The sequence below is a fragment of the Somniosus microcephalus genome, chromosome 2 (genome assembly GCF_052327205.1).
Source record: "Somniosus microcephalus isolate GS21.2 chromosome 2, FLI_Smic_1.0, whole genome shotgun sequence".
NCBI classification, from domain to species: Eukaryota; Metazoa; Chordata; class Chondrichthyes; order Squaliformes; family Somniosidae; genus Somniosus; species Somniosus microcephalus.
Genome location: NC_140988.1, coordinates 350,418,703 through 350,533,746, shown reverse-complemented (window position 1 = coordinate 350,533,746; position 115,044 = coordinate 350,418,703). Strand labels below are relative to the sequence as shown.

The 115,044-nt window shown below is 45.9% G+C and overlaps 2 protein-coding genes and 1 long non-coding RNA gene across 4 annotated transcripts; 2 read left to right on the top strand and 1 right to left on the bottom strand.

Moving 5' to 3' along the window:
* Window positions 1–2,630: 2,630 nt before the first annotated feature.
* On the bottom strand, window positions 2,631–35,896 carry LOC147123686 (pantothenate kinase 3-like). Of its 2 annotated transcripts, none has more exons than XM_085975523.1 (7): window positions 35,424–35,892; window positions 25,412–25,764; window positions 18,817–19,070; window positions 13,774–13,950; window positions 11,878–12,001; window positions 9,784–9,909; window positions 2,631–4,043 (listed from the first exon to the last, which is right to left on the bottom strand). In XM_085975523.1, exons 1-7 carry the CDS (start codon window positions 35,698–35,700, stop codon window positions 3,993–3,995), a joined length of 1,362 nt encoding a protein of 453 aa, XP_085831649.1. In that variant the 5' UTR covers window positions 35,701–35,892; the 3' UTR covers window positions 2,631–3,992. The 2 variants fall into 2 exon arrangements, 1 of the variants encoding a protein (XP_085831649.1); XR_015074985.1 differs by lacking the exon at window positions 2,631–4,043 and adding an exon at window positions 12,717–12,885 and having other exon boundaries at window positions 35,424–35,896.
* Window positions 35,897–36,293: 397 nt separating this feature from the next.
* On the top strand, window positions 36,294–55,585 carry LOC147123685 (uncharacterized). Its single transcript, XR_015080565.1, has 2 exons — window positions 36,294–36,502; window positions 55,391–55,585. It is a non-coding gene; the product is annotated as an uncharacterized LOC147123685 (long non-coding RNA).
* A 3,748-nt stretch (window positions 55,586–59,333) lies between these two features.
* On the top strand, window positions 59,334–60,843 carry LOC147123684 (uncharacterized). The gene has a single exon (XM_085966904.1). It carries the CDS (start codon window positions 59,334–59,336, stop codon window positions 60,654–60,656), a length of 1,323 nt encoding a protein of 440 aa, XP_085823030.1. The 3' UTR covers window positions 60,657–60,843.
* Window positions 60,844–115,044: the final 54,201 nt, after the last annotated feature.

The window sequence follows — 115,044 nt, the reverse complement described above, 5'->3', positions numbered from 1 at the left end:
CGATCGGGGATCGCGCTGCTGCAGGCACCTCCCCCTTAGCAGTGGGAGGAAGGCCTGCAGTACCGCAGCGTGCCGTGCTGCAGCATGTGGCGCTGCGGCATGTTGCGCTGCGATAATCAGTTTCAGCGCCCTAAGAGGGACGCGGAGCGCCTCGAGCCTTGCCCCGTCTCCCTCGAGGGGCACTGAAACCGAATTTCTGGCGATCGGTATCACACCGATCGCTGCGCTAAATCCTGCGCTCAGCCGACTTTTGCGCCCCAACCCAATTTCTAGGCCATAGAGTCATAGCGGCACAGGAGGCCGCCATTCGGCCCATCGAGTTTGTGCCGGCTCTCTGCAGAGAAATCCAGTCAATCCCATTCCCCCACTCTATCCCTGTAGCCCTGCAAGTTTATTTCCCTCAAGTGCCTATCCAGTCTCCCCTTGAGTGTCTCCGCTTCCACCGCTTCAGTCGGCAGCGAGTTCCAGGTCCTCACCAATCGCGACGTAAAAGTTTTTCCTCACATCCCCCCCCCCGTATCTCTTGCCCAAAACCTTAAATCTGGGTCCCCTAGTCCTTGTACCATTAACTAGTGGGAACAGCCTTTCCCCGTCTAGCCTGTCCAAACCAGTCATAATCTTGTACACCTCTATCAAATCTCCCCTCAACCTCCTTTGCTCTAATGAAAACAAATCCAGCTTCTCCAACTTGTCCTTGTAGCTAAGATCGCCCATCCTCAGAACCATTCTGGTAAATCTCCTCTGCACCCTCTCAAGTGCCTTCACATCCTTCCTAAAGTGTGGTGACCAGAACTGGACGCAATACTCCAGTTGTGGCCTAACCAGCACTTTATAAAGGTTCAGCATAACTTCTCTACTTTTGTACTCAATACCTCTATTTATGAAGCCCAAGATCACAGTTTGGGAGATTTGGCCAATATCTCCAGATGTTGTGTGAAAGGAACCCAGAGTAAAAAGTTCAAGGCAGCTGCAAAATTGAGTTACTGACAGAACCTTCCCTATCCAGCTATTGTCTTCTGGGAGTGTGCAGAGTTTTGTGGCAGTCACCTTTAGGAATCAATCTCCACCTGGTGGTGCACGGACTCGATGGGCCGAATGGCCGTTATGACTCTATGACATGTCCAGGTATGACTGTCTGGATCTGTACAGATGGAGGGTAGAATATGGGCCGGTCCTTACTGGGTGTTTAAAGTGCAAAGATACCTCCCTGGCAGGTTTACCCTGATCCACCTCCTTCTTGACCAACACCTACAAATGCAGAGGGATACACATTTAGGCAGCACAGTATGAAATAATCCTTGGGAAACAGGCAGAAGTAGCAGATTGAGTGTAGTTCTAGTTTGTTCAAACCAAAAGGAAGAAAACAGCTGTATGGAGATCAAAAATAAATATGACTACTAGCAATTGAAGATCAATAAGGTCCCTTTAAGAGCAAAGACCCAACGTAAGGGCAACACCTATACAAATGGACACCATGCATCTGGAGCATTATTCTAGCACTTGGGACTTTATAGGGCACAATCTCAGAGTGCTGCAAGTGCTTCCAGTGAACATCATGATGTGCAGTGCACAGTATTTTGCAGACCTCAGCACCCCATAATGGAGGGAGCTGGCTTCTGAAATGTGACAACACTGCAGACAACAAAGGACACACCAGCCCTTATGTGAAAAAGGTTAGATTGTTCTATGTTCTAGTGTATGTAGTTTGCAACCAGTAAAGAAGGGCCAAAATGGCTTCCTCCTGTGCTAAAATTTCATTTTTTGCATTATGGGACAGATCAGAAAACAATTCTTCAATGTGGAACATTGGTATTGCTAGATGAAAAAAAACTACGGTCCACCTAGTTTGCCTTCCATCATCATGGTAGTCGCATGACTGTGCAAAGTGTATGGCTTCCAAGAACTTTGTAAAGTTTCACTGAATTATTATTGTGCTCAAAGAGGAGACATGTCAATGCTGGAAATGAAACTTCTACTTTTGGCACCATCAAGCATAAATAATTGTCAAGTCTAACATGGCTGATGTCATTAAATTCCCATTGCTGTATCTCAACAATTAGGGATGATCTCGTGCACTAGTGCAACCAAGTTATACACCCCAAATGATGTCACAATGAGCAGGTTTACAATCTAGTTACATATAAATGCAAAAGAAATCAGCCACTATTTTTTTTTAAACCCGTCTCAGAAGACCACGACACCTCTTCTCACCGCAATGAGCAACATAGGCAATTTGAAGGAAAATTATGCATCATTTATACTTTAGCAAATGAATAGAGACTGTTCCAAATTCAGTTCATTAAGACATATGCAGCCACAGACTTTGGCTCAAAGTGGTGCAAGTCGAAGGTCTGGTCACCCTCCCAGCCACAGTTGGTATATAGAATTTACAGCACTGACGGTGGCCATTTCCTTACCAGTTCCCTGGATCGATTCATACCTTTCCCTTTGCCTCAATAAGCTCATTACGTTCCATATTGCAACAACCTCGGGGAAGAAAATTCGAATGTCCATCTTCATTTTTGACAGGTAATCCCAAGTCTATTCCACATGTTGGCAAGTCACCAACTAAAAATGTGAAAGCTGCCATCACTCAATTTAAAAAAAAAATGCTCATTGCATTCAATAGCTCCTATGTGTAAAATATATTTATTTATTCTTACATGTGCAGTACAAATAGAGAGAAGTTGTGGAATACACCCATTTCAATACATGCTTTAAACATCTGACTCATTAAATTACTTTTTTCCAGAATAACCAAATGAGAGAGAATAAAGTGGACACCTGAGAGCAATTAGAATACAGCAATTGAATCAAGGGGTTCAGAGTCAATAAACCTTGAGCACGGAGCTCAAGCAGATTGCAGTGGTTTTCAGAAACCTGAAACTATGTTGTAGCCTTGATGCTGGTCAATTATTTTCTGGTCAGTCTGAGGCTGCCTCAACCACTTGTACAGAGGGGAACAGGCAGTATACGCCACACCCTTGATATACAAACAAGGACATTCACGCAAGAGAGTTAACAACTCGTGACCTTATTGCGTGGTTAAACAGCAGTGACTCTTGAAAGGAATCACCAGTCCATTCTATTTCACAGAAAGAGAGAAAAGAAGCAGGGTAATATGGGAGCACACTAGCTCAAACGTGCTGAATCCTTGATTCTCCAGATGGCTGATGTTTAGAGCTCATCACCCAGTGAACCCAAGTGGCTCTCATGCCCCTAGCAGTAATTCTTGGGTTTTGGAGCTCACTGTATTTGGCGGGGAAAGGAGTGTGATAGGGGTTGGGGGACTTTAGGCCAGAAAGCTAAGGGGAAAAAAAACTAAAATTAACAAATGGGTTGCATCTTAAAATCACGAGTAGACAGGCTGTATTTTTATATTTCCTACATCTATAAAAAATATTTTAAGTTACCATTCATCATAAACCACACAGGCTCAAACAGTGAAATGTCAAACTCAAAAGCAACACCATAAAATTCTAAGTCACCAGTTAACTGGATTAAGGACTGAAACGAGATTTCTCCCCCTCCACTACAATTTTAAATTATTCCAATCCTGCTAGGATTTCTTTTCATGTAGAAATCTGCATTTCCAATATTTAATAAAATAGCTATTTAAGTTTAGAAAAATAATTCTCCAAGACACGCCACAAAAGTACAGAAGGAAAACAAACGTTAGACACACACATACGATATGGTTCCCAATTGCCCCCTTCTGAGTTTAGTCGGAAAAGCTTTTTGGGGAATAAATATAAAAAGGCAGAAGTGCAGATGTTTACAGACTATTTCATAAAAAGGTGCTTCATTTAAATATGGATTAAAAACAGCCCCTTCCACCCCCCCCAAAAAAAAACCAACAGAGTTCAGAGGAATCGCACTACGCTACAACTTGTATTAAAATATTTGTCTTGTGGTTTCTCATCCACAGCAGCCCTGTTGTAGGAACCACACAACGGAGTAAACCAGAAGGAGCGAAGAGATTTTTTGAAGATTCACACCGAGTTGACCAGTTCTAGCAAGGCACCCACTGCTCCAAAATAACCCTACAACAACAAAAAAAGGTGGATGTTAAAAAACATAATTTTAAACTTTAAAACTGTAAATAAGGACAAAAATTTTCTCCGACACAAAAATAGGGATATTGTGGAAATCATTGAACAAGCTGTTAAAATCATACATGTACAAGATGAGCCGCTGTGAAGAAAAGGGGCCAATTTATAAAAGAACTGGGCTTGTGTACTGTAGACCAGGAAGCTTTCTGTTATTCAGGACTTACAGTATTTTCCAAATAAACAAACATGGAATTTGACAATGCTGAAGAAGTTAATTAGTAATTATGGGAATCACATGAACTTTTTAAAAAGTATGGTCAATACATTGACTGATAAAGAAATGACTATCATAAACTTTTCAGGTTAGTCATGGCTGTGGATCCATAAAATGTACACAGCACACCCACCATCCAAACAAACCAAGCTCCATGAAAGCAAAGCATGTCCTTCAAATCATAGAAAAATGACCTCCCTCAGGGAGGTCAAGAGCTTTTAAATACAGCATCTTTACAGTTAAATGGCCCCACATATTGCAAATTCACACAGACATGAAAATGAGACAGGTGCCCAGTCCAGAGAGCATAAGTTTTCAAAAGAAATTGTGCATCCTGATAAAGTTTGATTTTAAAATTACTACCGTTTTTAGGTTTTGGGCAACTAGTTACTTACAAACAGCACACACAGTAATCTAAATAAATTTGAGATGTCGTAAGTTTGGACGGAGTGTCAAGAGCTGTATCCATAATGACTTCAGTTTCAGGCTGGAAGTCCGAGGCAAAAACCAGCCTTGGGCTGCTCCAGTACATCAGCGATCAATTACAAAGCAGCATGACGCGGTCTCTCAACCACAAGAGGTTTTGTCTAGTTCTAACAAGACCAGGAATTCATAAGCAAAACTTGTGCCAAATTTTTTTTTTTTTTTTTTTTTTTAAAAAGGGAGTTACAACTAGAACCAAAATTAAAAAGGAAATTACTAAACACATCTCAGCAATGTATGATTATTAATGTCCTCAAGGGTCAATCAAGCAGTTATCTCATGGAAACTTATAAAATTCTAACAGGACTAGACAGACTAGATGCAGGAAGGATGTTCCCGATGGTCGGGGAGTCCAGAACCAGGGGTCACAGTCTAAGGATAAGGGGTAGGCCATTTAGGACAAAGATGAGGAGGAATTTCTTCACCCAGAGAGTGGTGAACCTGTGGAATTCTCTGCCAAAGAAGGCAGTAGTGGCCAATTCATTAAATATATTCAAGAAGGAGTTGGATATATTTCTTGAGGCTAAAGGGATCAAGGGATATGGGGAGAAGGCAGGGACAGGGTACTGAATTTGGATGATCAGCCATGATCTCATTAAATGGCCGACTCCTGCTCCCATCTTCTAAGCAGTTCAAGTGATGAAACTGCAAAGATAGTAGATATAAAACAGACTTTCTGCATGCTCCATTTTTTATTTGCATTTTAATATAAATTTCTCATTTGGATTTTAAGATATAAATTTTGCAAATAGGATGTCAACAACCCTTCTCCGTGATGTTACTTGTATGGAATATGATTTTTGCTTCCACATTTAGGAATCACACATGTGGCTATCTAGAGAAAGAAGGTTGCATTTATTTAATACCATGCATCTTCAGATGTCAGAGTGTTTCAGAGCCAAATAGTCACAGCAAGGTACAACAAACAGTAAAAGGAGAGGAATGACCAGCTAACCTGTTTCTTTAGGGTGATGTTGGTTGAGGACAGGACACTAGGAGAACTCCTTTCTCTTCAAAAAGAGCCCCGGAATATTTTATCTGAAAAATAACACCTCCAACAAGGTAGCACTCCCTCAGTATTGCGCCAAAGTGCTACCCTAAAGCAGGTACATAGATACATAGATACATAGAAGATAGGAGCAGGAGTAGGCCATTCGGCCCTTCGTGCCTGCTCCGCCATTCGATGAGATCATGGCTGATCCTTTAATTCAGTATCCCGTCCCCGCCTTCTCTCCGTAACCCTTAACCCCTTTTGCCCGTAGAAATATATCTAATTCCCTCTTAAATATATTTAATGAGCTGGCGTACACTGCCCTCTGTGGCAATGAGTTCCACAGGTTCACCACTCTCTGAGTGAAGAAATTCCCCCTCATCTCTGTCCTAAATGGTTTAGCCCTTATCCTTAAATTATGTCCTCTAGTTCTGTTCTCACCCGCCAAGGGAAACATTCCTTCTGCATCCAGTCTGTCTAGACCTGTCAGAATTTTATACACTTCTATGAGGTCCCCTCTCAATCTTCTAAACTCCAGTGTGTACATCCCTAAACTACATAGTCTCTCCTCATAGGTCATTCCCGCCATTCCTGGTATCAGCCTGGTGAATCGCCGCTGCACCCCCTCCATGGCAAGAACATCCTTCCTCAGATGAGGCGACCAAAACTGTACACAGTACTCGAGGTGTGGTCTCACCAGTGCCCTGTACAGCTGCAGCAAGGTATCCCTGTTCCTGTATTCTAACCCTTTTGCTATGAAGGCCAGCATACCGTTTGCCTTCTTGACCGCCTGTTGCACCTGCATGCTCGCCTTCAGTGACTGGTGTACAAGAACACCCAGGTCTCTCTGTACTTCCCCCTCTCCCAATCTATTGCCATTTAAATAATAATTTGCCCTCCCGTTCCTGCACCCAAGGTGGATAACTTCGCACTTGTCCACATTATAGTGCATCTGCCATTTATCCGCCCAATCGCCCAGTCTGTCCAAATCGCTCTGGAGCTTCCTGGTCTCTTCCTCGGAGCCCACCCCCCCTCCTAGTTTAGTGTCGTCTGCAAATTTGGAAATGCTGCATCCGACTCCCTGATCCAGGTCATTAATGTAAATTGTGAACAGCTGGGGGCCCAGGACAGATCCCTGTGGTACCCCACTTGTTACTGCCTGCCATTCAGAAAATGAGCCGTTTATTCCAACTCTCTGTTTTCTATCTGACAGCCAGTTCCCTATCCACGCCAAAACTTTCCCCTTTATCCCATGAGCCTCAATTTTCCATGCTAATCTTTTATGTGGGACCTTATCGAAGGCCTTTTGGAAGTCCAGGTACACCACATCTACTGGCTCTCCCCCATCTATTCTACCAGTTACTCCCTCAAAAAATTCCAATAGATTAGTCAAGCACGATTTACCCTTTGTAAATCCATGTTGACTCTGTCCTATCCTGTCCCCATTTGCTAAGTGCTCCGCTATTTCATCCTTAATGATGGACTCCAGCATTTTGCCCACAACTGATGTAAGGCTTACAGGTCTGTAATTACCTGCTTTTTCCCTACCCCCCTTTTTGAATAGTGGGGTAACGTTAGCTACCCTCCAATCCATCGGTACTGTTCCCGAGTCTAATGAATTCTGAAAAATCATCCTTAGTGCATCCGCTATCTCTAGGGCCACCTCCTTCAGTACCCTAGGATGCATGTTATCAGGCCCTGGGGATTTGTCCACCTTCAATCCCTTTAGCTTCCTTAACACCATATCCTTAGAGATATTGATTTGCGTCAGTTCCTCCTTTGCCAATGTCCCTATTTTTCCCGATATCCCAGGGAGGTTTTTTGTGTCTTCCTTCGTAAAGACTGACCCAAAGTATGCATTTAGTTGATCTGCCATTTCCTTATTTCCCATTATATATTCCCCCGTATCTGACTGCAATGGACCAACTTTGGTTTTCACCAGTCTTTTCCTTTTGATATACTTATAAAAGCTTTTGGAGTTAGTTTTTATATTTTCCGCCAGCTTGTTTTCGTAAGCTATTTTGCCCCTCTTGATTATGCCCTTTGCCCTCCTTTGCTCTATCTTAAACTGTTCCCAATCTTCCGCTCTGGCGCTTTTTTTGGCTATTTTATACGCCCTATCTTTGGATTTTATGCTGTCTCTAATTTCCCCTGTTATCCACGGTTGAGTCACCTTTTTAGATTTCCTTTTATGCCAGATTGGTATAAACAATTTTTGCAATTTTGTCATTCTATCTTTAAATGTTTGCCATTGTTTATCTACCTCCAGTCCTCCCAGGAACGTTGTCCACTCAGACCTACTCAGTTCCCGTCTCATGGCATCATAATTCCCCTTGTTTAAATTCAGGACCTTAGTCTCTGAGTCAATTTCTTCGCTCTCCATTTCGAGTGAGAAATCGATCATGTTATGATCGCTCTGACCCAAGGGTCCCCGTACAACAAGATTACTGATTAGTCCCTTCTCATTGCACAGTACCCAGTCCAATATAGCCTGTTCCCGAGTTGGTTCCTCGACATATTGATCCAGATAACCATCCCTCAAACACTCAAGGAATTCCTCCTCCTCATTATTTTTACTGATTAGGCTAGTCCAATCTATATGTAAGTTAAAGTCACCTATGATGACAGCTGTGCTCTTATTGCACGCTTCTCTAATTTCCCTCGTGATGCCCTCCCTAACCTCTATTTTACTATTTGGAGGCCTATATACCACTCCTATTAATGTTTTTCGCCCCTCGCTATTTCTTAGCTCCACCCATATAGATTCTGTATTAACTGAGTTAATATCCTTCCTTTCAATTGCATTTATCCCCTCTTTTACTAGCAATGCTACCCCTCCTCCCTTTCTTTTTTGTCGATCCTTCCTAAATACTGAATACCCCTGTATGTTAAGCTCCCAGCCCTGCTCACCCTGCAACCATGTTTCCGTAATCCCAATTAGATCATAATTATTAACCTCTATTTCCACAGCTAATTCATCTACCTTGTTCCTGATGCTTCTCGCATTAAGGTATAAAACCCTCAGGCTTTTTTTATGCTCACATTTTTTATGAATTAGTTTGGCCCTTTGTTTTTTGTTCCTCACCCTTTTATCATTTATTTCTGTCTGCCTTTCACTTTCCTCTATTTCACTACATAGGTTTCTAGCCCCCTGCCATACTAGTTTAAATGCTCCCGAACTGCTTTATCAAAAATTACCCCGAGAACATCAGTTCCATCTCTGCACAGGTGTAGACCGTCCCTTTTGTATAGGTCACACCTACCACAAAACTGGTTCCAATGCCTCAAAAATTTAAAACCCTCCCTCTTACACCACTGCTCAAGCCACGTATTTAGCCTAACTATCCTGTTCTCTGTACTCTTACTAGCACGTGGCACTGGTAGTAATCCAGAGATTACTACCTTCGAGGTCCTACTTTTTAGTTTGGCTCCTAACTCCCTAAATTCTACTTGTAGGACCTCTTCCCTTTTTTTAGCTACGTCGGTGTTCAAATCCTGGACTGGGGCTTCAAACCACTATCTCCTGACTCAGTCAAGTGCTACCAACTGAACCAAGCCACAGAAAGACAAGTATCCTTCCCAGTAGGTTTTTTGGAGGAGGCAGGTAAATGGAAAGAGAACTTCAGGAACAAAATTTATATTTTGCCGTGAGTGTTTTGACATTTAGTTTAGTTATTCTTTGATTTTAACATTTATCTTGGTTTAGAACTAGTCTCTTCACACAGAACCAGACGATAGCCTTTCATGCAAGAAATTCAATAGGCCAGTTGCTCGCAGACATCGGTCTATGGTGCTCTGTCAAAAAAAAAGGCACCTACCTCAATAGCCTGCCCAACATTAAGGAAGTTGCTACATAGGGAATCGTGTTCATCTTGCTGTTTAGCACGTTAGCATAACAACGCACTGGATTACGACCCATCATTAACAAACAAAAATAGTCTTTGAAAATATTCCAAGTAACTAGGGCTTTTTTAAAAGCTCACCTCATGTTCCATAAAGAGCCCCTTCAGTTGTCCCTTTGACCAGTAGTCCAAAGCATAGGCCAGTAGTTTCATGGACAAAGTGTTGATCCTTAGAAAGTTGCCAACAAACACCACTCTGCTAATGCACTAAAGAAGAATTAATGAATTACAACCCTTAATGATAGCAAAATAAACTCAATAAGATTGCAAAACATTTAAAATGTACATAACATTTACCATCTAGATCTTCAAAATAAAGTGCATAATCTAACTCCCTACTTCTCCAAAAAAGGTGAGGTCAAAGTACACAAGAGTAGAACTACAAAAAATGAACCATCTTGAACAGCTCACAAAAAAAAGTACAAATTTACACAATTTTAAAAGACAAGTTTTTCAACCATTTTCAGAAGAAACTTTCATGTTTTACAATTGCTGTGTGCCAACATTGAAAGACATAGGACAGAGCTGCCATCCAAGGGTATTACAGGAAACTTTGGTTTATCCGGAGGTTGTATGTCCGGAAACCTCGATCTACCGGCAAAAATCAGGAGCCGTTTTGTTAGGTTTTTTTCTCTTCTCGTTGCTTTGTTTTTCTTCTTCTCGTGGCTTTGTTTTCAACAGTCGGGCTCTGGAAAGTCTCTCTGAAGCTGTTACTAAGCAAGTGTTTGTTGTCAGATACGGAGATGAAAACCTCCATATGCTTCAACATTAACTTTGTATGTCCAGCAGTTTTGATAGATCGGCAACAGCTCGGTCCCGTCGGTGCCGGATATAACAAAGTTTCCTGTAGAATGGTTAAGAAAGGTGCCCAAAAGCAGGTCGAGGTGGATTTAGAGAGGAATCTCCAAAATGGAGCAGAGGTCACTGAAGGCTTTACCACTGACTGAGGAACTCCTGTGGAATGCTCCGCCCATACCCCAAGGCCAGAGCCTGAGGCTGAAGGGCCAAGATTGAGCCATAAGGTTGGATGAAGTTGCAAAAGGTAGGGTGGGGTGAGGCCGTGGAGGGATTTGTACATCAGAGAAAAATCAAAGTCTACAATCACAAACACCCAACAAAACTCTGCAAAATAGAAGTTCCTCAGATAATAGGTGAATAGATAATAAAGGATATGTGCAGTCACTCTAATGGAAAACTTAACCAACCTAATATATAATGGTAATGTCTAAGCAGTTTAGAATGAGTTAATAAGTGTAAATATAATGCATGACTGCTTTCTGGCTGTGTTAGGGAGGCCACGAGAGCTAATTCTCATCACCATCTGCCAATGGTAAGTGATCAACAGTATAATGGGAATGGAAGTAGTAACACACCTGGGCATCAGCAATTAGGTTATCAAATTTGACATGATTTACAACGATCCAATAATACTTAGGTATACAACTTTAAAACGGTGAACTTCCAAGCAATGAACAAACGGCTTAAATAATTTAACTTGGGGTTGGGTGGGGTGCACTCAAGTAAACCTCAGATAAAAAGGCCAAATGGAATACCTTTAAGAGGACATATACTACTGAGCATTCAGGACAACTGCATAGTACGCACATATTACAGAAAGGTAATCCTAAATGGATTAAGATAATAAGTAAACTAAGGAAAGCAAGCTGTAGGGAGAAAGGAGAGAGGCAACCGCTGATAGAAAAGAGAAAAAACTTGCACACAAAAAATACTAAAGGCAGAGAAACATTTGCACCTGCAGTACAAGTCTCGGTGCTTTCATAGCCCTGTACAATGCTGCTTGATCTGGATGCTACAAGGCAGCACTGTAAAGAAGCTGAAAACACAAAGCATCATTCCTCCCATGTGGCAGGCTCCTATTAGATGCAAGCACTCTTCATAAGAAAGCTGCAGAATGATTTGAACCACCAGCCTTCTGCATGCTGATTTAAGTTTTCCCTATATCAATACCATAGCAACAGCTACATTTAAAAAAAATATTTCCTTTAGTTATAAGCATTTCCCCATAAAAGTATGGTTTCAACTATGGCAAACAAACATCTTTTATTAATTTTAGCCAGGTACATACAACAAATTAAAATCTCTCAGAACAGAAGACACCCTGCACCTATTCTCCTTCAGATTACATAAAAATGGACTTCAAAACTAAGTTCCAACCTCATTCAATGCACACATCCTGGCTATAGAGCCTATGTTGTTTGTGATGGTGACCAAAGTTGCTCTAGCCAAATCTTCTTTGTTCACTGCTTCCCGTTTTTCTTTGCTCATCATATTCCCAAAACTGAAGGAGGAAATAAAAAGGTTGTACATCCAGTCCAATCCACATTTTATCTTTTTGAAAAACAAAGTTTGTATTTATTCTCTCATGCACTGCCATTCCTCACAGTCCGTCTCTCAGGTAAGTAACCAATTCAATCTCACTCCATTGCTACAAGATACTAAGAATTGCCATGTACAGTAGGCTGGTAACACCTCCTGGATAAGTGTTTTTAAAATGTAAATAAAAACAGAATGGGTGGAGGTAGTGTTAGCATACCATCTCTTTACAAGGAACTAATCAGAAATCTTATTCAAAGACCACGATGATGGCTACTATGTCAAGGATTTTTTTTTTTTTCCAGTAGGCTGCCATTACTTTTTTCTTGGACCAACCAGAAAAGCCCAAAGGGTGCCGAGCATGAAATGATGAAGTACGTTGCACGGTGTTGAGTCCATTGATCGCAGGCTGTTGGGAGCACTAGAATTGTTCTCAGTATCAAGAGACGAGCAAGGGAAAAGAAAACACATTTCCCCCACGCCTGATCAGTACCTAGTGACCCCTGCTGGGCAGTCTTGGTCAAATAGCTTTCCACCACATACTGCCCTAGCTCACACAAAGAATGGCTACTTGTGCAAGGTACTGCAGCAATGCATATGGTCTTAGAACAGTACCTAGCCCAGGATAGGTCAGCACTGAATGGCCCAGAAATTCAGGTCCCCACGCGCTGGATACTCACGCATAGGCCCAACGAAAGTGCCGGTTTTGTGCATGCGCGGGAATCCGGAACTTCCATTCCCTTGAAAGGGGTTGACAGGTGGAACGCGTGCGCCGGAGGCAGCGCGTGCGCATCGAACTTACATTTCTTTTGCAGGTTTCTCCGGGAGGGCAAGTCTCCAGCAGTTACACTTTTAAAAAACAAGGTAAGTGGTGAATTAATTAAAATTAAAACTTTTTTCCACAGGTTTATTATTTTTAAATACTTTAAAGAAAGGGAAGTTTATTTTTAGCCCCGTTAGAAAATGTAACTAATTTTTTCAAAAGTTTAAATTATTGTTTAAAATGGTTATTTTATGTAATTAAAAAATTGAATTTTTAGTTGTTTTGGGGCTTATAGTATTTATAGGTTTGACAGCCCTTCCTGTCAAATTTATGAATGAAGCATTCCCTGCTACCATTGGCTCTCCATGGTCCACGTGATCCCAGGGGACGCTTCGAACTAACTGCGCCCCTGGGATACGCAAGCACTGCGCACCGGCAGTTGGAGGAGGCCCAGGATCGGAATCCCACGCGGGCCCACAGCTCAACGGCCAGATAAGTGCAGGTCGGGGGCTTGCACCCACGGGAAGCCCCCGACCCGAATTTCTGGGCCCTTAAAGGAAAGGACTGAAACTCGATTAAGCAGCATCGGGCTAAAGTTCACATTTAAGACCTAAAGTTGCATGTACACATATTACAAACTTAATTTTTTCTTTGCCATTCCAGAAGCAAGAAAAATATTTCAGGGAGGGGAAACCCAATGTACAAAAGTATCACGCATGACTTTAAAAAAAAAACATTAATCTATCGGTACAATTACTGTGTGCACAGACTTGTTTTTATTGTTCATCTATTGTAAAGCCCAACCATTCTGCTGAAAAGCTCTATATAATTCTATAATGATCCAAGGACTATAAGCAGGCAATTTACATAAACTTAGAAATTCCAATAAACAGAAGCCAGGTTTTCCTCTTTTAAAAACAAATGTACCACACAAGAGGCAACAATTAAAATGTGGGGAATAAAAATGATCTTACCTAGATGCCACAGCCCAGCCTGGAAGCTCAAACCGATCATAGTCTCCTCCATAGATATCGCTTACTAATTTATCCACCTTCGTACTCTCCCCACGTGACGCCATCTCGAGGGCTTCTTCAAAGGTTGAGCAACCAGTCAGCAGACAGCACAGACCAAGAAAAGTCCCACCTCCAAGACTGAAAGGACATTTTCAGAAGTCAGATTAGGGGACAGGACAATTACATCCCATTCCCCCATATTTTCCAAACTACAGTGGAGGACAAACAAGTCTCAATAAAAATGTTTTCTTTAAAACAATGTGCATCCACTATAGCACTTGCACCACCTAGTGGCATGGTTTCAGTTGAAAGGAGGGTGCAAGCCTCTCGTCTCATGTTCTTCACAGATTGCACTACATTAGCTAGGTACATATCAGAAATCGGGTTACTAAGTTTAACCATCTTTCGCACACATTAGGGAAAGTTTCAACACAGGAGAGAGAGAGAGAGTATTAAAGAGAATATGCTCATATGTTACACTTGTTTCACCCTACAGTGTCTCAGAAGCAGCTCGAACTTCTGATTTACTGCATTCTGCTGCTGCTGCGATAGCCTTCAGTGGTGCCACCGTCACAATGGTTACACTGTTTCTGGAAATGTAGCAGGGACCTTTTCTGGCTGCTTGTGAACATGCAAGTTTTTGACAGCTGACAGTAGAAAATAGAAACTTTAAAACTACAGGTGCAAAATTGCACATGTAGTTTCTTTGTTCCAATGCCATCAAATTTGCCTGGCAAAATAATTGAGTCAATGTCCAAAGTACACAGACCCTCAGTGCAGAACTCCTATATGAAGCAACATATAGAAGCCTTTAAGTATACTCTTATGACAAGCTACTATCCCAGTACTATAGACGATACTTTCTGGAACAGTTTACTATGAAAATTACAAAAACTTGCATTTATATCACATTTTGAATGCAGAGATTGATTGCCCCAAGACACTTCCTAAAAAGGAGAAAAGGAAGCCCAATAGTGGAAGAGTTAGGAGAAATGAAAAAGCATGGTTAAAATGAGGCTATTAAAAAGACATAGGATAGAGGCAGAAAGGCAGAGGAACCTAGGGAAGAAGGCCCAGAGTAGGGCTGAGGTGGCTGAAAATTGTCACTATTGTTGGAGTGGAAGGTGCACAGAAGGTTAGAGGTGGAGGATATGGGCTGGGACACATGATAGAGAAGGTTGCAGAGGTGCACAGGGGCAAGGCCAAGCAAGTGGAGAGATTCGTAAAGAGGGTGAAGGTTTTTAAAATGATACATTGAGGGATGGCGAGGCAGTGGAGATTGGCAACTGGGCCAGATGAAGGTGGAAGAGTTGAAATTTATGAAGGACAGAGCTAGGGAGGGAGACGAAGAGGGCACTGGACAAACAATCCAGAAGGTGGTGACTGGAATCAGTGGCAAGTGTGCAGAGCTTGTGGCAGTGGCCAAAAACAATGGCTTGAATATTTACCAATATTTAACTGGACCAAATTGTGGCTCATCAAAGACTGGATGTCAGATAAGCAATCGGACAACACGGTGGCAGCGGAGGCATTAAGATCTTCAGAATACATATGAAAGCTGACCGCATGTCAGCAGATGGTGTCTCCAAGGGACAGCATATAGATGAGGAAACGGAGGGGGCCAAGAATCGATCGTTGGGGAACTCCAGAAGCAACAATATGGGGGCAGAATGAAGCAATTGTTGGAGATGCTGTGGCTACAATTGGATAGGTAAACAGTGGAGCCAAGCAAAGACAGTCCCACCAAGCTGAACAATGGAGAAGAGGCATTGGAGGAGATGGTCATTAAAGGCACGAGAGAAAAGTGAAGTTAGAGATGGGGGACTAGTTGGAGAAGACAGAGGGGTCCAGGATGGGCTTCTTGCGGAGAAGAGGGGAGGGATGAAGGGCACAGGAACACTGCTCAAGCACAGATGGGGAAATGTAGCTGATTGGGCAGGAACTGGGTGGGGAGCATATCAAGGGAGCAGGAGGTGGGTCTTAGGAGATGAGTCTCGAGGGCAGGGAGGGCAATGGGAGAGAATCTACAGAATAAGTGATGAGGGCTAGTGCAAAGGAAGAGGAGACCGAGGCAGCTGCATCTACAGTCTCAATACATCTCAATCCTCCTGCTTGCTGTCAGAGGGAAATTTGGAGGGAGCAGGTAACCAAAAGGTGGTGGTTTGTTGTTGAGGAATCTGGAAATGTCCTTATTGTCCAGGAAGATCCTGCAGCAGTTGGAAAAATTGGTCATGGAGTAGGATGGCCAAGCCAAATCTGGCACTGCACAACCTAGCCAATCACACACCAGGTGCACAGAGTGCAGAGGTAGAACCTTAAGCAGGGAACGGCATGGACAAGACTGACTTACTTGGAGATGGATAATGAGCAGGTTGAAAGCAAAACCAAGAGACTATTGAGCAGGTTGACAGCAGTCATGATGGTCAGAGGGTCAAAAAGGAGAAAAAGAGCTAGACATTGTGGCAGTTAGGATTTTACTTCAAGAAGTAGTGTGAGGAGATGAGTGATGAGGGAGACTAGGAACCGATATAAAAGGAGGTGACAAGGTCCTGTGCGACAGCAAGGTCGTGTGTGTGTGGGGGGAGCTGATATGCAGAGTGATGTGCAGCGAGGGCAGGAAGGAGACGGCAAGCTGTTGATTGGTCTGAAGGATAAGGGAGATGATGATTTCAGTGAGGAAAATCATATGGCAGAGGTGAGAGAGATGAAGGAATCATAGAATGGTTACAGCACAGAAGGAGGCCATTTGGCCTGTCGAGCCTGTGCCAGCTCTCTGCAAGTCCCGCTCCCCTGCCCTTCCCCCATAGCCCTGCAAATTTTTCTCCTTCAGGTACTTATCCAATTCCCTTTTAAAAGCCACGATTGAGTCTGCCTCCTCCACCACCCTTTTAGACAGTGCATTCCAGATCCTAACCACTCACTGCATAAAGAAGTTTTTCCTCAAGTCACCTTTGGTTCTTTTGCCAATCACCATAACTCTGTCCCCTCTGGCTCTCGACCCTTCCGCCAATGGGAACAGTTTCTCTCTATCTACTCTGTCTAGATCCCTCATGATTTTGAGCACCTCTATCAAATCTCCTCTCAACCTTCTCTGCTCCGAGAACAAGCAGCCCAGCTTCTCCAGTCTATCCACGTAACTGAAGCCCCTCATCCCTGGGATCATTCTCGTAAATCTTTTCTGCACCTTCTCTAAGGCCTTCACATCCTTCCTAAGTGCGGTGCCCAGAATTGGACAATATTCCAGCGGAGGCCAAACCAGTGTTTTATAAAGGTTCAGCATAACTTCCTTGCTTTTGTACTCTATGCCTCTATTTATGAAGCCCAGGATCCTGTATACTTTTTTTAGCTGCTTTCTCAACCTACCCTGCCACCTTCAAAGATTTGTGCACATATACCCCCAGGTCTCTGTTCATGCACCCACTTTAGAATTGTACCCTTTAGTTTATATTGCCTCTCCTTGTTCTTCCTACCAAATTCCTTCCAAGGTGCACTAATGAGGAAAAGTTGCCAGGGAAACAAGTGAAGAGGCAGAGATGAGAGGTAGCAATGAGCCATGCTACCATGGTGGTTCAGGGCAGAAGACCTAATGGAATGCATGATCATCATGACTCACTTTTAAAAGAAATTTGAGGTCACAAGATAGAAGCATTCACGTGGGGCCAGGATAAATGAGGAGCTGGAATACATCTTTTCTGGGACATTACATGCTGATCTGCAAATTTTACACATGTACTGACATCTGCAATTGCCATTAAAAACAGTTCCAACATTAAAGAATGAGTAGTGCACAAGCCATGAATTATATTGTAACCTTCCAAGGTTTCAAATGTTTGTACTGGTTTTCAGCCAAAACTAAAAGTTCTGCAAGGATAAACGGAGTTCAGACTTTTCTTCAATGTCTAATTGAGCAGAAAAATTCAATGATATGTTGAAATAAATGCATGTGTTAAATCCAGTATATCAACTTAAATTAAGCCAGGAACAGATACAAATTTCAATTCATAAAAAAAGTGTTTAAAGATAGGTATTAGGAAGAACTTCTTGGAAGGTGAGGTGTTAGAAATAATCTAGTGGGCAGGGTAGTAGAGGTAAAAAAAAAATATGAAGGCTGGGTGTGTGTTCAGATACTGGAGGAATCAGCTGGTGAGCCACATAGCATTTTATCTTCCACTTTTCTTGTATTTTTAAGTAATCTTGTATCCATCAAATTTATAACTTTACGTTGGATTCCATCAACTTACTACCATTGAGTAAGCATTAACTGTAACCTCAAGTATCAAGTCAGGACTTTGGGGAGACGGTGCAGCTAACAACTCTAGCTAGTGATCTCACTGGCTTTTGCTGAGATGCGCCATTACACGAACACAAAATGTTGCCAGATCAGCTCAACTGACTTGCCAAACAGTACTAATATTTCGCTTTTTGGCTTTAGCACTTGATAGCAAATTGACCTTTTGATATCACTGGGTGGTCAGTTATTTTAGCAAAGGCATGTGTAATTAATTATGAACCCCTATTAAGAAAAGTAGCTTCAGGAAGCCCCGTTAGAGAACTGATCAAGCAGAGGACAATCAACTGGACCCTCTCAAATGAGTCTTACTTGTGATGCTTTTTAAACACAAACAACTACTCAAAGAAAAACTACAGTACAGTATATTACTGAATGCTTTTTTGTATAATATGCACTGACTAAAATGATCAGTAGAGAGTATAAAATGGAAAGAGGCAAATAGTAAAGCAGCTCAAAGTGGAATAAAACAGCTATAGGCTTACAATAGAATGCTGAAGATTACACACCGATTTTGTGAAAATAATCAAGGCAGAGTAACTAGATTTACTGCCTGGAAGACAATATATTAAATAGGACAGCAAAATTAAGAAACGCATTTTCTCTATCCAAGCTGCCCAAGAAAAGAGTCAAGTAAGTGCACAGGGTAGAGAGTCAGTCTTGCTCTATAATTCTTCATAGCATTTCAAAAAGGCCCTGCCGTGTTTGTTGCTCACCTGGTACCAGTTACTCGCTTGTAATTATCCTTTGAATAAACGGCAAGAATACTGACTCCTGATCCAATATTCACCAGTAGCAGTGGATACGGATTATTCAAAGCGCATGTCATCTTCTGACACCTTTCTGGATCAGTTGGGTGCTCAAAGTAGTAGCACTCGGCACATCCATTGAAGCCTATCGAATCAATATACATCATTCCATGGATAAGGCAGTCAAGCTCATCCAGCTTTCGAAGCTGCAGGTTAACAATCTACAAAAGTTACACAAAACCAGGTTTAGGATCAAGACAAGTAATATTGTTTTCCTGCAAGCATTAAAAAAACTTCACCCCCTGCTCCAATGTTTCCCCAAGTTTAGATTCTGTTAAAGACTAACAGTTTAATATTCGCTTTTTTCCCTCCATAATGGAAGTTCTAACCCAGACATCCAAAAGAACTCTCACTCTGGCAATCCCACCATGCAAAACGATCAATAATGATCAAACATGCTGGCATTAACGCAAGTGGAACAAATAGTCTATAGAAAAGGATATTCTTACAGCAATATTTCCCATGAAAAATTGCAGGAATAGAAGGACAGTTAAACATTAGATTGCGGCAAGCATCTCAAAACAGATATGTAAATATGGTCACATGATTTGGCCACATAATCTCACCTGCCTGTCCCAGTACAAACATCAACTGCTCGGAGCGACCTCGAGGACAAGCATCAGCTCGTTAAACCTGCACTGTACACTGCACACTTCATTCTAGTGCCACCATTACTGCAGGACAGAGCAACTGGCTGCAGAAGGCAATTTGACTAGTTGAGAAATTACTTTGCTTTTACACAGACACGATTTCACCAGACCCCAGAATTGTGTCACGAGTCGTCTACAACTACTCCAGGGCAGTCAAACCGGTTTGCCTCCCTACTAAATTGCTAGTTGAACGTTTAAACCGTCATTTACAAGCCAAGTGAACAAATGTATTTTTGGTGACTTTGCTTTTTGCACGAATTCTACCGAAGAGGATCGATCATCAGATCAGAAATCGATAGCGATCCCACTGGGACGCACCGTGCCGTGCCACTGGTGCATCACTTTTTAGAATGAAAACAACCAGTAAAGTATATTTAATATGCAGGTAACATGCAAATTTAAACATTCAAATATATGGTAAAACAGCATAAGAAATAGGAGTAGGCCACACGGCCCCTCGAGCCTGCTCTGCCATTCAATAAGATCATGGCTGATTTTCAACCTCAACTCCACTTTCCATCCGATTCCCCTAGAGTCCAAAAATCTATAGCTCAGCCTTGAATATACTCAACTCAGCATCCACAGCCCTCTGGGGTAGAGAATTCCAAAGATTCACAACCCTCAGTGAAGAAATCGCTCATCTCAGTCCTGGGGACTGGGGGCAGTCCTCAGATTGGGGGCAGTACAAGATACAGCAAAAGAGGACAAAGGGATTAATCAGGAAGGGGAAAATAGAATACGAAAGTAAACTTGCAGCAAACATAAAGACAGACTGCAAAAGCTTTTATCGGTATATCAGGAGGAAAAGACTGGTAAAATCCCAAGTCGGTCCCTTGCAGTCCGATTCGGGAGAATATATAATGGAGAATAAGGAAATGGCAGACCAATTAAACTCATACTTTGGTTCTGTATTCACAAAGGAGGACACAAATAACCTCCCAGGAATATCGGCAAACATAGGGACTAATGAGAGGGAGGAGCTGACAGAAATTAGTATCTCTAGGGATATGGTGTTGGGTAAGTTGAGGGGACTGAAGGCCGACAAATCCCCGGGGCCTGATAAACTACATCCTAGGGTACTTAAGGAGGTGGCCCTGGAGATAGCAGATGCTCTAAGGATCATCTTCCGGAACTCCATTGACTCGGGAACAGTACCCGTGGATTGGAGGGTAGCTAATGTTACCCCAATATTTAAAAAGGGGGGTAGAGAGAAAGCAGGGAATTATAGACCAGTAAGCCTTACGTCGGTTGTGGGCAAAATGCTAGAGTCCATTATTAAGGATAAAATAGCGGAGCACTTGACAAATGGGGAAAGGATCGGACAGAGTCAACATGGATTTACAAAGGGTAAATCGTGTTTGACTAATCTGCTGGAATTTTTTGAGGAAGTAACTGGTAAAATAGATGGGGGAGAGCCAGTGGATGTGGTGTACCTTGACTTCCAGAAAGCCTTCGATAAGGTTCCACACAAAAGATTATCATGCAAAATTAAGGCTCATGGGATTGGGGGCAAAGTATTAACGTGGATAGAGAACTGGCTGGCGGATAGAAAACAGAGAGTTGGAATAAACGGCTCGTTTTCGGAGTGGCAGGCAGTGACCAGCGGGGTGCCGCAAGGATCTGTCCTGGGACCCCAGCTGTTCACAATATATATAAATGATCTGGATCAGGGAATTGGATGCAATATTTCCAAATTCGCTGACGACACTAAACTAGGAGGAGGGGTGGGCTCTGATGAGGATGTCAGGAGGCTACAGTGCGATTTGGACAGGTTGGGGGAATGGGCGGATACGTGGCAGATGCACTATAATGTGGATAAATGCGAGGTTATCCACTTTGGGGGTAAAAACAGGAGGGTAGATTATTATCTAAATGGCAATAGATTGGGAGATGGGGAAGTGCAGAGGGACCTGGGTGTTCTTGTGCACCAGTCACTGAAGGAGAGCATGCAGGTGCAACAGGCGATTAAGAAGGCAAATGGTATGTTGGCCTTCATATCAAGGGGGTTCGAGTATAGGAATAGGGATACCTTACTACAGCTGTACAAGGTGCTGGTGAGACCGCATCTGGAGTATTGTGTACAGTTTTGGTCGCCCCATCTGCGGAAGGATGTTCTTGCCATGGAAAGAGTGCAACGGCGATTCACCAGGCTGATACCTGGAATGGCGGGAATGACCTACGAAGAGAGATTAAATAGTTTGGGCTTGTACTCACTGGAGTTTAGAAGATTGAGAGGGGATCTCATCGAAACATATAAAATTATGGCAGGCCTGGACAGGCTGAATTCAGAGAGAATGTTTCCAATGGCCGGGGAGCACAGAACCAGGGGCCACAGTCTAAAAATAGCGGGCAAATCATTTAAAACAGAGATGAGGAAGAATTTCTTCACTCAAAGAGTGGTGAGCCTGTGGAATTCCCTGCCACAGAGGGCTGTGAAGGCTAATTCAATAAATATTTTCAAGAGAGAATTGGATATATTTCTGAAGGCTAAGGGGATTAAGGGTTACGGAGAAAAGGCGGGGACGGGGTACTGAACTGGTAAGATCAGCTATGATCTCAGACGAAGATCAGCCATGATCTCATTGAATGGCGGAGCAGGCTCGAAGGGCCGAATGGCCTACTCCTGTTCCTATCTCTATGTTTCTATGTTTCTATGTAAATGGCCGACCCCTTATCCTGAGACTATGCCCCTTAGTTCTAGACACTCCAGCTGGAAAACAGCCTCTCAGCATCTACCCGGTCAAGCCCCCCTCAGAATCTTATGTTTCAATGAGACCACCTCTCATTCTTCTAATAGAGTACAACAACTTGTATTTATATAGCACCTTTAATGTAGTAAAACATCTCAAGGCGCTTCACAGGCGTATTATAAGACAGAAAATGACACCGAGCCACAAGGAAAAATTAGGACAGGTGACCAAAAGCTTGGTCAAAGAGGTAGGTTTTAAGGAGCGTCTTAAAAGGAGGAAAGAGGTAGAGGTGGAGAGGTTTAGGCAGGGAATTCCAGAGCTTAGGGCCTAGGCAACAGAAGGCACGGCCACCAATGGTTGGGCGATTAAAATCAGGGATGTCCAAAAGGGCAGAATTAGAGGAGCGCAGATATCTCGGAGGGTTGTGGGGCTGGAGGAGATTAGAGAGATAGGATGGGGCGAGGCCATGGAGGGATATGAAAACAAGGATGAGAATTTTGAAATCAAGGCGTTGCTTAGCCAGGAGCCAGTGTAGGTCAGCGAGCACAGGGGGTGGTGGGTGAAAGGGACTTGGTGCGAGTTAGGACACGGGCAGCCGAGTTTTGGATGACCTCAAGTTTACGTAGGGTAGAATGTGGGAGGCCGGCCAGGAGTGCGTTGGAATAGTCAAGTCTAGAAGTAACAACGGCGCAATGAGTATAGGCCCAATCTACTCAATCTTTCCAACCCTCATCATCCCAGGAATCAATCTAGTATGTCCAAACTGCCATTACTGGAGATAGATTGCTTGCAATATTTTAATCAGGTAAATAGTTATCAAAATCAATTTTATCCAGAGACAGATCAGCAGAGGCATGAGGACATTTAAGGTGAAGTTAGATAGGTGGCTGAAGGAAAGGGGGATAAAGGGAATGGGAACAGGGCAAACACATGGGATTAGGACTACTGCTTGTGTAAAGGGTAAATACCAAGATGGACTGGTTGGACCGAAAAGCCGGTTTCCATATTATAATTTCTATGTAACTGTCACTCACTTCATTAGACTACATTAATGGATTTGCATCGGCTTTTGTCAAAATGTCAAGATTTTTTCCTGTAATTTTTCAAAACTAAAAATATGGAGTTGAATTCTAATATTAATATTTAGGTCACACTGGGATATTGAAAAACACTGCTGGGATTGGAAGACACAAAAAAATTGTCCAGAAAGATCCCCCGGGAGACTTATGGACGAACTTGCCCGATTCTTTGAAAGAAAATACAGATTAAATTGTCAAACGTTCATTTCAGGCAAGTCCGGCATTTATTTAGATTTATTAAATTAACAATGGGCAACACATGGAGACAGCAGAACCTGTGATTTCTTTGCTGATGGTTAGAAAATACAAAACATGAGAATGGATTGCAGTTTATTGCTATAAAAAATTCTTCTGAACCATTGTATATTAAAGACAAACAATGAGCTTGAGAAGTCATTTTTCTTGAAGGAAATGGACTTTTATTAAAGACTGCATAAATCAGCAAATTAACTAATAGTGCACTAATTGTTTCCAATTCTATGCTTCTGGTGCACACTAGGAGTTACAGGAAATTGTGCAACCCCAGCTTGTGATTTTCAGTCCATTCATTTTAAGATGAAAATTTATGCTTAAATGCTTTAAGGCTGGAACATAAAAACAGGATCGTGATTAACTAACTTGATTGAGTTCTTTGATGAGGTAACAGAGAGGGTTGTTGAGGGTAATGTGGTTGATGCAGTGTACATGGATTTCAAAAAGGCGTTCGACAAAGTGCCACATAATAGGCTTGCCGGCAAAGTTGAAGCCCATGGAATGAAAAGGACAGTGGCAGCATGGATACGAAATTGACCAAGTACAGGAAACTGTGTGCTATCCGGCACCGACGGGACCGAGCTGTTGCCGTTCCCTCAAAACTGTCGGACACACCAGTGCTAATGTTGAAGCATACGGAGCTTTTCAGCTCCGTGTGAATCAACAAACCTTGTTGCTTAGCAACAGCTTCTAAACAGTCGGCAAGCGTCTCTGTAGCGTCTCTAGCTGAAGCTGTTGCTTAGCTACAGACCTTGCACAGCTTGACTGAGAAAAAAGCAACGAGAAGAAAAAAAAACGGCTCCCGATTTTTGCCGGTGGCTCGAGCTTGCCTCTGGATAACAAAGTTTCCTGTAATAGGAAACAGTGTAGTGGTGAACGGTTGTTTTTTGGACTGGAGGAAGGTTCTAGAACCACTGCTTTGCTTGATATATATTAATGACTTGGATGTGGGTGTACAGGGCACAATTTCAAAATTTGCAGATGACAAAACTTAGAAGTATAGTGAACAGTGAGGAGGAGAGTGATAGACTTCAGGAGGACAGACAGGCTGGCGAAATAGGCGGACACGTGGCAGACGAAATTTAACTCAGAAAAGTGTGAAGTGATACATTTTGGTAGAACTGGTCAGCAGTTCTAACGAAAGGTCATCGACCTGAAACGTTAACTCTGTTTCTCTCTCCACAGATGCTGCCTGACCTGCTGAGTATTTCCAGCATTTTCTGTTTTTGTTTCAGATTTCCAGCATCCGCAGTATTTTGCTTTTGTATCGATGATTCAAGGAACTGCTGGTGTTGGGGAAAGTGGCAGTATCCAAGGGATATGTATAGGTCAGGACAATAGGCCGACAGTGGGGGTTTTAGACACTGATGGTTTCGGTCACATCCTCCCGAGCGACAATCCCCCACAACATTGTTAGACCTTAATCCCCCCTCCAATACTACCAGATCCCAGCAACCCTACATCATTTTCAGACTATTCCCACCCCCGCTCCAAAACCCCCTCAGTCCTGCTGGATTTAAGAAACCCACTTCCCAAATCCCACTCTTCCACCCGCCCACCCCTCACTAGTCCGCCTGAATTCTCCAGTGCTTACAAACCTAGAATGTTAAAACATTATCCTTCAACCCACAAGGAGAAACCACTCATCTACCAGAACGGAGCACTGAAGCAGAAACAGATGCATTTGTGAATGAACATCTCATTTCCAAACAGACTGATCACTCCACTCCTGAGCTGAGCTCAAGACATGTAAAAAATTTAACAGATTACTGCCCATGGCTCTGCAGTCCCAAATATTGCCAAGTAAAAAGCAGAATTAAAATATACATACTGTGCGCAGGTCTGGCTCAAATTTGTATGCACCACCTCCAGTGGCACACAGCGTTGTGTGCAGACTTGAAAAGTGTTTGGCTTTGCCCATCTGAATAAATGCTGGCATGTTCTGGGTAGGAAACCTTATGAAGTGCAAACTGCCTTTGCGCCCACAAATTGTCAAATCGTGGAGTTCAAGATGCACATCACGGATGCCTGTGGATCCATAAGCCACGTTAGAGGTCAAATATTTCCGTATACTTCTCAGGTTTTCCACTTCCTCTTGTTCTTCCTCAGCAGTAATGTCCTTTGGTTCAAAATAAACCAGTTTCACTAAAGTCCCACCAATGTCCATGCCAAACCAGGGAAAGGCTACGAGAAGGAAAAAGTTAAAATAAATGCAAGATTCCTTACGAGAAGAAAATCAAATACACAATCCAGCTCAAACCTACTGTTTGGCTCAGGAATCAATTAAAAGGGGGTTAAAGGGATATGGGAACAGAGTGGGTAAATGTGATTAGAACTTGCTCGCGTGAAAAGGTCAACACAGGCATGGACTGGTTGGGCGAGTGCCCCGTTTCTGTGTTGTAACTGCCATGTATAACAACAACATGCTGTTAGAATAAAATTTTGCTGGACAAGATTTTGCTGGAAAAGACACAAACAACAAATTCGCTGACTGGGACTAATTGAATCACTGCACAGTGAGACATGCCACGCTTATGCATGGCTGGAACAAAGTTCATCTCGTGTCCTGACTGGGACTAATTGAATCACTGAGGACTAACAAGGTTCACTGGTATCCTATCATCGAACTAATCACTTGTATCCTATTATCGAACTAATCACATTCCGCCGGGGAACAAGACGGAACGAAGACCTGAAGAGGCAGAATTGGCAACACAAGTGTGTAAACTCCTGACTGGGGGAAAATAACGATATGCGCTAATAAACAAATTGATTGGATGAATGTAAATGATCTAAAACCAACTTCTTGGAATTGTATATAAGCTCGGCACGTACTACAATCGGGGAGAAGGTGCTCTCGCAGACCGCGTGGTTGCAGACTCTTCTCCCAGAGCTCTGTCATTTAATAAAGTTGTCTCTCTTACGCAAAGTCTAGTTTCCGAGGAATCATTTTTCCTACAACAATGCATTTATATAGCGCCTTTATCGTAGTAAATTGTCCCGAGACTCTTCACAGGAGCATTATCAAACAAGATTTGACACCGAGCCACATAAGGACGTATTAGGGGCTGATGGGTTAAAGAGGTACATAAGTAGGTTTTAAGGAGCGTCTTAAAGGAGGAGAGGTGAAGAGGTTTAGGGAGGGAATTCCAGTGCTAAGGGTCAAGGCAGCTGTAGGCACAGCTGCCAATGGTGGAGCAATTAAAATAGGGGCTGTGCAAGAGGCCAGAATTGGAGGAGCGCAGAGATCTTGGAGGGTTGTAGGGCTGGAGGAGGTTACAGAGATAGGGAGCGGCGAGGCCATGGAGGGATTTGAAAACAAGGATGAGAATTTTAAAATTGAGGTGTTGTCAGACCGGGAGCCAATGTAGGTCAGCGAGCACTGGGGTGATTGGTGAACGGGACTTGGCGCGAATTAGGATATGGGGGTTATGGCCAGCAGAGTGTTGGATGAGCTCCAGTTTATGGAGGGTGGAAGGTGGGAGGTCAGCCAGAAGTTCTCTAAACAATTCTCAATAGTCAGCGATCAGTACTTAAAAACACAAAAGGGGTTATCAACTATTTGTAATCAAGTTACAGTATCTTGTTTGGGGAGGGGGGGGGGGGGAAGAGAGAAAAAGTTGCACCTGGGGCTTATCAGCAAACTTATTCCGTGTATTTCCCTTAGCTGATTGTCACATAGATTAAGCTGTCCTATTCATTACTCGGCTCAAACTACGATAAGCTGGTTTGTGAACAGCTGAAAGTAAAACAGGCACCTTTAAGCCAATTTCATAGGTCAGGTTGACAAAAGCACCAGGTTTGTATTTGCAAGAGGCACGAGCTTGTCGATTTTTAAAAAATTTTTTATAAAGTGTTCAGTGAGGGCAAGTCTTTGGGGGCTTGTAAACTCTAAGACCTTCTTGAAGTTTTCTTAAGTATTGTATCTGTGGGTATCAAGTACAGTCTTAATTCAAAGTCACTTCATTTAAATCATCAAAGCACTAAATTCCAATGTTGTGTTACTTAAGGTGTTCAGTTCAAATTATTGGAGCATTCCACTACTTTTTTTTTATAGTATCAGAAGTAGATTGTAGCTATTTCCTTGAAAAAAATTCAAATTTACTTTACTGGCATGCTGAAAAAATGGCTACACATGCCCAATCAAACCTGCAAAACAGAAAATTTGGGCTGGGGTTCCAGCCAATGTCAAGGCCTTCTGTGGTGGGCTATTGCGGTAGTTTGATGAACACTATCCTTACAGCTTGAATGCTGTTATTTGGACCATCAAAGCATTCTCAACATGGAGTACAAGTCCAAGGTTAATAGTTAATGTAACTATGGCAAAGAGGAGAAAATGAGGCAAACCCTGCTGCCCCCCCTCCCCCACTCCTCTCTTTCTCCCCCCCCCCCCCCAACCTCCTACTCAGTGTCTATTCTTTCTCCATTGTCTTGTCAAAGTCACGTAGGCAGATTGTCCTGTTTCCATGTTGCAGATTCTATGTCATTCTGTGTCTGTTCAATCCCCTTGGGCCATTGTGTTCAATTAACAGTAAGCACAAGTCATTGTTGACTAAAAGAAACTGAAAACTATAACGTTTAAAAAAAAAAGCTATTTTCCAAAATTGCAGAAAACTGCCACATATTTTGGAATAGAATATTCCACTATTAAAAGGTAATATTTGCGATTTACAGACACAACTGATACCAAGGGCGAAAAAAAGTTAAATGCAATTCACTACAGGGGAAAGTTAATTTCCTATTTTTATGTAATATTGCAGGCCTTTCTGACAGACAAATTATTGGGGATTAATCCCAAGGTTTAATGCAAGAATGCAGATTAGCAAAATCAAAACAACTAGCCCAGGTAAAGAAAATCGTATGAAAATAGTGACAATTTATGAATTAAAAAATATCCAACTTACAGCATTAATTTTCTTATTAAAATAAGAAAGTGAAATATGCCATCAGAAGTCCATTCAATACCCAAGAACAGATTTAGGGTAATATAGAGATGAACAAATTGGACTCGAGCACATTTTTAACATGACAAAGAACTAAAGAATGGCAAGAAATTAATGCAAATTGTTATTTATGAAATGCAAACTTATTCCAATCCCAAATATCCTCAGGCATGTCACATTAAAATGCTATACATGAATAAAGTCATACTGAAAAGTAAAAGGTTGATATTCAAAAACAGATCAATATTAAATGCTCATTTGGAACAATATGCTTCTATCTAACATGATTTGCATTGGATAGCAAGCTATTAGCAGTCAGTTAAATCTCTGCTTGCTAAGAATCTGCTAAAAAGCTGTTACAACAGATGTTACAATTTCAAATTAGAAATTAGGAAAATAGGGAAGTCTGACTGAATTCTGTCCAGCACAAGTTGGTGGATAGCTACAGAAACGACAGTCTGTACTCAGGAATTTACCGAGCATCTTAAAATTGTTTATGTATATGGGCACTTAAATCTATAGCAACGCTCCCTTAAATCTGAGAAACATGCAAGAATGTACTTTATTAATTCTTTGATATTACTATGCATTATTATTAAATTGTATGTGTCCAAAAGGGAATATTGTGCAGAACCAATTTTTATTTCAACCATTACTGCTTTCAACAAGAATTTGAAAATCCCAATGGGTAGTCACAGTATAGATACAGTGTAAGAAATCAGAAATTTCAATACATCTCCAAGGCAGCTCAAACCATCAATATTACAAAAGCGTGATTTAATGCACTAAGACTAAATAGCAACTATACAAAATAAAACAGTGCACTTTTAAATCCCCGTCAAACCAACACCTTTCTACAGCAAAAAGGGCAAAAATTACCCATCTGCGACAAGATGACAAAGAACAACTGGCATTTATATAGTGCCGTTAACATAGGAAAACATCCCAAGGCGCATCGCAGGAGCATAATCAGACAAACACCAACACCCAGCCAGAGGAGGAGATATCAGAACATGTGAAAGAGATAGATTTTAAGGAGCTTCTCAAAAAGGAGGAGAGGCTTAGGGAGGGAATTCCAGAGCTTAAAACCTATCCACAGCAGTCAATGGTGGGGCGAAGGGAGTGGGGATGCACAAGGCCAGCATAGAAACATAGAAGATAGGAGCAGGAGTAGGCCATTCAGCCCTTCGAGCCTGCTCTGCCATTCAATGAGATCATGGCTGATCAGTCAAACTCAGTACCCTGTCCCTGCCTTCTCCCCATACCCCTTGATCCCTTTAGCCTTAAGAAATATATCCAACTCCTTCTTGAATATATTTAATGAATTGGCCTCCACCGCCCTCTGTGGCAGAGAATTCCACAGGTTCACCACTCTCTGGGTGAAGAAATTCCTCCTCATTTCAGTCCTAAATGGCTTACCCCTTAGCCTTAGACTATGACCCCTGGTTCTGGACTCCCCAGCCATCAGAAACATCCTTCCTGCATCCAGTCTGTCCAGGCCTGACAGAATTTAATAGGTTTCGATGAGATCCCCTTTCAATCTTCTAAACTCCAGTGAGTATAAGCCCAATCGACACAATCTCTCCTCATACGTCATTCCTGCCATCCCAGGTATCAGCCTGGTGAATCTTCACTGCACTCCTTCCATGGCAAGATCGTCCTTCCTCAGATAAGGCGACCAAAACTGCACACAATACTCAAGATGTGGTCTCACCAAGGCCCTGTACAACTGCAGCAAGACATCCTTGTTCCTGTACTCGAACCCTCTTGCTACGAAGGCCAACATACCATTTACCTTCTTAACCGCCTGCTGCACCTGCATGCTTACCTTCAGCGACTGGTGCACAAGGACACCCAGGTCTCGTTGCACTTCCCCTTCTCCCAATCTATTGCCATTCAAAAAATAATCTGCCTTCCTGTTTTTGCCACCAAAGTGGATAACCTCACATTTATCCACATTATAGTGCATTTGCCATGTTTCTGCCCAATCACCCAATCTGTCCAAATCGTACTGGAGTTTCACGACATCCTCCTCACAGCATACCCTCCCATCCAGCTTTGTGTCGTCTGCAAATTTGGAGATATTACATCCAATTCCCTCGTCCAGATCATTAATATATATTGTGAACAGCTGGGGTCCTAGGACCGATCCTTGCGGTACCCCACTAGTCACTGCCTGCCACTCAGAAAATGACCCGTTTATTCCAACTCTTTGCTTTCTGTCCGCCAACCAGTTCTCTATCCAAGTCAATACCTTGCCCCCAATCCCATGTGCCTTAACTTTGCACACTAATCTCTTATGCGGGACCTTATCAAAAGCCTTCTGAAAGTCCAAATACACATCCACTGGTTCTCCCGTATCTATTTTACCAGTTACATCCTCAAAAAATTCCAGTACATTAGTCAAGCATGATTTACCTTTTGTAAATCCATGTTGACTTTGTCCGATCCCGTCACTGCTTTCCAAGTGCTCTGCTATTACATCTTTTATAATGGACTCTAGCATTTTCCCCATTACCGATGTCAGGCTTACCGGTCTATAATTCCCTGCTTTTTCTCTACCACCTTTCTTGAATAGTGGGGTAACATTAGCTACCCTCCAATCCATGGGAACTGTTCCAGAGTCTATCGAGTTCTGGAAGATGACCAGCAATGCATCTACTATTTCTAGGGCCACTTCCTTAAGTACCCTAGGATGTAGATTATCAGGCCCTGGGGATTTATCGGCCTTCAGTCCCATCAATTTTTCTAACACCATTTCCCTACAAATACTGATTTCTTTCAGTTCCACCCTTTCATCAGACCCTATGTTCCCTGGCATCTCTGGGAGGTTATTTGTGTCCTCCTTTGTGAAGACAGAACCAAAATATGTATTTAGTTGGTCTGCCATTCCATATTAGAAATTCCCCTGATTCTGACTGCAAGGGACCTACGCTTGACTTCACCAATCTTTTTCTCTTCACATATCTATAAAAACTTTTACAGTCAGTTTTTATGTTCCCTGCAGGCTTACTCTCATATTCTATTTCCCTTTCTCAATTAATCCCTTTGTCCTCCTTTGTTGAATCCTAAACTGCTCCCAATCCTTAGGATTATTGCTATTTCTAGCCAATTTATATGTCCTCTCCTTGGATCTTATGCTATCCCTAATTTCCCTTGTTAGCCATTGGAGGAATGCAGAATTCTTGGGAGGGTTATCGGGCTGGAGGAGGTTACAGAGATGGTGAGAAACAGGGCCATGGAAGGATTTGAACACAAGGAGGAGAATTTTAAAATCGAGGCGCTGGATCAAGAGCCGATGTAGGTCAGCTAGTAGAGGGGCTCTGGATGAGCGGGACTTGGTGCAAGTTAGGATACAGGCCACAGAGTTTTGAATGAACTCAAGTTTATGGAGGCCAACTAGGAGAACATTGGAATAGTCAAATGTGAAGATAACAAACATATGGATGAGGACTTCAGCAGCAGATGGTCTGAAGCAGAGGTTATTACAGAGGTGGAAGAAGGCAGTCTTTGTGATGGAAAGGATATGAGGTTGGAAGTTCAGCTCCGGGCACTGATGCTGCAGTCTGGTTCAGTAGCCAGGAAGAGGTTTCGAAATCGGTGGTGAGGAAATGGAGTTTGTGGCAGGGGCTAAAGATAATGGCTCTGGTCTTCCCTCCTGCACCAGCCCTGCAGCCACATACTAACTTTCGTAATCTTCCTCTGCTGATCCTGTTCAGTATGTGACACAGGAAGCCACCTGGATATTTCCATCTTGGCTTTCAATGCAGTGCCTTGAACTCATTTGAAATTGTGGATCAGAAGTGAATGGATTTTTCTCTCTCCATAAATTACATTCCAATCAGACCACAATATTCTCCCGAAATCTACTACTGCTTCAGCAATGTCAAGATGGCCATAAGAATAGCTAGTAATAGAATAGTACCAATGTAGCACAATATGCTTATGGGGAAATGTGATTAGATAGAATTAGAGATAGAAATATATATATTTTTTTAAACTTGGGTGCAATGCAATGCAGGTTTCCACTTAAAACACACACACAAACAAAAATAAGATATCTCAAGCCAAAAATAGCTATATATCAAGTAGTGGTATTTACGTCAGAGCTCTGCCTCTGCATGGATCATTCTAGATAAATGTATTTGATGCAAGTAAAAAACACTGATCATGCAGAACTCCTGTTTAGAGACAAAAGGCAATGTGTACTTAGCACCTGGAATGTTACCCCATAAATATGCTCTCACACAAATGCAGCAACCATTATGGACTGCAAATTTTCATTCTTTGAACAGAAATAGAACAGATCAGGTTTTCAGACACTACAAAAAATCTCAAATTGCAGGAACTTCCTCTTGTATTTGATTTCCCCCCCCCCCTTCAGCATTAAAATAAATGGAAGCTTGCATCCCAATTATGGAAGCATGACTCTCGATCAATTATAGAAATATTTGGTTTTTATATTAATTTTTTTACTTTGTTTCACACATTAACTCATCTTCATAAGAGATTGAAAAATGTACCCACCAAATTTTATTTAAAAAGACAAAAAACAGGAAACCATGCACATACTACAGAATTATTAGAACTACCTGCTGGAACAATATTGCTGAGCAGAAGCAGAGACAGTTAAAATAAAGCACCTAATGCTGCTCCTTTCTCCCCCACCCACATACAATTTTGAAAATATTTTGTGACTAATTTTCCTCAAGTTCCATCAAGTATTAAAAATACTAATAGGTGATAGCAGGGACCAAGATATTATCTCTCCTCCCAATCAAGCAACTCAATCTCGCCCCTTGCCTTCAAATTCCAAGCTAGTCAACAAGTTCTTCCTTTCCCTCCAGTCCTAACCAGTCACTTTCCCTCTCAGACAGAAAGGTCAATCATTCTAAAGAGCTACACTCTCAAACTGGCAGTTTTCAGCACATCAAAAGCTCAACTCTATTCTGAGTTGGCACTATCAGCAGAACAATGGCTTAGCCACAACCAACTTCAACAGCCAGTCAATTCCAACTGACCAGATAACATTTGAAATTAAAAACTGTAGTCTCAAAAGCAGGCAAATAGGTGACAATTACCTGAAGCTTTCCGTAGTTTGAGGCACAACTGCCAACGTATTCACTATCAGTAAAACTCTCATACAACAGCATGAACTCATGCTCAAGGTTTCAGATAGGTTTGGGCTGGAAGGAGCAAGGGTGGCATCATTCAGGCTACACAGCTATGCCCAGGAAAGATTTTCCACCGCTCATCGTAGAAAGTATGTACATTAAACAAATACAAGCTACAGCAACAAGTTTCCTTAAACAATTGTTGCTCTATTACATTAATATGCATGCATCAGTGCATATTAGATATTGTTTAAAAGGTGTTTACAATGTTGCAATCGGTTAGTTCAAATTACATCATGACGAGCAGCCCTCACCTCATGTGTATCATTTGTACTGTAAATGTCCAATTCTAAAAATGAGAATATTCAGTCCATTGCATCTGTGACAGCTCTGCTAGAGCAACTCAAACCTAATTTCAGTGCCGCCCCCCCCCCCCCACCAACACCTCATAGGCCTGTATCTTCCTCTACTCCAAATACTGATCGAAAACAAGGCAGTGGTCACTGCCTCAACCATTACGTGCGCCAATCTCCCAACTGAGAAATTTCTCCTAACTCCCTTTTAGGATAAATATGTGTTAAATAATAATTTTATAGAGGCAGAGGAGATTTACGAGGATGTTGCCTGGGCTGGGGAATTTTAGCTATGAGGAAAGATTGGATAGGCTGGGTTTGTTTTCTTTGGAACAGAGGCGGCGGAAGGGAGATTTAATTGAGGTGTATAAAATTATGAGGGGCCTAGATAGAGTGGACAGGAAGAACCCATTTCCTTTAGCAGAGGGGTCAACAACCAGGGGGCATAGATTTAAAGTAATCAGTAGGAGGTTTAGAGGGGATTTGAGGGGTCTGGAACTCACTGCCTGAAAAGGTGGTAGAGGCAGAAATCCTCACCACATTTAAAAAGTGCTTGGATGTGCACTTGAAGTGCCATAACCTACAAGGCTACGGACCAAGTGCTGGAAAGTGGGGTTAGGCTGGACAGCTCTTTGTCGGCCGGCGCGGACACAATGGGCCGACATGGCCTCCTTCCGTGCTGTAAATTTCTATGATTCTATGCTGATAGATTGAGAGTTGCACTTTCATTCAAACTACCATAAGATTTCCACCATATTTTACAATTATAGGGAATACAAGGGAATTCGTCACGAACGTATACGGCAGAAGGACACGTCAAGAGCAGTCCTGCATTTCCCAGCGGGGCAGTTCTCCTAGTTTACACACTAATCAATGTATGAAAGATAATTGGCAGTCCTCAGTGAATTACAAGGCAACTAATCCAATCGAGCGGTTCAAATGATGTCAAGCAGCAAAAAGCAAAGCCTGAGCAGCTCCTATGCATCATCATCGCCTCAAATTCGCTTACTACGTTCTTAGCTACTCCAATTGTAATTACTGGCGAGATTTTGGTCCGATTGCTGCGCGGCTTAAAAATGTCACAGAAGGATCGATAATTGTGATTGACAATTTAATGAATTTTCGCGAGCAGTTTGATGTGGGGCGTGTTGGATTACTGCAGCAGGATCACCTTAAAATGATGAATTGCAATATAGCTATTTACAAAATGGGAATCCCTCAAGTATGTAATTGTAAAATTATGATAGTTATTTAAAGCGCTGTCGCTCAAGTATGCATGTATAAAATTATTGATTTTAAAACTTAGATTTAAAAAATTATATATATGCAGTGGTGCATTCAAGTGCTGCCCAGATTATTAAATCAGATTTGCTCCTTGGCCAGCCCTCTGACGGCGGACAGGCCGAGCTAATGCAATGCTATGTCCGACTTACGGGGCCGGTTCTTTTTGGCCGTTTCTCGGCGCGGCTGCGACCGGCTGGTGGTCGGGACGGGATCCTCGTTTGCAGCCGCTCGGCTCCGCTCCGAGCAGCTGGCCCGGCGCTTTTCCTTTTCCGCCGCCGCCTCCTGTTGCTGCTGGCGGTGGAATTGCGGCCGCTGCTGGCCCGCGGCCTTCGTCTTGCCTCCCTCCTGCTCCTCCTCCTGCAGCCCACCGCCGCCGCCATGGTAACCGTTCACCGCCCCGTTCAGCAGCACCCGCTCGCTCTCCATCACCGATCCGGGTGTGGTGTGGGGGTTTTTTCTCTGTTGTTTATATTTTCATATTTATAAAATCCCACGAATCAATTCTGTGACTGCAACGGTTACAAAAAAAAAGGGAGCTGCTGTTTTAATAAACAGCCGCCGCCATTGCGCTGCCGGGCCTCCGCCTCCCTCCGCTCCTCATCGTCAGACCGACCCCGGAGCCCCGCCTCCCGCCCACAGACTGGCAACGGCGGCTGATTGACGGCTCCTTTGTCAAATCAACGCGCTCCAACCATTGGCCTTCTCACCAATCAAGAGAAAAAGGGGCGGGGTCATTTTTATGGCTATTTAAAAAAAGTATATATATATTAATGATTTATGTGTGGGTCAGTTTGTATATTAAAATAATTAAAAATTAATTATAGACAGGTGTACTCCAGCGTCGTTTCCGTTGGTTACCATCTAAGCCTTGTTTTTAAATCTATCGCTACCCCCTCCCCCATTCCACAAACCGGATGTTAGCCTGTCGTTTAATTGACGTATCAATAAACCAATGGACGTTCAGCTCTGGAGCGTTCCAGCCAATCAGCGCGCGGAGAGGCGGTGCTTATCCAGGTTGTTGGTGATTGGGGAAGGTTATTATTCGTGTTGATAACATTTAATTTATCGTTATTGAAGCGGTCTCTGGCTGGAACCCTTTTTTATTCTGTAATATGTTTGATAAGAAACTGGTGACGGGGGCGGTTCAGTTCGTTCTCGATGACGTGCTTTTAATAACGGATGAAGCGAATGGCGTCATGTGAAGGAGCAGCTGGGACTGATCCAGCAGGTGAGTGACAGGGAGGGGCGTGGCTTGATTCAGGGCTGGCCCAGGAGGACCACATTCCCCTCCCTGAATTGTCCATTTTATAAGTGGTTTAGAGGAACAGCAAGCCTGTCTGGAATTCTCTACCACAGAAGGCAGTGGAGGCCAATTCATTAAATATATTCAAGAAAACATAGAAACATAGAAGATAGGAGCAGGAGCAGGCCATTCGGCCCTTCGAGCCTGCTCCGCCATTCAACGAGATCATGGCCGATCATCCAAACCCTAGCACCCAGTCCCTACACCGACAGCCATCCCACCCAAGCCCTATCCCCGTAACCCCATAACCCCACGTATTTAATCCCCCCTAACACTAAGGGCCAATTTTTTTTTTATCATGGCCAATCTAAAGGGATATGGAGAGAAGGCAGGGACAGGGTATTGAATTTGAATGATCAGCCATGATCTCATTAAATGGCGCAACAGGCTCGAGGGGCCGAATGGCCTACTCCTGCTCCGATCTTCTATGTTTCTATGTTTGGAGTGGTCGGTCTGGAATTTTCTACATTGCACCAGCATTAATTTTGTGTTGAACAATTTTTCGCCACTTAATAGAAAAGAAAGACTTGCATTTATATAGCACCTTTAAAATTCTTACAGGGCTTGATAGGGTAGCTGCTGGGAGGATGTTTCCCCTGGAACCGGGGAGGGGGTCACAGTTCTCAGAATAAGGGGTCGGCCATTTAGGACTGAGATAAGGAGACATTTCTTCACTCAGAGGGTGGTGAATCTTTGGAATTCTCTACCCCAGAGGGCTGTGAAGGCTCAGTCGTTGAGTATATTCAAGACAGAGAGCGATAGATTTTTGGATGTTAAGGGAATCAAGCGATATGGGGATAGTGCAGGAAAGTGGAGGTGTAGAAGATCAGCCATGATCTTATTGAATGGCGGAGCAGGCTCGAAGGGCCAAATGGCCTACTCCAGCTCCTATTTCTTATGTTCATTCACGACCTCAGGATGTCCCAAAGCGCTTGACAGCCAATGAAGTACTGTTGTAATGTAGGAAACATAGCAGCCAATTTGCACACAGCAAGCTCCCACAAACAGCTATGTGATAATGACCAGCTACTCTGTTTTTTAGTGATTGGCCAGGGCACTGAGGATAACTCTCCTCTTCTTTGTAATAGTACTGTGGGATATCTTATGTCCACCTGAAAGAGCAGACAGGGCCTCGGTTTAACGTCTCATCTGAAAGACGGCATCTCTAACAGTGCAGCGCTCCCTCAGTACTGTACTAGAGTGTCAGGCTAGATTTATGTGCTCAAGACCCTGTGAAGTGGGACTTGAACCTACAACCTTCTGACTCGGAGGCGAGAGTGCCACCAACTGAGCCACAGATGACTTAGAAACATAGAAGATTCGGCCCCTTGAGCCTGCTCCGCCATTCAATGAGATCATGGCTGATCATCCAAACTCAGTACCCTGTCCCTGCCTTCTCCCCATATCCCTTGATCCCTTTAGCCTTAAGAAATCTATCTAACTCCTTCTTGAATATATTTAATGAATTGGCCTCTACTGCCTTCTGTGGCAGAGAATTCCACAGGTTCACCGCTCTCTGGGTGAAGAAATTCCTCCTCATCTCTGTCCTAAATGGCTTACCCCTTATCCTTAGACTGTGACCCCTTGTTCTGGACTCCCTGGCCATCGGGAACATCCTTCCTGCATCTAGTCTGTCTAGTCCTGTTAGAATTTTATAAGTTTCAATGAGATCCCCTCTCATTCTTCTAAACTCCAGCGAGTATAAGCCCAATCGACCCAATCTCTCCTCATACGTCATTCCTGCCATCCCAGGTATCGGTCTGGTGAACCTTCGCTGCACTCCCTCCATGGCAAGAACATCCTTCCTCAGATAAGGTGACCAAAACTGCACACAATACTCAAGATGTGGTCTCACCAAGGCCCTGTACAACTGCAGCAAGACTTATTACATAGTATTTACAGCACAGAAACAGGCCTTTTCAGCCCAACCGGTCTATGACGGTATTTATGCTTGACACGAGCTTCCTCCCATATTTCTTCATCTAACCCCCATCAACATATCCTTCTATTCCTTTCTCCCTCATGTGTTTATTTACCTTCTTCTTAAATACTTCTGTGCTATTCGCCTCAACTACTCCTTGTGGGAGCAAGTTCCACATTCTAACCACTCTCTGGGTAAAGAAGTTTCTCCTGAATTCCCTCTTGGATTTATTTGTGACTAGCTTATATTTATGGCCCTTGGTATGATGCAGATGCATTAAGTATTAACGTTGTCAACTAATTTTCATCATTGTCAAAGAAAACCTCACAACTTACACTGTGATCTCTACCCCTCCACTGCCCAGTTTTGCACTGTGCTAAATATTGCAAAAACTGCCGCTGCTAAGCACACATGCCAATCTGGAAAATTAGCAAAGGCTGACAAAGAGCTTCAAAAATAATGACCGCTTCAGAAAAGCTGACAATTGAGAAATGGCCCTATATAATTCTATGACGTGATTACACTGATAGTGCAGCGAAGCATGGATTGTCATAACTTAAGCTGCAGGTTACTTCACATTCAATCATGTATATAATAATAACAGCTTGCATTTGTATAGCATCTTTAATGGAATAAAACACCCTGAGGCGCTTCAGATTGGTGAGCAATGGACCGGATTGTAGCGGATTCAGGAGAATTGACGGATGGTTGTGTTAATAGGGTAGGTTTTGAGGAAGGTAGGTCGGGCGGGAGATGGAAATCTGGTGTGGATGATAATTCCTGATCTTGCAAAACTATCACGAGAATTCCCGCCTTCAGCAGATTTCCTGCACAGCAACATTAGGTAGGAGCCAGGATTTTTAACTGCGAATACAAACAGGCAACAACTCAACGATGATGTCCAAGTGTAGCACGGTTGCCATGCATGGGTTAAGTTGTACATATTTTGGCTCACGAATGTATCTTATTGCTCTCTGTGGGACCTTGCAAATTGGCTGCTCCATGTCCTTACATACTAACAGTGACTACATTTTAAAAGTAATTCATTGTGAAGCGCTTTGGGATGTCCTAAGGTTGTGAAAGGCGCTATATAAATGCAAGTCCTTTCTTGTAATCCTTTCAGTGGTCATATGCAACACTTTTGCTACAGTGTAATGTCCAAGATACAGTGAGTAATGCCACAGGGGGTTTGGTAGTTGAAGCATATTTTTTGTTACACTTTATACATTTGTTTTTGTCTTTATTGGCATTTGTGTTTCACCTTTACAGGTATTTACATTGTATCCTATGTCAAACCTTCACCTCCTCCCTTACCTCTGTACTGTTACGGGAGATGCCCTCTTGAACCCCTTGTGTGGGTTCCCTTGCCAACAAAGTTTTATATGGTATCTCTCCATGGTTAAAACCCAGAGTAAACTGCTTACATAACTTGCCTCTCTTCCAACAGACACAAATTTCCTTTTGAACAAATGACTCATGAATGCAATCACTGCGGGCTAGATTTTCGTGGCGCCGTCAGGCGGGGTTTCAGGCGTGTGGGGGGGGGAAATCCTGAATTTCTGGGTCCCAACACCATCCCGCCCAAAACCCCGCCCCACGTGAGTTTCAGGGGCGGCGGGTACCCACCCTGCACTGGGACCCGCCGAAACCAGGCGGGAAGGGATTAGTGCCAATTAACTGCCTGTTAACAGGCAGATTTTAGCCTAATCCCTATTTTGAGGGCTCTCGTGTGGGTTTCCCGACGGCTCCAAACCACGCCAGGTTAGAGCAGGCGGGCCGTCGGGTTGAAGGAGTTGGAGGGGTCACGATGTCGGTGCTCAGGTGAGTGATGGGTGCATGAGTGTAAAGGTAAGTGTGTTTGGTGTGTGTAAAGTGTGTAAAGAACTTTTACTTACCTTCACAGCCTTTCTTCCTGTAGCCGTCGGGAGCCCATCACTCAGCCGGAACTGAAAGCTGAACGGCTGCGATCTGTCAAAAGTGACAGCCTTCAGCTTTGAGTGCCGGTGAGAGTTCTAACTGAGTCTGTGCAGAATGACTCATGGTAGAACTCAGACTGTCACTGTTTCACAGCTTCAAACAGCTGTGAAACGCTGATATTTCATCTGTCAAAAACTCTTGACAGATGAAATTGTAGTCTGTGACGTCACCTGTTGCCAGGTGGCCCTTAATTGGCCTGCTGAGCCCGCCCAGTGGGCTCAACAAGGTCAATCAAGGGAAAATCACGTGGATTGGCCGGACGTCGAAGTAGGCGGGTCAAAAACCCGAAAGGGGACGTCCCGCCTTCTTCCCGACAGGTTCGGGGAAATCTACCCCTGTAATTCAGGTTTGAATAATAAAGTGCATGCTTAAGAACATGTACTCACTCCAATCAAAATTATTTGCTGGACAGATTTTATCCAATTCTCAGGCTTAACTTTTGATTCGCATTGTGTTGTATCTGAATGCTGAATTGCAGCAACAGTTGTGCCCTCCAATAGGGTCCTAGGGGGCGATTTTGGCAGCCCTGGGGAGGGGGTTTGGATGTGGGACTGCCGGGAAAATGGCATAATCCCTATTTTGCCACCTAAAGTGTGGGTTTTCCGACGGCGCCGAACCTCGCCAGGGTCAGCGAGGTGAGCCATGGGTCTGCAGGGGTCAGAGGGGCCGAGATGTCCGGTGTGCAGGTGTGTGTACAGAGATAAGTGTGTGAGTTGAGTTTTGAGTGTTTTAAAAGCTTTACTTACCTTTGCTTCCTCCTCCAGGCTTCATCCCTTCAGGTCTCAGGAGTCCCTCATGTCACCGGCAGAGAAAGCAGAATGCCCGCTGCATTCTCAAATGCATCAGCCTTCTGCTTTCTGCTCAGGAAGGCTTTCTAATTGAGTCTTGAGTAAAGACTCAATTAGCAGACAGATTGTCAGTGTTTGACAGCTTCACAGAGCTGTCAAATGGTGACAATTCATCTGTCAAAAGCTCTTGACAGATGAAACGTCACTCGCTGACGTCACCAGTAACCAGCTTTCCCTTAATTGGCCTGCTAAGCCCACTGGGTGGACTTAACAAGGTCAATCAAGGGAAAATAGTGTGGGTTGGCCAGAAGTCGATGGAGACGGGACTAAAATCTGACTAGTGGGAGTCCCGCCTCCAAAAGCTCCCCATTGGCAAAATCACCCCAAACAGTCACACAGCACAAAAGGAGGCCATTCAGCCATCGAGTCTGTGCCGGCTCTCTGTAGAGCAATCCAGTCAGTTCCATTCCCCCACTCTATCCCCGTAGCCCTGCAGGTTTATTTCCCCCAAGTGCCTATCCAATTTCCTTTTGAAATCATTGATCGTCTCCGCTTCCACCACCCTCATCGCCAGCGAGTTCCAGGTTATTACCACTCACTGCGTAAAAAAGAACTTCCTCACATCCCCCCTGTATCTCTTGCCTAAAACCATAAATCTTTGTCCCCTAGTCCTTGTACCATCAGCTAATGGGAACAGCCTTTCCCTGTCTACCTTATCCAAACCTGTCATAATCTTGTACACCTCTATCAAATCTCCCCTCAACCTCCTTTGCTCCGAGGAGAACAACCCCAGCTACTCCAACCTGTCCTTGTAGCTAAGATCCCCCATCTCCGGAACCATTCTGGTAAATCTCCTCTGCACCCTCTCAAGGACCTTCACATCCTTCCTAAAGTGTGGTGACCAGAACTGGATGCAGTACTCTAGTTGTGGCCTGATCAAAGCTTTATAAAGGTTCAGCATAACTTTCTCTACTTTTGTACTCAATACCTCTATTTATGAAGCCAAATATCCCATATACTTTGCTAACCACTCTCTCAATGGGCCAGAAATTCGGGTCGGAGGCTTCCCGCGGACACAAGCCCCCGACCTGCACTTACATAGCGCGCCTGTCCCTGCCGTTGTGCTGTGGGGCCGTGTGGGATTCCGATCCTGGGCCTCCTCCAGCTGCCGGTGTGCAGTGCTTGCGTATCCCAGCGGCGAAGTTAGTTCGCAGCGTCCCCTGGGATCACGTGGGCCATGGGGAGCCAATCGGAGCAGGGAATCTCCATTCATAGATTTGACAGGAAGACCTGTCAAATCTATGAATAGAGATTGGTCCCAAAACTTAAGTAAAACTTCAAATAATTTTTTTTTTTAAATCACATTTTTAAAATCACTATAAATTACATAAATTAACTATTTTAAACAAAAATTTAAATTTTTGAAAAAATTAATGTAAGTTTTTAACGGGGCTAAAAATAAACTTACGTTTCTTTAAGGTATTTTAAAATGATAAACCTGTGGGAAAAATGTTTTAATTTTACTTAATTAACCTCTTACCTTGTTAAAAGCAGGCCTTGCGACTGCTTTTTTCATGCGCAGCTGCTAGGGACTTACCCGCACGGAGAAACCTGTAAAAAAAAAAAAAAAAAAATTTTTTAAATCGGAAGTTCCAGGCGTACACGCTGCCTCTCTGGCGCACGCGTTTGACCTGTGAACCCCTTCCTTCAAGGGAATGGAAGTTCCAGTTTCTAGCGCATGTGCAGTGCATGCACGAAACCGGCACTTTCGTTGGCCCTATGCGTGAGTACACAGCGCGTACTCACCCGTGGAGACCCGAATTTCTGGCCCAATATGTCCTACCACCTTCAGGGACCTATGCACATTAACTCACAGGTACCTCTGTCCCTGCACACTCTTTAGAACTGTGCCATTAAGTGTATATTGCCTTTCCCTCTCCCTTCTGCCGAAATGCATCACCTCACACATAAGAACATAAGAAGTAGGAGCAGGAGTAGGCCATACGGCCCCTCAGGCCTGCTCCGCCATTCAATAGGATCATGGCTGATCTGAACCTAGACTCGCGTCCACTTCCCTGCCAGCTCCCCGTAACCCCTAATTCCCTTATCAGCTAGGAAACTGTCTATCTCCTTTTTAAATTTATTTAATGTCGCAGCTTCCACAGCTCTCTGAGGTAGCAAATTCCATAGATTTACTACCCTCTGAGTGAAGAAGTTTCATCTCAGTTTTGAAATGGCAGCCCCTTATTCTAAGATTATGCCCCCTAGTTCTAGTCTCACCCATCAGTGGAAACATCCTCCCCCCATCCACCCGATCAAGCCCCCTCACAATCTTATATGTTTCGATAAGATCGCCTCATTCTTCTGAATTCCAATGAGTAGAGGCCCAACCTACTCAACCTTTCCTCATAAGTCAACACCCTCATCTCCGGAATCAACCGAGAGAACACTTCTCTGTATTAAATTCCATCTGCCACTTGTCTGCCCATTCTGCTAGCTTTTCTCTGTCCTGTTGCAGTTGATTGGTATCCTCCTCACTGTTTGCTACTCCTCAAGTTTGGTATCATCGGCAAATTTTGAAATTTTACTCTGTATTCCAATATCCAAGTCATTTATATATATCAAAAAAATAGTCTAATGAAGTATTTTCTCTGCAGTAGGTAATTAAGCCACCAATTTGAAATTTACCTGAAAACAGAAGAAAAAGTCAGTGATAGGAAAGGACCATTTGGCCCATTGCAACTCATCCCTTTAGTCATGGTGTGGAGATGCCGGTGTTGGACTGGGGTGGACAAATGTAAGAAATCACACAACACCAGGTTATAGTCCAACAGCTTTATTTGAAATCACAAGCTTTCGGAGCGCTGCTCCTTCATCAGGTGAAGTCAGGTGTTGTGTGATTTCTTACATTCATCCCTTTAGTGTTCTTTCCCATTATAGCATTCACATGCATTTTGAACATTCTAATATTTTTGCCTGAACGACCCTGTCTGGCAAATAAATGCAAGCATTTGAGCATAGAATAAAGATCCAAATCTCTCACAGAGGATGCAGTGATTAAATTCCAAAATGCAAGATTTTAAAATACATGCAACTCTGCTTAGAATTATAGAATAGTACAGCACAGAAGGAGGCCATTCGGCCCATCGAGTCTGCGCCAGCTCTTTCGAAGAGCAATCCAGTTAGTCCCACTCCCCCACTCTTTCCCCATATCCCTGCACTTTTTTCTCCTTCAAGTATTCAGTTCCATTTTGAAGGCTACTATTGACTCAGTATCCACCATCCTATCAGGCAGTGTATTCCAAATCTTCACCACTCATTGCGTAAAAAAGTTTTTCCTCATGCCGCCTCTGGTTCTTTTGCCAATCACCTTAAATCTGTGCCCTTTCGTTATCGACCCTTCAGTCATTGGAAACAGTTTATCTCTATCTACTCTGCCTAGACCCATCCTGATTTTGAACACCTCCATTAAATCTCCTCTTGCCATCTCTGCTCTAAGGCGAACAAACCCAGCTTCTCCAGTCTATCAACGTAACTGTAATCCCTCATCCCTGGAACCATTCGAGATAATCTCTTCTGTATTCTTTCCAAAGCCTTCATGTCCTTCCTAACGTGTGGTGCCTAGAATTGGACACAATACTCCAGCTGGGGCCGAACTAGTGTTTTATATCGGTTTAGCATAACCTCCTGGTTTTTGTACTCTATGCCTCTATTTATAAAGCCCAGGATCCCATATGCTTTATTAACTGCTTTGTTAACCTGTCCTGCTGCCTTCAAAGATTTGTGCACAAACACCCCCAGGTCACTCTCCTCTTGCACCCCCTTTAAAATTGTACCATTTATTGTGTATTGTCTCTCCTCATCCTTCCTACCAAAATGTATCACCTCACACTTTTCTGCATTGGATTTCGTCTACCATGTGTCCACGAGTCTGTCTATGTCCTCTTGAAGTCTATTACTATCTTCCTCACTGTTTACTACACTTCCAAGTTTTGTATCATCTGCAAACTGGTGATGAATTACTGGACTAGTAATCCAGAGGCCTGGACTAATGATCTGGAGACATGAGTTCAATTTAAATTCAGTTAATTAAATAAATCTGGAATAAAAAGCTAGTATCAGTTGAATAAAAAGCTAGACCATGAAACTACCGGTTTATCATAAAAGCCCACTAATGTCCTTTGGGGAAGGAAATCTGCTGTCCTTAGCTGGTCTGGCCTATATGTGAGTCCAGACCCACAACAATGTGGTTGACTCTTAACTGCCCTCTGAAATGGCCTAGCAAGCACTCAGTTGTACCAAACCACTACAAAGAACAGCGGTTCAAGAACATGGCTCACCACCACCTTCTCAAGGGCAATTAAGGATGGGCTATAAATGCTGGCCTTGCCAGCAACGTCCACATCCCATGAATGAATACATTTTTAAAAATTCAAAATTGTGCCCCAACCAAGTCCAAGTCATTAATGTATATCAAGAACAGCAGTGGTCCTAACCCTGAACCTTGGGGAACTCCACTGTATACCTCCCTCTAGTCCAAAAAAACAGCCATTCACCACAACTCTCTGTTTTCTATCCCTTAGACAATTTTGTATCCATGCTGCTACTGCCCTTTTTAATCCCATGGACTTCAGTTTTGCTAACAAGCCTAATATGTTGTACGTTATCAAATGCCTTTTCAAAGTCCATATTCTTATGTTCATTAATAAATAGACATTCTTATTATGAACACAGCTAGCTTTTGCTAGACACTTTATTCAGCACATGTGGACTAGGTACAGTATCTGTAGAGGCATCCATCTTGACTGCTGCCTTGTGGGTAGCCTAGTGCCTCATGGGTAATGTAGTCTTCATATACATACAGCTGGGTAGTGTAGTCTTATATACATACAGCTATATACAGCTCTACACAGCTCTACGGCTCCACCTAGTGTCCACTATAGAATGACATGTTATTGATCATTACATCCCCCTTTGAGGTTTAACAAAATCAATATCAATCAACTTTCAAGAAAACAATAAAGATAATATCAGTAACACTTTTGTTCGTGCTCTATAAACATAAACATTTTCAAAACAGTCAACACATTTTCAAAGCTTTACATTTTACTCAAAGATTAAGTCTATCAGGCTTTTTTACTTCACGTGTGGATCTTCTCAACACGGGTAAGTCTGATGTGTCTTCATGAGATTGTTCTGGCAGTGAATGACAAGATGCAGTTGCGGCATTGTCATCAATCTGGTCTTGAATAGTCTCTTGTGTTTTTAGGAGGGAATGGCGGTTCCTCCTGAGAATCTGTCCTTCCTCAGTTCTAACAGTGTATGACCTTGGTCCTACTTCCTCAAGAACTGCAGCTTTCTTGTTCCATGCATCTGGATCCTCAACCCTGACAACATCATCCCTTGTCAATGGTTTTAGAGTTTTGGATGACTTGTCATCGTATGATTTCTGTTTCAGCTTTAACAGTTGAAGTCTCTGTCTCAGTTCCTCACTTTGCTGTTCTTTTGCACAGCAGGGTAGCGTGGTGTGCAACTTGCGACCCATTAGTAGTTCAGCAGGTGAAGAACCACAGTCTAAAGGTGAGGCTCGGTAGCTCAGCAGGGCGAGATAAGGATCAGACTTGCTTTCTGTCGCTTTCTTCAGTAGCTGCTTGAGAACTTGAACACCTTTCTCTGCCTTACCATTTGACTGAGCATACAAAGGACTGGATGTGATGTGCTGCAAGTCATAATGTGCTGCAAACTGTTGCCACTCCTTACAGTTGAAGCACAGACCATTGTCGCTAACGGCAATCCTGGGAATTCCATGTCTGGCGAAGATGGATTTCACATGCATTATGACACTGCTTGCTGTGGTGCTTGAGAGCAGTGCCATCTCAGGATAGTTAGAATAGTAGTCAATCACTATTAGATAGTCTTTACCATTTAAATGAAAAAGGTCCATACCAACCTTTTGCCATGGTGCTGTTGGTATGTCAGCTACTATCATTGGTTCCTTTGCTTGTTTGTTTTGGTGTTTCTGACATGTCTCACATTTGCCTATCATGTTCTCAATGTCCTTATTTATGCCAGGCCAATAAACAGTGTCTCTTGCCCTCCTTTTGCATTTTTCAATTCCGAGGTGTCCCTCATGAATCCTTTTGAGCATGTCTTGACGTAGAGCCTGTGGAATGACTATTCTGTTCTGTTTTAGTAATAGTCCACTTGCGACACTCAATTCTGACCTTATGTGAAAATATTTTGGACAGGAACCTTTTGGCCAACCATGATGAATGTTCTCTATTACTGTTTGTAATACTGTATCTTTTACTGTTTCTTCTGCTATTTGCTTTGATTTTGTGTCTGACACGGGCAGCGCAGCAGTGACCATACTCACATGAGCATCCACGTCTTCTTCAGTAGAGCTCACATGACTCATTGTGGGTGCTCGGGATAGTGCATCTGCTAACACTATGTATTTGCCTGGTGTGTAGATCAGTTCAAAGTCATATCTTTGCAGCTTCATCATGAGTCATTGAATCCTTGGAGACATCTCATTCAGGTTTTTTTTTATGATGGCAACCAGAGGGCTGTGGTCTGTCTCAACTGTGAAGGTGGGAAGTCCATATATGTAGCCATGAAACTTTTCTAGTCCAACTACCAAACTTAGACATTCCTTTTCAATCTGGGCGTATCGACACTCAGTATCAGTCATAGACCTGGAGGCATAGGCAACAGGCTTCCAATCTTCACCCTCTGCTTGTAGCAAGACCGCACCTAGGCCATCTTTTGATGCATCCGTTGACACTTTGATTCTTTTTGTTGGGTCAAAGAAGGTGAGTGCAGGTGTGGTTGTCAGCACTGTTTTGAGGTTTATCCACTCTTGTTCATGTCTTTCTGTCCATGCGAACTCATTTGTTTTATGTAGCAGGTCTCGCAGACAGGCTGTCTTGGCTGACAAGTTAGGAATGAACTTTCCAATGAAGTTTATCATCCCCATGATGCGTAGCACTCCTTTTTTGTCAGTGGGTCGGGGCATTTTGAGTATGGCGTTTACTTTTTCCATATCTGGCTCTATTCCTTTACCAGATAGATTATCTCCTAGGAAAGTGACTTCCTGGACGCCAAACTGACACTTGGCTTTGTTGAGCTTCAGTCCATTCCGGCGTCTGCTCTGTAGCACTTTAGTCAGTCTTTCATTGTGTTCTTTCAGTGTGGAGCCCCAGATGATGATGTCCTCAACATAGACCCGAACTCCTTCCAGACCTTCAATTATGTGTTCCATCGCTCTATGAAAGATTTCAGATGCAGATATTATCCCGAAAGGCATTCTGAGGAAACAATACCTGCCAAATGGTGTGTTGAAGGTACAGTATTTGGTGCTCTCTTCATCCAGTTTTAGTTGCCAAAATCCTTGTGAGGCATCGAGCTTTGTAAAGTATCTGGCACCTGACATTTCACTGGTGATTTCTTCTCGCTTGGGAATCTGGTAGTGTTCACGTTTTATGTTTGCATATAAGTCCTTTGGATCCATGCATATTCTTAGATCATTGTTCTTTTTCTTTACACATACCATGGAGTTAACCCAGTCTGTTGGCTCTTCGACTTTCCTGATGACTCCTAGTGTGGTCATTCTGTCCAGTTCATTCTTGAGCCGGTCACGCAGGGGTGCTGGAACTCTTCGTGGAGCATGTACCACTGGCTGAGCATCCTCCTTTAGCTGGATCTTGTAAGTGAATGGTAGAACTCCAAATCCTTTGAACACATCCTGGAAATTATTCACTACAGAATCCACTGAGTCATCTGGTCTGCTTATGGTACAGTTTATACGGTAGACTTGACCAGTTCTAAGTCCTCACAAGCTTTGTCACCCAGTAGTGAATCAAGTCTTTCAGCCACAACAGAAAACATGAGATGATGCATTTTGTCTTTGACTGTCACTTTAAGTCTGCATACACCTAAGCTATCTATTTTCTGTCCATTATAGTCCTTCAGTAGTACTGACTTTTTCTGTATTTTGGGCTTTTCTTTCATATTGTTAATGTCACTCATACTGATTAAGTTTGCTTTTGCCCCAGTGTCTAGTTTCAAGGTAACTAATGCTCCATTTACCTGCAGTGGGATCATCCATTTGTCCTCTTTTACTGCATTAACTTTATGTTCAGCATTGTCCATTTCTGAGGGCTGCACATTTTCTGTATCCTTTTTGATATTGTCACATGACACTATTCCTACAAAAAATGTCTCACTTAAATCAGTGTCCTCAATTACATTAACTCGTTGCCCTTTCTTAGTTTGTACTTTTGAAAAGCATTGTTTGGCAAAGTGATTCTTTCCATTACACTTTGTGCACATTTTTCCAAACGCTGGGCATTGTCTTAACTGGTGTTTGTAACCACAGCGTTTACAATTAAAAATTTCATCCTCTGATTGCTTTTCATTTCTGTTCTGCCCACGTTTCTTCCCCTTGTAGGACACAGCACCGACAGCAGCATTATCACTCATTACAATCGCATCATTATTGATTTCACTGTAAGTCTTCGCGTGCTTTCGAGCTAGCTCGCTGGCTTGGCATATTTTCACAGCATTTTCCAAATTTAGTTCGGTTTCTCTCAACAGACATTCCCTGACTTTTTTATCATGAATACCAAACACAATCTGGTCACGAACCATGGATGCTTTGAGCTCAGAGAAATTACATGTCTGTGCTTTCAGTTTCAGATCAGTTATAAAGCTATCAAAAGTCTCATTTTGCTGCTGTGTCCGAGAACGGAAGATGTATCTTTCATAGGTCTCATTCTTTTTGGGAGAGCAATGTGCATCAAATTTTTTTAGCACATCTTCTAATTTTTCTCTGTTCTCCTCTGGATTAAATACAAATGTATTAAATACCTCTATCGCCTGTGGGCCTGCAACCGTAAGCAGCAACGCTATCTTCCTTGCGTCTGGCTTCGTACTGAATCCGATGGCTGCAATGTAGAGTTCGAATTGTTGTTTAAGAGTCTGCCAATTGTAGTCGATATTTCCTGTGAGTTTCAAACGCTCTGGTGGCTTCAAATTCTCCATGTCGCTTTTCACAATTTTCAGCAGATCTTCACCATTCTGGTACCATCTTATGTTCATTAATAAATAGACATTCTTACTATGAACACAGCTAGCTTTTGCTAGACACTTTATTGAGCACATGTGGACTAGGTACAGTATCTGTAGAGGCATCCATCTTGACTGCTGCCTTGTGGGTAGCCTAGTGCCTCATGGGTAATGTAGTCTTAATATACATACAGCTGGGTAGTGTCTTATACATACAGCTATATACAGCTCTACACAGCTCTACGGCTCCACCTAGTGTCCACTATAGAATGACATGTTATTGATCATTACACATATACACAACATCAACTGCACTGCCCTCATCCACTCTCTCTGTTACCGCATCAAAAAACTCAATCAAGTTAGTCAAACACGATTATCCCTTAACAAATCTGTGCTGGCTCTCCTTTATTAGTCGATGTTTGTCCAAGTGGCTGTTAATTTTCTCCCGGATTATTGTTTCTAAAAGCTTCCCCACTACCGATGTTAAACTGTCTGGCCTGTATTTGCCAGGTTTCTCTTTATTTGAACAAGGGTGTAACATTTGCAATCCTCCAGTCCTTTGGCACCACCCCCCGTATCTAAGAAGGACTGGAAGATTGTGGTCAGCACCTCTGCAATTTCTACCCTTACTCCCCTCAGCAAGCTAGGATGCATCCCATCCAGACCGGGTAACTTAAATACTTTAAGTACAGCCAGCCTTTCTAGTACCTCCTCTTCATCTATTTTTATCTCATCCAGTATCCCAGCAACCTCCTTGTTTACCACAGCTTTGGCAAAGTCCTCTTCCCTAGTAAACACTGATGCATAGTAGCGCTAGCCTACATTGTATTAATCAAATAAGGATAGATTAAAAGCCTTAGAAATTAAATGACTTGCTCTCTGACAGAAAGTACACATCAGGAAGCAGGGAATGTCAGAAAATAAAGCACCAAGTAGATCAGGCGATGGTGTGAGTGAGCAATATGGAGCAATTCATGTTTAGTAGCATTGAAATAAAAACTACCTAATTCCCCATCTTTAGGCAAATAAACTCAAATGCCAGCAATTCAATGTTTTTTGCAGTTTGTCTTATTTAAATGCTAACTAGGAAGGATGGATCTCATAATGTGTAACACAAATTTCTCAATATACTTTGACCTCAATCGCTAGCCTATGTACCTGTTCCAGTCAATGCTATAAACCAGGGAATGAATCATGTCAAGCACCCTGTTGTTTGATTGTGGTCATGCTCTCTTAAAGCTGATAACCCTGCAATTTTACTTTTCATAACAAGATTACTTATTCAGATAATGAGCTCTAAAAAAAGCACTTTAATATTTCATTTAGTTTTATTTAAAGTTTTTTTTAAGTTACTTACTTTTTATATAGGTAAATAATACATGATCAACCAAGTGATCAGCCCCATCTAAATGCATACCACTGTGCAAGTGGACTGATTGCAAAATGTAGGTCTCTGCACTACCCGGCACTTCAACTTACTTGCTTTTGTTGGGCAATTTTGATAGTTCACATGTTGCCCGTTTTCTATCTCCAGCGAGGAAGTAAAACAAGTGGAGATCAGTTTGCTCCAGTTAAATCATGCCTCCTGCTGCTGTCTGGCACTAATTGCAGGTATAAAGATGCTCCAGGCTCCCTGCATAAAGGACGATGGGAGAGGAGGCAGGGAATGAACAGAATTTGATCGATGACGAGATAGCTTAATGATTCCCCTGACTTGTTGCTTGTTCAAATTTTTGGGCTGACCATCAATAGAATCTGGCTGTGATGAGTTTTGTCAGGCGTTCGGCATGTCATCTGACAAAATCCATTGTGATAGCCAAGTGTTACAACATTTTTGAAGCGCAAACGAGATGGGTGTACCTAAATGACAGCGTCTCCTATTGGCCAGTCAATAATAGTAGCTGGGAAGAGATCCCAGCTTAGTATCACCTGTCGCTGAAAAGTATCATGTTGGAAGTAAAGTAAGAGACTTGGAAGGGGGGGGGGGGTGGGGGGAAGTATCTAAATAATAAAAATCTTGTGTTTTTGGGCAGTTCTGTCAATTGTATCTGTTAGAAATTTCAATGCCCACATTTATGATGGGACTAGCTTCTGTAAACTTGTCACACTGCAATTATATCCTCCTGCCAGTAGAGGCATTGCTGCACCAGCACTGGCAGAATTGTGTCATTAAAGTGTGACAAGTTTACATAGGCGGTCCAATAATCCCCAGTCTTTAACCCTGCTTTACCTGAAGATTGTACTTGGTCTTGACTCCCTGTCTGTAAAGCCACGGGAGATCCACTAGCGATATATTAAAAATCTTACATTTATGATACTCCTGACAGTCTTTTTCATTATAAATCCCTATGTCCAGATTTACAGTGGAAACTGTTTATGTAAAGTTGTCACGCTGTATAAACCTCCTCCCGCCACTGGTGGCACTGTAGCATCTCAGTTTTGCATCTCTCAGCTCTTCAAGCTGTACTGAAAAAAAAATTCCTATGCTCCAACCAGCTCAACTTCTCCCTGTGTACAACACCATAGGCGGTGAATAGTAAATATAATATATTGGATGTATATCTTAAGTTTGGCACACATCCATTATACTTCAAAAATGTAAAAAGTATTAAACCAAAGAGAAAGAAAGCCAGTCATTTCCGACAGGCTTTGCTGAACTTGATAATCTAGCCTCTACCCAATGACAGGGACCAATGACTTACAAGCAGTTTACAATCTACAGAAATTTCGCTGAGGAATTAACCTTTAATTAATCTTAGGGCCAGTGCCTATTTAGACCACCTCCCCACAGGAAGCATCTAAGCAGTGGCTTCAAAGGGATAGGCCAGGCTAGTCCTGGTCTGGTCTGGGTTGGTTTGGTCAGGTCAAACAGAAACGTAATTAGACCAGCCACATAAATACTATGGCAACAAGAGCAGGTCAGAGGCTGGGTATTCTGTGACGAGTGTCTCACCTCCTGACTCCCCAAAGCCTTTCCACCATCTACAAGGCACAAGTAAGGAGTGTGATGGAATACTCTCCACTTGCCTGGATGAGTGCAGCTCCAACAACACTCAAGAAGCTCGACATCATCCAGGACAAAGCAGCCCACTTGATTGGCACCCCATCCACCACCTTAAACATTCACTCCCTCCACCACCAGCGTACCGTGGCTGCAGTGTGTACCATCTACAAGATGCACTGCAGCAACTCACCAAGGCTTCTTCTGCAGCACCTCCCAAACCCGCGACCTCTTCCACCTAGAAGGACAAGGGCAGCAAGCTTATGGGAACACCACCACCTCCAAGTTCCCCTCCAAGTCACACACCATCCTGAATTGGAAGTATATCGCCGTTCCTGCATCGTCGCTGGGTCAAAATCTTGGCACTCCCTCCCTAACAGCACTGTGGGAGTACCTTCAACACACGACTGCAGTGGTTCAAGAAGGCGGCTCACCACCACCTTCTCAAGGGCAATTAGGGATGGGCAATAAATGCTGGCCTTGCCAGTGACGCCCAGATCCCATGAACGAATAAAAAAAAAACAGAGCTTCACCTCAGCAGCTAAATATCTCAACCATGCTCCAGATCTCAGACTGTGTATTTACATCGGACAGATGAATGAACAGTTAATAGTAGAACACAGTGAAAGATATATTTCTCAACCCTGATGCATAAAAATAAGAAAGACATCACTTGCTTTCTCATAATAGATGCTAAAGAAAGGTTTTCTTGCCATAGCCAGAATCTAACCTAGTGAGCAATGACAAAGGACTTCAGGTAGTTCAAACCAAGAAAAGCACAGAGGACTCTTGATGGCTCTATATGCAAGTACACTCAGTGTGGTACTGGGCAATCTAGATCAGGAAGGTTGAAGGTCAATCCCTGCTGTCCCAAGTCAACCAATCTCTGCTGAGGAGTTGCAAGGGCATTCCAATTGGTTTGTCTCTCCAGGTTATGGAGGAGAAAAAAAATCCTGGATTCCTGCACATGACCACTGTTCAGTGTTTGTCATGTTGTTGGATTATTACACTGGATAAATTCTTGGGTTCAGTGCACCGCCCACTCCCATAAGTGGACTTCGCTTCCCTATGACCTGGAATTCGCCTTTCTGCCCAATATCTAGTTAAACATCAGCAAGACCCAGGGATCATAGCAAAGAACCCTTACTCTGTACACTAACTATTGCAATGTGTCACCTGCTGCCATACAATTTTAGCGGTCTATGAAAGCAGACTGGATATTCACTTACTAAAGCAAACGCTAATGTTTTTGAACCAATAATGATTTAATTTACATCAGACAGATGAATGAACAGTTAATAGTAGAACACAGTGAAATATATATTTCTCTACCCTCTGATACATAAAAGTAATAAAGGCATCACTTGCTTTCTCGTTCTAAACATACACGTTAAAAAAAGGTTTACTTACCATAGCCAGAATCTAACTTAGTTCCCTTGCTACACTGGCCCAAATCTTTAAGGAACATCCAGTCCCCTGGCTGTGGCTACAGACCTAAAAACACTGACTGAAGTTGTCTGTGGAGTGGCCAATATAATGCTGTACAGAAGGTCTCTGACCACCAAAATGCCTGTCCGAGGTTTCAGACAGAGCTGTCAATTAAAGCCACTAGTCCAGGTCGGGAACCGTTGCTACTCTGAAGAAAAGCATCACTCATAATTACATTAGATCGAATGGTCAGCGAGCTATATTAAATGTATAACCAAGCTTTGACAATGGCAAAGGTGCTTGTGATTGCAAATAACAGCCTTGGGTTGATTAACAAATGAATCCTTCAGACAACCATTGTGTTAGACATTCGAAACGCATAGCTTGGGTAGTCCTTTCCACACAACTCATCTGATTTAAGCTGATGGCTTTCTGTTGAAAAGATGCTTTTTGTGTCTTTGGATGTTTACCCCTTACATACTGTTTTTAGCAATACAAATTACGTATCAATTAAAAATTCACCGTGAGCAAAAATCCATGTTTATCACAGTAATGCTTGGTGCAAAATGTCTGTTTTGTGTGTGTCTTTGCTTATAATTTTTTCTGTTATTTCATCCTCCCTTTAGGAGTCAATACCTTACCAACAATTCCTGTTCAGGCTCATAAATAAAAAAAATTGCCCTATGGACAAGACCGCAGAAAGGTGTTGGCATTCCTACATTCCACAACTTCAGGAAAACCAAGAGGGGAGGTAGAAAAATGACCCTAAAAAATTTGTTCAAACGTATTTGTTTTCTGAAATAAACACTGTATTAATGGGAGTCCCGTGATCATAGTGCCCTTCCCAACAGGAACTGGAGTCATCAGCATAGTGTTGAGAACAGCTTGTCTTCCTTTCACATCTTCTTTTCCACTGAATGTGTCAAGGACATTCCAGCTCTACACAAAATAACATGGGACATAAGGTTTTTCTCCATATTTATACAAGCTCAAAAGGAAGTCAGATTCAGGTCCAACTCTAGACTTCAAAAGAATAGAAAGACTGACCTAAAAATCAATGCGTTGTTAATACAAGAATCTTCGTAATTGTTATGTATAGAGCGTTATATCAGCAACTTTTAAATTTACTCTGTAATTATTTTCTTGGAGTTTTTTTCCTCGAGGTTTTTGAGAAATACAAATGATAGAATTCATGCATTATCCCTTAGAGGATGTTTGGTTTTTGAAAGCAATTATTTTTCCCCCTTCAGTTTGATAGGCACAAGAATTTTGTCATGTTAGATTGATATATGTGTGTGCTGAAGGCTCCAACAACCCAGGTATAAGGTGAATTCTATCTGCATTATTACATTTATAAAATGGTTGCTCAGAGTTGTTCTGCCTCACAGCCATGTAAGCTATTGATAAAGGTGTGAATTGGATTGTTTGTTTTTGTTTATTATGGACTGGACAGGGGTTTTGTCAGCAGGGATCGCAATCCTGTGTCTGCAGACACTTAAATAATAAACAAGCTCAATTCCAAACAATGAATGGTTCCTTTCTTGTCAGTATTCAGTGTGGTCTTCTTGGATTTACAAGATAATCTGAGGGTTATATTAAGAGAATCTGCACTATTGCATTGTTATTTGTGCCAATAGTCAGCACATCTCTAGCAATGGTTTGTCTTCCTGGTGTGGCCCAAATTGAATGTGTTCATCTGTCAGTCATTCTTTTGCTGTTTTACCACAGATGCCAACCTGTTTATTTTAACAATAACAACTTGATATAAGCGTATTTAACGTAGTAAAACGTCCCAAGGTGCTTCACAGGAGTGTTTATCAAACATACAGGAAACTTTTTTATATCCGACATGGACGGGACCGACGTGGTGCCGGTTCATCAAAAATTCCGGATAACCGAACGCTATAGTAAAAGATACAGAGCTGAGAGCTCCGTATAAAGCAACAAACCCTGTTGCTTAGCAACAGCTTCAGAACAATGGCCACAAGTTGCAAGCGTCTCTGTAGCTTAGCAACAGCTGCAGCCACACCCTTGCACAGCAACAAATGGAGGAAGGCAAGTAATAAAACTTACCTGAACCTACTCCTGAATTTTGCCGGTTAACCGAGATTTCCGGTTATTTAGGTGCCGGTAAATCGAAAGTTTCCTGTAATTTGATGCCGAGCCACATAAGGAGATATTAGGACAGGTGACCAAAAGCTTGTTCAAAGAGGTCGGTTTTAAGGAGCGTCTTAAAGGAGGAGAGAGAGAGGTAGAGAGGCGGAGAGGTTTAGGGAGGGAATTCCAGAGCGTAGGACCTTGGCAGCTGAAGGCACGGCTGCCAATGGTGGAGCGCAGAGATCGCGGAGGGTTCTAGGGCTGGAGGAGTTTACAAAGATGGGGAGGGGCTAGGCCATGGAGGGACTTAAAAACAAGGATGAGAATTTTAAAATTAGAATTTTAAATGAGTTAATGCCTCCACAAAAATAAGTAACACAGGGGTATCATCGCACATCTTAAGCTTTCATCCACGAACAAAGCCAACAGTATTTTTCAGGCTCATATCTATCTTGTGGCCATAACTGAATACAAAAATTGTGCTTTAACCAGTCCATTGCAAAATCTGAGCACAACTTCTATAGGCTTACTGTTCTGTTACTGTGCTGGCTAAGAATCCAAATATTCTATTTGCATTTTTAATAGCTTCACCACATTGTCTGGACTTTGAAAGTGACCTGTTTATTACTCCCAGGTTTCTTTCTAAATCTTCTCATGCTAATTCAAATGCTCATGAGAAACTGTGCTAATGAGGTGTCATTGATATCCCATACTGTACCACGGACATCTACAACATAGAAAGAGGCTATCTGGTCCACTGTGTCTGTGCTAGAGCAATCTAAAACAAACCCCATTGTCTCACTCACTGTTCCCATAGCCCTGTCTCTCTATCTCTCACTACCTCCAAGCCTCTTCCTCTTCTGGTAACATTTCCAAGCTCATTGTACCTGTTAAAATATCATCGCAGTAATGGAAGATAGTGCGGTCTTCTGATTTGACCTTCAGTTTTCATCCCCATTTTTGAGCTGTAAAGGGGGTCTTAGCAGGCCGGAAATCATCGAGCCCGCCATGCTTTTGAAGTGGACTGGGAAACAGGCAAACAACGCGCCTGCCCAAAACAGGCAGGAGCCTACTTCAATATGCAGATTGGTTTTGGCTAAGATCAAGTGTAGTATCACACCCCAGTAATGGGGTGGTGATGGTTCCCCCCAGCTATGGGGCGGCGTAAAAGAAAAAAAAACCTTAATTAAGGGGCGAAAAAAAAAAAAAAATATGAAGGACACTGGTCAGCTCGTCCAGAGTTAGCGGGTGATCCAGACTCTCCCGCTTGCTGTCGTCTAGCACCTCCAAGATAGATGACAGGAAAGACTGGGAGGCCGCGCTGTCTGTGGGCTTCGCGTCGTACAGCCCGGCATAAAAGGATTTGCTGATCCTTCGTATGTCAGGCTGCGAGGACGTCACAGAGTCGTCTTCCTCCTTCAGGCTGTGGATTACAGAGCTCCCCCTGTGTACCTTTTGGAAGAAGAAACCGAAGCACCTCTCATCCTGCTCCACGGAGCGGACTCTGGAGCGGAAGATGATCTTGGAGGACTCTGAGGCAAGGAGCGAGGCTTGCTGGCCCTTCACCTCTTGGAGTTCCTCCCCGACATTGACCCCCATTGACTACAGCAGGAGCAGATTCTGCTTGCTTTTCTGGAGTCGGGACATTTCCCTCTGGCCTTCTGAACACCTTTGAGGATGAAGAACCTCTTGATGTTCGTCTTCATCGTTTCCCACCAGTGCGCCGGGGAATCAAAGAGGGGTTTCACGGTTCTCCAACCTTTGTAATCCTTTGAGATGAGTAAAACTCCCGGAAGCGACGGCTTACCGGTCGAGTTGTATTCGGCTCTGTGGGACTGGATTGGCTCAGACCTGCTGGAAGTGTACGGGGTTAAGCTTCTGGCCGGCAGCATGTCAGAATCGATGAGGAAAGGCATCATCACCCTCATCTACAAGCAGAAGGGGGAGAGGGAAGAAATCAGAAATTGGCGGCCCATTTCGCTGCTTAATGTGGACTACAAGACTCTGTCCAAGGTCATCGTCAACAGGGTCAAGTGTGCTCTGGAGCTGGTAATCCACCCGGATCAGACCTGTGCCGTACCCGGCAGGAAGATCTCTGATAGCCTCGCGCTACTCAGGGATACGATCGCCTATGTGCGGGACAAGAGGGTGGACAGCTTGGACCAGGAGAAGGCTTTTGACAGAATATCACACACGTACATGATGGACATGCTCTCCAAAATGGGGTTTGGGGAGGGAATCCGCAATTGGATCCATTTGCTCTACACATACATCAGCACTGCAGTTCTAATCAACGGGTGGGAATCGGAAAGCTTTCTGATCAAATCTGGAGTCAGGCAAGGCTGTCCTCTCTTCTCTGTCTTGTTCGTGTGTTGTATCTAACCTTTTGGCGAGTCCATCAGGAAGGATACGGGCATACGAGGGGTGACGATCCCAGGCAGCGGAGGCACTCTGGTTAAGGCCTCCCTGTACATGGACGACGTCGCCGTCTTTTGCTCAGATCCGCTGTCGGTCCACAGATTGCTGAGCATCTGCGACCAGTTTGAACTGGCCTCGGGAGCGAAAGTTAATCGCAGCAAAAGCGAGGCCATGTTCTTTGGGAACTGGGCCGACCAATCCTTTGTCCCCTTCACTGTCAGGTCAGATTACCTGAAGGTGCTGGGAATATGGTTCGGAGCGGCCGGGGCGTGCACCAAAAACTGGGAGGAGCGTATCGCCAAGGTAACACAGAAACTGGGAATGTGGGAGCAGCGCTCCCTGTCGATTACAGGCAAGAACCTGGCCATCAGGTGCGAGGTGCTGTCGGTGTTGCTGTACGTGGTGCAGGTCTGGCCCATACCCCGACCCTGTACTGCCGCAGTCAACCGAGCCGTCTTCCACTTCATCTGGAGATCAAAAATGGACCGTGTCCGGAGGGACACGATGTATAAATCTCCAGAGAAAGGGGGAAAGAACGTACCCAACGTCGCCCTCATCCTGATGGCCACCTTTGTGTGCGGCTGCATCAAACTGTGCATAGACCCTCAGTACGCAAACACCAAGTGTCACTACGTGCTGAGGTTCTATCTGTCCCCGGTGTTGCGAAGGATGGGTCTGGCCACGCTGCCGCGGAACGCTCCATTCAGTTGGACCGTGCTGGACCACCTGTCCTCCGTAGAAAAGTTTGTTACGGGAAACACCTTTGACCACAAGGCCATAAAGCAGTGGTCAGCACGTAACGTCCTCGAGACCCTACAGAAAAAGCGGATGGTGGATCCTGTCGGATGGTTCCCCAAGCAGACTGTCGAAGTCATTTGGCAGAATGCCTCATCGCCAGAACTTTCAAACAAGCACCAAGGCATAGCTTGGCTGGTGGTGAGAAGGGCCCTCCCCGTCAGATCCTTCATGCACTCCCAGCGTCTCTGCTCCACCGCACGCTGTCCTCGAGGCGGCGGGGGCGAGACCGCCATCCATCTCCTTCTGGAATGTGCCTTTGCAAAGAAGGTCTGGAAAGAGATGCAGTGGTCTTTGTCGAGGTTCATCCCGAGCAGCTCGGTAACACAGGACTCTGTGCTCTACGGACTGTTCCCAGGGACGCACACCGAGACAAACATCAACTGCTGCTGGAAGGCCATCAACTCAGTGGAAGACACCCTTTGGTCTGCCCGAAACTTGCTGGTCTTCCAGAGTAAGGAGTTGTCCACGACCGAGTGTTACAGGCTGGCACATTCCAAGGTCCAGGAGTACGTGCTGAGGGACACACTAAAGGTTGGTGCCGCCACCGCAAAGGCACGATGGGGAAGGGCCACAGTTTAAGGCCCTCCCGCCAGTGCACACCGAGGGGCTGGAACCAGTATAAAAAAAACCTCGGGCCGTATATATCAAATTGTCTGAATGTAAATGTACATAACATTTCACAGAAATCACAGAAACCCCACAGTGCAGATAGAGGCCATTTCGGCCCATCGAGCCTGCACCGACACATATCCCACCTGATCCCCGTAACCCCTACACCAACACCAACACATATCCCACCCTATCCCCGTAACCCCACATATTTAATCCCCCTAACACTAAGGGTCAATTTATCATAGCCAATCAACCTAACCCGCACATCTTTGGACTGTGGGAGGAAACCGGAGCACCCGGAGGAAACCCACGCAAACACGGGGAGAATGTGCAAACTCCACACAGACAGTCGCCCGAGGCCGGATTCGAACCCGGGTCCCTGGTACTGTGAGGCAACAGTGCTAACCACTATGCCACCGTGTAACTGGCATGAAACAAATGAAACTGCCATATATCGTATTGAACCTGGACTGTACAATATAAAATAGGATCTGTGTATTGTACTGTAATGTATTTGAACAAATTTTTATGAATAAAGTATATTTTTGAAATGAAAAAAATATGAAGGACACTGGTGCAATTTTCAAGTACCAATGCATGGAGTTTGCAATGTGCTGCTCTGCCCAGTGAAACTGGCCATAGAGTGGCCTAAACAACATCTGATATGTTGATAGGATGAGATGAAGTAATGTGGGAGGAGCCTCTTGTGGATCATAAACACCGGCATAGACCAGTTGGGCCGAATGGCCTGTTTCTGTGCTGTAAAATTCCATATAATTCTATGGAACGGTCACCAGAGGGGCTGCTGCAGGCCATTCCGAGAAGCCCCCCTAAAAATAGCTGTGTCACCGATTTTTCGTGTGGCCAGGAGCAGAATGAATGCATCTCCTGTCCCCACAAAGATCTTCCCACCCACTGCCGGTCACTCCATGGGCAGACCATCCACACTCCCTGTATTGCGACAGCCACCCCCCCACCCCCGCCACCGCGCTCCCGTTTAAAGGCTTGCATCCGGCTCAGCTCTGCTAAGGAGCCGATGAATTTCCCGCATTCCCTTTCCCCAATCGGCAAGCTGCTGGTCAGTGCTGATTGGGCACTGGCAGTTTGACAATCCAATTAGAGTGAGGCCCGACCATAGAAACGGTTCGGGCCTTTTGCTGGTGCCACCAGGGTGACATGATCGTTCCGCCCACTGCCCCATGTGTACCTAGACGAAGAATTGGCCTCAAGTGTACTTTAAATTACTCGTTACACATTGAACTTTTACATTTAATCCATAATTTTCTCCCTATACTATTTAATAGTATAAAGTTTCACAAGAATGCTAGCAGGATCTTTTTGTTTTAGGAAACTAATTGACATTGATGGGAAGAACAAACTTAATACTGTGATTCTAAGCTATCTATGAACGGTTGGACAACCCCCCCCCACCCCCGCCACCCCCCCCACCCCACAATAGCTCAGTTCATTTATCCAGTGAACAGCTGAATAATGCAGGCCTAGTTTGATCCTTGGTCTAAGCTGTGTTAGTTGATCTCATCTGGGTAGCAGTAGGAATGTCACACTGCTGGCCGCAAGGCCTCTGGGTTAGGGTGGTGAAATATCAGCCAGCGTTTCAGCTCCTGATCATTATCTAGTGAGCCTTGGTGTAAATACATTGTGGAGACAGGTTTAGCTATAATGCCCCGATGATCGAATAGCCTTTCTGGCGCTCACTGTCAAGGCTCTTGTTACAGTTCAAGGTTTCACCAACTCGCCCTCCCACCCCAGCAGCTTTCCTGTGTTTATGACCAGATGACAGTTTCCATAAACAAATCCAATCACTTATGAACCAAAAGCTACATCTTTATTCTCTGCTATGCATGGGATAGTGTACTTCAGGTCCAACAATTAAACCTGAGTCACAGTAAATCCCTTACAAAACAAATATGAGGGACGCTCACAGTGTTCTCCTATTAGCTCAGAAGCTGGAAAATACCATGAGGGAAAAATGCGGTTGCTTTTTCGGTCGCTAACGGGACACAAAGCACCTAGCACCCAGGTGCAGCGCGACACCACTAACGCCTCCCGCAAAATTCAGCGGGAGGTTAGCAGCGACGGTAGCCGGTAGCGCCCCGCAGTGCTGCGCTTCCAGCGATGACATCATCACCGTGCACAGCACCCTGACCTACTGACGCCATGTCCGACAGGGTCAGGGTGGCGTGTTTGCAGCCGGGGCAGCGAGAATTAAAGGGCAGCTGCCGGGCGGCCATTTTCTTTGGCCCGCCTGCCAGCACCTGCCCCCTCTGGCCTCCTCCTGCGGGGTGCCAGCTGCGATCCGTCAGCCCGGCACTCCTCTTGAGTGCAGTGCTCTTTTGTCGGCACCCCACTCCCCGATGGTGCAGCAGGGCCCTGGTGTGCGCTGTGCTAGGTCCCTCCCCTTTAATCAGTGGAGGACGGTCTGCAGTACCACTTGGCACCGCGATATATATATATTTTTTATTAGTTTTTATGGGATGTGGGCATTGCTGGTAAGGCCAGCATTTATTGCCCATCCCTAGTTGCCCTTGAGAAGGTGGTGGTGAGCCGCCTTCTTGAACCTCTGCAGTCCGTGTGGTGAAGGTACTCCCACAGTGCTGTTAGGTAGGGAGTTCCAGGATTTTGACCCAGCGACGATGAAGGATCGGCGATATACTTCTAAGTCAGGATGGTGTGTGACTTGGAGGGGAACTTGGAGGTGGTGGTGTTCCCATGCGCCTGCTGCCCTTGTCCTTCTAGGTGGAAGAGTTTGCGGATTTGGGAGGTGCTGCCGAAGAAGCCTTGGCAAGTTGTTGCAGTGCATCTTGTAGATGGTGCACACTGCAGCCACAGTACGCTGGTGGTGGAGGGAGTGAATGTTTAAGGTGATGGATGGGGTGCCAATCAAACAGGCTGCTTTGTCCTGGATGGTGTCGAGCTTTTTGAGTGTTGTTGGAGCTGCACTCATCCAGGCAAGTGGAGAGTATTCCATCACACTCCTTACTTGTGCCTTGTAGATGGTAGAAAGGCTTTGGGGAGTCAGGAGGTGAAACACTCGCTGCAGAATACCTAGCCTCTGACCTGCTCTTGTTGCCAAAGTATTTATGTGGCTGGTCCAGTTAAGTTTCTGTTCAATGGTGACCCCCAGGAGGTTGATGGTGGGAGATTCGGTGATGGTAATGCCATTGAATGTCAAGGGGCGGTGTTTAGACTCTCGCTTGTTGGAGATAGTCATTGCCTGGCACTTCTGTGGCGTGAATGTTACCTGCCACTTATCAGCCCAAGCTTGAACGTCATCCAGGTCTTGTTGCATGCGGGCATGGACTGCCTCATTATCTGAGGAGTTGTGAATGGCACTGAACACTGTGCAGTCATCAGCGAACATCCCCATTTCTGACGTTATGTTGGAGGGAAGGTCATTGATGAAGCAGCTGAAGATGGTTGGGCCTAGGACACTGCCCTGAGGAACTCCTGCAGTGATGTCCTGGGGCTGTTGACCTTCAACCACCACATCCATCTTCCTTTGTGCTAGGTATGACTCCAGCCAGTGGAGAGTTTTCCCCCCGATTCCCATTGACTTCAGTTTTACTCGGGCTCCTTGATGCCACACTCGGTCAAATGCTGCCTTGATGTCAAGGTCAGTCACTCTCACCTCACCTCTGGAATTCAGCTCCTTTGTCCATGTTTGGACCAAGGCTGTAATGAGGTCGGCAGCCGAGTGGTCTTGACGGAACCCAAACTGAGCATCAGTGAGCAGGTTATTGGTGAGTAAGTGCCGCTTGATAGCGCTGTCGATGACACCTTCCATCGCTTTGTTGATGATTGAGAGTAGACTGATGGGGCGGTAATTGGTCGGATTGGATTTGTCCTGCTTTTTGTGGACAGGACATACCTGGGCAGTTTTCCACATTGTCGGGTAGATGCCAGTGTTGTAGCTGCACTGGAACAGCTTGGCTGGGAGCGCCCCGGCCAAGTTATCGCCCCTAAGTGGGTGCGAGCCAATTTTCCCCCCATAACACAAGACCACTATGCACAGGCTTAATTACTGTTCAGACATATTTACACATAAGTACACAATGCAGCAAGATAGACAAGATAATATATAACAACAACTTGCATTTATATAGCACCTTTAATGTAGTAAAACGTCCCAAGGCACTTCACAGGAGCGATCATCAAACAAAATTTGACACCGAGCCACATAAGGAGATGTTAGGACAGGTGACCAAAAGCTTGGTCAAAGAGGTAGGTTTTAGGGAGGGTCTTAAAGGAGGAGGGAGAGCTAGAGAGCAGAGAGGTTTAGGGAGGGTTATTCCAGAGCTTGAGGCCTGATCAGCTGAAAGCACGGCCATCAATGGGTGCCAAAATAGTACAATAGTGAAACTTACCCTGCATACAAACTGACTGGGTCATTAAAAAGAATCATTGAATCATAGAATGGTTACAGCACAGAAGGAGGCCATTCGGCCCGTTGAGCCTGAACCCGGCTCTCTGCAAGAGCACCTCAGCTAGTCCCCTGCCCTTTCCCCGTAGCCCTGCAAATTTTTTCTTTCAGGTACTGATCCAATTCCCTTTTGCAAGCCACGATTGAGTCTGCCTCCACCACCCTTTCAGGCAGTGCACTCCAGATCCTAAACACTAGTGTAAAAAAGTTTTTCCTTATGTCGCCTTTGGTTCTTTTGCCAATCACCTTGGCCGAGATTTTCCGGGGGGGTCAGCGATCGTGATCAGTGGCGGGTCGGGTGGGAACATGCTTTTTTTCCCCAGCGGATCGGGACCCTGCTGTGAACTCGCCGCCATGTGCTTTTCCCAATATCAGGTCTGTCAGCACTGAGCAGACCCGCCGCACAGCGGCAGGGGACCCAATTCAGGTAATTATGACCTTGTTTAGAGTCCATTAAGAATACACTTGAGCTCACCTTTTGATTTTACGTGCTCGTACACGAGGTCCTCGCTGGTCGTGGACCACGTCTGTCAAACTGAGGCGGGAGTTCAGTGGCCATTGAATCAGCTGTTGAGTTGACAGCTTCAAATGTACAGTAAAAGCTCCCACCTTACAGAGATCCCTTTCCTCAGCAACAAGCTCTTCCTCATTGCATTTCCACAACAGATTCAGCATGCTGCAAGTCTTCACACAAGTCTCCATCCAGTCTGACCTCATTACCTCTCTTACCATTGACAGATCGCTTCTGTCATCTCTACTTCGCCTGTCATCTATTCCATCAGCATGGGTGCCCTTTATAATCTCTCACCTTGGTCCTCAGAATCCCACCATGATCAGCCCCAAAACCAGCAGCACCAGGCACACCAGCAGCACCAACAACACCACCACCAACCTGCTCCGCAATCACCTGATGCTACACAGGACAGAGGGCATCAGCACCCAACCATAATGCACCCACTGGGCTGGATTTTGTGGGGGGGTCAGCGGGCACGATCGGTGGTGGGTCGGATGGGAATGTGGTTTTTTTTCCCCAACGGGTCGGGACCCCACTGTGAACCCACCGCCACGCGTCTTTACCAAATGTTGGGTCTGTCAACGCTGAGCAGACCCGACACGCAGCGGCAAAGGAGGCAATTAAAATCATTTTAAAATTGTCATTAAACCTGCTGACAAGGGTGGTGCTGTTGTTGTTTGGCAAACCGACCTCTACCGTGCGGAGGCTGAACGCCAAACCTCTGACACCTCCTCCTACCTCCCCCCTGGACCATGACCCCACTGCCAAACATCAAGCCATTGTTTCCAAGACTGTCACTGACGTCATCTCCTCTGGAGATCTTCCCTCCATGGCTGTCATCCTTATAGTCCCCCAACCCCTCACTACCCGCTTCTACCTCCTTCCCAAGATCCATAAACAGGGCTGCCCTGGTAGACCCATCGTTTCAGCCTGTTCTTGCCCCACAGAACTGATTTCTTCCTATCTCGACTCTTTTTTCTCCCCCTTGTCCAGTCTCTTCCCACCTACATTCACGACTCTTCCGACGTCCTCTGCCACTTTAACAGTTTCCTGGCCCCAACCGTTTCCTTTATACTATGGACATCCAATCCCTCTACACCTCCATCCCCCACCAGGATGGCCTGAGGGCGCTCCGCTTCTTCCTTGAACAGAGGCCCAACCAGTCCCCATCCACCACCACCCTCCTCTGCCTGGCTGAACTTGTTCTCATATTGAACAACTTCTCCTTTGACTCCACTCACTCCCTCCAAATTAAAGGTGTTACTATGGGAACCCGCATGGGTCATAGCTATGCCTGCTTTTTCATGGGATATATGGACCATTCTTTGTTCCCGTCCTACTCAGGTCCACTCCCTCACTTCTTTTTCCGGTACATCGATGACTGTATTGGTGCCGTTTACTGCTCTCGCCCTGAACTAGAAAATTTCATTCACTTTGCTTCCAATTTCCACCCTTCCCTCACCTTCACATGGTCCATCTTTGACTCTTCCCTTCCCTTCCTTGACTTCTCTGTCTCCATTTCTGGTGATAAGCTATCGACAAACATCTACTACAATCCCACTGACTCCCACAGCTACCTGGACTACACTTCCTCCCACCCCTCTTCCTGTAAGGACTCTATTCCATTCTCCCAGTATCGCTATCTCCGCTGCATCTGTTCTGACAATGCCACCTTCCATACTAGTGCTTCCGATATGTCTTCCTTTTTCCTCAACTGAGGATTCCCCTCTACCGTGGTTGACATGGCCCTTGACCGTGTCTGTTCCATTTCTCGCACTTCTGCTCTCACCCCTTCTCCTCCCAAAACCACGAAGGGTTCCCCTTGTCCTCATCTTTCACTCCACCATCCTCCACATTCAACGGATCATCCTTCGCCATTTCCGCCACCTCCAACGTGATCCCACCACCAAACGCATCTTCCCCTCCCCTCCCTTTTCAGCATTCTGAAGGGACCACTCCCTCCGCAACACCCTGGTCCACTCCTCAATCACCCCAACAGCCCCTCCCCTCCCAACGGCACCTTCCCGTGCAAGCGCAGGAGATGCAACACTTGCCCTTTTACCTCCTCCCTTCCCATTGTCCAGGGCCCCAAACACCCCTTCCACCTGAAACAGTGATTTACTTGTACTTCTTGCAATTTAGTATACTGTATTCGCTGTTCACGATGCGGTCTCCTCTACATTGAGGAGACCAAACGCAGATTGGGTGACCACTTTGCGGAACACCTCCGTTCAGTCCGTAAGGGTGACCCCGAGCTTCCGGTCGCCTGTCACTTTAATTCTCCGCTCCACTCCCACTCTGACCTCTCTGTCCTCAGCCTCTTACACTGTTCCAATGAAGCTCAACGTAAGCTCGAGGAACAGCACCTCATCTTTCGATTAGGCACTTTACATGCCTAGAGTCCAACAATTTCAGACGATAACCTCTGCCCCCATTTTTTCAGGCGGCAGCTGTTGATGATTCTGCCATCCCTATTTGCAACATTTAATCTCTCCTGCCTCCCATCCTAGCACCGACCGTCCCTTTAGTTCCTTCCTCCCCTTGCGCCCCCCCACTCCCACTTTCCCAGCCTCTGCACCTGCTTGAAACCTGTTACAGCCCTAACTTTTTCCAGTTCTGACGAAGGGTCACAGACCTGAAATGTTAACCCTGTTTCTCTCTCCATGGATGCTGCCTGGCCTGCTGAGTGTTTCCAGCATTTTCTGTTGTTATTTCAGATTTCCAGCATCTGCGGTATTTTACTATTGAATTAAAATCATTGGTGGCTTGTTTACAGCCATTTATCAATGTTTTTTTCCCAGCTTTTTGTATTTGACAGGTCGCCCACCGGTTTCCTGCTGTGCCAAGACCTCGTCAGTGAAGCTGAGGCGTGAGATGACTTGCCATTGTTTGAGCTGATGAGTTGACAGCTTCAAATGTCAAGTCAAAGCTCCCAACTGAATCAGATAACTTCCCTTAGCCACAAGCTTCTCTAAACTGCATCTCCACTACAGATTCAGAAAGCTGCAAGTCTTTACACAAATCTCCATCCAGTCTGACCTCATCACCTCTCCTTACATTGACAGATCGCTTCTGTCATTTTCTACTTCACCTGCCATCTATTCCATCAGCATGGGTGCCCTTGAAACTCTCTCACCTTGGTCCTCAGAATCCCACCGCGATCAGTCCCAGCATCAGCATCACCAGGCACACCAGCTGCACCAGGCAAACCAGCAGCACCAACAACAACACCAAACTTCTCCACAATCAACTGATGCTGCACAGGACAGAGGGCATCAGCACCCAACCACACTGCTGCTCGGGAGGCCAGGGATGGCCTCACCGTGGCCAGATTTACTTCACTTGACGCTGTATACCCTGGCTGCTACATGATGCACCAGGTTGGCACCACTCCACACCCAACACCATAAAGCATCCCAACAATGCCCAAGCCATTCCTTTCACACTCATCACTATTGTGGGGTATCGTTATGTCTCACCATTCACTGCAACTCACTAAGCCACTTCCAAAGGTGCACACAAATCTGCCCAAGAATGCAAAGTGTTGAACATAAAGGTTTTAATGTTTGACACCACATTAACAGAAACTTTACATAAACATTGGATAAAGCACCCAAGTGCCTACCCTTGTGTGTTGTTACTTGGTATGATTGCACTAGGATGAGGGTGAGTGTGAGGAGTGGCTAGTGAAATAGGGATGCGATAATATAGATAGAAAGGGATGGGTGGAGGTACAAGGTAAGTTGTTGTGAGTAAGGGTGTGCAGGAGTAGGGTAGGGAAGGCAGAGTGATGGGGATATGACAAGTGGCACAGCAGGATGAGGTTGAGTGTGGCCTTGTACTAATGTTTCGTGATCTACTGAGATCATTGAAATGTTTGCGGCACTGCAACCAGATCCTCCTGACCACATCCCTGCTTCTGTCCTCCTCTGCAATGTGCAACCAGGCTGTGTTGATCTCCTGGGGAGGTCTTTTCCGCCCATGGGAAGGGAAGAGGACCTCCCTGAGTGCTGTGACTCCCTCCATAAGCATATGGAGGGAGTCATGGGAGAGCCTGGGTGCAGCCCTGCACCTCTGTGCCTTGCTCGTCAGTGCTTGCAGCACCTCAATGCTGTAGAACACTGACAGCACAAATGCCAAATTAAAGTTGGCCATGGTCCCTTTAAGGAAACCGGCTGATGATGCGTCATCAAATGACGTCACCAGGCCCGCTTCCTCTAGTCAGCGGTGAAACGTGCTGGGCGGGCTTAACAAGCCCAATCAAGGGAAATTCATTTCACAAAGCAGGATGGAGCCAGCAGCAGGGTAAGGACCCGTCACTGACATTGCCCGCCATGGTCCCACCGAGGTTAGTAAAATCCCGGCCCTTAAATCTGTGTCCTCTGGTTCTCGACCCTTCCGCCAATGCAAACAGTTTCTCTTTATCTACTCTGTCATGATTTTGAACCCCTCTATCAAATCTCCTCTCAACCTTCTCTGCTTTAAGGAGAACAGCCCCAGCTTCTCTAGTGTATCCACATAACTGAAGTCCCTCATCCCTGGAATCATTCTCATAAATCTTTTCTGCACCCTCTAAGGCTTTCACATCCTTCCTGCTTTTAAAAAGTGTCTGAAATGCTTTGCTTAAAACATTTTAAAATTTAAATTTCTCAATATTTGATTTTGAACAATCAAGTGAAGTGAGTAGCTTTACATAAACATGCAACCATGCTGTTGAGGTGGGGGAGGGTAGGGGAGAATTTGTAGTTGTTACGTATTAGTTTTTATTGACTTTTTAAAAAATATCATTGAGACGTTTAGGAAGAGAACCAAAAAAGGGGAAAAACACAAACCAGACAGATCAAAACCATATCGGCCTATGCTTGAGGCCATCAAGTTGTCTGCATAAGTAATCGGAAACAGCTTATGGGAGCCGCCAAGGCTGGACAGGCCGATTAGAATGCATTAATAACAATACAGCTCAGACATCAGGCCATTAGGTGCGATAAACGGCCATCTAAAAACAGTTAGTTTAGATTGCTATAATTATTTAAAACAGCCCGCCAAAATTGGAACAATGAACTAACCTGATTTGGCACGCAGATAAGGGCCATTCGAAAGGAGTATAACTGTAGGCCCTGAGTAGCAATCGCTGTCTTGCTCTCTTGCTCTTGCCCTTGCTCCTGCTCTCGTGACTCCAGCCCCTTGGGCTGCCACCGCTCGTACTCATGCCCTGGCCTCGTGGCGGGTTCTCTCCTCACTCCCCGTAACAGAGCTTCATCAGCTAAGGACACCATACCAATTGCAGGGGAGGGGAACGAGACCCGAGTCCATAGCCATCCAAGACACCCAGGCCGCAGAAAGGGGCGAGATGAAAGTGAGTAGGCAGTCCAGGACTTGTATAGTAACCGAACGAGACGAGACGAATCAAGACAAAGAAGAAGGTAACAACTCGGTAAGAGCAGAGCAGGGCAGCAAAAAATGTATTGATGAGGCCAAGCATCTAGTTATAAGCTGGTGCTTGGTGAGACAAACATTTCTGTTGAGTACTGCGAAAACGCAGGTGTCCATGCCACAACGAATATACTGACGTTTTAACACTTGGGTAGGAAAATCTAGGCAGTAAAAACTGCCAACTGCCCTATAGGTACAACGTTACCACCGACGACCGCCCGAGGGAGAAGAAGAGGAGAACCCATCGCGACGAGACGACGGCGGCAGCGGAGGAGAAGAAGGTGTGTCGCAGCAGCAGCTCCAGCACCGCGCCCCTGAAGACCACGTGGCGACGGGGTACCTAAGAGGACAGAAAACCAAACCTCAAAACCTACACTCGTTAAACAGTTGGCTTTGCTTCGGATTGGTGAGCATGAATTCTGGCCCCTCATAGCTTAATCTAGTTAGGTATAGGGGGTGGGATAAGGATAAGGGGATTGTTAATGCAGTTTGTTTTTCCCTCGATGTGCCGTGTGTTCCCCATTCCCTGTATAAGTATAGTTATTTTGTATTTGCCTGTATTTTTATACTAGTAACTTCTCATAAGACTGTTTTATTTTCTGGTTTAATAAAATCTTGGTTTTCTTACATCCAAACCACTTGTCTACTCGAGTTTTTTTCTGTACCGCCGCCTGTACCTAAGTCCGGTGTCTAGAACCCAGGGGCATGGGAGCAATTCGAACCGCTCACCAACAGCCAGAGGCATAACTGACTGGGCGCACACGCCACACCCGCCACCCCCTACAACTGGAACTTTGGGGATCACATGACAGAATTCCACCAACTTATAATTCCATCCACTGCAACTTTCAGAAGGGAATTGGGTAAATGCTTGAAAAGGAAAAATTTGCTGGGCTACGGGGAAAGAGCGGGAGAGCGGGGCTAATTGGATAGTGCATTCAAAGAGCTGGCAGAGGCACAGTGGGCTGAATGGCCTCCTTCTGTGCTGTATGATCTTGACCAGTTCCTGAGAGGACATTACCAGTTACAGCGAGAGTTAGTGGTTAGTTTAGATTGTCATGTGTTGGGAGTTGGAGAGCAATTCGCCAGAGGTTTTTCCTGAATTGGCCATGTTTCTTTGTCTGTTTCCAGAGATAGCATAACTGGTAGGTGGGACGGCAGCATGTGAGGTCATATTGTCTATTGGATGGGGTGAGCTTAATGGGCCTGATAGTCTTCATCTACTTTTGTATGTCTTTTTATATGTTTGTATGTGCAGACTGGGGAATCAATCTGGGTCCAGCCTAGTGTGTGGCTCAAAGAGTTCACCCAGTCAGTAACTGAGCCCAGGGACAATCAGAACTCATCTCTTCCCCTTTCTGTTCCCTTCAATGATCTGTGCACAAATCAGGAGACACACAGTAAGTTTGTTCATTTTCAATCCACGTTTATTTTCAGATGTTAAAACTTCTCACATTTCAGTCATTGAAACATGACTTGTAATATACGAAATATCACGTACAGGAAAAGACTCTCTGGTCCATCCAGCCTTGTTCATCGCAATATATAGACCCCCCACCATGTGATCTCCTGGGAGAGGCGAAAAACCAGACATAAAAACCCAGGCCAATTTGAGAAAAAAATCTGGGAAATTCCTCTCCGCCCCTTTAGGCGATCGAAACTAGTCCAGGAGATCATTATGGCCCAAATATTCTAAGACAATTACTTTCTCACTTCAACTCTGCTAACATCAATTGAACACAGTCCCCGGGAGCCTGGTCTTCAACAATCTCCAGTCTAGTTCTGTAGCAGTAGTCACAAACCCAATATTCAGCGATGACAAGAAACTGGTTGGCAGGTTGTCTAGCGTTCCCACTTCTGTCATTCCAGGTTGAACGAAAACTGTCCCCAATCTTTTCTTTAAAGTGTTAACTGTGACACCGTTTAATTTGCTGGGAACATCTGTTCCTAAACATTGACAGGCCAAATTGAGGGTGGAAAGTGGATCTAATTACCGGGATGTATCGGCACAATTTGCCTGGGGAAAACCTCTTAAGGCGTGACCTTCCCTGTTAAGACATTTTGTTAAGACGTCCTAACTTTGAAGGACAAACCCACTTGTTTTTCCCCTCCCTCCCCGACTCCTGTGCAGTGTTAACTTTTAGCACACCCCAGAACCCAGTTTGTTGACACCCAAAGACAACCCAGAACGAGGAAAAAACATACCAACACTCCTCACTAGACCCAAGAGACAACCAGGTGGGTGGCAAATGCCGCGTCACTTGAAGAATGAAATGTAGCTTACAAGGGGGCAGCTGACACGGGAACAGCTGACAAGGGAGCTGTGATCTTCATTCAGGCATTCTGCACACACTGCTGGCGACTAACCAAGTAGTACTGAGGACGAGGAGGGTGGAGGTACTTGTATGGGAACAGAGGCTTAAATGACCAGGACAGACAATAAAGTGAGCATTACCCATGAGTGCCGCACTGCTGGTATACCCTAATCTGACGGGCATTCCATCTCAACTGCCAGGCCATCAATCAGAAGCTGGCAGGATCCAAACGCAGATCCTGACGGTTCAGCTTACTGTTTGGATCTGGCGCTGGCACCCGTGAATAACACCCACTTTGATCTATTTGTCCTGGGAGCCGGAGAATCTGTTCACTTGCAGGTACGGTCCGCCCTTCTCACCCTGAGTACCAGTTGGACAGTGTCCAGTAGTGTGTGGAGGATGTCAGAATGAAAATTTCCCATAAAAAGGTAGGGTCCTCTATACTCTAAAAATGACTTGGATTTCTCCCGTGGGCTCCTGAAATCAAAGTGTGTATTCAACACCCGGGTGTCCCTGAAGCACGGTTTGTGAGGTAACTAAAGGGTTAACCAGAACCACCACCTGCTGCAAGTTCCTGGAGCATCCTGGAGATCAGGCAGCCCTGAGCAACAGAATCCAGAAACAAAAGCACGAAAGACTGTCGGGCCTCTGCCTCGACAGCCTGAGGTCCTCCAGCAGATTGGTGATTATCCAGTGATGCGAGCAAGTCGATCGACCTGGTAAACCCCCCAAGTCCTGAAGATGTTCTGGACTACCTCAGTATGGATCATCCACTAGTTAGGGTGGACTACAGAGCAGCTGAGTGTGCCGACTGTTGTGTTGTCCTCCCCGGGCCAAATGTGGCACCAAGAGTGTCACCCCGTCATTCAAGCACCAATGGGAAGCAATGTGTCATCTTGACAGGGGAAGGAGGGTCCCACCCTGTTTGTTGACTTACCGGACCCTTGTCATATTGTCTGTCTGCAGAAACACTGACTTACCCCTGCACCGAGTCTGAAAGTGGAGATGTCCTATTATACCGTTCACACCCTGAGCCTGTTGAAATGCCAAGTGAAATCACTGGCCGAGAAGACCATTCATCCTGTGGATACATTACTGGCAGAGTGATGGTCATCCAGAAGGCTCAACTGGAGAAATATCCTCAACAGTTGAGCCTTCTGGATGACGATCACTCGCTCTCACTGTGGATGGTAGAAGATCTGCCAGTATGCCCATGAGTAGATGGTTCCTCTGATGGTCAAATCAAACATCCAGAGTGATCCACTTCCACAGGGAAGTACTGGAAATAGCCCACCCACACAACTCTGAGGTGGGCTATCCAGGCATGATCACTGTTGGGGGAGGTGGAGCTGGACAGGGTCTCGAATGTTACTTGTTGTGAACTACCTGCATTCCAGGTCTTAATCTGGAATGATGGGCTAGCAAGATACAAAGGACATCGTGCTCCGGATAAAGCATTGAATAGGCTGGTGGTGGTGAATGGATTGGTGATGGTGAGTGCATTGGTGATGGTTAGTGGCTAGGTGGTGAGTGGACTGGTGTTGGCGAGTGGAAGGTGCCTATAGATGGGGTGGGCTAAGCTACAAAGTGAGCAGTGCCCCCCCACCCTTGTGTGTCAATTCGGGAATGCCTGAAGGTTCTGCTACAGCAGATCCTCCACTTGCTCGCCAAAGAAGCCCTCGGCACCAATGGGCATCTGCAGAACCTGAAGGATCCCCAAGGTGTGAGGACAAATTAAGTGGCGATGCAAGATCCACTGGATGATAGATCCTGCTCCTACATTGAGGGCACCCACACAACCTGCTGCTGCAGCAGATGCTCTCTGAAGGTGGTCCTCTCTGGCAGGGATTGCTCCCGCAACTCACCTGCTGGTCAGTGAAGCCAGCCCCAGTGGATTTGGTGGCAGGGAATTCGGGATATGCGCCAAACCCTGCAGGAAGGTCCGCCAGACCCACATGTCCCACCATTTGGATTCTGGTGGGTGGAACAGGACTAGTTTCCTGGGCAGTTCCCTTCCTTCTGAGGCTTTCACGACTGAAGTTCGCCAGCTGTACCAGCGAACCTTATGTTGTGAGGCAGAGTGGCGGGTGTGGTGTATGTGCCTTTAAGAGCCCCCTGTGTACTGTAATGCCGGTAATGGCCACTCGGGCTATATAAGCCTGTATAGTGTCTTGTATCTGTTAGTTCACCTCCAGACTTTGTCCAGTAAACACCTGTAAACCAACTCCTGCATTCCGTGTCTCCATTAACACACAGATACAACAGTGGCGATGAATTGGAAACGGACTTACCTGCAATTCGGCAGCACCTCAAGGAGATCGATTCCTCAGATGAAGGAAGAAGAAAAAAAAGAAGAAAAACTGTGATTTCACCAGCTAGCCAGGCTGGTGGCAGGTACTGCAATAATCCTTCCTGGGCGGCGGGCTGGGGCTCGATCGGCTGGCTCTACAGCGGGGCCAAGCAGTGAAGGTGCAGGCAAACAAATACGAAGGGTGGAGCACTCTGGAGACGGCCAGCTCTGCAAAGCAGGTTGGCGTTCGGACCACGCAGAGGGCGGGGAAAGTCCCAGAGAGTCCGGCGGGAACAAGTCTCCGACTATTAAAAATATTTGTATAAATAAAAACCACGGAGAACAGCGTTGTCAGCAGCAACAGTGACGGGAAAGCGCAGGAGGCGCCATTTTTTTTTCAGCAAGGAAGAAAGGAAGGGAGGCGCCATTTTTTTTTAGGATGCCTAAGACTGGCAACATTACTACTTTCGATAGCGATGTAGAGGATTGGGCCACATATGTGGAAAGAGTGGAAGTATATTGCACAGCGAATGAAATAAAGGATGATAAAAAGGCATCGGCACTTCTAAATCTAATGAGCGCAAGGACATACAGGCTGTTACGAAACTTAATCACTCCAGCCAAACCGATGGACAAGAATTTTAAGGAGATTGTTGATACCCTACACTGCCAATTCGGGGCAGGACTGGCAGATTCTCTACGAGACAAATTCGTCTGCGGTCCCCTAAGTGAAGGAACACAAAAAAGGCTACTTTCTGAGAAAGATTTGACACTGGACAAGGCTTTCAGTGCAAGAGGAGCTGCAGAGATACAGCAAAAGCCACAGGACTTCGGCACCCATGAAATGACACGGGGTTTCGAGAGATGTTATCGCTGCGGCAGATCCACCCATGACCAGAGGGACTGCTGGTTCAAGGACAAAGCATGCAGGCAATGCAGAAAGATGGGACACATTACACATGTATGCCGATCTGGAAACAAAAAATCCACTGACAGAAAAAAATCAATAAGGAAAAGTACAGAAAGGTACAAATGATGACGGACAGTAGCTCCAAAGACCAGAAGAGCGATAGCGACTCCGGAAACAAGAGACTAAGCTCTCTCAAATTACATAATGTAATTGCCAAAGAAGATTACCAGACCATTTGGGTTACCCTCACGATAGCGGGGTCCCCAGTTAAAATGGAGCTAGATACAGGATCAGCTCTGACCGTCATAAGTAGACGGGATTACGAGCGGCTATTTCCGCATATACCTTTGAAAGACACATCCATTATCTTGAAAACATATACGGGGCAGAAAGTATACCCCAAAGGGAAAATAAAGGTGCCTGTTGTATACAACGGCAAGGAAATACAGAAGTTGTATTTATACGTTCTGCAAGATGGTGGTCCACTGCTGTTGGGACGTGAATGGATCAGGAAGATACGTTTGGACTGGCACTCCGTTCAGGCACTGACGGTGACCAGTAAGAAAAAAAATGACGATGACATCATACCTGAACGATTAAAAGACATCTTGGCCAATGCCAAAGAAGTGTTTCAACAGGAACTAGGAGCCTTGAAAGGCATCACCGCCTCAATAAAGGTGGAAGATGCGGCAATTCCCAAGTTTTTTAAGGCAAGGCCAGTGCCATACGCAATTCGTCCAGCAGTCGAGACAGAGCTGGAGAATTTGGAAAAGACAGGCGTGTTATCCAAGATAGATTGGAGCGAGTGGGCAACACCCATCGTCCCGGTCATGAAATAAATCGTTAAATAATGATAAATCTGAAGAACAGAGAAAAATTCGCATCTGTGGGGACTTCAAGGTGACTGTAAACCCAGTCCTTCACACGGTACAGTATCCTCTTTCGAGGATAGGAGATATTTTCGCCTCACTATCCGGAGGGAAACGTTTCACAAAAATTGACTTGGCACAGGCATATCTACAGATGGAGGTTGAGGAGGCCTCTAAAAAGTATCTCACAATAAACACACACAAAGGCCTGTATCAGCACAATCGACTGGTTTTCGGAATAGCATCAGCTCCAGCTATCTGGCAAAGAGCTATGGAACGAGTCCTTCAAGGGATTCCTGGGACTCAATGCTACCTAGACGACATCCTTGTAACAGGAGAAAACGACAACGAACACCTTGCCAATTTGGAGAAGGTGCTCACTAGGCTGAGAGAACGGGGCCTACGAGCAAACCGCCCCAAGTGCGAATTTTTCCAGAAACAAATATCATATTGTGGCCATATAATTAATGAAGAAGGGTTGCATAAGTCCCCTGAGAAAATTGAAGCGGTCATAAAAGCACCAGCACCTGAAAATGTCTCACAATTAAGGTCGTTCCTGGGATTGATAAATTACTACCATAAATTTTTACCGAACTTGTCAACTGTTCTGCACCCTCTTAACGAACTGCTCCAAACGGGAGTAATTTGGGAATGGAGCGAGGACTGTAAACGTGCCTTCCATAAATGTAAAGGCTTGATCACGTCCAAGGAAGTTTCGGCTCATTACAACCCATCACTGCCAATCAGACTGGCGTGCGATGCATCCCCTTATGGCGTAGGAGCGGTATTATCACATAGATTCCCTGATGGCTCAGAACGGCCGATAGCTTTTGCGTCACGCTCATTGAACTCAGCTGAGCGTAACTATGCCCAGATCGACAGGGAAGCACTCAGCCTGGTATGGGGAGTGAAGAAATCCAACCATTACCTACACGGACAAAAATTTACCTTGTTGACTGACCATCAACCCCTCGTCTCCATATTCAACCCTAAAAAGGGTGTTCCCATTATGACAGCGCAAAGGCTACAGAGGTGGTCCCTTTTCCTAGGGGCACACCAATACAACATAGAATACAAAGGATCAAAACAGCATGGGAATGCTGACGGTTTATCGCGCCTACCGTTGCCAACGGTAGAAGAGGCACCTACAGTAGACCCAGTGGAGATGTTCCACTCAACCATAGTGGAATGTCTACCAGTAACAAATTCTGCCATTGAAAAGGAAACGAGAAATGACCCGACTCTCTCACGAGTCTACGATTTAACGGTGAAGGGATGGCCAGCACATGGCGAACCACTGTTGCCAGCATTCTCACAAAGAAGAGAACAGCTGTCAGTGTGCCGAGGAACCTTGATGTGTGGATCCAGAGTGGTGATTCCACCCAAACTCCAGGATAAAGTGCTAAAGGAGCTTCACGAGGGGCATCTGGGTGGAGTGAAAATGAAGAACCTAGCCAGAGTGTTTGTATGATGGCCAGGTATCGATGGAGACATCGAAGAAATGACCAAGAGCTGCCTAGGATGCCAGAAGGTCCAAAACGCCCCACCACAAGCCCGTCTACATCCATGGGAGTGGCCCTCATCTCCATGGCAAAGGGTACACATCGACTTTGCTGGTCCATTTATGGACTCAATGGCCTAGAAATTCAGTTGGTTGCGCCAGCCGTTAGCGCCTTAAGAGAAGTGAATTTCGGGCGCTATGCGTGTAGCGTCCGGGCGCAGCGCGATCTGCGCCTCGCCCCAAATTAAGTGGACATTTAGCGCCGGCGCAAAGTTTAGCGTGCGCTCACCTGCGCGCGCAGAAAATGACGTCATATCCTCGTGCAACGCCCTTTGCGCGCCCCGATTCAGAACTTCAGTGGGACCGCCCCACTGTGCGGCCGGCGGCCCGAACGCTTGTTTAGTGGAACGCAACAGAGCCGACGCGGGCCCCGGGGAGCGTAAATTAAAGGGCACTTACCCTGCACTATAAAGGGCAGCCATTTTGCAGCAAACACTCTTGTGCAACGGATTTCTGGAGAGAGACCAAGGAAGACAGCTTTCTGGTTTGGGCCAACACTAGCTCAGGTATTTTTGGCTTCAGGCCAGAGCGTTGCAAGTGGCCTCTTGGATATTTGACTGTTTGGCAGCATATTATGGGGGCTGCATGGGGTGCCAATGCTGAGTTTCAGCGTCATGTCCGTAGGGCTCGCAGACGCGGTGTGAGAGGGGCAGCCCTGGCTAGACGCAGAGGGGGCAACAGGCGTCGGCAACATAGGCCTTACCCAGTCAGGGCATACCGCCAGCAGCGCTCCTACCTCAACATGAGTGGCGCGCGATGTGTAAAAAGGCTGAGATTCCGAAAGGAGGTGGTTGGAGAGATCTGCCATCTGCTTCGCAGAGATCTGCGTCCAAAGCTCAGGAGCAGGACGTCTCTGTCGGTGGAAGCGAAGGTGACGGTGGCCTTGAACTTCTATGCCACCGGCTCCTTCCAATCCGCTGCTGGGGACATTGCTAACATATCCCAATTCGCCGTGCATTGCTGCATCCGCCAGGTGACCGATGCCCTTTTCAGAAGGAGACGCCAATTCATCTCCTTCCCCATGGCCCTGGAGAGGCAGCATCAGCGTGCACTGGGATTTGCAAGATTCGCGGCCTTCCCCTTGGTGCAGGGCGCCATTGACTGTACGCATGTGGCTTTGCGGGCACCTGTGGAGCATACCGAGGATTACCGCAACCAGAAGGGCTACCATTCCCTCAATGTGCAGCTGGTGTGTGACCACAAGCAGCGCATCCTAGCTGTCAATGCCCGCTTTCCAGGCAGCAGCCACGATGCCTTTATCCTGCGGCAGACAACTGTGCGTGACATGTTCGAGGCACAGCCTCCCCCAAGAGGATGGCTTCTCGGGGACAAAGGCTATCCTTTGTGTACCTGGCTCATGACCCCGCTCCGCGCGCCCAGGACCCCTGCTGAAGAGGCATACAACGAGAGTCATCAAGCGAGCAGGAACATAATCGAGCAAACAATTGGCGTCCTCAAGCAGCGGTTCCGCTGCCTGGATCGTTCCGGCGGATCTCTGCAGTATTCCCCGGACCGAGTGTCCCAATTCGTCGTTGTTTGCTGCATGCTGCACAACCTGGCTCTCTGCAGGACTCAGGCACTGCCACCTCACGTTGGACCACCACCTCAGGAGGAGGAGCAGGAGGAGCATGAGGAGGAGGAGCAGGAGGAGGAGGAGTACCATCCCAGGAGGGAGCGAGAAGGTCCAAGGGCCGTCCGTCGACGGCTTATTGAATGTCACTTCTAAGCCCCCTGTCAGGGAATGCCTTGTGGCCATGAAGGAACATGAACGCAGCCGCTCCGCAAGCCCTCAGCCGGCGAAGGCAACAAACACTTACAGCAACAAACATGGACACTCTCTGAATAAAGAGAAATCTTTATTTTAGACCAATGAAACCCCTTCCCACATGAAACCCAGAAACATTCAATGGCCCCAAAAAACAGTACATCAAATGACTCACTCCCACAACCTGGGGAGGAATAACTGAACATTTGGACAAAAATGGCCTTCATCCTCGGCCTTAACCCAAAAAACATCCCCAGAAACAAAACAACCATCCCCAAAAGAAACATAGGCATCGCCATATAAAATAACACTTGGCCACACCGTCTACTTATTGGGCCGCGAGGGCGAGACCTTGTCGAGCCTTTTGGGGCCCCTGCCCGGCCTGCTGCTCCTCCGCAAGCTCTGCCCAGTGGCTGCTGCGAGGCTGGGGGAAGGCTCCTGAGGGTCAGATGTCCTTCCGGCAGATGCCCTTGGGGGGTGGCCTAGACGGGGTTTGGCCCTCGAGGGGCCGGCTGGTGATTGGCGCAGCTGTGCCTGGCCAACATCATTCGCAGCCGCTTGCCGTTGAGGCGCCACTGGGGGAGTGGCGGTGACGGCTGGAGGAATGTGTGCAATCTGGCGGATGGTAGGCCCTGGCTGGTGATGTGGCACTCTGGCACTCGCCCGGGCCCGCACTGCAGCATGCGCACCAATCTGCCGAAGGGCGGCCCGCTGTGCTGCTGCAGTGCGGCGGGTGTCCAGGCGATGCCTGGCTGACGCAGCGCGTGTGGCAGCAGTCAGTGCCCCTGTTGCCCTGGTCTGCGACCGCAACAGAGCAGCCACTGTCTGGACGGCATCACTGATCAGCCGGCCACTCGCGGCATGTGAGGCCCCAAACTCGCGCACACTACTAGCCAGGGACTCGATCGCCTCAGGCATCCGTGCCACTACCCCCATCAGCTCGGTGTGCCGGCGATCCGAATCCTGGGCCATTTGATCGAGGTGGCGCGCCTCCTCTGAGTTGAACGTGGCCGGACTGGAGTCCGGACTCGCCCGCTGGGGAGCAGGGGGCAGAGCTGCCCGACCCTTGCCACGTTGCCGGCGGCGACTGGGCCCAGCAACTGCACTCCCCTCCGATCCTTCCCCCCTCTGGGGGGAAGGCCGCGGACCAACCGCAGCCCTCCTGGGTTGCTGGACGCCACTGGTCCCAGCAGCTCCACTCCCCTCCGACACTTCCTCCAGGCTCTCCTCCAGGGAAGACGTGTCCACTACTTCGGCATCTGCAGCCGGACCTGAGTGCTGCTCTGATGGTCCGCCTTCCTGTTCCTCCTCCTCCTCCTCCTCGGAGGGGCTGTCACTGGCAGCTTCAGGGAGCTCCTCGTCACCAGCTGAAAGCAGGAAGGCACAAGAGTAGCTTTAGAGTGAGGAGAGGGCGTCAGCGAGGGAGGCATGACTGGTGGCATTCAGCGCATTGGTCGGACAGTGGCAAAGGAGGTAGATCGGATGCGCAAGTGCGACGAGAGAGGTCCAAAAGGTGATGTCCATACCATTGTGGCCCAGAAGAGGGTCGGCATCTCCACAGGCGACGGGCCCAATCACCCGGGCTCCCATGAGGCGACTCACGCGCTCCTCCAGGGGAGTGAGCTCCTGGATCTGGGGGCGGCCTCCCCCGGTCTCCTCCTGGTGCCTTCGGTTGTTGGCAAGTTTTGCCTGCAAGAGAAAGGACGGCCTGTAAGTACGGTGTGTAGCCCTGATGTGGTGCGCACTGCCTCCCATGGTGGAATAGCTTGGCCAGTGTGTAGCCCTGATGTGGTGTGCGCTGCCTCCCATGGTGGAATAGCTTGACCAGTGTGTAGCCCTGATGTGGTGTGTGCTGCCTCCCATGGTGGAATAGCTTGGCCAGTGTGTAGCCTTGATGTGGTGTGCACTGCCTCCCATGGTGTAAAGTGCAGAATGTGCAATTGATGTTCATGACTGTCCCATAGCTGCTGGCTGAGGGCTGGCCATTAGGGCTTTCAGGTCCCTTTGCCCATCATGTCAGGTGTACATGCAAGGATGAGGAGGAGACTGGAAAGGGTACTCACCCTGACAATCCTGGTCAGGTCATTAAACTTCTTCCGGCATTGGACATTGTCCCTGGGGGCATCGCCGGTGGCCGACACCCAGCGGGCGACCTCCCTCCAGGCTTTCCTGTAGACGCTGGTGGGAGGCTTCCTGCCAGTGTCCGGGAACAAGATGTGCTGTCTCTTCTCCAAGGCCGTCACCATCACCTTCAAGTCATGGGCTGAGAAGCGCAGGGCACGCTCATGGGCCTTCTGTACCGTTGCCATGGCTCCTTCTGATCACCAGCAGTGTTCAGGCCTAGCTGGAAGGCTGCAGTGTGCAGGCCGTTGCAGCAGACCAAGTCGACCCTTCCCCCTTTAAGAGCTGGCCGGCGCCACGGTGTCTGCTGTCAATCAAGAAATGACCGCACCTGCGCTGCGCCCGGCCTCGGCGCTATCCCTCAGCACCGCCAGCTTAGCGCCTAAAGATAGGCGTGCATCGCCAGTTTTAGCGCTCAAGCAACCTCTTAGGGCGAAGCTACTGAATATCGGCGAAGTGCCCTCGACTTTGCGCCGGGCGCAAACTTTAGCGCCCGCCCGACTTTACCGCCCCAAAAGTGGCTATACTGAATTTCTAGGCCAATGTTCTTAATCGCGGTTGATGCACACTCCAAGTGGCCAGAGGTAATAAAGATGTCCTCCACCACCACGGAAAAAACCATCACAGTATTAAGGACCATATTTGCCAGGAATGGGCTGCCTGAACAGATCTGTTCTGATAATGGACCGCAATTTGTGTCCGAAGAATTCAGGAAGTTCTTAAAAAACAATGGGGTTAAGCACTACACATCCGCCCCATACCATCCCGCCACCAATGGATTGGCTGAAAGGTTTGTCCAGACCTTCAAGAAGGCCATAAAGGCCATGGGTAATGAAGACATAAAACTTCAGCATAAGGTAGATAACTTCTTGTTTGCATACAGGAATGCAGCACATGTGGTTACAAACCAAACTCCCGCCATGATGTTCTTCAATAGAAGCCTAAGATGCCGGCTGGATTTGATCAAGCCAAACATCAGAAGGGACGTGGAGAAACGGCGATTTCAAGGCATGAATGAAAGGCCAACTAGAACCTTCCAGATAGGTCAACAAGTTTTGGCCCGGGACTACTGTACCGAGAAATGGCAGCCTGGAACTATTTGCACACGACTAGGACCGCTGATGTATACCGTGGACATTGGAGAAAGCATAATAAGGCGCCATGCTGACCAGATCATAGAGTCATCCGAAAAGGGACAACCTACACCACAACTCTATACGCCTAATGATGAAGTAGAGATATCCATAGTATCTACCTCCGATCCGGTGATACTGGAACCAGATGAACCCGACACTGGCACTCAAGCTGAATCAGCCTTGCCAAAAGAACCTACAACACCACCAGAAACTACGACACCACCGAGGCGTTATCCGGACCGAGTCAGGAAGCCTCCAGAGAGGCTGACTTATAATTGATTAACTGCAGCAATGTGTAGATTATTGTTCTTGTAACATGTAATTAATGATTACTTAAAATATTATGTACTAGTTGTCTAAAAGGGGAGGAATTGTGGTGTATGTGCCTTTAAGAGCCCCCTGTGTACTGTAATGCCGGTAATGGCCACTCGGGCTATATAAGCCTGTATATTGTCTTGTATCTGTTAGTTCACCTCCAGACTTTGTCCAGTAAACACCTGTAAACCAACTCCTGCATTCCGTGTCTTCATTAACACACGGATACAACAGCGGGGCTGTCTACCTTGGCCGTAACTTGGGCGCGCCTATCAAGTCCGCCCAAACCGCCTTGGAAATTGGGAGGGGGAATCCAACAAAGGTCGATGCCTGAGGCCTTTGCAAGACCCCAGGTAAAGACTCAACCCCCACAAGTGATGGGACTTCCGGAACTCACAGTTTCAGGCTCGAAGTCACCCTTGTTTTGAATACATGGAAAAAGCTCAACGCACAGAAGCCGTGGTCGACTCAGGCTCCCAGTTTGGTTTCTGGAGCGCACGCACCCTCCCTGGGAGTGCCTCTCGAGTGTCGTAGGGAGTGGCTGAAGGTGAGTCCACAGTGGTGGGTGGGAGCCACAGATCTATAAATAGAGATCTGCAGCTGCACTCACCAAAGTGGACATCACCCGCAGCATAGGTGACCCTGTGTAGGGTCGAGTCCACCGAGGGTGTTTAAAATTTTTTTTTAAATTAATTGATGGGATGTGGGCGTCGCTGGCTAGGCCTGCATTTAGTGCCCATCCCTAATTGCCCTTGAGAAGATGGTGGTGAGCCGCCTTCTTGAACCGCTGCAGTCCATATGGTGTAGGTACACCCACAATGCTGTTAGGAAGGGAGTTCCAAGATTTTGGCCCAGCGACAGTGAAGGAACGGCGATACAGGTCCAAGTCATGATGGTGTGTGGCTTGGAGGGGAACTTGTAGGTGGTGATGTTCCCATGCGTCTGCTGCCCTTGTCCTTCTAAGTGGTAGAGGTCGCGGGTTTGGGAGGTGCTGTTGAAGGAGCTTTGGCGAGTTGCTGCAGTGCATCTTGTAGATGGTACGCACTGCAGCCACAGTGCGCCGGTGGTGGAGGGAGTGAATGTTGAAGGTGGTGGATGGAGTGCCAATCAAGCGGGCTGCTTTATCCTGAATGGTGTCGAGCTTCTTGAGTGTTGTTGGAGCTGCACTCATCCAGGCAAGTGGAGAGTATTCCATCACACTCCTGACTTGTGCCTTGTAGATGGTGGAAAGGCTTTGGGGAGTCAGGAGGTGATACACTCGCCGCAGAATTCCCAGCCTCTGGCCTGCTCTTGTAGCCACAGTATTTATATGGCTGGTCCAGTTCAGTTTCTGATCAATGGTAACCCCCAGGATGTTGATAGTGGGGGATTCAGCGATGGTAATGCCATTGAATGTCAAGGGGAGATGGTTAGAGTGTCGTTTGTTGGAGATGGTCATTGCCTGGCACTTGTGTGGTGCGAATGTTACTTGCCACTTGTCAGCCCAAGTCTGAATGTTGTCCAGGTCTTGCTGCATATGGACACGGACTGCGTCAGTATCTGACGAGTCTCGAATGGTGCTGAACAGTGTGCAATCATCAGCGAACATCCCCACATCTGACCTTATGATGGAGGGAAGGTCATTGATGAAACAGCTGAAGATGGTTGGGCCTAGGACACTGCCCTGAGGAACTCCTGCAGTGATGTCATGTGATTGAGATGAATGGCCTCCAACAACCACAGCCAACTTCCTTTGTGCTAGGTATGATTCCAACCAATGGAGAGTTTTCCCCTTGATTCCCATTGACTTCAGTTTTGCTAGGGCTCCTTGATGCCACACTCGATCAAATGCTGCCTTGATGTCAAGGGCAGTCACTCTCACCTCACCTCTTGAGTTCAGCTCTTTTGTCCATGTTTGGACTAAGGCTGTAATGAGGTCAGGAGCTGAGTGGCCCTGGCGGAGCCCAAACTGGGCGTCAGTTAGCAGGTTATTGCTGAGTAAGTGCCGCTTGATAGCACTGTCGACGACACCTTCCATCACTTTGCTGATGATTGAGAGTAGACTGATGGGACGGTAATTGGCCGGGTCGGATTTGTCCTGCTTTTTGTAGACAGGACATACTTGGGCAATTTTCCACATTGCCAGGTAGATGCCAGTGTTGTAGCTGTACTGGAACAGCTTGACTAGGGGCGCAGCTAGTTCTGGAGCACAAGTCTTCAGTACTATTGCCGGAATGTTGTCAGGGCCCATAGCCTTTGCAGTATCCAGTGTCTTCAGCCGTTTCTTGACATCACGTGGAGTGAATTGAATGGGCTGAAGACTGGCATCTGTGATGCTGGGGACCTCAGGAGGAGGCCGAGATGGATCATCCACTCGGCACTTCTGGCTGAAGATAGTTGCAAATGCTTCAGCCTTGTCTTTTGCACTCACGTGCTGGGCTCCACCATCATTGAGGATGGGGATATTTTTGGAGCCTCCTCCTCCTGTTAACTGTTTAATTGTCCACCACCACTCACGACTGGATGTGGCAGGACTGCAGAGCTTTGATTTGATCCGATGGATGTGAGATCGCTTAGCTCTGTCTATCGCATGTTGCTCCCGTTGTTTGGCATGCAAGTAGTCCTGTGTTGTAACCTCACCAGGTTGACACCTCATTTTTCGGTATGCCTGGTGCTGTTCCAGGCATGCTCTCCTGCACTCTTCGTTAAACCAGGGTTGATCTCCCGGCTTGATGGTAATGGTAGAGTGAGGGATATGCCGGGCCATGAGGTTACAGATTGTGGTTGAATACAATTCTGCTGCTGCTGATGGCCCACAGCGCCTCATGGATGCCCAGTTTTGAGTTGCCAGATCTGTTCGAAATCTGTCCCATTTAGCACGGTGGTAGTGCCACACAACACGGTGGAGGGTATCCTCAACATGAAGACGGGACTTCGTCTCCACAAGGACTGTGCAGTGGTCACTTCCACCAATGCTGTCATGGACAGATGCATCTGCAACAGGTAGATTGGTGAGGACGAGATCAAGTAGGTTTTTCCCTCTTGTTGGTTCCCTCACCACCTGTCGCAGACCCAGTCTGGCAGCTATGTCCTTTAGGACTTGGCCAGCTCGGTCAGTTGTGGTGCTACCGAGCCACTCTTGGTGATGGACATTGAAGTCCCCCACCCAGAGGACATTTTGTGCCCTTGCTACTCTCAGTGCTTCTTCCAATTGGTGTTCAACATGAAGGAGTACTGATTCATCAGCTGAGGGAGGGCGGTAGGTGGTAATTAGCAGGAGGTTTCCTTGCCCATGTTTGACTTCACAGAATCACAGAATCACAGAAACCCCACAGTGCAGATAGAGGCCATTTCGGCCCATTGAGCCTGCACCGACACATATCCCACCCAATCCCCGTAACCCCTACACCAACACATATCCCCATTTAATCCCCCTAACACTAAGGGTCAATTTATCATAGCTAATCAACCTAACCCGCACATCTTTGGACTGTGGGAGGAAACCGGAGCACCCGGAGGAAACCCACGCAAACACGGGGAGAATGTGCAAACTCCACACAGACAGTCGCCCGAGGCCAGATTCGAACCCGGGTCTCTGGCGCTGTGAGGCAACAGTGCTAACCACTATGCCACCTTGATGCCATGAGACCTCATGGGGTCCTGAGTCAATGTTGAGGACTCCCAGGGCTACTCCCTCCCAACTGTATACCACGGTGCCACCGCCTCTGGTGGGTCTGTCCTGCCGGTGGGACAGGACATACCCAGGGATGGTGATGGTGGTGTCTGGGACATTGGTTGTAATGAGCTGGCGCCAACTGGAGACCAATGTCCCGGGGCTGCGTTGGTGTCACCAGAGGGGACGGATGGCTCTGGTGAAGGACACACCAACAGTAGCTGGTGGTGCTTGGGGGAACCAGCCTGATTCTGGCACCAGTAGGCACGGACACCTCCGAACCAGCTGGTGCCAGGGGAGGACTCTTCCTCTATCCTGGGAGGCCTCAGTACAAGTGGTACCGGGGTTTCACCCGATGTTGTTGACTGGGATGGACTGGCTTTAACCAGCTCGTCCCATTCCACGCCATCGAGGCAACAAGCGGAGCGTCCACCCTTGAGACTTTCCTGTTCAGTCCCAACTTGGACCACCGGTCGACATCGGTCGGAGATGACTGTATGGACTGGGCCCTATCCAGTGCCAGTGCAGTTAACCCCGAGCAATGCCGAACTGAGCCTGGAGTTGGAGCAGGGTTGGTGCTTGATGCCGATGCGGGGACCTGAGGGCTGGACGTGAAGGTCCAGCCCAGGGGAGCACTAGGGAGGAGGGAGAGGGGCGTGGGAAATTATTTTAAATGGGAAAGAAATGTGCCAGAAGGGAAAGAGTTGGTTTAACACCATCTCCAATCATTGGCTGTGCGTTTAAATGGATTTGTTATTGACCATCAAATAAAGAAATTAAAAGATGTACAGTTGATACTAAAGAAATGGATGGGACATGGAGGGATGGGCGTGAGGGTTTTTTTTAGTGTTGCTGTTTCCTCCTTTGTGGTATCTCTGCTGACATTGATGTGATTTTGGTCAGGATGTGTGATCCAGTTGTCTTTGTGGTTTTGTTACTCACAACTTTAGTCTGTTGGTAGTTTGATGAAACCATCCATTTCCTCTCACCCATCCTGACACCAGCCGTGTACCTGTGGCAGAAGAAGGAATGACAAAAATCACTGGATTGCAACAAGGACAACGACGGGCATTTTATCGCTCCCCTCGTATAGTAAACCATATAACCTGTAAAAGGATTTATCAAATTCCCTTTAAAAGTCAACACCTGGGCCAGCGTCGAGCTGTGTGGGCAGGTACCAAGCTCGGTCAAGGCAGCTCCAGTGGCATTACTGCCCAGGAGTACATTCTTCGAGTCTTAACCCTGAGCTCTCAATACTGGTGAACACTTTGAGAAACTGATTATTCAGTTGTTCACTCTCCCTGTCAGCCTCTCCTCTTATTTAGACCCGTTCATTCAACACCAATCAACGGTTTCAAGAGGGACGCTCTTGACTTTTTAAATGGTCGGGCTGAGCTGTCCCACAGACTATCCCCGTGTCCAGGACAAGTTGATCAGAACAACCAGCATGTACTGACCTGGTTTCAGTTTCCAGGATTTGAGCCTTTATATCTGCGCGGATTTTGCTGTAACTCACTCTGACTTTCACGGGGAATGATACAAGCTGGTACAGCTCCAAACAGTTAGTCACAGTCAGTAAATAGTTGTCTACATTTACAGAGCAGGGAGTGAGCATTAAGCTCCAGGACTGGGAGGAGCCGGTCAGTGAGGAGCTGATAGTGTGGCTCAGTAACCATCAGTAACCAGGCTCCGGGACCTAGACTACCTATGAGCAATGCTATGGAAGAACTACCAATAACAAACTGAACTATTGCACCCGACTGTGCATCAATATTACTGTATTTGATAAACTGTTCATATTGCTCATTATGACCTTCACTAATAATACAAGATAAACAGGTTAAAACATGGTGTGGAGATGCCGGTGTTGGACTGGGGTGGAAAAATGTAAGAAGTCACACAACACCAGGTTATAGTCCAACAGTTTTATTTGAAATCACAAGCTTTCGGAGCACTGCTCCTTCATCAGGTGAAGTGGAGAGATGCATAAAGACACAGCTTATATAGTCAGAGAATAATGCCAGATGATTACAGGTAATCTTTCTAACTGCCATTTATCACACCTCGGCAGAGAGATAATCACAGCAATCAAAGGTGTGAATGGTGTCCAAACAGGTCAGTCAGGAAAACATTACATCAAAGAATAATGAGGTGGGGTCACAAGGGGTCAAATGTTGCAGATGCTGGGGTCTGTTTGAAAAACAAAAAACAGACAAAAAAACATTTTTTTTGCTGGAAATCACAGCAGGTCTGGCCGCATCTGTGTAGAGAGAACAAGCCAACGACGACTCAAGTCTGGATGACCCTACGTCAGGTGGGGTTACATGTAGCGTGACATGAACCCAAGATCCCGGTTGAGGCCGTCCTCATGAGTGCGGAACTTGGCTATCAGTTTCTGCTCTACGATTTCGCGTTGTCGTGTGTCTCAAAGGCCGCCTTGGAGAATGCTTACCAGAAGATCGGAGGCTGAATGTCCTTGACTGCTGAAGTGTTCCCCGACTGGGAGGGTACACTCCTGCCTGGCGATTGTTGCACGGTGTCCGTTCATACGTTGTCGCAGTGTCTGCATGGTCTCGCCGATGTACCGTGCTCCGGGGCATCCTTTCCTGCAACATATGAGGTAGACAACGTTGGCCGAGTCACATGAGTATGTACCATGTACCTGGTGGGTGGTGTCCTCACGTGTGATGATGGTACCTGTGTTGATGATCTGGCATGTCTTGCAGAGGTTGCCGTGGCAGGGTTGTGTGGTGTCGTGGTCACTGTTCTCCTGAAAGCTGGGTAATTTGCTGCGAACGATGGTCTGTTTGAGGTTAGGCGGCTGTTTGAAGGCGAGTAGTGGAGGCGTGGGGATGGCCTTAGCGAGGTGTTCATCGTCATCGATGACATGTTGAAGGCTGCAAAGAACATGGCGTAGTTTCTCCTCTCCGGGGAAGTACTGGACGATGAAGGGTACTCTGTTGGTTGTGTCCCGTGTTTGTCTTCTGAGGAAGTCTATGCGATTTTTTGCTGTGGCCTGTCGGAACTGTCGATCGACGAGTCGAGCGTCATATCCCGTTCTTACGAGGGCGTCTTTCAGCGTCTGTAGGTGTCCATCGCGTTCCTCCTCGTCTAAGCAGATCCTGTGTATACGCAGGGCTTGTCCATAGGGGATGGCTTCTTTAACGTGGTTAGGGTGGAAGCTGGAGAAGTGGAGCATCCTGAGGTTGTCCGTGGGCTTGCGGTAGAGTGAAGTGCTGAGGTGTCCGTCTTTGATGGAGGTTCGTGTGTCCAAGAATGAAATCGATTCTGAGGAGTAGCCCATGGTGAGTTTGATGGTGGGATGGAGCTTGTTGATGTTATCGTGTAGTCTTTTCAGTGATTCTTCGCCGTGGGTCCATAGGAAGAAAATGTCGTCGATGTATCTGGTGTATAGCGTTGGTTGGAGGTCCTGTGCAGCGAAGAAGTCTTGCTCGAACTTGTGCATGAAGATGTTGGCGTATTGGGGTGCGAATTTGGTCCCCATGGCTGTTCCGTGTGTTTGGGTAAAGAACTGGTTGTCGAAGGTGAAGACATTGTGGCCAAGGATGAAGCGGATGAGTTGTAGGATGGCGTCTGGAGATTGGCTGTTGTTGGTGTTGAGTACTGAGGCTGTCGCAGCGATGCCGTCATCGTGGGGGATACTGGTGTAGAGTGCCAAGACGTCCATCGTTGCAAGGAGTGTTCCTGGTTCAACTGGTCCGTGGGTGCTGAGTTTCTGTAAGAAGTCTGTAGTGTCACGACAGAAGCTGAGGGTTTCAGGATGCCCTCGACGTATCCAGAGAGATTCTCACACAGGGTTCCGTTGCCTGATATGATAGGACATCCGGGTGTGTTGGCTTTGTGTATCTTTGGGAGGCAGTAGAAGTCTCCCACGCGGGGAGTACGTGGGATGAGAGCGCGTAAGATGTTTTGAAGGTCTGGATCGAAGGTCTTGATCAGTCTGTTGAGTTGGCGGGTGTGTTCTTTGGTCGGATCTGCGGGTAACTGTCTGTAGTGCTCCTGGTTGTCCAGTTGTCGGTATGCTTCTTTGCAATAGTCCGTTCTGTTCTGTATGACGATGCTCCTCCTTTTGATGACGATGTTTCGGCTGGTCTTGAGAGCATGGATGGTGTTGCTTTGTGCTCGGGTGACATTCTCAGCGACTCATGCAATGTCAATGGGAGAGATGGAAAACTATTCTGTCACCAGCTTGCAGGGATGCACCTGTCTGTCCTTCCCCAACTTCCACCTCTGTATCATCCCCAATGATCTCCAGGACAGCTTCCTCTCAGGAGGTGAGCTGGGCTAATGAGGTTGGCCCTCCCCCTGTCCTGGCTCGCTCTCTTTTCCTGCAATGAGGGAGACAAGTGGAGGTTGAGTGAGAATGAGGGAGTGAGTGTAGAGATTGCATAGCATAGATACTTAGAAGGAGACAAAGATGGAGTGAGGTTGCAAGACCAAGAGCCCTCCCTGTGTGTAGTCAGTTGTGTTCAAAGCATCAGAGTGAGAGGGCATGTGAGGGCTGCATGGTCAAATAGTTACATGAATGTGAGCATAGAGAGAGAGGGAATGGCTAAGGGTGCAAGTGGGATGTGGAGGAAGAGATTGCTAAAGCTGAGTGCTGGTGAGGAAAGGCAATGGGGATCAGATTGAGGGTGATGGAAACTTCATACTTACTTTTCCAGTGCGATGAAGGTCATGGAATCTTCTCCTGCACTGCATCCAGGTGTGCCGTGTGAGCCCCAAGGAGTTGACTTCCCCAGCCACCTGTAGCCACACAGCCTTGGTCTGACTGGGAGGCCTCTTCCTCCCTGAAGAAGGGAACAGGACCTCCCTGTGGGCCCTAGCCCCCTCCAACAATGCCTGCAGTGATGCCTCATCAAATTTAGGAGATGATCTTTGTAGTGTCCGGGTATCAATAATACACGGACTGTAGGAGAACAATAAAACAGGTATTTACTTGAACAGAGGGTAGCTTAAGACTGACGTACAGAAGCCTGCTATGGCTTTATATACAGGGGTGGTCACTGCCGGTACTGCAGTATAGAATCAGTTCTTCTCTTAAAGGTACATACACAACAATCTTGGCCTCCCGCTGGCCATTGTTCCTGCAGGTTCCTGTGCCATCAAATGCCAAAAGGTTGGCAGCCTGCAGAAGAAGCAAGGCTTGTTGCAGACCTTAATTGCAGCAGCAATGATGACGTCATATTATGCGACTTTCTGACTGGAAATACTCATTTGCCAAGGGTTCCCACATGTTGGAGATCAATTGGCCAATTGAGTTAAAATTGCATCAATCTCATACACCCATTTAGATTCGTGTGGGAAACACGAAATTCGGGGAATCCAACAATTCCCCGCACCTGAGTTAAAATCAACCCCATCTAGTTTATTCAGGCTCGAAAAAATCAATACATTATGCAGATAAAAATTAGAAAAGTAAATTTACACAAGTATAAGGGAAAATGTGATCAGACAATTTACTTACCTTTGCTCTCCAAAACTTCAAAGTAACTGCCTCCTGACAAAAATATGTACTAGCTGCTGGACAAACTGGTTATAATCAGGGTGATAAAAAAGCACATTTAATACTTTAACAAAGAAAACACATTCAATTTACTTGGTGGGTTTTTCACAAGATGTTTAGGCGTCAACTCCTCATCCGAGTCACTAGAAACATACACACGGGGTTGGCGCCCACTGCTAGGCTTGACATGAACGCTGGTTTTGGTACATTCAATCCTGTGAAAATTAAAATATTCCTTTCATCTACAGCTGATAATTGCCTGTATTTAATTTGACTTAACTTACTGACGTAAGGCATCTGTTGAGTCAAACCATTTTAGAATAATATCAGGTAAGAGCAGCACAGAGGCTTTCCTTTCATCAATGGCATCTGGATTTAAATCCAGCCCAGACTGATCAGACGAAAAGGTGCTTTTATGTTATGCTGTGGAGCTGGGAGCACAGCACTCACACCCATGCCCTCTAAGAGTCTTGTTCTCCCAGATTTTTATGCCACTGCTCCCGATTGGACCCATTGGAGAGTCCAAAGGAAACAGATTTACATTTGTGACAGCTGATGGTCACTCTCAGTTCCGAGGGAAGTGAAGGTCCTTGATGGCATCTGAGATGTAGAACTTTCCTCCCTTATTCCCAAATTTACTGTTTTTATTCTTCATTTAGCTTTAATGACAATCATTTAGTAGTTTTGCACAAAGAGTGGGGTATTGTCACAGTAGGAGGTGTTCTGATAGTCAGGCGAGATCAGGATCAGCCGTGCTGTCCCGCACATCACACGACTACCAACACTCAGACAGGATCCTTTCAAGGCAATTAAATTAATATTCTAGCAAAATACTGCGGATGCTGGAAATCCGAAATAACAACAGAAAACGCTGGAAAAACTCAGCAGGCCAGAGAGCATCCGTGGAGAGAGAAACAGAGTTAACGTTTCAGGTCGAAGACCTTTCGTCAGAACTGGAAAAAAGCAGGAAATAGAATAGATTTTAAAGCAAGTTAGGGGCTGGGAAAAGGGGGAGGGGATGAAAGAACAAAAGGGAAGGTCAGTGATAGGATAGAAAGCAGGAGAGATTAAGAGACATTGAGAGACATTAAGAGATATTCAAGGCAAGAGGAGGTGGTAATGGGACAGGTTAAGGAACAAAGGATAGCTCTAGATGGGGTGTGAATTGCATTGGCAGAATGAAGGACAGCTACCATGTGGGAGGGAAGAAAAATAAATATATATATATATATGTGATAGGGGCCGAGGTTATGATCTGAAATTGTTGAACTCTATGTTGAGTCCAGAGAGCTGTAGAGTGCCTAATTGAAAGATGAGGTGCTGTTCCTCGAGTTTACGCTAAGCTTCCATGGAACAATGCAAGAGGCCGAGAACGGTGAGGTCTGAGTGGGAATGGGGCGGTGAATTAAAGTTCCAGGCCATCGGGAGCTCGGGATCTCCCTTACGGACTGAACGGAGGTGTTCCGCAAAGCGTTCACCCAATCTGCGTTTGGTCTCCCCAATGTAGAGGAGACCACATTGTGAGCAGCGAATACAGTATACTAAATTGCAGGAAGTACAAGTAAATTGCTGTTTCACCTGGAAGGGGTGTTTGGGGCCCTGGACAGTGGGAAGGTGGGAGGTATAAGGGCATGTGTTGCATCTCCTGCGCTTGCACGGGAAGGTGCCGGGCAAAGGGGAAGGGGTGCTGGGGGTGGTAGAGGAGTGGAGTAGGGTGTCGCGGAGGGAGCGGTCCCAACGGAATGCTGAAAGGGGAGGTAAGGGGAAGATGCGTTTGGTGGTGGGATCACGCTGGAGGTGGCGGAAATGGCGAAGGATGATCCGTTGAATGTGGAGGCTGGTGGGGTGAAAGGTGAGGACAAGGGGAACCCTATCGTGGCACCGGGAGGGAGGGGCAGGGGTGAGGGCAGAAGTGCGGGAGATAGAATGGACACGGTCGAGGGCCGTGTCAACCACGGTAGAGGGGAATCCTCAGTTGAGGAAAAAGGAAGACATGTCGGAAGCACTAGTATGGAAGGTGGCATCGTCAGAGCAGATGCGGCGGAGACGGAGAAACTGGGAGAATGAAATAGAGTCCTTACAGGAGGCGGGGTGGGAGTAAGTGTAGTTCAGGTAGCTGTGGGAGTCAGTGGGCTTGTAGTGAATGTTTGTCAATAATCTATCCCCAGAGATGGAGACGGAGAAGTCGAGGAAGGGAAGGGAAGAGTCGGAGATGGACCATGTGAAGGTGAGGGAAGGGTGGAAATTGGAAGCAAATGTGAATTACATTTTCTAGTTCAGGGCGAGAGCAGGAGATGGCACCGATACAGTCATAAATTAATATTCAGTGAATCATAGGATGGAGGTGCTGCATTTCCTGATATGCGTTCCTAATCTGTGCCAGCAGCAGTGAGATGGAAAATCCCAGCCAAAATATCTAACCACATATGAGGAGAACGTCCACTTGGGTGTAATATTGGAAGAACTGTATGCCAGTACGAATCAGAGTGTTCAGGACAGGAAGGGAGAAATGTTGAAAGGAAGAAAATAATTGATTTTGTACAAACTGTAGTGTATGTACCTTTAAGGGGAGAACTACTTTTTACAGCTCCTGTATAGTGTAGTACCGGCAGTGACCACACCTGTATATAACCCTGATTAGGGATCTGTACTGTTAGTTTTAGAGTAACCCTCATCCAGTAAACTGTTGATTGTTCCTCTGCAGTCTCTGTCTATTTATTGAAGGACACCATACATCAAGATTCGCGGATTTAACATTGGCGACGAGTCGATTCGAACCTACCTTCAACTCTGCAGAAGAAGGCCGATTCCAGGGGCACGGGCGTCGACCATCCGGCGGAGACTCCAGCGAGACGGGCTGGCAGCAGGTACGGTGCAGACCCTTCCCGGACGGCGGCGGCTGGAGCCGACCGACGGCACAGGGGAAGACCGAGTAGCGTCGACGGGGTAAGAGAGAGGGTAAAGCGCACAGGACGCAGCCGGGGTTGAAGACCGAGCGGCGTCGACGGAAAAAAAAAAGAGAGGGTAGAGCGCACGGGGCGCAGCCAGGGTTCAGGACCGAGTGGTGTCAACGAGAGAGGCGTGCAGGAAAACGCACAGAGCGCGGCTGGTGTTCAAGGGCTGAGCAGCGTCCGCGGGGGAAGAAAGGAAAGCGCGGGAGATGCCATTTGAGCCGCAGCGGAGAAGAAGGGAGAGCGTGGGAGACGCCATTTTTGAGCCGCAGCGGAGAAGAAGGGAGAGCGCGGGAGATGCCATTTTTGAGCCAGCAGAGAAGAAGGGAGAGCGCGGGAGACGCCATATTTAGCCAGTCTAACCACACCCAGGGATGCCGAAGAGTGGCAGTGGCACAGCGTTCGACAATGAAGTCGAAGATTGGGCGACATATGTAGAACGCATAGAAGTGTACTGCAAGGCGAATGAAGTGCCAGATGCCAGGAAAGCACTGGTATTGTTGAATTCCATGGGTGCAAAAATGTATGGCTTACTGCAAAACCTAGTAACCCCAGAGAAGCCAGTGGAAAAGGATTTTGAAGGCATAGTGGCAATCCTACAGGACCACTTAAACCCCACACCGCTGCTGATAGCAGAAAGATTTAAGTTTCACAAAAGGAACCAGCATAAAGACGAAAGTAATGCTGAGTATTTAACGGAACTGCGCAAGCTATCGAAACACTGCCAGTTTGGAACGGGACTAGCAAATACTTTAAGGGACAAGTTTGTGTGTGGGCTTCAAAGTGAAGGAACCCAGAAATGGCTTCTATCAGAAAAGGATCTTACGCTGGACAAGGCTTTCAGCATGGCAGTATCACACGAAGCAGCCGCACGGGGCGCTGCAGAGATACAACGGAGACCGCAAGAATCTGGCACAAATGAAATGTCATATGGAGCAGTGAAGTGTTATCGCTGCGGCAGAACAACACACGACCATAAGAATTGCTGGTTCAAGGACCAAGTGTGCAGACAGTGTGGAAAAGTAGGACACATAGCAAGAGTCTGCAGGTCGGGAAAGAAAACCAGCAGCAAGAAATCTCCACAGGAGAAGTACAAAAAGGTACATAAGGTGACAGAGAGTAGTTCAGACGAACAGAAAAGTGATACAGACTCCGGAAGCAAGGAGCTGGGTTGTCTGAAACTACATAATGTAATCAAAATGGAGGATCACCAAACTATCTGGGTCACGCTCAAGATAGATGGAGTCCAAGTGAAAATGGAATTGGACACAGGATCAGCCCTAACAGTCATAAACCGAAGGGACTACAAGCGGCTATTCTCACATATACCCTTGAGAGATACAGAGATTGTCTTGAAGACATACACGGGGCAAAAAGTCTACCCCAAAGGAAAAATAAGGGTGAACGTTATATATAACGGCAAGGAAACACCAAAAATGGACCTATATGTATTGCCAGATGGAGGACCACCACTACTAGGACGTGAATGGATCCGGAAGATACAGCTAGATTGGCATTCCATACAAGCACTGACTGTAGATGCCAAAAAGGATGATGACGTCACACCTGGACGACTGTCAAAAATGCTAACTGACGCACAAGAAGTGTTCCAGGAGGGACTCAGAACACTAAAAGGCATAACAGCAACGATCAAAATAGAGGAAAATGCAAGCCCAAAGTTTTTTAAGGCGAGACCGGTACCTTATGCGATCCGCCCAGCCATCGAAGCAGAGCTGGAAGGTTTGGAACGTTCAGGAGTACTGTCCAAAGTGGACTGGAGCAAGTGGGCTACACCCATCGTTCCTGTAATGAAGAGGTCGTTGAGTAATACGCCTGGGGAACCAAAGAAGGTTCGCATCTGTGGGGACTTTAAGGTGACAGTGAACCCAGTCCTTCACACGGTACAATATCCGCTTCCGCGGATTGAAGATATTTTCGCCTCGCTATCTGGAGGAAAATGCTTCACTAAGATTGATCTGGCCCAGGTGTACCTGCAAATGGAGGTAGAAGAAGCCTCGAAACAGTACCTCACGATCAACACTCATAAAGGTGTCTACCAATACAACCGGCTGGTGTTCGGGGTAGCATCAGCTCTGGCTATTTGGCAAAGGGCAATGGATCAAGTCCTGCAAGGGATTCCAGGGACCCAGTGTTATTTGGACGATATCCTGGTCACGGGCGAATATGAGTGATCACCTCGCCAACCTGGAGCAGGTGCTCACTAGATTGAAGGAATATGGGCTCCGAGCTAATCGCCACAAATGCGAGTTTTTCCAGAAGCAGATCTCGTATTGTGGCCACGTTATTGATGAAGAGGGGTTACATAAGTCCCCTGAAAAGATTGAGGCAGTAGTCAAGGCTCCAGCACCGGAAAATGTGTCACAACTGAGGTCGTTCCTCGGGCTGGTGAACTACTACCATAAGTTCTTGCCGAATTTGTCTACAGTACTACACCCACTGAACACCCTACTGCAAACGGGGGTACCATGGAAGTGGAATGACGAACGTAAATGAGCTTTCCAGAAGTGCAAAGAATTGATCACATCAAAAGAGGTGTTGGCTCATTTCAACCCAGCACTACCAATTCGGTTGGCGTGTGATGCATCACCCTATGGTATTGGAGCGGTGCTGTCGCACAATTTCCCGGACAGCGCAGAGAGGCCAGTAGCCTTTGCGTCTCGGTCACTAACCTCAGCCGAGCGTAACGACACCCAGATTGACAGGGAAGCCCTCAGCCTAGTGTGGGGAGTGAAAAAGTTCAACCACTATCTGCACGGGCAGAAGTTCACCTTGCTGACCGACCACCAACCACTTGTCTCCATCTTTAATCCAAAGAAGGGCGTTCCGGTGATGACTGCGCAACGGCTACAAAGATGGTCCCTTTTTCTAGGGGCAAACCAATATGAAATAGAGTATAAGGGCACGAAACAGCATGGAAACGCTGATGGGCTATCACGCCTGCCACTGCCTACTGCGGAGGAAGCACCAGCAGTGGACCCTGTCGAAATATTTTATTCGACTATAATTGAACGCTTGCCAGTAACTAACGCGGATATAGAGAAGGAGACCCGAAATGACCCGACACTGCCTCGGGTACATGACTTGATGGTGAAGGGATGGCCAACACATGGCGACTCACTGTTGCCAGCATTCTCATCCAGAAGAGAACAGCTGTCAGTATGCCAGGGGACCTTGATGTGTGGATCCCGAGTGGTAATTCCACCCAAGTTAAGGGAGAGAGTGCTCAATGAGCTTCACGAAGGCCATCTGGGAGGGGTGAAAATGAAAAGCCTTGCTAGGGCTTATGTGTGGTGGCCGGGGATCGATCAGCAAATCGAGGACCTGACAAAGAGCTGCTCAGGATGCCAGAAGGTCCAAAATGCACCACCACATGCCCCTCTACACCCATGGGAGTGGCCCTCCTCTCCATGGCAACGGGTGCATATTGATTTTGCTGGTCCATTCATGGACTCAATGTTTTTAATAGCCGTGGATGCGCACTCGAAATGGCCTGAGGTGATCAAAATGTCCTCCACCACCACGGAGAAAACGATTGCAGTCCTACGGACCATATTTGCCAGGAACGGCTTGCCAGAGCAGATTTGCTCTGATAACGGACCACAGTTTGTGTCCGAAGAGTTTCGGAAATTTATGAAAAAGAATGGGGTAAGGCATTACACATCCGCCCCGTATCATCCAGCCACAAATGGATTGGCTGAGAGGTTCGTACAAACCTTTAAAAAGGCAGTAAGGGCCATGTGCGATGACGACATTCCACTGCAGTATAAGGTGGACAATTTCCTGTTAGCCTACAGAAATGCGACACATGCAGTCACCAACCAGACCCCGGCCATGATGTTTGATGTAAGAAAAAGGAGGCTTACCATCAAGTAACTTTAAAGTAAGCTTTAAGTAACTTATAAACACACTATATACAAGAGAGGTCTTTACCATGCCTCTGGTAGAAGCCTCTTACAATACTGAACAGACCAGTATTTATACCAGTCCAACAGGAAGTGACACATGACAGGAAGTGAGGTATGTACACAGTTCATAGTTCATAGTTCACAGTTCACAGGATGTGATGACATAACTTCCCGGAAGTTATTATTTTTATCACATTCTTCCCTCCTGCAGGTTTAGGAGGCTGTGGTCTACCTTTTGGTCCGCAGCCGCCGAACAAGGAAGAGTCGCACCCGTTTGGATTCCCGTCGTAGAGGGTCGCTGGTCCGCTTACATGCGGTTGGCCATTGGCCAGAGTCCGTGTGGCCTGGATTGCCCTGTGAAGGGTCGGGGAGATCATGGCTTCGAGTACGAGCCCCAATAGGTTCAAAGTCAGACTGCCTCTGTTCAGAGGGAGGTGCAGAGCTGGTCTGTGGCAGACCAGTACTTTCATGCGTGGTACTGGGAGGGTCGCAACCTTGAGCACGGGGTTCTACCGGCACCAAGCTAGTTGGTGTCCGATCAGGATCCTGGAGAGGGGTACCCGATAGGTCCCAAGAGTTTCCTGGTGAAATGCCATCACCCGATGTCCCACTAGGTCCTGGTGGGCAGGGAGCCAGATCCCGTAATGATACGGTAGATTCTCGGCCGTCGGAATATCGTATGTTTGCATAGGTGGGGTTGGCATCGGTTAGTTCGACCTCGTCTACAAGAGGGTCATTTTTAGACGTCCGAACGTATCTTCGAAGTAATACAGGTCCAGGAGTAGTTAGCCATGACGGGAGTGATGTCCCATGAGATGAGCAACGCTGGAATCCAAAGAACCGCTCATGAGGTGTAGTATTTGTGGCTGTAGAAAGCAGGGACCGTATAGAGTGCAATGCATCCGGAAGCACTGTTTCCCATTGCTGGTCTGGTAGGCCCCGAGATCTTAAAGCGAGACGTACGGAATTCCAGATGATACCGTTATACCTCTCTACCTGCCCATTTCCGATGGGATGGTATGGTGTTGTTTTGCTTGTAGCAATTCCCCGTTCTGAGAGGTAGTCCTTGAGTTCCCTCGACATAAAGGATGGACCCCGATCTGAGTGAATATAAGCCGGCATGCCACAGAGAGAAAATACCTGCTCAAGGCAGCAGATTACTGTGGACGCCAGCATATTGGAGCAGGGGAAGGCAAACGGAAAACGTGAATATTCGTCGATCATGGCGAGCAAATATGTGTTCCGAGTTGAAGAGGGCACTGGGCCCTTAAAATCGATGCTAAGTCGTTGCATCGGTTGGGTTGCATGTATGAGTATACCATCTGAGGGGCGGAAGAACTGAGGTTTTAATTCCGCACAAAGCCGGCATTCGGAGCATATTTTCTTTACATCTCCAGTGGAAAAAGGGAGATTCCGTGATCGTACGAAATGTAGCATGCGCGTAACGCCAGGATGGCACAAACCATTGTGGACATCCATGAGGGTGGAGGATGACATAGTGGAGCAGAATGCCCGTGTGAGGGTGTCCGGGGCCACATTCTCCTTGCCAGGCCGATAGAGAATGGTATAACCAAAAGAGGCCAGTTCCATCCTCCAAAGTTGTATTTTATTATTCTTAATTTTGGTTCGTTTTCGATTATCGAGCATGAAGGCGACTGATCGCTGGTCCGTGATTAATGTAAAGTGCTGGCGAGCTAGGAAATGGTTCCACTTCCGTACTGCCTCTATGATGGCTGTGGCTTCTTTCTCAACCGGAGGATAATGTAGCTCGGCACCTTGTAAGGTCCTGGACATAAATGCTACAGGACGACCTTCCTGATTCAGAGTAGCCGAGATCACCACCTCCGAGGCATCACATTCAACCACGAAAGGGAGATTCTCATCAATGGAGTGAAGAGCCGCTTTCTCCAACTGTTTTTTGAGAAGGTTAAAGGCTGCAACAGCCGCTGTTCCCAGTGGAAATGATCTAGCATGCAGTAAGGGTTGGATTTTGTCCAAAAAATGAGGAATCCATTTAGCGTAGTATGCAAACAGACCGAGAGCCCGACGTAAAGAAGCCGGATTCTTAGGTGACGGGAGCTCTTGGAGCGGGCGAAGTCTTTCTGGGTCTGGCTTAATGATACCATTGCCTACGCAGTAGCCAAGGATGTTGATGGTCGGTTGCGACTCAACAGATTTGGATTAATTCAGGGTCAAATTACGGCGATGGAGGGCATCCCGAAATTTTTGGAGGTTGGAGTCGTGTTCCTGTTGATCGTGACCTGCAATGGTAATGTTATCAAGATAGGGAAAAGTGTCCCTTAGGTTTTCCTGCTTAACCAGGCCATCCATTGCCCGTTGAAAGACAGCCACTCCATTAGTAACCCCGAATGGGAGGCGACGAAATTGGTACAGCCGTCCATTAGCCTCAAAGGCTGTGTACTGCTTATCTGAGACCTTCAAGGGTAACTGATGATAGGCACTTTTTAAATCGTAAGTTGAGAACACTTTGTATTCGGCCAGTTTATTAACCATATCATCAATGCGTGGCAATGGGTAGGCGTCCAAGTCGGTATATTGATTGATGGTTTGCGAATAATCGATGCATAGTCGCTGTTTGTGAGGTTTTAGAGGGTTCTTGACAATGACGACTTGAGCCCGCCAGGGCGACGAACATGGTTCAATGATATCCTCTGCTAGAAGTCGAGAGATTTCAGCCGCAATAAAAGATTGGTCTTCCTGATTAAAGCGCCGCGATTTCGTTATTATCGGTTGGCATTGAGGTGGAATACTGGCAAATAATGAGGGTTCATCAAGTGAAGCTGCTGATAATGCACAAAATGGTAATTTAGACGGTATATTAGAAATAGTAAGTCCGGGTTTGGATCCACCAAACTCAATGGTGAGTTTCTTATGCTGTTTTTGGAAGTCCAGTCCTAAGAGGAGATCACTACATAAGTCCTTGAGCACCGAAAGTCGGGTGGAGGGATACATACGACCATGAAGTGTCATATCAACAACACAAAAGCCGGAGATTCTGGTATTAAGTGATGACTGGGCCATCGCAATTGCCTGGTCCGATGGGAAGACATGTAGTTTCAATTTCGCAACAATCTGTTCCTTAATGAAACTATCAGTACTTCCTGAGTCAATTAAGGCATCTAAGGTATGCCCTTTAATTGAAATTTTTGTGGCAGCATGAGACAGGTTCTGTGGGCAAGCAGCTGTAATTGGTGTCGTTGCACAGAGAGTGGCTAAAACTCTCGGTGTGCTTCTTCGGGAGAGAGCTCGAGAGGAAGCTTGATAGGTCCTAGCTGGAGCATCTTGATAGGCCCTAATTGGGGCAGTTCGGTAGGCCTTAGCTGGATTGGCCCTCGTAGAGGCCCTTGATAGGCAAACTTTAGCAAAGTGTCCTTTTTTCCCGCAATAACTGCAGATTGCATTGCGAGCAGGGCAGGTTTTCCTAGGGTGAAAAGCATCTCCACAAAAGAAGCATTCCTTCCTAGATTGCCAAGAGGCTGCTAAAGTGGGGTCGTCCTCCTCTTCTTCATCAGAATTATCAGAATTAGATTCCCCCATGATAGGGTTCACCTGAGACCGCTTGAATTGTCTGGTTGCAGCTACAGCAGCAGATCGAGATCTGGGCAGCTGATAGAGGTCTGCATTTCTCTTTGCCAAATCCAGTGAACAAGCTAGGTCAAAAGCTTTTTGTAGCTCAAGTGTTTTACTTTCTAGTAGACGCTGGCGTATAAATGGAGAGGCAATCCCGCAGATGAAAGCATCACGAATCATTTCTTGGCGGTACAGCTCAGCTGAGGCTGCCTGAAAGTTACAATCTACGCTGAGCCTGCGAAGTTCTTGCAGGAATTCGTCAATTGATTCCCCTGGCCCTTGTCGGGCTGTGGCCAGTAGATGTCTAGCATAGACCTCATTTGGGGTCTTGGCATACAGTTTCTTAAGTGCCCGAATCACCTCATCGTAATTATCCCATTCATCAACATATTCGAACACTTTTGGGGTCACATAATTGATAAGTATCTTCAATCTAGCAGGAGCATCCGCTTCACATTCATCCAGAAAATTCTCAAAAGTACGGTACCAATGCTTCCATACCCTGCCAGCTGCTGGTGCATTCGGGTCCAAGTCCAGACGAATAGGTCTAAGGATTTTCTCCATGATGGGTGGTTCCCTGGATCCTTAATTCCGAGTTTGTCCGAAGGTCTAGTATTCGTGAGTGTAAATACTAAGTTACTTAAATTGATGTAAGAAAAAGGAGGCTTACCATCAAGTAACTTTAAAGTAAGCTTTAAGTAACTTATAAACACACTATATACAAGAGAGGTCTTTACCATGCCTCTGGTAGAAGCCTCTTACAATACTGAACAGACCAGTATTTATACCAGTCCAACAGGAAGTGACACATGACAGGAAGTGAGGTATGTACACAGTTCATAGTTCATAGTTCACAGTTCACAGGAAGTGATGACATAACTTCCCGGAAGTTATTATTTTTATCACAATGTTCTTTAACCGAAGGTTGAGATCTCGTCTGGATTTGCTCAGACCAAATGTACGAAGAGATGTTGAGAATAAGCAATTCCAGCACATCAATGAGAAGCCGACAAGGAGCTTCAATGTAGGGCAACCAGTCTTGGCCCGCAACTACCGAACAGAGAAATGGCAACCAGGAACGATATGCACACGGCAGGGGCCATTAATGTACACAGTGGATGTTGGGGAGAACATTGTGAGATGCCATGTCGACCAGATCCAAGAGTCGCAGGAACGAGTCAACCCCATGTCTCGCGTACCTGGTAATGAACCCAACATACAGGTAGCATCTACCCCAGAAACAGTAGCATCGGAAGCTGATGAACCAACCGACGACAGGGGGCCAGAATCGCCTCCGCACCAAGAGCAAGACACTCAGGAAAGGCGCTATCCAGAAAGGATCAGGAAGCCGCCCCAAAGACTGAATTTATAAATGGACTATTTTCAGTTAATGTTGCATGTTAAAAGTGTTAATTGTGAAATGAATGTTATGGTGCTGTTAATCTAAAAGGGGAGGAATTGTAGTGTATGTACCTTTAAGGGGAGAACTACTTTTTACAGCTCCTGTATACTGTAGTACCGGCAGTGACCACACCTGTATATAACCCTGAGTAGGGATCTGTACTGTTAGTTTTAGAGTAACCCTCATCCAGTAAACACCTGTTGATTGTTCCTCTGCAGTCTCTGTCTATTTATTGAAGGACACCATACATCAAAATTCGCGGATTTAACACAAACCTATTACAGTACAAGCATGGTTTCATAGTTCTGCTGCACTTTCTTATAACGGATGTCTACCCATTCACTTAGCTCTGCCCAATCATCTTTGGAAAGATACACAGCAATGTCTTTAAGCTTCTCGAGAATCTGGAGAAATAAAATGAATGTAATTTCTGATACATCTAGGCATTAAATCTGTAATCTTTACAAACTAGAGCTCTACAAATGTAAGATTAGCTACCCTGTCAGATCTGCTAATCTTTAAAAGAATATCCTCCACACCACTTGAATGGGCCGGCACAGTCAGCCGTTATTGGGAACCATCAATATCGTGGCAGCATGATGTTGAAATCTCTTGACAGAAAGTTGTCTCAAGACCTTCTACAATCAGTGTTGGTGCTTCCTTGCTCCAGAGGATGTCTCGAAAAGCAAAACAAAATGGCTAAAAATGATACCACACACCATCCTCTTTTCTAAATTATTCTTCCTCACCTTCTTTATGCTCACATGCAACATTCCATAGAAAACTGTAAACATAGAAACATAGTAGTCAAACAACTTACAGCAGTCTTTTTGGTACTGCTGTTTTTGAGCCAGTTGTTCAAGGACATCCATAGTGAATGCCTCCAATTCCTCCCCTTCAGTGTGAAATTATTCACACTCACCCGAACATCATAGTCGAGATCAATCTAGTAACTTCAAGGAACACAGCAAACCACCATTCAGCAAGCTTCGCCATGTTACTTACAATGGTAGATCTACTTTTTCAACCTCATTTTTCCCCAATTTAAGTATCTATCCCCCTTTAATTACCTAAATTAAATCTGCATCAATGGCCTCCTGCGGTCGTGCTTTTCACAATCCAACAACATTTTGCGTTAAAAATTTTCTCCTGGATTAAATTTTCAACAGCTGAGTTCTAATTTTAAATAGTTGTCCCTTTTTTACAGATCGCCCTATTAGCAAAATGAGTATTGGAACTGATCTATCTTGTCAATTCCCTTTTTAATTTTTACTCAGGTCAATGAGTGGTCAATGCTAAGATGACCATCTTTAATGCCCATCCCTAGTTGCCTTGAGAAGATGGTGGTGGACCTTCTATTTAAACATAGAAACATAGAAGATTGGAGCAGGAGTAGGCCATTCGGCTCCTCGAGCCTGCTCTGCCATTCAATGAGATCATGGCTGATCATTCAAATTCAGTACCCTGTCCCTGCTTTCTCCCCATATCCCTTGATCCCTTTAGCCTTACGAAATATATCCAACTCCTTCTTGAATATATTTAATGAATTGGCCTCCACTGCCTTCTGTGGTAGAGAATTCCACAGGTTCACCACTCTCTGAGTGAAGAAATTCCTCCTCATCTCTGTCCGAAATGGCTTACCCCTTATCCTTAGAGTGTGACCCCTGGTTCTGGACTCCCTGACCATTGGGAACATCCTTCCTGCATCTAGTCCTGTTAGAATTTTATAAGTTTCAATGAGATCCCCTCTCATTCTTCTAAACTCCAGCGAGTACAAGCTCAATCGACCCAATCTCTCCTCATATGTCATTCCTGCCATCCCAGGTATCAGTCTGGTGAATCTTCGCTGCACTGCTTCCATGGCAAGAACATCCTTCCTCAGATAAGGCGACCAAAACTGCACACAATACTCAAGATGTGGTCTCACCAAGGCCCTGTACAACTGCAGCAAGACATCCTTGTTCCTGTACTCAAACCCTCTCGCTACGAAGGCCAACATACCATTTGCCTTCTTAACTGCCTGCTGCACCTGCATGCTTACATTCAGTGACTGCTGCACAAGGATGCCCAGGTCTCGTTGCACTTCCCCTTCTCCCAATCTATTGCCATTCAGATAATAATCTGCCTTCTTGTTTTTGACACGAAAGTGGATAACCTCCCATTTATCCACATTATACTGCATCTGCCATGCATCTGCCCAATCACCCAACCTGTCCAAATCATAATGGAGTTTCTCGGTATCCTCCTCACAGCACACACGCCCACCCAGCTTTGTGTCGTATGCAAACTTGGAGATATTACATCTAGTTCCCTTGTCTAGTTCATTAATATATATTGTGAATAGCTGGGGTCCAAGGACCGATCCCTGTGGTACCCCACTAGTCACTGCCTGCCACTCGGAAAAAGAGCCATTTATTCCAACTCTTTCCTTTCTGTCTGCCAACCAGTTCTATCCAAGTCAATACCTTGCCCCCAATCCCATGTGCCTTAACTTTACACGCTAATCTCTTATGCGGGACCTTATCGAAAGCCTTTTGAAAGTCCAAATACACCACATCCACTGGTTCTCCCTTATCTATTTTACTAGTTACATCCTCAAAAAATTCCAGTAGATTAGTCAAGCACGATTTACCTTTTGTAAATCCATGTTGACTTTGTCCGATCCGGTCACTGTTTTCCAAGTGCTCTGCTATTACATCTTTTATAATGGACTCTAGCATTTTCCCCACTACCGATGTCAGGCTTACCGGTCTGTAATTCCCCATTTCTCTCTACCACCTTTTTTGAACAGTGGGGTAACATTAGATACCCGCCAATCCATGGGTACTGTTCCAGAGTCGATCGAATTTTGGAAGATGACCAGCATTGCATCTACTATTTCTAGGGCCACTGCCTTAAGTACACTAGGATGTAGATTATCAGGCCCTGGGGATTTATCGGCCTTCAATCCTATCAATTTCCCTAACACCATTTCCCTACAAATACTGATTTCTATCAGTTCCTCCCTTTCATTAGACCCTATGTTCCCCGACATCTCTGGGAGGTTATTTGTGTCCTCCTTTGTGAAGTATGCCATTTCTTTGTTCCCCATTTTAAATTCCACTGATTCTGACTGCAAGGGAGCTACACTTGACTTCACCAATCTTTTTCTCTTCACATATCTATAAAAGCTTTTACAGTCAGTTTTTATGTTCCCTGAAAGCTTACTCTCATACTCTATTTTCCCCCTCTTAATTAATCCCTTTGTCCTCCTTTGTTGAATCCTAAACTGCTCCCAATCCTCAGGTTTACTGCTTTGTCTGGCCAATTTATATGTCCTCTCCTTGGATCTTCTGCTATCCCTAATTTCCCTTGTTAGCCACGGTTGAGTCACCTTTTTTGTTTTACTTTTATGCCAAAATGGGATGAACAAATGCTATAGTTCATCCATGCGATCTTTGAATGTTTGCCATTCCCTATCCACCGTCAACCCTTTGAGTGACATTCCCCAATCAATTCTACCCAACTCGTGCCTCATACCATTGTAGTTTCCTTTATTTAAATTCAGGACCCTAGTCTCTGAGTCAACTTCTTCACTTTCCATCTTAATGAAGAATTCTATCATATTATGATCGCTCCGACCCAAGGGGCCTCGCACAACAAGATTGCTAATTAATCCTTTCTCATTACATTATACCCAGTCTAAGATGGCCTGATCTCTAGTTGGTTCCTTGACATATTGGTCCAGGAAACCATCCCGTATACACTCCAGGAATTCCTCCTCCACAGTATTGTTACTAATTTGGTTAGCCCAATCTATATGTAGATTAAAGTCACCCATGATAACTGCTGTGCCCTTATTTCACACTTCTCTAATTTCCCTTTTAATGCCATCCCCGACCTCCGCATTACTGTTTGGAGGTCTATATACCACTCCCACTAACGTTTTCTGCCCCTTGATATTTCTCAGTTCTACCCATACAGATTCCACATCATCAGAGCTAATATCCTTCCTTACAATTGTGCTAGTCCCCTCTTTAACCAGTGTAACCCCTTCACGGTTCTCTAGATATATGTGAGATGTGGTCTCTGTTGTAGACAGTATTCTATCGTCCAGTAAGGAGATCACTACTACAATGGCTTAATTCTAATTATCTTACTTTATAGTTTTAACGTCAGACAGTATAAGAAGATTACAGGTCAATGAACTAAATTAGACATTTGCATACATTAGAATGAATCTAGACATAATAAACATACATTCTCCATTTACATGGATTCAAAGGAGAATCTGTCCCTGTGTCCAAATTCGAGTGCACTCTTTCGTTGGCGCGCTTAAGTTGGAGCTCATGGTATGTATAATGTCTGCAAGACTTACGACTCCGAACCCCTTCGTTGAATTCTCTTCACGATCACTGAATCCCACTTTGAGTTCTGGATGCAGAGCTACTAATACGAAGGGCGGCGGCCGAGTTTGGAAGCCCGGGACGGGATGCGGCAGCCATTTGCCTCCTAAGCCCTCTTTTCAGAGCTCCTGCCCTCTTTTCTTCCAGTCGCTCGCGTTTCCCGCTCGAAAAACCCCGACTCCACCCCTTCCTCCTGGGGTTTCTGCCTGGAGACTGCGCAGCCTCACTGTCTGCAACAGTTGATACTGGTGCGGAATTATGGAAAGTATGCTCTTAGTCACATTGTGTCCTTAAAAGTTCTTGCCGTACCTTCACATGGGCAACTTTAACCCAGGGATTTATAACAATGATAATACAGCGTCTAAGTTAAAGATTGATAGCCATACTTAGCGTACATAACATTTCCAGTGGGTATTACACTCCCCCCCTACCAAATATAGGCATGTCCCCATGACTAATGAACTTTACACATAAGGGGTTGCATGCTTCCCAACCATGTATAAAGGGAGGTAACATATCGAACCGTAGGGGCTATCATTACACTTGGCACTCCTAGTGTACTGTATGTCAATCTTTCAGGAACCTTCTTAACTCGCTGTGAGCTCCTTATTTCGGATACCCGGTCTTCAGTTCCTTCAACTACGTTGGAGGCGTTGGTTCCTTTGTTATCATGCCTTTCAGTCTCTTTTATCTCCTTCTCGAAAGCATCTGGTTCTTCCCAGACCATGTCCAAGTCTGAGCTAAATGGTTCAGACAATTCATCCAGATTCTGTCTTATGCGTCTTTCTGGGAGGTTGTACCATAGATCCCATTCTTCATCTTCCGACTCATCGGGTTCCTCATGATCCACACACTGTGTCATGCGTTTTCTGTCTTCTGGAACAAAGTTTTCCTGGTTTCTCGTTTTTTTCCTTCTTCTTCTCTGCAGGGTTCTCCTACTAGGTGTCGGCTCATTATCCGCTGGCGGATCCAGATGCACTTGCTGTCCCAATGGCAGGATATGATTCCGGTGCAGTATTTTTATGGGTCCATTCCCACCTGCAGGTTTTAGCCGAAACACAGGTAGTTGTGACATTTGACTTTCAACAATGTAAGGTGCAGAAGCCCAGCAGTCTGCTAACTTATGTTTCCCTTGAAGTCCTAGGTTCCGTATGAGAACTCGGTCACCAGACTGAGACCATTGATGCACTTGTGTTGGTTTGCCCTGACCCCATGGTGAAAGGTGAGGTTTCCATACTGGTTGGCAGTAATACACCCATAGTGAGACGACTCCTGACAAGCTGCAAAGAGCAAGGAGGTGAAAACTTCTTGAGCACCAGACACATTCACCCTGTTTTCAAAAAGGCTTTTGAGAAACTGCCTGAACTTTCTTCCGGCGTAGATGATAGCAAAAGAGGAACTGTGTGGTACATTCGAGCCAAACCTATCACCCTGCATCCTGGAGGAGTGGCTAGAATCCCTGGGATACCAAAATTCCCTGGAACGCCAGGTACTGAAGCCATTCTGATAGAGTCACCTGATGATCCTGCAGAAGAGTCACGGTTTCCAAATGAGCTTCTGGTGAGACCAGAGTTGCAGACCCCGACAGCTGTGATGTCAAGGAGAGTTACAGTGACCGTGAGGAATATGTCAGGCAAAGGAATCACATTGAGGAAAGGAATGCCGATTGCTCATCTGTTTCCTGTAAATGTACAGGAAAAAAGGAGGGCTTTTGGCAGATACAAAAGGCTAAAGACGGAGGAAGCCCTAGAGGAGTACAAAAAGTGCAGGGGGATACTTAAAAAAGAAATTAGGAGATCAAGGAGGGGCCATGAAATAACACTGGCGAGCAAAATAAAGGAAAATCCTAAGATGTTTTATAAGTATATTAAGGGTAAGAGGATAACTAGGGAAAAAATAGGGCCCATTAGGGACAAAAATGGCAATCTGTGTGTGGAGCCGGAAGATGTAGGAGGGGTTCTAAATGAATTTTTTGCATCTGTTTTCACTATGGAGAAGGACGATGTAGACATAGAAATAGGGCGGGGGGACTGTGATATGCTCGAACATATTCACATCGAGAGGGAGGAGGTATTGGCGGTTTTAGCTGGCCTAAAAATGGATAAATCCCCAGGCCCGGATGAAATGTATCCCAGGCTGCTGTGTGAGGCAAAGGAAGAGATTGCGGGGGCTCTAACACATATATTCAGGACCTCTCTGGCCACAGGGGATGTGCCAGAGGACTGGAGAACCGCTAATGTAGTACCATTATTCAAGAAGGGAAGTAGGGAAAAACCGGGGAACTACAGGCCAGTGAGCCTAACATCAGTGGTAGGAAAATTATTGGAAAAAATTCTGAGGGACAAAATTTGTCTCCACTTGGAGAGGCAAGGATTAATCAGGGATAGTCAACATGGCTTTGTCAAGGGAAGATCATGTCTGACTAATTTGATTGAATTTTTTGAGGGGCTGACTAGGTGTGTGGATGAGGGTAACGCAGTGGATGTGGTATATATGGATTTCAGTAAGGCCTTCGATAAAGTCCCGCACAGGAGACTGGTCAAGAAGGTAAGAGCCCATGGAATCCAGGGTGCCTTGGCACATTGGATACAAAACTGGCTTAGTGACAGAAGGCAGAGGGTGATGGTCGAAGGTTGTTTTTGTGACTGGAAGCCTGTGGCCAGTGGGGTACCACAGGGATCGGTGCTGGGTCCCTTGCTGTTTGTGGTCTACATTAATGACTTGGATATGAATGTAAAAGGTATGATCAGTAAGTTCGCGGATGATACAAAAATTGGTAGGGTGGTAAATAGCGAGGAGGGTAGCCTCAGTCTGCAGGACGATATAGATGGGTTGGTCAGATGGGCGGAACAGTGGCAAATGGAATTGAACCCGGAAAAGTGCGAGGTGATGCACTTTGGGGGGACTAACAAGGCAAGGGAATACACAATGAATGGTAAGACCCTAGGCAAGACGGAGGGTCAGAGGGATCTGGGTGTGCAAGTACACAGATCCCTGAAGGCGGCGGAACAGGTGGATAAGGTGGTAAAAAAGGCATATGGGATACTTGCCTTCATTAGCCGAGGCATTGAATATAAAAGCAAGGAGGTTATGATGGAACTGTATAAAACATTGGTTAGGCCACAGCTGGAATACTGTGTGCAGTTCTGGTCGCCACACTACAGGAAGGATGTGATCGCGTTGGAGAGGGTGCAGAGGAGGTTCACCAGGATGTTACCGGGGCTGGAGCGCTTCAGCTATGAAGAGAGACTGGGCAGATTGGGTTTGTTTTCCTTGGAGCAGAGGAGGCTGAGGGGGGACATGATTGAGGTGTACAAAATTATGAGGGGCATAGATAGGATGGATGCTGAGGAGCTTTTTCCCTTAGTAGAGGGGTCAATAACTAGGGGGCATAGATTCAAGGTAAAGGGCGGGAGGTTTAGAGAGGATTTGAGGAAGAACTTTTTCACCCAGAGGGTGGTTGGAGTCTGGAACTCACTGCCTGAAAGGGTTGTGGAGGCAGGAACCCTCACAACATTTAAGAAGCATTTGGATGAGCACTTGAAATGCCATAGCATACAAGGCTACGGACCAAATGCTGGAATATGGGATTAGATCAGACAGGGCTTGATGGCCGGCGCGGACACGATGGGCTGAAGGGCCTCTATCCGTGCTGTATAACTCTATGACTCTATGACTCTATGACTCTACTGTCGTCACATGTGAAGGAAGAGTCCAAAGTTAACTCAACCGGAGATCTGACACCCTCCTCCTTCAACTTTGGAGATTCATTCATTCCTAAAGAATGGAAGGACCGATTAGTCAGGAAGATGATGGAGCGGAGAGGAGTTTTCTCTACTCATGATGTAAGATTCGAAAATTTTCAGCAAAAATCACGCAAGAAAACTGGATAAAATAAGACTGTTTATTGACCAAAGTAAGCTTGCACAGAAAAACCTTTGATAAAAGGGCATACAAAATGGCCGCCAGGCCCCGTGATCAGTTTCTGAACCAGTTTATTTCTGTTACTGCAAGCTAGACAGGCTTGTGGATTGAAGACAGTAAACCCGCGAAAGCCAGTATCTGGGAACCGAAACTCAGAGCAACAGCATACATATTCAATGGATTATAAGTACAGGATGGGGCCCATCAAGATATGGGCGGACAATGTAAAAACACTTATACCCATTTATTGTACAAAGGAAAAACCGTTTAGCAGCCATCAAGGAAAATGTCCGGACCGATCAATATGCGAACCGAGCCGCGGTGACAATGCAAAGGACATTAACAGACATTATCGGCCAGGAAGGCCAGTTCAAGTTATCACCGGCTCCGTTACAAGACAAAGCGCCCCTGCAGAGATCTCTGCCCGCCAAAATTAATACAAAGACAGGACTATGATTTGGCGGGAGATAAGACTGTCCCAAAAGAGTATAACTATGGATTGAAAGTCCATCTAAGTTACTTCTTCACTGCTACGGCTTCTTGTTGGGCGACTTCAGGCTTCCATTTCTTCAAGAACTTTCTTCTACGAGGAACGAACGAAGGGCGGACGGTGCCCGGATCGGCGCCTCTTCCACTTCGGCAGATCGATGAAAACGTTTTCGTCTTTTTAACAATGGACGGTTTCGGAAAAAGGACAACGTGGCCGGTGTTCAGCCAAACAAGGCTCGGCCACGACGAGAAGACGACAAGGGTGGCCCGGGTACTGGGGTCAGGAGATCATCGACGACCCAGGCCGACGGAGAAGAAACCCTCTGGAGAACCGGCGATCGATGCCACAAGATTCTCCCATGTGCATAACCTGCATCTAGGTCTACTCCACGAACAAAAATCCACGACAGGCCTAGTGGATCTTAACCTTGACGAGCGCTCATCGAGGCTGGGTCTACCCCACCGCCTCGAGGGAGGAGAGAATATCGACTGCGCCAGAAGCTTCCAATCCACGTGACGACGGGAAGCGGTGTCAAAAAGGATGCGAACCCCTTTTCGCGATTTCGAGAGTGGTGAGCATGATCCCAAGTTCCCCAGGTCGAAACTTAGTTTAGGTATAGGGGAGGGAGTTAAGGGAAATCGTAATGTGTTTCCCCTTTTACGATGTGCCGTGTGTTCCCCATTTCCATAGAGTCAAGTTCATAAATTTGTGCATGATTGTAGTTACTTTAATCTGTGCCTATGACATGTATTTTGTAATGCTTCAAACTGTTCAAAAATAAAAGCATCCATTTCGTGCTATTCAGCCTGGTCTATTGAGTCCTCTTCTCTGCACTAC

Coding starts and splice junctions, on each gene's coding strand:
- LOC147123686 (XM_085975523.1), bottom strand. CDS start 35,700: ATGGAGAGCGAGCGGGTGCTGCTGAACGGGGCGGTGAACGGTTACCAT. Junction 19,071..25,411: donor TTGAGCCAGACCTGCGCACA/GTATGTATATTT, acceptor TAACTTTTGTAG/ATTGTTAACCTGCAGCTTCG. Junction 12,002..13,773: donor GGCTGGGCTGTGGCATCTAG/GTAAGATCATTT, acceptor TTCCTCCTTCAG/TTTTGGGAATATGATGAGCA.
- LOC147123684 (XM_085966904.1), top strand. CDS start 59,334: ATGGACGACGTCGCCGTCTTTTGCTCAGATCCGCTGTCGGTCCACAGA.